General features: G+C 36.9%; 1 protein-coding gene across 1 annotated transcript; it reads left to right on the top strand.

Moving 5' to 3' along the window:
- The first annotated feature begins 24,691 nt into the window (after nt 1–24,691).
- Nucleotides 24,692–129,149, top strand: LOC149538006 (uncharacterized). The gene is made up of 5 exons (XM_089799398.1): nt 24,692–25,103; nt 70,037–70,175; nt 127,578–127,804; nt 127,969–128,226; nt 128,302–129,149. The coding sequence occupies exons 1-5, from the start codon at nt 24,921–24,923 to the stop codon at nt 128,614–128,616; spliced, it is 1,122 nt and encodes a 373-aa protein (XP_089655524.1). The 5' UTR covers nt 24,692–24,920; the 3' UTR covers nt 128,617–129,149.
- The last annotated feature ends 15,030 nt before the right edge of the window (nt 129,150–144,179 follow it).

Below are 144,179 nucleotides of genomic sequence, written 5' to 3'. Positions count from 1 at the left end.
AACATGTGTATTGATGGATCAACAACAAGAAATGGAAATGAAATTAGATTTTATGGTTTTGTTACAAATTGAAGGAGAGAAAATACTCTAGAAGCTACTTAAGACCATTAGACTAGAAAATCTACTTCTTCACGATCATTTAGCCAACTTATATATATAAATATAAAATAAAGAGGTTGATTCCATATATTAAATATATAAAAATAAATAAAAAAGAGTGCAACCTAGCTCATGAGACATTGAAAGGATGGAATTGGGTGATGGTCTTGTTAGAATGATTTACGATAATTGAGAAGGGGGGGGGGGGGGGGGGGGGTGTGAATTAGTTATTCTCAGTTCTAGATGTGCCAATTGAACTTTAAATCACTTCAAATGCTTCACATCTAAACATTCAATAGCTCGATCTCTATAGCAAATAATCAGTTACATAAACTTGTAGTCCACTATCTGAATAATAACAAACTTGTAGAATGTAAAACATTAATAGTAAAACATCTTAGATGACATCCACACAAGTATGACACTAGGATTTAATGTGTAAACCCAATTTGAGAAAAAAACCATCAATAACATATCACCAATTTTTCACTCTTCTAAAGTGAGCTCTGTTAGGAGCCAACCCTGTTAAAGGTTACAAAACACACTATTAAATGTGACCTTGTTAAAATATTTAATCACCCTTTTAAGAGTGGCCTTGTTAGAGGACTTTAGAACAATCCATTAGAATGTCGCCTTGATTAAAGGATTTACTTGTGACTGTTTAGTCCACTTTTATTAAAGGATTTTAATACTTATATAATCGTTAGAAAGTAACAATAGGTTGATCTGACAAGTATAATTCACTTTCAAAATATAGATCACAATTTGGTCTAGTAGCTAACTCATTAACTAGTCTACATTAACAATTCCATCTTTGAATTTCTTGGCATCCCTTCAAGCAATCACTCTTCACCTCAACTCTTTACTATTTAGCTTTCTGCTTAAGTTTGCCAATCAACAAAATCAACAACTTTTCTAACCTTGTTAAGGTCTTCACCAGCTCTACTAACATCTTCAAGTTTAGCCTATTGGTTTCCCTTGAATTAAATCCTCTAGGTCATTCAACCTTATCTTCAACATGCTTTACATATTCCAAGAAATCAACTATGTCAGATGGAAATCACAATTTCCATATGATTTATCAAATGCTATCCCTCAACCAACATTGTGTTTTGACACTTGGTAATCACTAAATTAGTCAGTCATTACTAATTGTTTTGTTTGACACATTTACTAATGCTCAATCAATAATAATGCTCGGTCAAACTATATTTTGCTCAGTTAATACTCTCACCTAGTCAACTCTAGCATCACTTGACATAAACTTCAAGTTCCTTAATATTTTACTCTTTTGTGTGGTCAAGCCTATGCATTTGGTCATTCTTTGATCACTTCTTCTAAGCTTCAATATAATTGTCTTCTTCATTTGTATTATGATTAAACACTCACATTATCTTGTCAAAGTCTAACTGATCTAGTGCCCATTGTACTTTCTCATAACTCAACCTTTCCTCTAGGTCCTTTTGTTATGTCCTTCTCAAATCCTTTTCATCAATCATCTTTATATGGCACTCTAATCAAATAGAAAACTATCTCACTGATAAAGTTTGACATCAATGACAACATAACAATTGTTTCAATTGTAGTTTCCAACAATCTCCCTCTTTGCCATTGATAGAAACACCTTTAGCTACCATGCAATCCAAAACATGTAATTGCTTTGAGTATCTCCATCTATGTTCAATATTAGATCTTCATTAATATCCTTAGTTTCATTATGATTTTCATCTTAGTATCAAACAATCTCCCTTTTTGTCAGTTTCATTATGATTCTCATCCATGCAACTCTGATATGCAACACATAGACTCCCTCTAGCATATCAAATCATGAAATCAATCAACTTCCTTTGTATTGCTAGCAACACCTTGCATATATTCTCCCTCTTTGCAACATCTCTTTATCTCTTCATGAATAACTCCCTCTTCATATGCTAGCCATATATTATCTCCCTCACTTACATTCTCTCCCTATTTGAGAACAATACCAAAGACACTTCATCTTTATCATACATATTTACCATGTAGATATCCTCATGTTAGTACTTTTGAATCTTATTTGTCATTTTTCATCTTGTCTTATGACTGATACATCATTTCCTTCTTCTCTCTTCACTACTTTAGGTAACTCCTAAAGGATGACTTTCTGCATCATCTTGTAAGATATTCTGATTAACACATTTGATGCAAAGCTTCATCTAAGGTTAAGTAGCCTTAGCTAGGGGAATCACCACTAAATTAACTCCTAGATACTCATGTGCATCCTTAGGTAAAGCCTTAGTGAAAATATTAGCTATTTTCTCCTTAGTGTTCACATATTCCCATTTCACTTCTTTATCTTGAATTAACTCTCTCAAGTAATGATACTTGATAGCAATATGCTTGGTCTTTGTGTGTATCATGGGGTTCTTTGATATGTTTATAGCACTTGTGTTATCATAATAGATAACAATGGGATCAATGATCTCTTCCTTCATCCCTTTCAACAATTTCTTGATCCACATAATGTTTGAACAATTCACTGTTGCTACTACATATTCAACTTCTATTGTTGATCATGAGATGTAGTTCTACTTCTTCTTTATCTAAGAAAGTAATCTCTTTCCCCAAAAAAAACTCCACCATTTGTACTTTTTATGTTATCAAAATTGCCTACCCCATCAACATCTATATACACTTCTAGTTCAAACTTGCCATTCTTCTTGTAATATAGGCCATTCTTCTTGTAATATAGGCCATAGTCTTTAGTTCCTTTCAGATATCTTAGTATTCTCTTCACTGTTATCATGTGATTTTCCATAGGATTCACATAAAATCTTACAATAATCCCAATTGCTAATGCAATGTCGGGTCTGATGGGAACAATATATTCTAGTTTCTCAATAATTGATTTGTACAAGGTCTAGTTCACAATAGTAGAATCATCATTCTTAGATAGCTTATGTCATGTAGCCATAGGTGTGCTGACTAGTCTTGAATCTTCCATTCCAAAAGTTTTCAGTATCTCCTTGATGTATTTTGATTAAGTAATGTAGATACCTTGCTTCATTTGATATACTTGTAAACCAACAAAGAATTTTATTTCACCAAACATGGACATTTCAAATTCCTTCTTCATCTCATCTGCAAATGATTTGTATAATGAATCTTCTCCTTCAAATGTGATATCATCCACAAATATTACAACTATTAGTATCCCTTTACCATCTTTAGTTTTCAAGTACAAATTATTGTTATCATCAATTCTTACATAACCAATCTTTACCAAATAGTTATGCAACCTCTCATACCATGCCTTTGAAACTTGTTTCAATCTATAGAGCTTTGTGTAGTTTACATAGCATGTTCTTCTTACTGCGATCAAGCAATCCTTCTAATTGTTCAATGTAAACTTCTTCTTCCAGTATTCCATTTAGAAATATAGATTTGACATCCATTTGGTATACTTTAAATCTTTTATAAGAAGAATACGCAAGTAATGTTCTAACTCCTTCCAATCTTGCAATTGGGGCAAATTTTGCCCCATAGTCAATACCTTGTGCATATCTTTTGCATACCAATCTATCCTTATTCCTTATGACTTCTCCTTTTTCATTTAGTTTGTTCCTAAATACCCACTTTATTCCAATAACATTATTGTCCTTTGGTATAGGTACTAGTGTCCAAGTTTTGTTCTTTTCTATCTGTTCAATTTTATCCATTCATTGCATGAATCCAATCTTCATTGTCCAAATCATCATTTACTAATTTAGGCTGAAATTCACAAAATAAACATGTATCACTTCTTAATCTTTTTCTTTTCATAACTCTAAAGTCTTTGTTTCCAATGATTTGTTTAGGTGCATGGTGTCTTCTCACATACATTGCCAGTGTAGGTTATCTTCTTCTTTCTTCTTCTTCAAGTTCATCTTAAAAATTTATAACAAGTTCATCTTGTATCTCTAATTTTGGTTTTGCTTCAAGGTCGGGTTGCTTAGCAATACCTTCCTAATATTTGAAAATATCTTATTGTATCTCGGCATCATCTGCTGATGCTTGACACCTATAGTTTGTTGCTCAATTGCCTTTTGCTACAACTTGACATTCACTATTTGTTGTTGCTCAATAGCTTTATTCTCTGGCTCAAGAAAGGTGGAGGGAACACATTTATTGACATATACGAATGTGCTATAATCTTTAGGTTTTATCTTGTATTTGTCATGTCCCCTTTTCAAATTAAAAAAAAAAAAAAATCTTTGCTAAGACAGGCAGGCCCAAGAAAGTGAAGTTTCGGAAAAGGGGAGTTAATCTTTGGAAAATGTTGGACTAATAAATGATAATTATTATTAAAATATGTTTCATTAACCTCTCTTGGACGTGAGTTACAGTTATGCCCTTTTTAAAGAGGTTTGGAGGCATTTTGGGGGGGATTCCAGACTTGATTTTCGCTCATTCTTTGTTATTCTTCAGAGGCTGCCAAACCTGTGGAGAAGGAGACCCAAGAACGGGAGTTTGCAGGTTTCCAGGGAGACCCAACAACGGGAGTTTGCAGGTTTCCAGGAAGGCTAAGGATGGGAGTTTGAAGCCATTCCATGTGCATGCTCATACAGAGTTTGCCTTTGTGCTGAACAGTGTAGATTTGTGGGTTTTTGGGTGTGTTTTTTGCATGAGTTTGGTGTTTTCAGTTGAGCATTTCATATCAGTTTTGGTTGCTGCTGTATTTCAGACTTTAAGCTGTTAAAATAGAGCTGAATATATGTATTGAGACGTGATTAATCTTCTGAGATAGTTTATGGGTGTTTTTGTGGTGTTTCCGGGCATTTTGTGTTAATTTCGGGAGCCCGATGAGCATAGTTTTTGTCCTACATTTGTGAGCTGTTGTGTAAAGGCTATATAGATCTAGAAATTTCATTTTGTAGGCTGTTATGCTACTGAAATTTCTGTAAAAATTTCCACTTTCAGATTTATTAATAACAGGTGAAGCTGTGAAGCTTTTTGGCACTATTTTCGGCATACCCGATTTGGGGTTTCTTAAGGAATTTGGTGGATCTTTGGGATATTAGCTGTTTGATTTTAAAGATCTGATTAGAGGTTGGAAATATCATGAAAAATCAGAAAAGGGACATTTCAGTGGTATCAGAGCCATGATCTTGCCAGCCTGAGGGTTTGTAGAAGTTGCAGGTCAGTTTTGACAACTACCCAGATCTTGCATGTTAGTTTTGATAACTACCCAAATCTTGCATGTCAAAATTTATGGTTGCATTCTACTTCTAATCATATGCATGTTATTTCTTGGTGAATTTGGTGGTGGCATGTTGCTTCTAATCAGTTGCATGTCAAAATTTATGGTTGCATGCAACTAAGTGAAAGAGAAAAAAGATATTTGCAACGAGAAAAGAATAAAGAAATTTTGATCAAACCTCCAGTTGAAAGTAAAAGTACAAAATCCAAGGAAGGGAAAAGTATGGCTGATCCAGATAAGATGGCAAAGAGATTCTTCCAAGACATCCAAAATACTCAGAAGCAAACAGTGGATAGTTTGGCAAAAACTAGAGAGGCTTTGCGAATATTGACAGAAAAACTACAAGGAGTTGCATCTATTAATGAGAAAGGGAGCACTTCAGAGGAGCCAAGAAATCTGAAATCCACACCATCTAAATCAACCAAAACTATTTTCTTGCCTGTAGATGAGCCACCAGTACCAAATCCAGCCATTAATCCTATGGAAGAGGTTACAGGTAACTTAATTACATTAAGAGCTACTTATAATGGCTTAGATGATGACTTTCGTAGTTCAGTTCCTTTTAGAGAATATGTGGATATGATGAACACTTTGATGCCCAAGAAAGAGTACAGAAGGGAGCATGACATAAGTGGAAGAGAGCTCAAAAATAAAATAAGCAAGTTTATAGCACCTACTTTTGATGGAACAAATAAAATTTCAGCTAGAGCATGGCTACAAAAATTACAGACCTTCTTCACACTTAACCCCATGAAGGAGAGTGATGTTGTTCAAATTGCAAGTCTACACTTGGAAGATGCAGCCTATGATTGGTGGTATCATGGAATGACTACTCAAGGTCATGATCAGGTAACTACATTTGATGATTTTAGTCAAAGAGTGATAGATAGATTTGACCTCAAGGATGATGATTATGAGGATGTTGTTGTGCATGATGGTGAGATACCTGGTGTAGATGAGCAGACATTGAGCATTCATGACTTTTTTGAGAGAGAGTACCAGGCACAGTTAGATGCTTCGTCACATGAGGTTGAGGCTAGTAGTACTTCACATGATTTATCCCGCCAGCTGAAGGTGTGTGAAGACAATATTGTCACTACATTATCTCATCATGACAGGTATGTGGAGTTAGTTGGTATTGGTCATATTACTCAAGTCAGGATTTTGCTTGAGTTACCAGCTAATTCTAGTTTACAGATATGGACTCGAGATTCTTATATTGGCATTTGGGGTTCAGTTGACTGTAAATCATTAACACTTTTTGGTAGCAGTGATTGTTTGGGTGCTACCATGGATTTGATTAGCAGATTGCACGGTGTTGTATTTTCTTGTGCCAGGAGCTTATCTGATGTTTGTATTAGTTTTTATACACCGGTGTTGGGCTTTGTTCATATATCTAGTCGACCATACTTGCTAGAATGTGTTGATGATATTTCATATTTGGCAGTGTGTATAGATGAGTCCCAGGATCATATTGGCACTGATGACATCCAAGAGGATGCAGTGGGCAGTTTTGAAGACTTAGTTTCCTTGGGTACAGAGGAGTTGGACAGCAATGCTAATGTTTTTGATACTCCGTATGTTGTTATGAGCTTTAGATTTGATTCACAGGATATGGATGGTAATACTCTAGAGACTAGTAACTTTGAGGACACTCCTTCAGACAGTGCATCAGAGGGGGTTTGTAGGAGACAGTCAAGCCAGTGCCATCATGTGTCTAATCAGTTGAGAGTTAGTGACCAAGACATTGCTATCACTTGCCAACATTTCGATGCTGCTCGTCAGTTGTTAGCTGTTTATGGATGGGGTTCTCCTACTAGTGATGAGCAGGGAGGAAGTTATCTTTCCTTGACAGAGATCCACTCTTTATGGGAGGCTATTCAGATTTTGAGACAAAATTATATGCAGTTGGTAGCCGACAGAGATTATCTTATGGAGTGGGGCAGTACAACATATGATGCATTGTTGGCCAAGGAAGATGAGGTGAGTGAGCTTACTGAGCAGCTTGAGGTGACTTCTGAGATTCTTGAGAGTACACAGTTGGCTCTCAAGGAGTCACAGTTTCATTTGGCTAAGGTGACCATGGAGTTAGAACGACTACAATCTTTATCTGATTCTATACAGTCACAAGCTATGGTGTTTGGTGATTCGAGGATGTCCATGGCTAAGATTTTCAGAGACAGTGGAGATGGGGATGCATCCATCCTTGATACTAACATTGGCATATCAGGTTCATTCCCACTAGAGTCAGGTTTAGTTGAGTTGGGTATTGTAGCAGATTATTGTATGCCTGACAGGGTGGTGGCCTCTAGTACTGAAGGCACAGAGACTAGAGATGTATCAAAGGTCATGTGTGATTTTGGTGAGTCGACAGTTGGCATGGTTCCTGCTAGTAATACTACTCCCTTGGTGATATCTTTGGAGGTAGTAGTCAGTTCCAACATGGTTGATGATCAATTGCAGTTAGTTTCATCTGGATTACAGTCTGAGCCACTAACTGAGATTGGCGCATTCTATCGGCATTACACTATGAGGTACGCTCATCAATTTACCTTTGATGACCATGTTGATGAGATTATGATACAGAGATGTACTTTGGTTCCTAGTGCTTATCATCAGTTATGGAATAGTTTGATGCCTCGAGATGAGAGTTGTGATGGGCACGACATGGCGACAGGTTCTGTAGTTGATAGCTTGATAATACATGACTTAGAGCAGGAGTTTTGGAGTGATGCTTCAGCAAGTGTTGTTATTGATTCTACTCCTTTGGCTATGACATCTCTTGACTTAGCTAGTGATCAGTCACAGTGGGTTGTATCACTTGTTCATGGTGAGCTATTGACTGAGGTTGGTTTTTTTAATCAACATTATATTGCAGGGTATGTACATCAGTTAACAATTGATCCTTATGCTGAGGAGTTGATGGTAGGAAAATTTGGTTTGGGTTCCATTTCTTGTTGTTTATCTTGTGATGGCTTTTCACCATTAGGGGTGCATGGGAGTTATGGTTATGAGACAGTGGCCAATGATCTACAGAGTTGTGTTGACTGCAGGAGTTGTACAGTGTGTGGATTCTCCATACTTGGTATAGTTTCATTTGAGAGCATTCACCATTGTTGCAGAGTTGGATTGTACATTCCATATAGGCCAGTGGAATGCATTGATGGTATTTACTATGTTGGTAGTCCACTTTACTTGGGTTTTGATATTCTAAGAGTTTGTGTCTCATGGGTTTTTGACTATGGTAATGGTGATTTTGGAGTTTGGTTGAGCTATAATTGCCAGTTTGATTATGGATTCCTCTTGGTCATATTGCAGAGGATCTTGCAGGAGTCTGTGTTAATTGGTAGTAGTATAGTTCATGACTACATTTGGGATCCAGGAGGATTGATTGGTTTATTGTTCAGCCATTGCTTGAGGACAAGCAATGTTTGGGAGGGGAGGACTTGTCATGTCCCCTTTTCAAATAATAATAAAAAAAAAAATCTTTGCTAAGACAGGCAGGCCCAAGAAAGTGAAGTTTCGGAAAAGGGGAGTTAATCTTTGGAAACTGTTGGACTAATAAATGATAATTATTATTAAAATATGTTTCATTAACCTCTCTTGGACGTGAGTTACAGTTATGCCCTTTTTAAAGAGGTTTGGAGGAATTTTGGGGGGGATTCCAGACTTGATTTTCGCTCATTCTTTGTTATTCTTCAGAGGCTGCCAAACCTGTGGAGAAGGAGACCCAAGAACGGGAGTTTGCAGGTTTCCAGGGAGACCCAAGAACGGGAGTTTGCAGGTTTCCAGGAAGGCTAAGGACGGGAGTTTGAAGCCATTCCATGTGCATGCTCATATAGAGTTTGCCTTTGTGTTGAACAGTGTAGATTTGTGAGTTTTTGGGTGTGTTTTTTGCATGAGTTTGGTGTTTTCAGTTGAGCATTTCATATCAGTTTTGGTTGCTGCTGTATTTCAGACTTTAAGCTGTTAAAATAGAGCTGAATATATGTATTGAGACGTGATTAATCTTCTGAGATAGTTTATGGGTGTTTTTGTGGTGTTTCCGGGCATTTTGTGTTAATTTCGGGAGCCCGATGAGCATAGTTTTTGTCCTACATTTGTGAGCTGTTGTGTAAAGGCTATATAGATCTGGAAATTTCATTTTGTAGGCTGTTATGCTACTGAAATTTCTGTAAAAATTTCCACTTTCAGATTTATTAATAACAGGTGAAGCTGTGAAGCTTTTTGGCACTATTTTCGGCATACCCGATTTGGGGTTTCTTGAGAAATTTGGAGGATCTTTGTGATAGCAGTTGTTTGATTTTGAAAATCTGATTAGAGGTGTGAAATACCATATCAAATCAGAAAAGGGGACATTTCAGTATTCAAATTCATTCTTTTCTTTCTTGACTTGTACTTGATTCAAAGTATAAACTATTGTACTTATAGGTTCTCTCCAGTATTTATGTGAAACGTTCTTCTCCATCATCAATGTTCTAACACGTTCCATGATTGATTTATTTCTCCTTTCATCTATTCAATTTTGTGGATGGGTTCTAGGTGGTGACATCTACCTTTTGATTCCTCTATCATTACAGAATATGTTGAATTCATTAGAGATAAATTATCCTCCTCTGTTAGATCTCAAGCACTTCAAACTTTCACTTGTTTCTTTTTCAACTCTTATTGAATATCACTTAAACAATTGAAAAGCATCATATTTTCCTTTAAGAAATATTACAATCATCATTCTAGAATAGTCATCAAGAAATATAATGAAATATTTGTCTCCACTGTGGCTTTGCACTCCAATGGGTCCACAAAGGTCAGTGTAAACCAATTCTCAAATATCATTAGATGAGTATGTCTCACTCTTGAAACTAGACTTAGTCATTTTTTCCCAATTAACATTGTTTACACATAACATTATCAGGTTTCTTCAATCTTGGTAATTCGCTTACTCTTTTCATCTTGTTAATGCTTACCAAATTGTCAAAGTTCACATGACACAACCTCTTATGCCATAAACATATATCTTCATTTTGTGGAAGTAAACATGTCTCATAAGATAAATCTAGATAGAACAAGTTACCTCTAGTCCGATCACCGCTTCCAAATAATTCACTAGTGATATCAAATATCTTGGCCTTCTTGTGATGGAATTTGACTTTTTATCATGATTTGTACAATTGTGAAACACTCAACATGTTATAGTTAAGTCCTTACACCCAATAAACATTGTCACACTTGATCTTATCAAACAATTGTATTGATCTTTTACCTTTCACAAGACATGGTGCATCATTACCAAACTTAACACAACTACCTTTATATTGTTCCATAGTTTCAAACTATTTTTTATCAATAGTCATGTGATGTGATCACCCACTATCAATTATCCATTTATCTCCTTTACTTACATATGAAATTAATGCAGTTTTCTCATCTTCGTTATAATCTTCTTTCATAGCAACATAGACAACTTCTTCATCATTACTATCAGACTCATTGTTACATTTTTCTTTAGTAATTTAAAAAGATTTCTTACCTTTGTCTTTGTAGTTTTCCCTATTATGATCTCAATCATCTCTTTTGCCTTTGTACTTGCTTTCCCTTCTCATCCTTGTCTTCTCTATGATGACATCTTGGAGCAATATGACCAACTTTGTTACTTGAAAAATAAATTATAGGAAGTTTACCTTTGTATTTTCCTCTTCCTTTTGGAAGTCTTCTAGCCATTAATGTTTTAAGCTGATCAAGGGTCATCATTAGAAACATCATTGTCACTATTTACAAACTTTCCTTTTCCTTTCTTACTAAGAATTAATTGAGACTTGAAAGCATATTATCAAAATTTGACAATTCAAAAGTAGTAAGCCTACCAACTACATCTTCCAAAGTTGGGTTATTACTAGGAGTACATCTCAGTTCTTGTATAGCAGAAACCCTAATAGCATAGACAGGAAGTAGAGTTCTCAATACCTTGTTGATCACGATTTCATCATCCATCTTCCCATTTGATCCTCTTATAGCATTTGTCACCTCTTTGATTCTTCCAAAGTATTGTGCAATGGTCTCACCTTCTATCATTCTCATTTCATCAAATTTTCCTCTTAAGCTTTCTAATTTTTCCCTCAAAACATTTTTGTCTCCTCCATAAATAGTTTGTAATGGATCTCATATTTTCTTAGTAGTAGTTCATTCCTTTATGTCATCAAACTCGATGTAGCTTAGGGATGATGTAATCTCCAACATTGCTTGATTGTGTTCTTGCTTCTCTTTTAATTGTTGTGTTATCAAGGGTTTTGGTATCTCCACATATGCATTCTCCACATAATGTATTTCTCCTTCTCCAATTCCTGCTAGATGTAATTTCATCAAAATCTATTATGTAGGTAAGTTTTCTTTGTTCAACCTTGACACCTCCTTTTTGTACATCTTATTCTTTAGCTTCAAGTACCTTATAACTTTTTTGTATAAGCACCAATGCTCTGATACCAATTATTAGAATGATGTAGAATATCTAAGAAGGAGGGGGGGTTGGTGGGAAGTGGGGTGTATTAGTTATCCTCAGGTCTAGATAAACCAATTGAACTTTTAATCACTTCAAATACTTTAGATCTAAACATTCAATCGCTCTGTCTTTATAGTAGATAATCAGTAACATAAAATTGCTGTCCACTGTCCTAATAATAAAAAACTTGTAGAATGTAAAACATTAATAGTAAAACATATCAAATGACATCCACACAAGCATGACACTTGGATTTAATGTGCAAACCCAGTTTGGGAAAAACAACTAGTAACATGTCAACAATTTTTCAATCTTTTGAAGTGAGCTTTGTTAGGAGCCAATCCTATTAAAGGTTACAAAATACAATGTTAAATGTAACCATTAAAAGGATTTAATCACCTTGTTAAGAGTGGCCTAGTTAGAGGACTTTAGAACATTGCATTAGAATGCCATCTTGATTAAAGGATTAACTTATGACTATTAGGACAACCTTGAATAAAGTATTTCAATTATACAATGGTTAGAAAGTAACATTAGGTTGATCTAACAAGTACAACTCACTTTGCAAATATAGATCACAATTTGGTCCAGCAACTGACTCATTAACTAGCCTCCATTAGCAACTCCATCTCCAATTCGCTTGGCATCCCTTCAAGAAATCACTCTTCACCTCAACTCTTCACAGTTTAGCCTTATGCTTAAGTTCACCAATCAAAAAAATCAACAACTACTCCAACCTTGTTAAGGTCTTTACCATCTCTGCTAACCTCTTCAAGTTTAGCCCTTGTACCTCCTTAAATAGGTAATTTTAATTTTTTACCACTTAAACATTATCATAGATCTTAGGGTTTGGTTAGATTCATCAAATCTTTCCATCCTTTCCTCTTTTCTCTTTTAGAAACTTCTCCAAACTTCTACTTGAATCCTTGCATAGAAATTCTCAAACACGGTTTCTCTTCAATGAAATTCTTTAGGTCACTCATCCTTATATTCAACATGCTTTACATATTCCAAGAAATAAACTATGTACATTAGAAATCACAATTTCTTTATGATTTATCAAATGTTGTCTCTCGGCCAACATTGTGTTCTAAAACTTGGTCATCACTAGATTATTCAATCACTAGTAATTGTTCTATTTGGTACATTTACTGACACTCAGTCAATACTAATGCTCGGTCGAAACTATTTTTGCTCGGGTTATACTATCACTTAGTCAACTCTAGGATCACTCAACATAAACTTGAAGTTCCTTAATCTTCTACTCTTTTGCTTAGCCAAGCCTATGAATTTGGTCATTCTTTAAGACCACTTCTTCTAGGCTTCAACACAACTGTCTTCTTCACTTGTATTATGATTGAACAATCACATTATCTTGTCAAGGTTCAATTGATCAAGTGACCATTGTAGTTTCTCATAACTCAACCTCTCCTCTAGGTACTTTTGTTGTGTCCTCAAATCCTCTTCATGAATCATCTTGATACAACACTCTACTCAGATAGAAAATTGTCTCACCAATTAGGTTTGACATCAATGACAACATAACAATTATTCCAATTGTAGTTTCCAACAAGTCCCTCAGTTTAGCCCAATTTTATTTTTTTATAGTATCCTTTATTTCACATCCAATGGTTATAATTTTCAATCTTCTCCAAAGAGATCCACTTTTGTGTCCTAAATTACCTTAAATGTCATAGAAACACTAACCCAAAAAAAAAACTCCATATTTCTTTATTAGAGATTAGAAAACTCAAATAAAGACATTATTTAAAGATAAATACAAGAAGCTATAGAAGGCCAACAACTAGAGATTGAGGAGCAGAAACCCATAAAGTCTCAAAGGAAAATTTAAAGAAAAAATTAATTAAAAAAATTGAATAAATATTAAAAAATCCAGAGTTGATTAATAACATCACAAAAAACATTTTTGAAGTACTTCTACATAACAATCAAATTGATACATCTCAAAGTTCGATTAGATAGAGAGTAAGAAAAGTAAGAAGCTTGAAAGTGGCGAGGCTTTTACCAATTACTAAAAGGGAGTAATAAATGCCTCCCTTATGACCTTTGATTTCCAACTTTGTAGAGATTTAGAGCTTGCAAATGTAATCACGATTCAGTAAGGGGAAGAGCACAAAAACTAATGATATCTCTCTTTCCCTACTTAAAAGACAACTAGTACTTACCAAGCCTAGTAACTAATTAATGAGGAAGATGAGGTAATAATTAAACATTCAATGCTAAAAAGGCATTAATCCCCATATTAGCTAACTCATCTGCTCACTTATTACCTTTTCGATATATATTATTGAATATAATTTTATAAAAAATAATCATAGCTAATTTTGCATCTATTCACCGGTTAGGAAGGGAAACTTTTTTAAGGGCATTAATTTTGATGGCGAAATGCCCCTTAACTTCTAAAAATTTAATATTTAAGGATTTACATAGTCCAAGGCCCTCCATTAGAGCAAAAATCTTTGCCCATTTGTTAGTAGCTTCACCTATGACTTTGGACAAGTTAGCTACTTCAATCCCTTAATCATTGTGAATGCAACACCCTATACCTACTTGAACCGAATTTCCTCTAGAGGCTCCATCAAAATTGAGCTTGAACCAACCATCTTGTGGAGCCTACCAAACACATTCTAATCTCTTTAATTTACCTAGAGTCCCTCCATTGCTGAGAAAGGAAGGAATTTTCAGACCATTCCATCTACCTCTCATCCTTTCATCCCAATGAGTCATCTTTGCATGTTTGGGGAGAGAATTAAGCAATATATTGTTAGTTAATTCAATGATAAAGACTTCTATCTTTTGCTTTAATTGATCAACATGCATCTGCTTATCCTAAAAGATTCTATGATTCCTCTCCTTCCATATTTCTATGGGAACTATGGAAGGAGATGTAATCTAAAGGATATGATATATACTATATGTTCTCAACAAAGGCCAAGAATTCAACATACTCCTTATTGAATTCAAAAAAGCCAACATAACTCCCAGATGCAAACATAGCCAATGCCAACATGAGCTTGAGTAAGGACAGTTAAGAAAGAGGTGATCAATAGATTCCTCATTAGATTCATATAGTGGGAATTTGCTAGGCCCCTTGAATCCAAAAAATTTTAAGCCTTTTTCATATAAGGGCCCTTTAATGAAGGAAAATCAATGAGAAAAATCTTGCCTTGGGAAGGAAAAACTTATCCCAACACAGACAGAGAGGGAAATGAGATGGAGAGAATCCTTGAAGAGATCAAGATACAAATAGCCCATTTTTGAGCTCTACTCTCCATTTTTGCTCCCATCCAATATGAGTTTATCATCCCCTCCTTTAAAGGAAATCAATATGGATCTTAGAATTGACTAAAGAAGAAATTTCTCTTCAAAGGGAATGTCTTCATTATGAAGATTTCTCCACTTCCAATGCAATCCATCTTTTCCAAAAATCACATAGTCCTTCACCTTTGTTCCCCATCTCTCTACCAAATAATATTTGGCTTTTAAAAGGGAAGGATAATAAACAAGGGGCTTGTAGCCACCCCAACAGTCTTCCCAAAATAAAGCTTCCTTTCCATCCCCTAGATTCTATGAGAGCTTGTTTTGAATAACATTTCTGCATTTCAAGAGGAAATTCCAAAATCTAGAGCCTCTGGGAGAGTTGACCTCCCTAAAGTTATTGATTGGATTAGGGGATGAAAAGTATTTGTGGGAAATAATCCTAATCCATTTGAGGTTAGGGAACCTAACCATCCTTCATAATAACCTTTCTCCTAAGGTCATTCCTTGACATGTGATATTTTTGGTACCAACTTCACCTGGACTTTTAGACCTACAATTTTATGCTGAGGAGAGTGTCGTGGTGTCCACAACACACACCACATTCCTCACTAGGAATGGGGACCCCTTGCTTTTTTTGACTCCCAGACTCACATTTCGAGAGTTGGGAGAAGAAAGTTTTGTTAGAGTAAGAATTTTAGAGTCAAAATTTGAAAAATTACAAAAACATTAGAAAAGTGAAAAAATAACAAAAAATCATAAAATTGAAAAAAATCCCAAAAATTTGGAAAATTCAAAAAACACAAAAAACATTAAAAATAATAATAATAATTTTTTTTAAAAAATCATTGTACACGTGTACCACAAAGGGCTGTGTGGGCACCACAAAGGGCTGCGTGCGTGCCACCAAGGGTCACACGTGTCCAAGGGCCATGCACACACGCCACTATGGGTCGCGCATGTTGAAAGGTCCCGCACGCACCTAAGGGTGCATGCCACAAATGGTCACACGAGTGCTTGAGTGTCACCGCATGCACCATAGAGGGTCATGCTCCCGAGCTCCGTGTGCGCCAAAGGGCCGTGCGCACGTGCCGAACGCTTGCCTACGCACCGCGTGCCCTCCCATTCATCTCTGATTTTGTTTGATGTTTTCAAGTAACTAGTTTTTAGGGTTATTATTCCAATGTCATTAGGGTGTATCTTAATTAAGCATTTTTCAACTCTATGGACTAATATTTGCTTCTTTTTGTAGGTTTAAAAGGTATCCTTAACTTGTCGGAGTCATAACTTTTGACTCGGAGCTAAGAAATCAAAACCATTTATACCTTTGGAAAGAAGAACTGAAGATCTAATTTCAATCCCTAAAACACTGAGCCTTCGACTGCCTAGTTTTACGGACCGATGAAAGTTTTAACTTGAAATTTTGTGCAGAAGACTTTCGAAAAAGCCATTTTAAAATGCCTAGAAAAATTTGTGAAAAAAATATGAAAGAGTTTCAAACATTTGAACATCTAGATCACTTGGTTTTTCGCCGGGAAAGATAGGATAGTTGGAAAGAAGACAAAGGTCCAAGATACAGAGGTTGGACACATGAAGCAGAACATGTTCCTCATCTTATGTAGCTATTAATGACAAGATTCAACACAGGTGCCTTGGGATTTTAGATTGAAGAAGCAGAAGCAGTTCAAGTTTATGAAAGTGATTGGCTATAAAGAGGGTATAAATTATCAAAAAGGGGCAAAGTATGTACACAAAAAGTGATCTAAAACCCCATTTGAGAAAAACCCAGAAACCCTTTTCAAAATTGAGAACTTTGATTTTTTTGGCGAATTGAGCTTCCGAGTTGCATAGCTTTGCAGCTCTGCATTTTCATGCAGGTCCGCAACTCTGCATTTTCATGTAGGTTCGCAGGTCCGCAACTTCATAGCTCTGCATTTTCATGTAGGTCCACAATTTCGCATTTTCATGCAGCTCCACAGGTCTGAAATTCAGAGGTGCATCGACAGTTGATTGCGAGTTCCAAAAATAACACTTTCCATGCATTAGGAATGCATTTTGATGGCAAGTTAACTTTGACACATGCCTAGTGAAGTGCTAGCTTCTATTTTTAGCGCCTCCATGCACTTCCACTTCGACCAATGGCTTCCTCCTACTTTCTCTCTCATGCTTTCTTTGTTTTTGACATGTAAAGGGCTCATGCATCCAATTAATGAATAAAATATGGATGGAGTCCCTCTAAGCACCTTTTAGATTGTTAGTTTGTATATATTTAGTTTGTTTTAATGTTTTAAAAGCATTTTATTGCATGAAGATATCTCTCACTCTTAACACAAATTGATGAGACGATTTCTTATAAATACCCCATTGTAAAATGTAACAAGGGCCACCATTATTATGCAATAAAATTTATGCTTTTGGTGCTAGCATTCAAAGTGTAGTTATTCTTGCTTGAATGTATCATATTTTTGTGGATTTTATTCATGAGATTGTCATTGAGCCAAAGGTTTATTGTGTTATTTCTGGTTGTGCGATCTTTTAGTTCTGGTGTTTGCTACAGATATACGAATTTTGATAACGTAACGAGCTTGAGAAGAGATCACCTGATTGTGTCTACATAGCTTTTTGTCTCGCATGAGCGCACTTTGTGTGGCCTTGCAATTTGATGAAGAGTGAAATATCATTTGATTTGTTAAAGTTTCTCACTGACGATTGCATCAGTGGATTCTAGGAAGCGCTGCTCTTGTTTTCATTGGTGTCCTATCAATTTCTCTGAAGGTTTAACTCACAACATGTTGTGTTCTATAGCTTATGTATATTTAGGAATTTCAATTTCAAGTCATTTGATTTCATTTTATTTGCTTTTAGTTTTGTTATTTTCTTTACCAACCCCCTGTTAGAATAGGACCTCATAGTAGCTGCATTGTTAGAGTTGCATTCATTGAAAAATAGAAAATACAAAAATATTGTTCTTTTGGTGTGATATTTTGAGACAACGAACAGATTTACTTCGATTCTGAGATAAAAGAGTTTTAGAACCAGTAAAGGCCTCCTTGTGAACACTCACATTTATCTTCTACTGAGTGGATTTTGGTATGTCACAAGACAAATACTGAACCTTAGGGTGGATCCTTAAAAAGATTTGCTTTTCAAGAGAGGAATTACGCAATGGATTCCTATTGTTGACCTCATGCAAAACGAACCATCAATAGAGAGAAGGTAAAACTTCTGTCGATTTGCATTACCTTGCTAGAAAAAGGTTCTAAGTGGACCTTCAATATTTAACTCTTTTCTATTTGGGAGATCCAACATAAAATCTGGTAACTAGGCAATGTTGACAAAACAACAAAAGCCATAGTCTTCCTATCTACTGAGGAAAGTCACTTACCTTTCCATCTATTTTTACTTTTAATTTTTCTACTGGGGGATCCCATAGTTTAGAAATGTTGTGACTTGAATTGAGAGGAAGATCCAAGTATCTACAAGGCAAGGTACCTTTGTTAAAGTTTAAAATGACACCAGTTTGGGCTTCCAAATTGGTGGAAGTGTTGAAGAAAAAGATCTTTGACTTATCTCTACTAATCTACTAACCTAGCACCTAGGTGTAGTTACCCAAAATATCCTTTGAGGCATAGGCCTCTCTAGCCAATCCTTCTCCAAATAATATTGTGTCATCTACAAAATATTTATGTGTAGATTGTTCCTCCCCGTTGGTTATTGAGATACCTTTGATGGCTCCTTCCATTCTTTCTCACGAAATTGGCCTCCCTAACACATCAACCATTAGAATAAATAGAAAGGGAGAAATAGGGTCTCCATGTCTTAGTCCATGAGAAATACTAAGAAAGCCTACCAAGGTGCTATTTATTAGAACACACATTTTTAGAGTAGATATAAATTAAAAGATTAAACTCTATCCATTATTTAGAGAAACCATAAGCTTCAAGATATTTGCATAAAAGGTCCTAATCTACCCTATCAAATGCTTTCATAATATCCATTTTGATGAGCATTCTGGGTAACTTACTATTCTAAACCAAATGAATAGCCTTGTGGGATAGAATGAAGCCATCCTATATTGATCTTCCTAGGACAAAACCTATTTGTTCCTCACTTATAATACTAGACATAATCTTTTGAAGTCTGCTGGCCAAAATTTTAGTAAATAGCTTGTAGAGAGTATTACATAAAGTGATGGGTTTGAAACTGTTGAAAGATTAGACCTTATCCTTTTTTGGAATAAGGGCTATGAAAGTATTATTGACTTCTCTCAATAGTTTTCCTGAGTTCTTGACTCCTTCCAAGGCTTTCATTACATCTTCTCCTATGAAGTCCCAACATTTTTGAAAGAAAAATGTTGGAAAATCATCAGTACTTGGAGACTTGTCCAAATTCATTTTTTTGAGGACTTCTTCAACCTTTGGTATGGTGATCTTCTACAACAAGATTTTGTTTTGTTCTGCGGAGGCATCTTGGGATGTTGGAGAGAACACTCCAATAAGTTATCAAACTAGAATTTACACTGCTATTATAAATACCTTCAAAGTAAAAAATGGCTTCTAATTTGATATCCCTGGCCAAGTTCTTTGGATTTCCATCCATTCCTTTAATGGAAGTAATTTGTTTTATAGATCTTTTCTGCTTAGAGCTATTATGAAAATATTTGGTGTTATTATCCTCGACTTCTAACCATGTTTGTCTCAACTTTTGTCTTCAAAAAAGTACTTCTTTAGCCATAACTTCTTCATATTGTTGCATAATATTTCTTTCTTCAAGGAATTGAGCATCTCCCATTCTATTTTCCATAACTTCCTTGTTTAACGATTCTAGTTTGTCTTCTAGAGTTATCTCATCCTCAAAGATATTTCCAAAGAATTATGAGTTCCACTCTTTTAACTTGCATTTGATTACTTTCAATTTACTAACTACGTAGAACATCTTGGATCCCGAGAATTTTGTTTCCTCCCACCACCTCCTAATAAGAGTAGTACACTTATCATTTTTGAGCCACACTTGCTCGTATTTGAAAGGACAATTGCTATGCCATTTATTTTCCAAATTTTAAGCTCTACTAGATAGTGATCCGATCCTAATATTGGTTTAACTTTTGATTGAAATGTAATTGATACCATTGAAAGATCTCCATGACAGAAAAACCTATATAATATTTATGCACTATTACTAAACCCATTCCTTCTATTGTTCCAAGTGAAGGTGTTGTTTGATCTAGCCAACCCCAGAAGACCTAATGTATTTACCTAGTTAAAAATTTCTTTTGATGCTAATGAGAGGGTGTTGATGCCTCCTCTCTTTTATGAAGATAATAGAATAGCATTAAAATCTCCTCCTAGAATAGATAGACCTTCATGTTCTAACATCAGTCTATTTTCTAACTCTTTCCATAACCTTATTTTATCTCAATTGTGAATTGGACCATAGACATTAAACAACATATAGCAAAATTCAGTCTCGATTCCTTTCACCATACCACTCATCCAATTTTTATGAAATTCAATAGATAAAAGTGATACATTTATAGGATCCCATATTATGGAAAGACCTGCAGGAGTCCCTTCAATAGGGGAATCTTTTATCTCCCTTCAACTTAATGATCTTAAGATGAACTTATTCATTTCTTCACTATTAAGTTTTGTTTCCTGAAGAATAATTTTAAGTCACCTTTAGTGTTAGTAATGCAACATTTTAGGAGTTGTTGCTTGTTAGGGACATTGAGGCCCCTAACATTCCAAGTTAACACATTCATGGCACCTGGGGAAGGAACTTCCCCTTTCCAACATTAAGAATATCAATTAATTTAATCTGACCCTTAGCTCCCCAATCTTTTAGACATAGTTCTTACAAGGATTTCTTCCCTCACTTTTTTAATACTTTCGCACAATCAGAACCTCCCTTACTTGGGAGGATGGCCCCTAATCCTAAAGGACCTATCAAATTCTCAACCAACTCTACTAACCCTACTTTGACAACAATGGGGCTTGTCTCCCTTTCCATGTCCTCCATTTCCTAGATTTTAGAGATCAAAATAGATTTTTGCAACTTGAGTTCCTCCTCATCACAAATCTCATTAATGAACTGATTCATAAGACCTTCAACTACCATACTATTCAAGGATTATATCAAGATGTTAACTTCTACTTCCTTTTTTTTTGGGGTTTCACTTTGATCTCCCTGAGAGTGTGTTGCCTGATTTAATAAATCTTTGCTTTCCATAGCAGTCTAGTTATTCTGGCTTATTGGTAATTGGGGTGGAACCTCTAGAGGGTCAACTACCTTATCTAGATTTCAAACAATGATAACCAAGTTGAGGCAGGGATGACAGTCTCTAATTTCCCCTTCTTCTTCCCCGTTCTCTTGGTGGGTCAACAACTTCTCCTCTTTATCACTCCTTATAGTTTGAGCGTTTTTTGCCTTCCTTATACGATGGGTTGAGACAAAGCTAAATCCTAATAACTACTGAAGAGGCCTTCAACTAATTTTGGTTTAACATAATTAATTTTATCATCAACATTAACATCTAGAGTTTTAAATTCGATAATGTTAACATCTATTTTCACTATAATAATTAGACTTGGTGCAACCAAATCTGATTCTACCAAACCTACATAAGTTCCAAAACTAAATCCGATTGTTTTAGAGTCTTCATACAAAATTTCAATCAAAAAATTTGGTAATAAGATAGCTTTTTTACCTCAAATTCAACCAATTTATTTGGGTCGATAAAGGGACTCCAATCTAGGAATTTAACAAGATAACATTTAAAAACTAAAGTATTACCATACAAAAGTTCATCCTTAAGATCTATTTTATTGCAGGCTAAATACATCATTTCATTTTCCATTATTGTTAAGTTTACATGCTTACCCATAATGCTTTTTAGCCAATTTGCCACATGATTTGCCTCCATCCCTAGACCTGTCCAGGGAGTGAAAAGGCCTTGGTCTTGACATCTTCTGTGAATGTATCTTGCTAGTTGGCTTAATTAATGGATTGCCTTCCATCATGTTGCAATACTTCTTTTTGGCATTTGAGATTATCAGTAGGTCCTCAAGATAGGACATCCTCCCTATTTTTGGATTGTCGCAGTATTGTGGAACCATTCTTTCTTACTTCCTCCTCTTTCTCCCAAAGAGGGCCAAAGAGGTTTGAAGACTGTTGTTTCTTCTGTTAATACTTGGGTTTTACGAGGACAAAATGTTTATAATCTTCCATGGATTTGCTTTGTCTCTTTCTTGACCCACGGGATCAGACCATAGTCCATCCATCATTCATATCTTCTCTCACATGGATCTGAAGTAGGGATTTGTAAAAAGGGAGAGCATATTTTGTTCTCTAGAAGTGTTTACTCTATCTTAAAAATGATGGACATTTGGGTGAGAGTTCCCCTGATTCGCTAAATAGGAGCAAAGCACATTATTGTTGATATTCATGAAATATGTTATTCTTTCCTTATATTGATCTACTACTCCTAAACTTATTCCACCAATGTATGAAGTCATTCGATACCCTTGCAAATTCTAAGATGAAATCCTTTATTTGTGAGATTGATGTATCTAGATTTCATGGCTTATGTTCTAGCAATATTATCTTTGATATCTTGTCTATCCAAGCTACGACCAATCTACAATGGAGCTTAGATATCCTGTATGACAACTACCTCTCAACTAGATTGTAGTTGAGGAGGGTTCGACGTTCTCAACAATATATCAAATGGTACATATAGAATAAAGATCTTCTGCTTGATATGGTTTTTGCTATCCAAGGAAATCACCAAGAAAATCGTAGAGACAAAAGCAAATGAAATTTAGAGCAGTGTGTTGGTTTGTCTAGATTTAACTATATTGCAGTATTGCATTGGCATCCATAGACTTCAAGGAACACATAATTGGATCGATCCACAATATTTGTTTATCAAAAGCGTCGTACTTTTTTCTTTTAAGACCAAAAGGACTTAGAGGTGAGAGGCTGCGCATTCAAATTTGTAAATTTTGTGGAATCCTTCAGAGATGTGATGGGAGGCTAGCAATCTCGATGCCAAAATTACGCTAGGAGTGTGCGTAATGGTAAAGAAGGTGCAATCCAATATTCCCATGCAATATCCTCTACAAGCGGTCATACATTTTTACCATTTCAAAACAAATTTCATTTTTCTTTTGCTTGTTGCTAAATTTGTCAATGATCGTGGTCCCTTTATCTGCGTGCATACTAAACCTATAGCCATAAATTTGTCATAATTTAATCTCTTCTCTTCCCTTCTAATTTGATATGTAATTCACTTGATCATTTCGCCAACTTTAACGACGTGAAGGGAAATATATTATTATAAATGTTCTAGCAGTTTACTGCCTTTAAGGGAAATATATTATTAGAAACTTTCTAACAAGATTGAAAATGTTAAAAGGAAATGATTTTTTACATCATTGAAAAATCATACTAAATCATAGAACTGAGGTGGTCTTACAACATTTCTGGCCAAAAAAACTATTTTTGGGAGCAAAGCTCCCATAAGCCTATTGACTTAATTATTATCCTTAATCTAATGTAGATATTTAATAATAACATGTGTCATTTTATAATTTTAGTTAGGATTATGGTCAATATTAGTATAAGGTTAGTGCTAAATGTTGAATTAAGGTTTTCAATTAGGATCAAGGTTAGTATTTGCATTGAAATATAATATTACCTTGAAGGATAAAGTTTGGGGTTAGGGTTATAATTGAATTAGGGTTCAACGATGATAATTCCCATCCTAACATTAACTTAACCTAACTTTAAACCTAGTCCTACCCTATATCTAAAATCCAATCATACCCCCAAATTCAATTCTAACCAAACCCCACCTCTAACCTTTATTTTAACTTAAATCCTACCCCAAACCCCAAGGCTAACCCCAACATTGACCTTGACCATGCCCCTAATAAATAAGACATATCAATGATCAAGATCAAACTTCATAAGTTAATTGTATCCTTAACTTGTAAAAAAGCAATGATTAAAAATAATTCTACCATATTAAAAGGGTATTAACTTTGATTTATGTTTATTATAACATACTATAAATTACTTCGTTTGTATTCTCTAATATTATTATTATTATATATATAACTTACTAAAGACTAAAGACTAATCATTATACTTTCTTTTGATGCAACTACTAGTTTAATATGTATCTTTTTAGGGCCCGTTTGGTTGCTGGAATACAACCGGAATAGGAATAGGAAATTAGAATATGATTTGTATTCTTTGTTTGGTGCGTGGAATAGGAACAGGGAATAGGAATACGTATTCTCATTTTAGCCCCAAAATGAGCTTTTGTCCATTCCAAAAAATACCTGTAATTGGAATTGCTATTCTTGCATTCATTTTCACTTTCTCAAATTTGATTAAATTTTCAAATCCGCTTTGACGTGGGGTGAGCGCGGGAACTTTGTTTTCAATATTTTCAAATATTTCAGCGATTTTCCAATGACGCCAATTGCATCTTCAAAAATATTTTCAAACGACGCCGATTGCAAGTTAACCCTATTCCAATTTAAGCTTGCATAACCAAACAAGGGATAAACAAGATTGAATTGCATTTTTTCATTCCTATTCTTCATTTTCCATTCTCATTCAAATTTTCTATTCTAATTCTCAATTCCTACGCTCGCAACCAAACGGACCCTAGAGAGGCCTCGGACTTGTCGACTCGATCCTCGGACTTGTCGACTCGATCTCAAGCCTTGGCAGCTTATTTATCCCTTCGGGCGACGTTCTCACTAGGAAAGGTTCTATGGATTTTTGTTGAATAGACAATTTAGTAAGGCAACGTAAATGACATCGAGTATTCAAGTTTACAAGTCATATTTGCTCAGAGCGTCCTCCTTATATAGTCAACCAGTTAGACGCAAATCATCCTATGCCAATTTCCGTCGTCCACTGAAACCCATTCAACTGTGTAGAGCATTCGCAACTATGGTTAAGGCCATTAGAGTACACCAGTTTGGAGGTCCTGAGGTAAACTCTTTATCCTTATCATATTTTTTTTTCTGCAATTTATAGCATGAAGAACTTATCCTCTGTCGATTTCCTATTTGCCATTTTTCCTGACTTGATTCTTATTATGTGTGTTGTGCATCTGTTATAGCAAATTTGGGGGACTAACAAAGAGCTTGTCGTTCATGGGTTTCTGTACTGGGCTTTTGAGGGTCTAAGTGATCCATTCGGGTTTAAGTATTAGAGGGTTTCGAGATCAAATGCATTCTCCTGCAGGAAAAAATGCAAAGGAATGTTCAAATTTGTACATTACGGTCCTTCCGAATGTATAATTGTTTAGCTAAATGTAAGTAGCAAACTGGAAGTTCGGGAGAAATGTTTGATATTACGAAATCACAGTGCAAGAATTTTTTTTTTTTAATTTTTTGAAATTTTGCTGATTACCGAATTTACGATTTGAGTGGGATGGCGAATTAGTCCCTAATAACCCTTGGAGGTGCTCGATCCATTTTAGACTGCTGATTTGGGTGGATTAGTAAAGGTCTCTTATACATTGTAGGGTGGTCACTGTTGGTTATTCCAACTAATGTACTAGAAAATCCTACTGGCCAACAAATAAGAATCAACTATATGTTGAATTCTTTTGTACTTTTGGTTCTGCAGGACCGAGGTGGGCGTGCCAAGACAATGTTGAAGGATTTACTTAAAATTTAACCAGACGTTGAACAATCAGTAGATTATTTGTAATGGTTTTGTTTTCAGTGAAGCCCAATCATTGCATTCTTTATTTAATTGCTGTCTGTCTGTATTCCAACCGTTCTTCCATGATGTAAGCTTAATGAGATTGTTAGAAAGGAATGTTGTAGTTGTTATATTGTAACAGAGATTAAAATAAAGAGGGTATCCCCTGCTTGAAGAGTGCACGTAGCCAGGTTGGACGAACCACTATAAGATTTGTGTTTTTTCTCTTTGTGTGATTAATATTTCTGGGTACATACGTTATTCTGTTTTCTTGTTTCTTTTCTACATGTATTAAATCTCAACAAATGGTATTAGAGCTGTGAGAGCTTGATTTAATTTTCTGGAAATCGGTGAAGATTTCTTGGTGCCATAGATGAGGCAGACAAATGGAAAATTGAAAAATTATCTGGGCAGAATTTGTGTTATGGAAAGTGCAGATGGAATCAGTACTTATCAAACAGGATTTCTCCCCTGCATTACTTGGAAAAGCTAAGGGTAAAGGTTCCTTATTGGACGAAGAGTGAGAGAAAATTGATCTCAAGGCAAGAGCAATGATCTTTCTATCACTCTCGACTAATGTCTTATTTAATGTCTCAGCAGAGGAGACAAGAAGAGAGCTTTGTGAAAAATTGTCTTCATTGTACAAAATACCATCAACATCGAACAAGGTATTCATAATGAAAAAAATGTACAATCTGAAAATGAAAAGAGGGTGGGGTAATGTCAAATCACCTTAATGAGTTCAATACTCTGGTTTATCAATTGGTTTCAATCGACATACCTCTAAATGATGAGATAAAAGCTATTTTATTGTTATTTTCAGGACCAAATAGCTGGGAAAGGGTAGTAATGGTAGTCAACACTTCAGTCGCTGTCAAAAGCAAATTCAAATTTGATGAAGTTGTAACTACACTTTTTAGCAAACACATGTGAAGGAAGAATCAAGAATCTCCCTCCGATGATGCATTAACTGCTGTGAGTACAAGCAACCGAGGTAGGAGTCATGAAAGAGGCAAACATAACAACAATGGAAGGTCCAAATTGATACATCATTCAAGATCTAGAGACAGAAACGATACTTGCTGGTTTTGTGGTAAACCAGGGCACACAAAAAAAACAATTTTAGAATTGTAAAAAGGCTCAAAATAAAGTGATAAATGATGGTGTAAATACTGCACTTGTTAAAGGCAATGGTGTGTTAGTTCTTGCTGCTGGTGACATGAATGTGACTTTGTGGGTTCTCAATTCTGGTGCTTCTTTCATGCTACTCCGTGTTGGAGTGCTTTCACAAATTTCTGAAAGGTATATTTGGTAAAGCTTTTCTTGGAGATAACAAAGAATGTGACATTATTGGAAAAGGTGATATTTTATTATCACTAAAAAATAATAGTAAATGGCTTTTGAAGGATGTTAGACATGTTCCCACTCTTCGACGGAGTTTGATTTCTGTGAGTCAGCTTTACTCTCAAGGTTGTAATGTTAATTTTTCTTTGGACTTTTGGAAAGTAACCAAAGGTCAGTTCATTTCAGCAAAAGGAAAGAAATTAGGAAGTTTATATGTTTTAGAGTGCCATGGTGAAGTGGGAGCTTCCATGGCTGTCATGGATAGTAACACTGATCTTTAGCACAAGAGGCTCAGTCACATGAGCAAGAAGGGTCTTGAAGTAATGCTTCAAAGAGATCAACTTCTGGGTCATAAATCGATCGCTTTGTAGTTATGTGAGCATTGCCTTTATGACAAACAAAATCGAACAAGCTTCGTGCGGATGGGTCATGAGATGAAATCTTCTCCCTTAGAACTTGTGCGTGCTGATGTTTTCAGTCCTACAAAGGTAACTTCTATTGGTGGTGTAAATTATTTTGTTACATTTTTTGATGATTGCAGTTGTGAAGTTTGGATTTATATGCTGAATAAGAAATCAGAGATGTTTTCAAAGTTTAAAAGTTTCAAGACAATGTTTGAAAATCAGATTGTGAGGAATATTCAATGTCTATTAACCGAAAATGGTGAGGAGTTTTGGTCTTTGGAGTTTGATAGTTTCTGTGTAGATAATGGTATTCAAAGGATTAAAACAGTCCCCTTTACACCTTAAGAAAATGGTGCAGCTGAGAGGTTGAGTTAGACTATTTCGGAAAGAGTTCAGTGTATGCTCTCCAATGTTGGTTTGAGGAATTTGTTTTGGGTAGAAGCATGTAATACTTAAGTTAATTTAATCAACAATGCTCCTTCAATCTTGTCTTGATTTTCATATTCTGAAGAGTGGGGTTGTGGGAAATGAATTTTATTCAATGACTTGTGTGGGTTTGGTTGCTTATGTTCACATTTCTAAAGAGCAGCGAATGAAATTGGATTTCAAATCCAAGAAGTGCATATTTTTGGGGTATGTTGAGGATCAATTTGGTTTTCATTTGTGGGATACAAATGCTCCCAAAGTACTTCACAGTCGGGATGTATTTAATGAAAAGTCTTTCCCAGGTTTGCAAAAATCAAACTCCACTTCTAATGATTATTTTAAATTCGATTTATTTGACAATGGTTCAAATTTGATCTCTCAGGGCACTATAGATGATACCAAATCTGTTAGTTTTGCTCCAACAGTTTCATTGCCACCCTCCACTGTTTTTCAACAACTTCTTATGAGCACTGATACTTTTACCATTCAATCACATGCTACCTCCACTTCTCTGTATACTCGTACTCAATCACAGGCTAGAGAAGTATTTGATGCACAATCATCTTGCTTGACCAGCACCCTCTTTCCTCTACATGTCCTCACCAAATGACTGAAGTCATTCCAAAGGAACCATATCAGCTTGCTTCCCATAGTCTCATCCTGCAGCCCGATCCACTGTTGGACGTTGACACCAAAGTAGAGCATGATGCTCTGTTCAAACTTATGGTGATTGGGTCTTCAACGCCCACGACCCCTTCTCTATTTGACCATTTGTTGAAGAAGCAGTGTCTTTAACTCCACACCCGGAGCAAACTCCAGTGTGGCCTGGCATAGACAACACTATGCCCAATTTGCTCACACCTAATTCTCATCAGCCTCGTGGTGATAGTCCAGTTCAAGGAAATTTTGGGGACAATTTTCACTACAACCAACGTCTGGTGCGACACATGCAATTTCACAATATTAATGTGCAGTTTGAACAGGGTGTTGGATATGAACAACTAGCTTATGAAGGAATTATATTGGGTCCTCAATTGCAACGGTCTACTAGAGAAAGAAGATGTCCCCACAAATTTGATGATTATGAGCTACTATTTTCTTTATGTTCTAGCAGACGGAGCCTCAAACTTTTAAACAAGCATGTAATGATGTTAATTCAGTACATTTTATGGATGCAACAAATGATGAATTGGAGTCTTTAAAAGCCAATCAGACATGGGATTTTTTTCCTCTTCCACCAAATTGAATATTTTTGAAAAAATTAAAATCAATGGGTCTACCGGTTGAAAGAGGTAGATGGAGAATGAAAGAGATTAGGGCCAGATTGGTGGTGAAAGGTTTTGCTCAACAACAAGGGATTGCTTTTAATGATATTTTCTCACTGGTTGTAAAAATGCAAACAATTTGTTTGGTTTGTGATGGAAGCTGCTTGGGATCTTGAACTCTAGCAAAATTGATGTCAAAACAACATTTTTTCATAGTGATATTGAGGAGGAACTATACACAGAGAAGCCTGAAGACTTTGTTAAACAGGGCCAAGAACATCTTTATTGCAGGTTAAAGAGGAGTTTGTACGGGCTTAAGCAAGCCCCAAGGCAGTAGTACTTAAAATTCAATAATTTTATGACAGCAATATCCGCTGTGATTCAAACCCATGTGTTTACTACAAGCGGCTTCCAGATGGTGAGTTTATGATTCTTTTACTTTATGTTGATGACATGTTGGATGCCAAAAATAGTGTGTGGTTTGTCCATGAGTTAAAAATGCATTTATCTCTTTGTTTTGACATGAAAGATTTGGGGGCAGCAAAGAGGATTCTTGGCATGGATATAATTCGAAATAGACCAAAATGGGAAATCATATTATCTCAAGAAAAATATATTTTAAAAGTTTCAGACAAGTTTAATATGTCAAATGCCAAATCTGTGGCTACTCCATTGGCTGATCACTTTCAGCTGTCTTCTGCTATGATTCCTTCAACTCTGGAAGAAGAGAATGAGATGGATGGTGTTCCATACTCATCTGGAGTAGGCAGCCTTATGTATGCCATGGTTTGTACTTGTCTGGATATCGCTCATGTATTGGGAGTTTTAAGCAAATTTACGAGTCATAGGGGTAAAACTCATTGGCAAGCAATTCAATGGATTCTTCGGTACTTGAAAGGTACTTCTGATTATGTATTACATTTTATTGTCAAGGATACTCATTTTTGTGGTAATGCTGATCCTGATATGGCTGGAGATTTAGATAAGAGGAGACCTACTACAAGTTAATCTGTTTACTTTTGTTGTAGCAGTGATCAGCTGGGCCTCTCGTAAGTGACAAGTTGTTACACTCTCCTCTATTGAGTCTGAATATTTTATGCTTACTGAGGGAGCCAAGGAGCTGATATGGCTACAGTGGCTACTTGGAGAGTTGGGGTATCATCAATCTGCTTTTTAATTTATGTGATGGTAAAAGTGTCATTCATTTGGCCAAAAACTCCACTTTCCATAGCCGCTCAAAGCACATCAAACTTGATATCATTTCATCCGCCATGCTCCTAAGGAAGGCAAATTATAGTTAGAGAAAATTGATACTAAAGTCAATCTGGCAGATGTACTAACGAAGGTTGTATCTTGGGAGAAGTTCGAATTTGGTAGAGCTTCTCTTGGGATTGTGACAGCATAGCCATAGAGACTAAGTGGAGGATATCTCTGTGCAGTTCTTCTCTCTGTACTGATTGGACTTCAGGTGGTAGATTGTAACGGTTCTGTTGTCAATGAAGCCCAATTATTGCATTCTTTATGCAACTGCTGACTGTCTATAGTCGAACTGTTCTTCTTCCACGATGTATGCTTAATGAGTACTGTTAAAAAGGAATGCTGTAGCTGTAATATTGTAACAGAGATTAAAATAAAGAGGTATCCCCTGCTTGAAGAGTGGATGTAGTCCAGGTTGGATGAACCACAATTAAAATTTGTGTTTCTTCTCTGTGTGTGATTTATATTCTTGGGTATACGTGTTATTGTGTTTTCTTATTTCTTTTCTGCAAGTTTTAAATCTCAACATTATTCCCAATGAAAATATACTGAGGAAATGAGATCATTTATTAATTTTGTTAATCTTTTTATATTAATAATCCATTATCACAACTGGGAGAAGACAACTAATCTAGAGCTACTCCTAGAACAGGAATGTAAGAGGGATTTTTAATTTTGATTTGCTCCTTGACCAGAGTTAAGCAAACATCACAAAACAGTGGCAAATTCAAGGGCTACAGAGTCATATGAAAGACTGAATGTATTGACTCCAAATTAGAGAATTCCAATTATTTAATGACTAGCACTAATAGTCCATGTTTATCACAACTATCTTCTACTTATATATCCTAATTGTATATTCATTTCACTGTTAATCACTCAAACTACTCTAATTCTTTCCTTGAAAGAAAACAAAAAACAATTAACACAAGCTCATAAACAAACAATGAACTGACAGAATCAATAATGCTTCATGTACCGAATTAATGTAAAATATGAGCATAACATTTGGAGACAATAAAGTGATAATGTCTGTAACTCCGTATTCTGAATTGATATTAGATAAAGAAACAATCTACAACATAAACGTTATTTTCTAGCACTTAAAACTATTCTATTACATTCTCTTAGATAAGATTTTCAGAAGAAGAAATGAGAAGCTGTCTTGGAATTCCCTGTATAGAAATAGGGAATGCAGATAAACTACTGAGCAAATCTTAAAAAAGCATGACTACAAAAAGAGAATGTTGCCTGTGAGCCTTGAGAGGAAACTGTTGCGAGAGAAAAGAAGCACAGCGAAATATATGCTAATGACTTGCACCCTTTTCAACAAACTGAAACTGCAAACAAACTGAGAAATAATGAGGAAGCAGTTGAAAACATAAAGACCAAGGCACTGAAAATGAGGTAACATTTCCAAATTTTCCAACTTCACCTTGTTGTGTTGAAGGTCCAAAGGCACCTGTGATAGTAGCTGGTCTGACTGGGTCTTAATGAAAGATGAATAGATTATGAGTTGGAAATCTTCTATGGCCTTTTCATCAACACGTATGCCCTGGTGGCAGCAATCTGAAAACTTCAAAACGAAAGTGTTCAGCCCTTAAGTGAACAAGAAAGAAACATATAATCAATGCAAAATACTATTCATTTATCAAATGCTTTCCGTACAACAATGATGTTTCATACAATGATAATGATGCTCAAATACATAAGTGTTCATGACATTTATAATGTCTGATATGGTGCCAATGAAACGACACAACTGTGTCCGCACCAATAACTGTCTAACTACCCATTTTGCCGGACAACATCATCCCCCCCAAAAAAAGAAAAGTTGTCTCCCGGCGACTAAAAAACTAACAAAATTAGGAGACAACATACAGACATAGAAACAAATGTAGACTAGGGAGGAGGTTGTGTCCCTGAAGTGCTCTGTTGCCGACGCAACTCATAAACTTGATCAGTGCAGATGTGTAAATCCTTCTGCGTCTGTGTGTTAACTTTCACTGCCTCCTTCAGGAGAAGTGTTGCCTCCATGGCCTGTTTGCAATCCTTGGTCGGCTGCTTGCAATCTTTGTTCGGTCTTCTCCTTATCTCGCAAAAGTGCTGCTTGCTTAGCTGCCCATGCTACCTGCTGGCTAACCAATTCAGCAGCTAAATTCTGTCGAGCTTCTATCTCGACTGTTGTAGACCTCACCATTGCAATCCTCTCTACTTCCCTATCCGCTCCTGCATGCCTATGAGCATGGAAGACGCCTTTATCTGCCCCTACTATCTTGTGTGCCAACTTCTCCATAGCAATGTTGCACGGTCCCAACTCAGGCTCTATAGCCCAATCAACCAACATCTCCGGTGTTTCCACTGTTGGCCATCCCCTGGCCTCAAAGCATGAGCAAAAATGCTCACACTATTGGCCATCCCCTGGCCTCAAAGCAGGAGCGAAAATGCTTAGGACAGACCCCCCGAATATAGGCTTGGATCAAATGCAACTCCTTCCTACAAGTCAAAGCCTAATATCCAATGATTCGTCCTCTCTCCATCACACCTCCATGGCTTTGATGTATGCCTTGCTTCTATCGTCATCTGACCCATAATCCTCTTTTCCCACATCGTCGACATCCCACTCTATATCTGTATTCATCCCTGCCTATACTGCAGTAGCCACGTCCACAACCGGTGCAGCCTCCTCTACTCTAGGTGCATCCTCGAACTGTGGTACCCCCACCTCCTGTGGCTCTAATATGGTAGCTACTCCTAGGGATACCTCTCCATGCCTCGAGGATTGAATGGAGGGATCAATCTCTGCAAGAATGAGTCAAAACTATTGTCTCAAAAATACACTGGCTTTGTCCATCACCTCGACCTTCTCTAGTTGTGTTGCCTGTGGTTGTGCTATTTGGATCATCTCAATGCTCTCGACTGGCTGTGCTGGCTGAGCCTTGGCCAACAAAGATGAAGATATAGTGACCACAACGTTAGAGCTGATCACATCTAGTTGAACCTAAGGTTCGGGCTCGGCGCATGCATCTCTACTAACTTTGCTGCTGGTGCAACTGGATTTGCTGAAACATTTTATGGAGTTATAACATTTGTGGTGTTTGTCATGGCCGTTGGTGGAGTCATGATAACTGGTGCATGCCTCTGGCCAAATGGAAGAATAAGCGAGCTAATGGCTGTGAAGTGTGCTGAAGTTGGCAATTGGGGAGGGGTGAAAAATGTGGACCTTCCAACTGCCGCATCGCTCCCAACTTCTATCGAGGCACTCTCTTACTCGGAATTGGCCCCACTGCTCTCTATGGTTCCTCCCTTCTGCTATCCGTGTCCCTGTATGCTTCCAACCTTTGCAATACCCTTTTCTGACCAGCCGTGGTTCCACCTGTATCTAAATGCCTCCAGTAGAATACTGGAGGTTCTCCTGGTGCCAATTTCTCCCTTGGTGGAACTTCAAAGTCATCTACTGGAACTTGATGAAGGACTGCTTCCAGAAACAAGCCGATGGCATGAAAAATGTTCGATGTTGTTGTCATAAACTCCTCCATCCTGTCTGCAAGGACCATGGCCCAATCATGCACCATACCATTCATGATGCCATTCATGAATGTAATCTGAGGTAGGGCAATATCTGAGGCCGTACTTGCCCTCGTCAACCTGCTTTAAATTACACCCATAATACATCTCCAATGGCCCTCTTGGATGAAACCTCGTTATAGTTCTCGGCTCTTGGTACCTTTCACCATAGACTCCAATTCCTCTGGTGTGAGGTCGCGAGCCACCAAGTTTACCCAAAATTCCTTGTGTTCTTGCGGAAATTTTTGATTCTTGGTCCCCACTTTGTGACCTCCTTGGCCAGCAATGCCAGAAACCCTACTGAAATCTCACGGTTTGAAGGAGACTATCATACCCTGCTTCTTGTACACAAATGTATTTGTTTTGCTGTTCTTGTTGTACGTTTCTATCATAGTTCTTAGGATTGACTCAAATAGCCGAATGGAGAACACTGGAAGTTGTATTGCCCAATGTACTTGCGCCCATATTAGAATTTGTTTGATTAAATTTGTATCTGCAGTCTCTTGCCACCATCTGCACTCACTGCCATTCAACCCTTCAAACTGAATTGTTAGGTGTGACAAGGCAGCCTTCACTTTTTGTTTCTTGTTGCTGGATGTTGTCGGCCGTGCAACTCGGACTCCGGAAGCCAACACTTGCATTCTTTTACATACTATTTGCCTTCAACTGGTCTTTCCACTGCCTTCTCTTCCTTGCGGACTCCATCGTAACGGTCTCCTTTTTTGTCTTTTAATGTAACAAAAAAAAACCGTTAGGGTTTGTGCTCTTTTTGTTTTCCGCGGCAATGCTTCTTCGGTCGCAATGATTCCCATGCTACATGCCTTTGTTGTCTCTTACTTCCCTGCGGATATTCTTCTGTTTCCCATAGATGCTATGCTTTGAAATTTCTTTCCTTTCCCATTGGACGTGGCTTTCCTCCTATAGCAGAAGCTTTCTTTTCTCTTTTAGTGGAATTTTTCTTTTCTCTTTGTACACTTGCTCGTGGTGCTGTTTTTGGTTTTCCATAGCCCTTCTTCCCTCTTCGTGGACACTTCTTCGTAGAGGCCGTTCTCTCTTGTCCATGGACGTTGCTATTTTTTGGTACTTCCTTAATTTCCTGCAACACTCCTTTATCTTTTCCTCCATAGGGGGCACGACACCTCTGCAGACACCCCTTTCTTCTTTCCTGTGGACCTACTCTCCTTTGTTGCAGATGTTGGTTAGTTTTTCCTTCATCGCAGTTCGTCTTTATTCATTGCGGGGGTTTGTGACTTATCTGCTTGTCCACAGTAGGGGCTTCCGAGACAACATGTGGGTGGGACCACATGTTTGCGGCCATGTGTTTGCGGGACAACATGTTCGCGGCCATGTGTTTGTAGGACTGCTGTCCATGGTTTTTTTAAAATTTTATTTATTTATTTATTCAAAGTCTAATTTTAGCTAGTATCACCCTTCACCGCGCCTTCATGGCATTCATGATAATTTTTTAGCTTAGACCCATTGATGGCGTCAGGGATTTCTTGCCCATCGAGGGTCCATAGTTTTATGGATCCGTTATTGCCAACTTTTCTCACTTTATACGGTCCGAGCCATTTAACCTTGAATTTCCCTGGTTTTATCTTGTTGCAGCTGTTGTACCAAAGCACGAGTTGGCCAGGCTGAAACCTTGTTATTTTCAAATGTTTTTCGTGCCACGCCTTTTGACGGGTTTGCGCCACCTCTGTCGCCCATTGCGCTATTAATCTGCGTTCATCCAATTTGTTCAATTGATATAGGCGTTCATATAAACTCTCCATATCTCTGAGTCTATTGTCAATTGCAATCCCCAGACTTGGAACCATAAATTCGGCTAGTACCACGGCTTCTTGGCCAAAAATTAACTAGAACGACATCTATCCAGTTGTGACTTTGAATGTGATGCGGTAGGCCCACAGCGCCAAAGGCAACTTTTCCTCCCAGTTTTCCTGTTCGACTCCGCATGATTTAAATATGATGGCCACTAGGATTTTATTTGTCGCTTCGGCCTGGCCATTGGCTCGTGGGTAGTAGAGACTTGACAATGAATGAAAAAACTTGAATTCTATTGTTAATAATCTAATCATGTGATTGACAAAGTGATCCCCTTTGTCACTTGTCAACTGAATAGGTATGCCATACCGTGTGATGATCTGTTCATACAAAAACTTAGCCGTACTGATTGCAGAGTTGTCGGGTAGTGCTCGTGCCTCTACCCATTTTGTTAAATACTCCGTAGCCACCACTATGTATTGGCAACGCGAGGCCCTACTCACCCTCAGTGGACCCACGAATTCTAGTCCCCAATGTTCAAATAACTCCTGGGTGTGGGATGGGTTTAATGGCATGAAGCCCCTCTTGAGTGGTTTGCCGGCTCTCTGGCATGTATCGCAACTCAACACCCATTCTTGTGTATCGTCGTAAAGTGTGGGCCACCATAACCTGGCAAGCAGAACTTTTCATGCCATTGTGTTGGGTCCCATGTGGCCACTTGTTGGACCTTCATGTGCTTCCCTCAGAACACTCTGCACTTCTTCTTCCATTACACATCGCCTCAACACTTGATTAGGACCCATCTTGTATAGGAGACCATTTATTAGTTGGAAAGTTCGGCTCCTTTCTAGCTTTTGCCGTTCGCTTGGCGGCATCTCTCTCGGAAATTGAGATGTCGATAGATATTCCTTGATAGACTTGTACCATCGTGGAAGAACGACGATTCTGAATAAGTATACATATGGGAAATCATCATTGACCCCTTCCGGTGGCTCTCGGGACTTGATTTGGGAAAGTTGGTCCACAATGACATGACTCTTCCTGGGTCGCACAATGATGGTGAAGGTGAATTCCTGCAATAGCAACAAACATCTGCTAATTATGCCTTGGATAATTGGTTTGTTCACCAGGTACATCAACGCCTAGTGATCCATGTAAAAGGTAAATGGGGTGGCCAATAGGTAATGTTTGAATTTTTGTACTGAGTACACCATCCCGAGAGAAAAATACATTGGGTGATTGAGGCCATGGTCACCAATCTGTGCCAACGTTGCACCTATGGTGAAGTTCGAAGTGTCCACATGGATGTGTTGGAACTCCTTGTCCCAGTTTGGGCACGCCAAGATGGCGCCTCCAATAGTCTATTTTTCAACTTTGTGAAGGCAGTCTCCTGGTCCAAACTCTAAAGGTACGGTTCTCCCTTCCGTGTCAACTTGTCCAGAGGAAGAGCAGTTTGGGCATGGCTCTTTATGAATCGTCTATAATATCCGATGTGCCTGAGAAAAGTCTTGAGTCTAGATACCTCCTTCCGAGCCTCCATTTCCATGATCACCCTTACTTTATCGGGGTTGGTCTTCAATCTTGACTTGCAAACAATGTGCCCAAGTAGTTTGCCTTGGGGAACCATGAACTGACATTTTCTTGGATTTATTGCCAGTCTTGCCTGTCGGCATTTCTCCACACATTCCTGGAGTGCCTTGAAATGGTTGTCCTATCCAAAAAATGCTCAGAAGTTGCCTATTGACATTTTGTCAAATATGTGCAAAATGATCCTTTGAAACGTAGTAGGTGCGTTACACAATCCGAAAGGCATTCGGTTGTAAGTATACACTCCATCCTCCACCACAAAAGTAGTTTTCAGCTTATCTTCTTCAGCGATGGAGATCTAGTTATAGCTAGAGAATCCATCCATGAAGGAATACATCTCATGTCTTGCCACTTCTTCTAGAATTGTGTTGGTGAATGGGATTGGGAAGGGATCTTTTATTGTGACCGCATTGAAGCGCTAAAAATCTACACATATTTGGATTTGGATCCCGTCCTTCATGGATATCACAATTGGTGACACCCAGTCACTTGTTTGAACTTTAAATATTATGCCGGCTTCCAACATTCATTATATTTCCTCAACGATGCGGGCTGCGTAGTTCTTGTTCATTTTGTACGGTCGCTTCTGCATAGGTATGGCTCCGGGTACCAAGGGTATGTGGTGGGCACAAATTTTTGGTGGGACCCCTTTTAAATCCTTATAAGTCCACGCAAATACATCTTTATACTCCATAAATATTTTAAATGCTACGGCCTTCAGTACTGTGTTCTAGTCATCTCCCACGAGTATGTTCCTCGGATTCTCTGCGTCGCCAAGATTAGTAGCCTCTACTGATGGCTCTTCGTATCTTATTTCCTTCAAAGCAATGGGTGGGACTTTCGTTGATCTCTGCGTTGCCTTCTTTGTATTCCACAAACTCCTGTGGAAATACCTCCTCATCTTCCGGCTCCTCGATGCCAAGCATGTAGGAATGGAAGAGCTCATAAACTTCCATCTGCCAATGAAAAAATCCATTTAGTGAGCTGGTCTGGTCTCTCGAACATTCTTCCAATTCTAAAACACCTTCGTCGTTTGGATCCATAGGGGCTCTTCCTTCATCTGTCCCATGTTCCTCGTCTGACTCAGACTCCGACAACAATGCCATTTCTTCACTTACTATTTGGGTTTGGAGATCAATGGAAAACTTCTGCCCTTCGCTTTCCATTGATAAAATATTTTTCTTGTAGTTGTGGTTTACTTTCATGGCCACCAACCATCCTCTTCCAAGAATGGCATCATATCCCTTTTTCTTCAAGGGAATCACTACGAAATCCAACACGAATGGCTGCGTCCTGATAGTTACTTGTTGAGCCACCAAGGTCCCTAGGGGCTTTATCCCCTACTGGTTAGCGCCGAACAGGTTGAATGTGGGCGACCATAGGGTAGGCTTGCCCAATTTCTTCCACGTCTCCTCGAGGAGAATGTTCACCCTGGACTCACCATCCAGATGGTGTCCGACAGGATGGTTCCAAGGATTCCCATCTCGACCACCGCCGGGTGACGGCCGTTGCTTATTGACAACAACATGGGATCTGTGGCTGACCCCCCTGGTGCAGTTGGGTGTTCCGTCATCTCCAACAAGTTTGCGTGGCCATTTAATAAGGTCGTCCTTAGTTGTGGTACCGTTTGTAATAGGTCTTGAAGTCTAACAGGCACCTCCATTTGTAGTATCTGATTGACCAAGTTGTTCTCTCCCTCCGATCTTCTAGGAATAGTATCTTTCATATCTTTCGTAGCCTTCATTGCCCTTTCCACGTCTTCTTGTGCCTCTCGCAATCTTTATTTCTTCGTGCGGGGGTCAGGATAGGTGGCCTGCTTAGCCTAGTTATGGGCGACAATAAGAAATTTCTCCTCGTCAATGTTAAGGAGGTTTATTTGTTTTGGGCTGTTATCATCTTCATGGTCTCTTGGGCCACACCATCGACATAATTTGAGGAGTGTCGTTCTTTTGATACTCTTTGGTGAAGTGGCCCCATTGGTTACATGCTTGACATTGGATTATGGGCCTTCCCTTGGAATCATATAGTATCCGATCTCTGTTGTCGTTGCCACACCGTCCTCGGCGGTTGTTTTTGTAGTCGTCGGATGTGGCATTGTTGTTGCCCTGGGTCTCATTATTAGTGCCTGAAGTGGATGGTTGTTCCTGTGTGAATATTATCTGCTAACTTCGTGTCTTCATGTTGAACAGGCACTCCTTCATAGAATGACCCAAGATTTGACAGATATCGCACATTGCCTTTTGAGGGCACACCCCCTTTGGGTGGCCTTTCTCTTTGCAATCCGTACACCATATTTCTTCTTCCTCCATGCGACCAGTGGCTCCCTTCATAGACTCTAACTCTTTCCTCATTCGCTCCAAGTCCTTTTGGAGGGCCTGCACTTTTTTGCTGGGTTCCTCCTTGCTGCCTGCACTACTTTCCTCATCAGAGGATTCATCACTCTCAGAGGAGGATACTGAATTTCCACATTTTTGGAAGGCGAACTCATAAAGGCTATTGTTTTTTCATATCCATCCTTCCTTTGGTTGAAAACAACATATTGGAGTGTAGAGAGGCGAAATAATATATATGGAAGGGCACTGGTAGGGTGTAATCGGAGGTAGTGAACATTGGAATTTCTACTATTGAGTTCTTAATTTGATTGAACCTACTAACTAATTCTATTTTGGCATCCTTCATCATTTATTCAAGGGTTTCAGGATCTTCACAAAACCAGTGACAAATCATTGGACAATGTTAAATCTTTTGAAGAAGGATCCAATTTCCTTTTTGCTTCTTGGCATGTGTAGCTTGAGCAATGCCTCAACTTTCTCAAGTTTGACAGATATTCCTTCTTCCAAAATAATATGGCCGAGCAGTTTCCCTTTTGTTAACTTGAATATGGGGATTAAGGGAGGTACCAAAATTTGGGTACTCTCAAGGACTTTTGCAAAATGAACGCAATGATTCTTGTCCTTCTCATGAGAAGACCGTTAGATCATTCATGTGTTGAGCAGTTATTTGAAGGTGTTACCCATGACTCTTTGAGAAGTAGCCTCGCTATTTATGTGGCCAAAGGGCATTCTTTTGTATGCAAATGTGCCCCATTTAGCAGTGAAGGCTATTTTCATCTGGTCCTTATATTTTACCATGATTTGGGTATATTCAAAGTAGCCATCTAGCAACATCATTTGGGAGCCATTCATGATTTGCAAAACCTTATCCGATGAGGGCAGAGGGTGGTTGTCCTTTTCAAATACTTGTTTAGGTTCTGGAAATCTATGTGTTGGCAGAGTTCATCATTTTCATAGACAGAACCAGGTTGTGCACCTAGGTGGTGCCTCTGATCGAGAAGATGATAACTGGTAATTTGTACACTTACGAATTATTACAAGGTTCATCGACTGTTGTTTTTGTCGATAAGGCTTGGTGTTAGGCTTAAGGGGGATAGTGTTAGTCATGATGGAGGTGTCATAAGTTTTGAGGTCTTTGTATCCCTTGACATTAACGTTAATGTACTCTTTGAGAGCTTTAAGAATACTTTTTTTCCTTCACGGTGCATGATTTACCATTGTATATGCACTTTTCCTCACCATCTTCACCAATGTTAACCTTTTCATATTTACCCTTGTTAGATGGGGGGGCAACTTTTCTTTGACCTAGGGATCCAAATCAAAGAGTCTCTCTAAGGCTATCACACCCTTAGGGATGGTGTTAGTAGGGAGGTTGAGTATACCATTTTCTTCATCTCCTCCCTTGTCATTGTGTTGTTCCTCTTCCACTACCTAATCCTCAAAGACTTCTATCTTAGCCCCAAAGACTAGGATATCTATTGTCCTTGATGACTTGAAAATGGGTGATGTTATTTGAGACAACCAAAACTGGAAACCTTTACAGTCTTGACCTTGTCATGAGTTGTAATGTGTTGACAATTACAACTAAGGAGTTTGGTATGTAATTGTGTCTCCAAGGGATGAGCTTAATGTTGAATGCATCATCTTCTATGAGACCATACCCAATTGCTTCTCATGACAAAATACATGTTCTTATCTTGTTTAATGATAAGTTCAGAGTCCCTCAGAGCTTTGAGGAGGGTGACTCCTTTTCTAAGAGCAAATAAGAGACTTTTCACTAAGGCCTTCTCGTATCATTGTTGGTGCAAACAAATCACAACCAATAAGAAGAGACGAAAGATTTTCCTTTGGGATTCACTAGCTCTACACTAGCCTCACTCCCTTGTTTAGATCTAGACTCGTCGAACTTAAAGGTTCATATCTTCTTGTTGAAAGTGTGGATCCTCGCTTCTAGTCCTTCTTGCTTAGTTTTGGATTGGGCTAGAGAGGGGCTGATGCAAAGCATCTTATAAACCAACCAATCAATGGGATCCATTTTGATCCCTTCAACATCCATTCAATAATTTTATTATGTAGAGGCATCTAATGAGGCAAAACAAAACATGTTTCAACACAAGCTCATCAACATTTCTTGATTCACATAGTCTGATTTATATTCCTGATTATACTATATATAATTTTTGTTATCAACATATTCTTGCAAAACCCTTTAGTGAAACTGTTCTAAAATATGCCTGTTAAAACATATCCAAAGCGGAGCCCAATCTAATAAATCAATTACAAGTTATGGTCTCTGCATTGAGGCCCATTTTCACTGTCATAAACTAGAAAGGATGCATGCAACCCTGCCTAGGGTTTCCAATATCTTTTACAAAACAAAACCAAATAACCTCAAACCAATTTCACATTAACCCTCTATGAATATAGTTCTAGAGTATGAAAGCCATTAATTGTTTCAATGCATAAATAATTATGTGAGGACAAAACTTTGCCTGAAACTCCATTGAAGATATTGAAAAACCAGTTTTCACTAAAAGATCTTGAACTTTCACAAATCTGTGTAAAAATGACTTAGACCAAAAGGAAATGAAAGAGTATTCACATATCTTTCCAGAATCTATTTAGAGGTCATAAGTCCATACTAATCACCGCAACATGACTGTTTTCAGGGAATCTCAAATCTGCAAACAAAAACTTTTACTAAAATGCTCATAACTTCTCCAAAACTGAATGAAATTTCTCCAAACCAAAGAGAGAAGGAAGATAAGTCACCCTAATATCAAATTATATAGGGTTTCCAGGCCGTAAATTGCCAAACAAGGCCTGAAAACAACATAAAAACAATTAACACCAATCAAAATAGCAAGAAATGAATGCACAAACTTGTACCAAAATGTTCTCCTTCTCATTCTGATATGGAACGACCAATACATGTTATTTATACTATTTTAGGCAGTTATAAACCATCCAACTACCCCTATGACCTTTCATCTTCCTTTTTTGCAAGTGAAAAATTGCAATATTACAACTTCATAATTTTGCACTTCTTGACAACTTTTAAGACACTTCTACAAAATGACCTCAAACTTAGGAAAAACTCTATAGAAATGTTACAAATAACCATTTTAGGATATTTTAAATTCTTTCTATCCTTTTCTTGGATTTGTACACAATTTTGACCCTTTGAGCAATTTAGGTCCTAAATTGACAACTTTTACAATTTTGGTTTTCAACCTTACATTATTGTTCCAATTGACTTAAGTTACTTTAATACATCATGAATGGATCAAATGAAATTAAATTGATTGTATTATGACGTTTGTTTCCTTGTATGCTTGTTTTCTTAGGTGCTCCTACACCATATCTGATGCAGAGAATATTATAAACCAACCAATCAATGGGATCCGTTTTGATCCCTTCAACATCCATTCAACAATTTCATTATTTAGAGGCATCTCATGAGGGAAAACAAAACTTGTTTCAGCACAAGTTCATCAACATTTCTTGATTCACATAGTCTGATTTGTATTCCTGATTATATTATTCATAACTTTTGTTTTTGACATATTTTTGCAAAACCCTTTGGTGAAATTGTTCCAAATTAGGCCTGTTAAAACATATCAAAAGCTGAGCCCAATCCAATAAATCAATTACAAGTTATGGTCTCTGCAGCAAAATCCATTTTCACTGTCATAAACTAGAAAGGATACATGTAACCCTGCCTAGGGTATCCAATATCTTTCACAAAACAAAACCAAATAATCCCAAACCAATTTCATATTAACCCTCTGTAAACATAGCTTCAGAATATGTAAGCCATTAATTGTTTCAATGCATAAATAATTATGTGAGGACAAATCTTTCCCTGCAACGCCATTGAAGATATTGAAAAACCAGTTTTCACTAAAATACCCATAACTTTCACAAATATGTGTAAAAATGATTTGAATCAAAAAGGAAATGAAAGAGTATTTACATATCTTTCCAATGAATCTATTTAGAGGTCATAAATCATCCACATGTGCCTGTACCAATCACTGCAACATGATTGTTTTCAGGGAATCTCAAATCTGCAAACAAAAAATTTCACTAAAATGCTCATAAATTCCTCAAAACTGAATGAAATTACTCCAAACCGAAGAGAGAAGGAAGATAGTTCACCCTAATATCAAAATATATAAATTATATAGGGTTTCCAATCCGTAAATTGCCATAAAAGGCTTGGAAACAACATAAAAACAGTTAACATTAATCAAAATAGCAAGAAATGAATGCACAAACTTGTACCAAAATGTTCTCCTTCTCATTATGATTTGGAATGACCAGTACATGTTATTTATACTATTTTAGGTAGTTATAAACCATCCAACTACCCCTATGACCTTTCATCTTCCCTTTTGCAACATTTAGTGAAAAATTGCAATATTGCAACTTCGTATTTTTGCACTTTCTTGACAACTTTTAAGACACTTCTACAAAATGACCTCAAACTTAGTAAAAACTCTATAGACATGTTCAAATAACCATTTTAGGATATTTAAAATTCTTTCAATCCTTTTCACGGCTTTGTATACAATTTTGACTCTTTGAGCAATTTGGGTCTTGAATGGATAACTTTACAATTTTGGCTTTCAACCTTACATTATTGTTCCAATTGACTCAAATTACTTTAATACATCATGAATGGATCAAATGAAATTAAATTGATCATATTATGACCTTTGTCTCCTTGTATGCTTGTTTTCTTAGGTGCTCCTGCACCAAGGAGATCCACTTGATCCTCGTGAATACTCAGGTTGAGTGGGCCAATAGGTGCAACTGGTCTGGTTTCATTTGGGAGAGAGGGCTTTGAGCATTCGGTGACCATGTTCTTGTTGTTTATCTTGGAAAGGAGAGTCTTTTCTTATTGTAAGGTGTTGGTTTGGCTTTGTTCTATCCTGGAAGGGGGAGGAATAATTGGTTTGTGATAGTGGCCAAGCACACTTCATAGGAAATTTTTGAATGTCGCAGACAATGTATGTAACACCATTTTGGCGAGAGAAGATCAATGATCAAGACTTTGGGACCTATTGTTTATGTGTCATGGACTAATCATAGGACTAGATCTTAGACTCGTTGAGTCTCTACGTCATTGTCTAGAGGACTTGGTGTGACACAATCTCTGACTATATCTAATGTCAAATTTTTGGGGGCTTTATAAAGCCTAGGTTCAATTTGCACATAGCCCACCTTGTTTTGTTGGCTGTAATCCGTGATGAGCTACTTCATTTGAGGCTCGCTTTTCATCGTAATTTGGTTGGCTTCTCCCCTCCACAAAAACCATAAGTTGGAGAAGTCAATAGTGATATATCCATTCAAGGATTTAGACCAATTTCTGATTGAGAGCATGCTATAGGTCTTTGGGATATCTAACAGTTGGATATCTATGTAGGTAGAAACATAAGGCTTAAAGGTGAGCTAGATTTTAATGTTCTTAATCTCGTAGACCATCTTGACTTGACTCTTGTCAAGTTGTATCACTGCACCATTTGTCCTGGCAGGGGTCGTCTCAATCTTTTGGCAAATAGATAGGGGCATGAACAATTCATTGAGCATTACTTGCAACCTTCCACCAAGAAGCAACACCATTCCGACAGAGGAGAGCACAATCAGAAGCCATGTGACCAATACAGAAGCAAAGCTGATAACGGAAAGGAAGGCCCTCATAATGTGGTGCTTGAGTCCATGCCCTTTCCCCAACCATGAGCTCCACATCCCTAAGAAGCGGTTGAGACACATCCAAATCCGCCAAAATATGGGCGAAGGTTAGAATGGGCCAAAGTTGAATAGCTTTTCCACCTTGAGGAAACGATCAATGGAGTTCCCAAAAACCTCAAAGCAAGACATCTCCAACAAAAACTTGAGTGGAAATTAATTTCCATGGGCTTGTGCAATAACATGAAGCTTGGTTAGGGAATTACCTTTTCTTGGGCTTCGCCCCAAAACTTGGGTAGAAATGGAGGCATGCTTGGGCTCCTTCACTGAAATTGATTTCAAAATCTCCTAAGCATCAATGTTTTCCTACCTTGTTTTGATTTCTATCGAACACTAAAAATAATATACAATCTTGTACTACCTATTCAAGTTTCAATATGCTCATGTTTTGATGAGGGTGGAGCCCTACAAATCGGGCTTAAACAGTGGTCTTGGGATTCATTAACAAATTTATCCCTTGATTTCAGGTTTGAGCCTCACAAATGGGTGTAAAGCATGCTTTTGGGATTCATTAACAAATTTATCCCCTGATTTGACCTAAGAATTGAATCACCTCCTTTCATCGCCCAAATCTTCGTTCCATTATTGAGGCCTTAGATTGGATTTTATATTTGCTTTGAGCTTGGGATCCCATCTATGTAGACAAAATTTAGCCCTATCTTGGGCTTGAACCTTTCTGATTTTGCACAAATGGTGTGCCAAATTCAGCTTTTACTTGGGCTCCAACAACTAAGATTGTTGCACAAAATTTAACAAAGTTTTGGGAACTTAGGATATTAAATCTTAACTTTTCAACCCTTGCTTTCTTGGTTTCCAACAAAACATAGTCCAATTCAAATGTTTGCCAAGCTCTCTTGATTTCATGATTTCACCCTTTGCGATCTAATTTCAACTAAGTGTGTAGATTGAGCTGCTACATGTTTTGATAAGTAATTTATATGTATGATAGATCTTGTCTCTATTGTGAGGTTTCCATACCATCGTTCCTTTGCAAATGGGTACCCCCTCTTTTTTCTTAGTTGTCCTAGGTAGTTGGCAATTTTCAAGTCTCTAAGTCTAAAGATGAGTTTGAGCAACTTTGGCTTACTAGGGAGTCAAGCTGGTCTAGGATATGAGAGTTGGGCCAAGCTAGTCAAGGATGTGTAATGAAAAGTTAGGAATTTTTTAACCAAATGTAAGAGGAGAGTGAAAGATGCAAAGTAAGAAGAGATGGATTTTAACCTAAAAAATGAATACTGATTGAAGTGTGCTGATTCCTGAAATTCGGCTGAGTTTGAAATTTTTTAGAATCTTCCAAAATCTAAAATCTCCACCCTAACTCCTATGGATTTGAAATCACTCAAATATCCTAACAATATTTATATAAAATATAACTAAGAGCATTTTTCAAGTCCCCGAGTCTGAAAAATGAGTTTGAGCAACTTCGTCTTTTTAGGTAGTCTAGTCAAGGATATGAGTGGGAGTTGGGCTAGGCTAATCAAGTATGTGGAATTAAAAGTCAAGAGATTTTGTTATCAAAGTGTAATAGGATAGAGTGAATGATGTGAAGCAAGAAGAGATGACGTTTTAACTTGAAAAGAACACTGATGAAAGTGTGTTGGTGTCGATTCATAAAACTTGGTAGTTTTTATTTTTTTAGAATCTCCCAAAATCTAAAATCTCCTTAATAATGCCTATGAATCTAAAACCACTCTTAAACATTCTGATAACATTTATATTTACTTAAATTTTATATTTTATTTAACTAATCCACCTTGCCTAATTTATGTTAAAACTTTGACCTTGGCCGTTGTTTGTGCGCCTTATTTTGTCTTGATTTACGCCCTCTTTATTAGGTATGAGCCTTATTGATGCTAAATTTCCGACCAACCTCCAAGTCTATGAGCTTTATTTGGTCTCAATTTACACACGATTTTACAAGTTCGCTTAAGTTTGTCTCGACTTCCACTTTGCATATTCAAATTCATCCAAGCTGATGTGGATTTCCACTTTCTATTAAATGCATTCGTCTAAGTCAGGTATGGTTTCCACTTTTGATTTGCAACACTTTGTCTAAGTCAAGGGTGGTCTCCACTTGTGTTTAATGGTTTTGCCTAGCTGGGTGGTTGTTTCCACTTTGACTTTTAATGGTTTTTCCTAACTAGGTGGGGGTTTCCACCTCATTCATAGTGGTTTCACTTAAGTATAGTTCAATTTCCACTTTTTTTTTTAAAGTTTGCTTTAGTAGTAGTTTCCACCAATCATTTGCCTATTTCACAATGAATACCACTCCAAGCTGAAAGCCCTATAAATGCATCGATTTAACCATGTATTCAGACGACCTAATTGAAGCTCCTAATTGTTTTGAAGTTTTCACATCATCACGCCAAAAATTTTGGGGACCCCCTTTTCAATTGCCTTGATAAATTTTTTCAGAGTTGTCCAAAAATCTCGATTTAGAAAATTTTACACCTTGGACGCCTTCGGGCCAAGAGGGATGTGTTTGGATTACTTTTCACCCGGTCTTAACTTGATTTTCCGAATCGAGTGATTTTATCCTCAGGCCAAATAAATTTCAAAGAACAACACTTGGCAAGATAAATTTACAAATTTTTGGACTTAGACAATTTTATTTTGAAAATTGGATGTAATTATATAATCTTTAGCATTTTCAAAATGAAATTTTTTAGATCATTTAATTGTTTCGGAATTTTTTAAAATTTTTTTTGGTGAAAGAAATTTTTATTGTGATAGTGAAAGTAAATTGGAAAAGTTGATTTTGGATGCTAGAGAAATGATTTGTTTTGGTTAAAAAAATTAAAAAATTGCATTGCAAAGTTGAAAATGGATTAAATTGCAAAATTTTGCATTAAATTGGTTAAATTTGCCTTGAAGATTTTAAAAATATTTAAAGAGATTGGTAAATTAAATTTGAAAATCGATTTTAATCCGATTTTAATGATACTTTAATTACCAAAACGTCATTAAATGAAAATTTTTAACATCTCCAAGGCTTTTTAAATTTTATTTTGCAATTTTTTGGTCCTAATCGGCAATTAAATGTGCAAATTTTACTATAGGCAAAAATAATTTTGGCTTGGCATTTAAATTGGAACCATTAATGAGATGCTAATTTAATTTTCTTCTCCTAGAGGGCTAGTCGGCCAGCTTGGAGGAGTAATGGGAGTGTGGTATAAGAGGGCTCCCCCTTCTTCCATTTCTTCATTCCATCACAACCTTCTTCCATGTTTGGTGATTTTTCTAGCAAGGAGCAGATTTCATGTGTTTGGTGATTTTTTGGAGCAGCTTTCTTGTTTGGCGATTTTCTTAGAGGAGCAGCTTGTTATACTTGGCGATTTTTTGCAAAGGAGAGCAATTTCAGACCTTGGTGGATTTTTTTTCTTTAGGCAGATTTTCATTGTTGGCATACTTTCTTCTTCCAACTAGGGCTGCAATTTCTGCCCTAGACGATTTGAGGGGCAGATCAGAATGTCTTCTTCTTGCTTGGCGATTGGAAAGGAGTCTGATTTTCTTGCAAAGAGCTGGAATTTCAATTTTAGATCTGGGCAACTTTATTTGGTAGAGGATACATAATTGAAGATCTGATTTTTGGGCAAATGTGGGCAATTTCAAGGAGGTCAAAGTTCTGATTTTTGCTAGGGCATCATTATTTGCAAGGAGGCTTGAAATTTCTGAGGTCTGATTCGAATTCAAAGAGGGACCGACTATTGGTAAAGGCAGAATCAAGGTAAAATTCAATTCATTTTAGAGCTGAAGATTGGTTTAAAAGCGGACTTTACACCTGGTTCTTGTTTGGTTTTGTTTCCCTTATGTTCTTTTTGCATTCATCATCCGCCACTTCATCATTCCATCTATAGGTTGAAAATTGGAGAGATAAGTGTAGATTTCATGATAATACACTTGGCGAGGCAGAAATAAGCTAGACCACCCTAGGAATGAAGTTGGGAGATATAAGTGTAGTCCATCCTAAGGTAACAAAGAGGTAGAAATAAGTGGTAGTCCCACCCCTAGGTTGAAGATTGGAGATTGATAAGTGTAGTGATAGGAATTGGCGAGGTAGAAATAAGTTAGATTTCATCGATAGAAAGAAGGTTGGAGATTGATAAGGGTAGTCCATATTACTTAGAACGAAGGGGGGCAGAAATAAGTGTTTAGGATGGTAGATGTTAATGCAAGCAAGGACCCCAAGGGAACGAATACCAAGAAAGACAAGGAAGACATGATGCCTAAGATCACCTTCTTCTTGAAAGTGAGGTGAATAAGTGATACCAATATTGGCACAATAAACATGATACAGCTAAAGGACAGATTGAAGGAAGGATAATCCCCCATAGCAAAGAAGAATTACAAAAGCAGAATTGTACATGTGGCAGCCTCCCCTCTTACCTTGCCTTGTCCGGAATTGTTCATGGAGTGTGCATTCCGGTTTGATTTGGTAAGCGCCCATCATTTTTGATGAAGGGAAGAGAGTGTTAGCCAACATCGACGGACAAGTCATCGAAGAAGCATTCAATATCCCCCAGTGCAAAAGCATGACAGTGGTAATGATGGATCAGGCGGCTAAGTTATTTCAGGATAACTAGGAGGCTTATTTCATTCATCTAAAGCAAGATTGGCTACACGAGGGCAAGAAGGGAGTGACCAGGTCATCAAGGCTTACCATGTCAAATTTCAAATTAGAGTATGGCAATCTCATTGTGCTTCTCAACCGGATCATGGGCCTAGCTCAAGGTATGCAGTTCGAAAACTGGATGCACTTCTTTATTGATGAAATTGAAAAAGGAAAACGAAGATTTGATTGGGCTAGGATCATAAGCGAGAATCTAGAATTGTAACTTAGGACCGTACAAAATCAAAAGCAATTTTATATGGCATCCTATCTGTTCTATCTGATTGCGAGATTGTACGAGAATCCTGGACTTAAGGCCTTAGGAGCAATTGGTAATGGGCCGGGGCAATGTTTAGTGCATGAATGCTATCCACAACTTCGTTTGCACAACAACAAAGACTATAAAATGTTTTGTGATGCCTTTGCCATGAAGACAGTAAGGATATTACAAGGGAGACCTGCTAAGAGGCTTTCATCAGAGGCAGAAGCAAAAGTCAAGAAGTATGGGAGTTGGTTCATCCAATTTTTGCAATTTACTTATATTAGAGTAGCAGGAAGCACAGTTTGTCCCAAGAGACTTCCAAGGTACCCACCCAACAAGGTAGTTTTGATGGAGTTGGCTAGGTAACTTGAGCATTGTGATAGAATGATGAAACGTAAAGGTGAGACAGGCATTACCTTCTCATTTGGAATTGGCAATGATAGTTGCCCCAATCCTATCGCCTTTGCAGCTGCGGAGAACGAATTGGAATGGTATCATCTAGCATGGTATAGAGCAAGGCAAGGATTTGATCCTAATGGTCTTATCAAGGCATCTCATAGAAATACATTCAAACATGTTCCTACTATAGAAGATTTCTGGGCCAATGCACGTGATGACTTTCATGTGAGAAAGCTAGCTTTCTCAAGATTGTTAGTGAACATGATGAGGGCAATCAAATGGAAAGGCCTTGATATTCCCGATCAATTGGAGGATGGTGAAAATGTGTTGAGAGAAGATTATAATACAATTGAGGGAACAGAGTTGAATTTGGTGGATTGGAACGATCATCAGGATCCTTCCTTGGAGGCAGTTACAAGGGCAATGGATTTACACATCGAGTTGTGGTACAATGGGAAGTTGAGGAAATTACAAAGTCAAAGGGTACACATTACTTATGAAAAAATGAAACCAAAGGAAGGTCCAGCGGAGTTAGTCAGATAGAAAGGTGAGGGCAGTAGCCAGCAATTAACAACAATTAAGAGCAAGAAGAAAAGTTTGGAGGTTGAGAAAAGTAAGGAACATTAGGAACCTCTAGCAAAGAGACAGAATGCAGCGCCATCAAGAGAGAGCATAATTGAGGCCAGATGCCAATAAGATAATGAGTGAACAAGGGGCTGCGGTAAAGGTGAGCTCTGATTCAAAATCAAGTGGTTACAGCGATAGCATCGAGTACTCTCCTCTCTTGGAGAACCAACATGGAGAAGATGTGACAATCATTAGTGGAAAAGAGGATCGGCCAATTGATATTGAGGAAATGAGCCAGGTGCCCGAGGCCGTTGGCGATGCTTTGCTAGTCGAACCGAATCCAGATTTAGGTAGATGCACTGCACCACTACAGTTGAGGCAAATGCTTATGCCAAGAGGCAAGGTGGTGGCTTTTCGAATAGTTGAAGACATCCAAGGATTAGTAGAAAAGGGTGATAGCGAGAACCAGAAACAAATTGCAAAAACGGTAGCAAAGGTAATCAGGAGCGACAATGATGGTCATCAAAAAGTTCAGATTGCTATACCAACGGTTAGCAAGGCATTGGATGAGATTGTAGCTCGGGAATATGAGATAGTAGAGCATAACTTGGGAAAAATCACAGATGACATGGAATGTGAGGAGATCCAGGAAGGCATAGTTTCAATCAGAGAAAGGTTGAGGAAGGCAAGCGAAAGTATCGTAAAGTTGGAGGCCGAGAAGAAGTATTGGAGAGATTGCCAGCCTATCCAACAGTTGCACCAGGCATCCCTTTCTCAAGATAGCGGGAGCAACATAGAAGAGATATTGGCTTAGTTGCGTGAAGTCAAAGATTGGATCCATGATACAATCTAAGATGGGCTAAATTTCTTGCCTTCCTTTGTCTCAACATTCAAGTCATTAGTGGCTATTAGAGATAGATTCAGAATATTTGAAGGTGAATGGAAGGATTTCCTTCCAGTCAAGGGCTTAGCCATTCCCAGGCTATAGGCATTCATTGAGCTATCGGAGAAATATTTGGAAAGAGCCAAGTTGGTGGATGAAGGAGCATTGAGTACGGTGGAGTCTTGGTTTGTTGCCTTGACTATCAGATTGAGAATACTTGAAGAGGTACAGAACGAGATTGCACAGCATGGCCCAGGCGTTGACACTTCCATTTCAACTATGATGAGCGATGTTGGGGCTATGCTTGATTTTGAAGATATCAAAGAGGAGAACATCAATGAGAGAGAATTTGGATCGAGATTGGATGAGTTGGGGAAGGTTGCCATCAAGAAGAAACATTTGGGCACCCTTGCCTCCCTCAATGCCTTTATCTGATACACGAAAGAATATGAGAAGGATCATGAGAAAACACTGCAAGCGGCGAGCAATATGATGAATTCAGTTGAGCTCAAGATGAAACATACACCTTGCCCTCCCATGGAGGAAGTCAACGACAGGCTAGCCAAGACAATGACAAGCTAGCCAAGTTCATTACTTTGGCTAAAAAGATGAAAGAAAGGGGTAGAACTGTATTGGAAGATCATTTGATGTAAGCCCAAGTGGCAAATTCTCCTTCTTGGGTAGGATAGGTGTCTGATTCTGATTGGCTACCATTTTGGCGCTTTCTCATTCGTTGCCACTTTTTCTTTTTTCATTGGTCCATTGATGAGGTGGCATCTTCTCATTGGCCGATGGGGTGGAAACCCTAATTAGGGTTTCTAGGATCCAATTTGGATCATTGGTTTTGCCTCTTTATCTCTACCGTCGGTTGTAATTTTGGCCTCTATATAAGGCCATTTGCTCTCATTTGTAAAGGGTCGAAGAAAATTGTTGCTAAGATAATGCCAAAATCGCTTTTCTTTCTCATTGTTGTGACTTGCATGGTGATTAAGAACTTTTGGTGTTGTTGCATGGTTTCTACTTCCAATAGTTAGAATAAGATTTTCCTTGAAGTTGTTAAAATAGATTTCATTTCAAGTTGTTAAGTAGAGAGAAAAGTAGATGGATAGTTGCATGGTAGTATTAGTAGATGTTTGATAGGGATCTATAACTAGGCCACTAGCATCCTAGCGGCTTGTTGGGAAGCCTTGTGTAGTAAACTAGTTCTTTTCCCTTGAATCATTGCATCTATGGAGGTAGAGCCGCTGGTTAGCTTTCATTAGATTCAATCTTCGTCCATTTGCTAATCTTTCCATTCATAGGAGTAGGAGTAGAGCAGTGAGTAGTTTAGTATTTGGAGCTTTGAGGAAGGAAGTAAGGAGAAGTGTCATTGGCAGACACCACCTCCATCATCACCACTATCAACATCATCTGGTACTCATACAAAATCATCACCATCACACCCAAAATCCAAGTCATCCTTGAATGAACAATGTAAGGCCGCCTACATGATTATCAGCGAATCACATTGATAACTGAGTTAGTATCCACAGGTGTAAGGAACATTGGAGTTTTTCTCACATCGTCATGAATATTAACTTTTCAAGAGGGGAATTGAGTATTTGATATCCCATATCAAGTGTTCAATTGCTATATGTTATGTAGTGGTACAAAATTGACATCAACACTAATTAAATACCGAACCCTTATCAAAGCTAACCAAAATATTTGATATTTGATAAATTTTATTGGCCAGGGGTAGGAGGTTTAATCCAATTGCATGGGGGAGTTAAATGATAGTGCGGATCTGAATTAAATGAGAAGCTACAAATTAATGACAAAGAAGTGGGATTTGAAATAATGGATTTGCTGATTTGATCAATTACATGGAATCAATGGAGTGATCTGATTTGAATGGAGAGGGAGGCCTAAATTAAATGCATGGGAAAAGTACGATTTCAAATAGATGTGAATGAGCTATGTTATTTAATGAGCTACAATTTTGATTTAACTAAACGAGGGGTACAATTTTATTAATTAAATAATGCATGGGTGTCAATTTTAATTATTGATAAATTGATTAAACTTTAATTCTTGACCAAGTCAGCCTAGGTGGGTGGTCATGCCTCTTGGGGTTCGACTACCATGTAAAAGAAAGCTAAATCACCTTATTTCTAACTCAAACTCATAAAAAAAAAAAAAAACCACCAAGTGTGATTCAAAGAGAGACAATACAAGTTGAAATTACCCAAGTATTGATCCAAATCAGAAATTCTAGCAAAAGCCAAAATTGTAGGAATCTGAAACCATAGGAGTTCGAAAGTATCGTAGACCAAGAGATAGGCAATTTATGCCATGCTAATCACAAGTCAAATTCAATCAAACTATTGGACTTCACAAATTGAACTTGTGGGAGATATTGCAAACATGTGAAAAGAGACTTGAAGCAATGAAGGTTTGGGCAAATCCAAGGCATGACACTTAAAAGCTATCACACCTTGATAATTGTAAAGGCAAAACCTTAATTAAATGGAGTGAAATTATAAATTTGTGCTAAAAGTTGAATTCTACTAGTGTAGAAAGCATCCCGAGGGGCTCAAGCATTCCTAGATCGGAGTTTTAAACTTAGAATTTCATTGCAAAGAACAAGGTAAATTTGGTTTTTTGTGCAATCCATGAATAGTGAAAGGTTGAGGGAGGCATTTTGACAAAAAAATTGAATTAAGACTGTGGTTATGATTGGATTAGTTACTTTGGAAGTCTTCATTCATTTAGGTGTAATGAGATCTTGATGCAGGAGCATCCAGTGGTGTAAGGGCAATCTTGTATCACCCAAAAAAATATGCTTAGTGTTAATATCTTTTTAATGTGTTTTCATTTTTGTATACCCATTTGGGTCAAATAGAGATTCCAACTCTCATAGTTTCGCTATTGGTTTTTTGGGTTAGAGTTTTTGAGCACTTTGGGATATGTGCCAATGTAGAAAATAGATTATTTTGTAATTGAGCTATAATTATGATGAGTTAGAGGGTGTAAGTTGGAGGGATGATTATACTTGTAATTTAAAGCACTCCAGGAAAAAGAATCAGGTCAAAAGGCTTTACGGTTTGAAAGTTATTGTTGTTTTAAATTTGCTTGGAGACCCCCTATGAGCACTTCAAAGTCAGATTTGAGGCACTGAATGGCCTCATACGAGCCCAAAAAATGGGGGATGAGCAAAGCTGTCCATAGGGCTATAGAGCGCTTGGAGAGCTTTCTGGAAATGTAAACAGTTCATCAATCAGAGTCCCGGATCAAAAGTTATGCCTCCTGAAAGTTGGACTACCATTTTTGGATTCTTCTAACCGACTTCTGACGTGTTTTCTAGAACCTTCTATTTTGGTGGTGGATGCCAAATGGCATATTCTAAAATGTATTGCTAACCCTAAACCTAATTTGGGTCACAGTTTGGGAGAAGGTACTGTGAGAAAGGTTTTTCTCCATAATCTGATAACATTGTAAGCCATAGGGTAGGTCATTAGGCTTGTTTTCATTGTATTGAATTTAATAGCATATCACTTCTGATAATAATATTCCCCTTTTCCTGTTGAGTTCATTTTGGTCTTGGATTGTGCCCTCATCAAGTGGTATCAGAGTGGGTTTTCCTGAGTGTATAGACAGAGCGCCGACTGTGAGGCAGTTTGCATCAAGACTGTGTGGTTGTGGGTTTTGATATAGCGAGAAGATGCCGCCACGAAGGGAGCATGGTGGAAGGGCCAGAGTTGTTCCTCCTGAGGTTAGAGCCCTCTAGAGACAAGTTCAGGCATTGCAAGAGGAGATCCGTAGAGGGATGAATATTGCTGTAGGTGACAAAAGTGAGGAGGAAAGTGAAGAAGGAAATATTAGACAAGAAGGGTAAGGAGACGAAGAAGTCCTAAACCAAGTGAAGGAGAAGCTTTTTAGGGCCAATGCCAAGCTGGGAAAGAGACCTAAAATTGACGTTGGCATGTTTTCAAGAAATCTAAACCCGGATGAGTTGATTGACTAGATCAATGAGCTAGAGGAATATTTTGAGTATGAGGATATCGAGTACCCTGATAGGGTTGAGTTTGCGAAGGCCAAAATGAAAGGCCATGCCAAAATTTGGTGGCAAGAGATTCAGTTGGAAAGAAATAGAAGAGGAAAGGAGAAAATCACAAGATGGGATTGCATGGTGGACAAACTAAAGAAGTAGTCTATTCTTGTTGATTACGAGCTTGATTTGTTCAAGAAGATGCAAGGGTTAAAGCAAGCGAGCAAATCTGTCCAGGAATACACAGAGGAATTTTACCGATTCCTTATTAGGGTGGGTCATGTGGAAGCAAACAAGGAGAAGGTTGCTCGTTACCTTAATGGATTAAGACCTAGCATTCAGTAGGAGTTAAGTCTGGTTAGAATGACTAGCATTGAAGAGGCATACAGTTTGCCTTGTGAGTTGAGGAGAAGCTAAACAAAAAGTTTGATGGAAGGCAAAAAGGGCACAGTCAAGGAGGAAGGGGCGGTAGCAGGTCATTTGGAGGTCGAAATGAGAATTAGAAGAAAAATGAAGATGTGGGTACTAGTTGAAACCAAAGGAATGAGGGTTTCAACTGCTCCAATGATCAAAACTTTGGAGATCAAAGAGGAAGAGGTAGAGGACGTGGACAAGGTTCGGGAAGAGGAGGCTTTTGCGGTATCCGTTTTCATTGTAATGAAGAAAGTCATCGTGCCTACGAATGCCCTCAACGCCAAGGAAGGACAGATAGGAGAGTTGATGGTAAAGCAAGGGTTGCTCATGTGGATGATGATGCACAGTCATCGCATTCAGAGGATGTAGAAAGAGGAAAGGTTCTAGTAAATGAAAGGGTCTTACTAAGTGGTGAGACTGAACCTGGACAAAGGAGTTTGTTTCGTACTAGGTGCAAGTGCGAGTGTAAATGTTGTGATGTGATTGTTGATGGGGGAAGCACTGACAACTTGGTGTTAGAAGAGATGGTCTCAAAGCTAAAGCTCAAGAGGGAGAGACACCCCCAACCCTATTTGATTGCTTGGGTGCAGGATGATCATAAAGTCCTAGTTAGTGAGCAATGTTTGGTAAAATTCAATATTGGGAGTTACCATGACGAGGCTTTCTGTGACATCATTTTAATGGATGTCTGCCATTTATTGTTGGGAAGGCCGTGGCAGTTTGATAGGCATGCTATACATGATGGTCATGCAAATACATACTCTCTGACAAAGAATGGAGTTCGCCACAAATTGAAGCCCTTGATAAAGGAGGGCCAAAAGGTATGCAATAGCGCTAGGGTATGTCTTGTTGATGGAAGAAAATTTTTGGATGGCATGAAGCATCAGCATATGTGCTATGCTTGAATTCCTAGAAAGGATAAGGAAGGTAGTAGTGAAGTTCCTCTTGAAGTTTTAGGTCTATTAACTAAGTATGGAGATATCATCTGTGATAATGTTCCAAAAGGGTTGCCGCCAATAAGGCAAATCAGTCATCAAATAGTTTAGTCTCTGGAGCTAGTTTGCCTAACAAGGCTGCTCATAGGATGACTCCTACTGAGATTGAGGAGCTAAAAAAACAGTTTAGGAGCTGTTAAGGAAAGGTTTAATTTGAGAGAGCTTGAGTCCATGTATAGTACCTGTAGTGCTGGCACCAAAGAAGGATGAAGAGTGGAGAATGTGTACAAACTCTCGAGTTATAAATAAAATAACCATCAAGTACCGGTTTCCTTTGCCAAGGATGGATGATCTTATGGATTGCTTGAATAGAGCTCAATACTTCACAAAGATAGATCTCAAGAGTGACTATCACCAGATACGGATACGAGAGGAAGATGAGTGGAAGATTGCATTTAAGACCAAAGAGGGTCTACATGAGTGGTTAGTCATGCCCTTTGGACTAACCAATGCGCCAAGCACCTTCATGTGGCTTATGAATGAGGTACTAAAGAAATTTTTGGAAAAATTTGTTATTGTTTATGTGGGTGATATTTTGATTTTCAGTAAATCTTTGGATGAACATTTATTGCATAGTCATAGTGTCCTTGAAAGGTTGAGGGAAGAGAAATTGTTGATTAATTTGAAGAAGTGTAGCTTTGTCAAAAGGGAGTTAGTTTGTTTGGGGTTTGTTGTATTAGCTGAGGGTCTCAAAATGGACCCAAAGAAGGTGAAGGTCATCTTGAAATGGCCTACTCCAAGGTCTGCCACTGAGGTGAGGTCATTCCATGGTTTGGCTAGTTTTTACAGGAAGTTCATTAAAAATTTCAGTAGTATATGTGCACCCCTAACTGAAACAATGAGGGGGGATAGAAAAGAGTTCAAGTGGACTACAAGAGTTGCAAGGAGTTTTGAATTGCTGAAAAAGAAGGTGACAGAGCAACCTGTTTTGGAACTTCCTGATTTCAACAAAGTGTTCCAAGTGGATTGTGATCCTAGTGGCAGTGCTATTGGGTTGTGTTGAGCCAAGAAGGTAAGCCTATCACCTATTTTAGTGAAAAATTGAATGATGCAAAGAAGTATTTTGTTTATGATCAGGAGTTCTATGCAATAGTTCAGGCCTTAAAGAAATAGAGGCATTATTTGTTGCCAAAAGAATTTGTTTTGTATACTGATCACCAGGCACTGCAGTACCTAAATAGCCAAGGTAAATTGAATTAGAGACATTTGAAATGGGTAGAGCTCATGCAAAGCTATACATTTGTATTGAAACATAGAAGCGGAAGGTCTAATAGGGTTGTAGATGCATTGAGTAGGAGATAGTTGTTGTTGACAGTAATGCAGGTTGAAGTGGTTGGGTTTGATGAACTCAAGAATCTGTACCTTGAGGATCCTGAAGTTGCAGAGGCTTGGAAGGCTTGTAAAGAACCTATTACTCTAGATAGGACCAAGTGGCTAGATTACATGATTCAGGATGGTATGTTGTTCAAGGTAAGTCAATTGTGTATTCCAAGGAGTTCCATGAGGGAGAACTTGATCAAGGAGAAGCATAGTGGAGGGATGGCAGGACACTTTGGTCGAGATAAGACTATTTCCATTATTAGAGAACATTATTTTTGGCCTCAAGTATCATAGGATGTGAAGAAGTTTGTGCAGAGTTGTCAAGTATGTCAAACAAACAAAGGATTTAGTCACAATACTAGACTCTATCAGCCATTGCATGTTCCATAGAAGCCTTGGGAGGACATAAGTATGGATTTTGTTCTTGGATTGCCAAGGACACAAAGGGGTAATGATTTAGTATTTGTGGTGGTTGATAGGTTCTCCAAGATGGCACATTTCATTCCATGCCACAAGACTCATGATGCAGTGCATATTGCAGATTTTTTTTCCAGAGAGGTGGTGAGGCTACATGGTCTCCCAAAAAGTATCATTTTTGACAGAGATACTGAATTTGTTGGGTATTTCAGGAGGATTTTGTGGAAGAAGTTGAAGAGAAAATTGAAGTTCAATTCTGCACATTATTCGTAGACTGATGGACAAACAGAAGTAATATAGAAGTCTGGGCAATTTGCTGAGGTGTTTAGTAGGAGATAATGTAACATCTGGTTTTCCTGGGTCTAAATTAACATCTAACATACTCAAAGAATACAGTTACTACTTCATTTCATAGGGAGATAGTTATATCATTTTAAAAGTTACTATTAAAAATCACTTAGACAAAATTTCTTAACTTAAAAAAAAAACTCGAAGTACCATCAAATGAAATTATTACAGAAATTGAAAACTACATACTTCGGAAAACTGAGATTGAAATCAACTAGGGATGCTTCTGCAACCACTCGGGTTAGTCCACAAATACCTCTATAACATTACCACAAAACGACTTATATCCAATATTACTAAACCAAAATCAAATGACGATTACTATTAAATACCATTATATAAAATTAGGGCATCTCATATCACTATATCAATTAGGGCATTATTTACCTTCGGTTCATTTAGGGCTTCTCATACCACTATCTCACTTAGGGCTTCCGCTACCATGGATTCAACTAGGGCTTCCAATAGCACAGATTTAATTAGGGCTTCCGATACCACTAATTCAAATAGGGCTTCTGCAACCACGGATTCAATTAGGGCTTCTAATACCGCTATATCCTTTAGGGTTCCAATCATCTATCAATCAATTAGGGCTTCAAATTCCTTTCCTTCCGATTACTTAACTGTGACAGTAACTCAAGATTAGAACATATACTTATATTCAATATTCATATAAATGAAAAGTAATCCATAAAGTCTATCTCTTGCATCTAGGTGAAATAATGAAATAACTCAGTTAATCTTACCTTCTTGCATATTAATGATAAAAGTGATAATACCTGCTTCCGATAACCAATTGAATGTATGACTTATCTTTGTTTGGTGCGCGTCTGGTAACTTGTGGAGAGAGGAAACATTGTCAGGGGCTTAACCACCCAAACTCGGACCACAACTTATCCCCTCACGATCTCTAATGAGAAAGACCCTCCCTACCCGGAACAGACAAGGGACATCTTGCCATCCACTGGGCTTCCTGGTAATTAACTCACCATACGACTTGGCAGCAAGAGATTACATAACAGGATTATGCATGAGCTATTAATTATTCATATTTAAAGTGATAGACGTTATTATGTCATATCTGATACTGACTCATATTATAGATGATTCCTTTCTCACATCTCATCACCCATCTTCTTGGCTACACAGCCGGGTGAGTCCTAGGTATTTGGAATTCTCAGAGCAGACGATTCTATCAATTATTCAAGAAGATTACATACAACCAACATTTCGCATTATATGATTATGTTCTTTAATGATCTTAGAATTGACAACATTCTTCATGAGTGGAGCATGCATGAGCTAAAGTAATGTTTTATGTATTATTTTTATGAATATTGATGTCAACCTCAATTTGCAAGTTCTCTACACCTTCTCACCTTATTCAGGCCTCCAAGCCAGTGATTCCCAGGTGTTATCTTACTAATTGCCTCAGAACACTTCACCTTCTTCACCATATATTGGCATTTTCACCTGGTGAATTCCTTGCTAAACTAGTTTCGATATCTCACTCTCACTTATTTATATTATATCAGGATGCAATTGATTTCCAACTGGGATGGTAACTTTCTTGCCATTTACCATAAATGTTTCAGAGAAATTCTACATATTTGGATATTTATATGGACAAAAGAAATTATCAGACTTATGTATAAATCATTGTAATGTTATCACAAAAGGAAAGACGTCAACTGTTCATGGATTTCGACAGACTTCAAGCATTTATCGTTGTCATAATACCACATAAGGTAATAACAAACTTTGCAATGGAAATACGACTGACTTATTTTATAGTTCGGGTCTTATTTTCACATGCTAATACTAAGAGAAGACATGATCAGACTGTCGGCTTAAGGATTGAATTCTACATTCATAATATCAAAAAGGAAAATGTAAATAGTTGCACAAATTAAATCAAATATCTTATGTAGCTCTTTGTCACCGAATTTTGTGAAGAGCCTACGCTTGAATAAATCTGCCTAATCCGCTTTGTGACCTGCCGGAAGATAGTATTGATTTGAATTGAAGCAAAATATTATTTGAACACGGTTTAGTCACTATAATGATAGCTAACAGGGAACTCGATTGCTAAGGAATTAGAGAAGCCGAAGGAGAATGGTCAAATGCCTCAAACGATTTCGGGGGTCTAAGAAATAAGCATAGTTTGACTTTACGGCTTCCATCCGTTACAAGAAACCATTCAAAAGACTCTCAAATCGATTTAAAGAATAAAAAGAAAGGAGGAAAAGAAAGAGAGAAAGAAGATGAAAGGTTTTATTATAATTATTTAAATCTAATATGTACAAGCAACATCACTTAATTAATTATTAAATTATAATGGTGCTAAATCATTTATTCATATATGAATGTTTATAAATATTAATTAAAATAATATGATGAAAGATATATTAAAATCCTTTGAGATACGTTTATATTTAACCCAATTAATTTAATTAAATTATTAAATAACTCATGCGAGTCCCGCAGATGTATTGTGTTTCAAATCGCTAGGTCCTTTACCTGTCTACCCAGTGATGGTGATGCCTTGCCTAATTCTTTTTTGACAATGCTTCCACCCTTCAACATGTTTCCTGCAAGGATGTTCTCCGTAATTAAATTATAAATTATTTAATCATAAATAATCATAATGATTAACCTTCATCTCAATTTCATGAGTTCATGATTAACGATCAACTAACATGTCATCTTCACTTGAAATCACAACGACTAACTATCTTATCATTTTGCCAGATTATAACAAATTAAATTGCCAACTGACTTCATGCGAACCTCAACAGCTATATTTCAAGTTAGGTCAAAAATTGGGATGTAACAGATAAGCCCAAGGGATGGGATTTGGTTCTACCACAAGCAAAATTTGCTTACAATAATTTTGTGAATAGGAGTATTGGTAGATCACCATTCCAAATTGTGTATGGGAGTAGTCCAAGGACTGCACCAAAGCTGAGGAAGATAGAGCAAGGGGAGAGGACAAGTGCTGAGGCAAAAGACTTTGCTAAACATGTCAAGAACCTACATGAGGAGGTACATGCACATATTACCAAGATGAACCTATAGTATAAGGCTAGGGCAGATCAAAAGAGGAGATAATAAGGAATTCCAAGTTGGGGATTTGTTTATGGTATACTTGAGGAACGAACGATTTCTAGTGGGTACCTACAAGCAGCTGAAGATGAAAAAATTTGGTCCCTGCAAAATTTTGAAGAAACATGATTCAGGAAATGCATATGAGGCGGAGTTTGCTAGATGGCATTCACATTTCTCCTATTTTCAATATTGTAGACTTAACATAAAATCATGATGATGGTGCAGAGGAGGAGTTGATCTTGGGGCCATACCCAATTCCATCTTTTGAGAAGGAAGAGATTGAAGAAATTATGGATAGTCGTGTGGGTCGGAGTACCAGAAATAGGTAGTATGAAGAATACTTGGTGAAGTGGAAAGGACGACCAGTAGAAGATTCAACTTAGATATCCCCAGGGAAGGTTGCCCATTTGGGTTTTCATCTACCGGCTATAAAGTGTCAGGGTCACTTTTCTATTTACCTTGGGTGTCTGATGCAGAGCATCTAGTGGTCTAAGGGCAATCCTCTATCACCCAAAAAAATATGCTTAGTGTTGATATCTTTTTAATGTGTTTTCATTTTTGGATACCCATTTAGGTCAAATAGAGATTCCAACTCTCATAGTTTCGTTATTGGTTTTTTGGGTTAGAGTTTTTGAGCACCTTGGGATCCGTGCCAATGCAGAAAATAGGTTTTATAATTTTGAGCTATAATTATGATGAGTTAGAGGGTGTAAGTTGGGAGGATGATTATACTTGTAATTTAAAACACTTCAAGAAAAGAATCAGGTCAAAAAGGCTTTATGGTTTGAAAGTTATTGCAGTTTTAAGTTGCTTGGAGACCCCTTAAGAGCACTTCAAAGTCAGATTTGAGGCACTAAACAGCCTCGTATGGGTCCGAAAAATGGGGAACGAGCAAAGCTGTCTATAGGGCTATAGAGCACTTGGAGAGCTATTTGGAAATGTAAACGGTTCGTCAATTAGAGTCTCACATCAAAAGTTATGCCTCTTAGAAGTTGGACTACCATTTATGGATTCTTCTAATTTTACACCGACTTCTGACATCTTTTCTAGAACCTTTTGTTTTGGTGGTGGATGTCAAATGGCATATTCTAAAATGTATTCCTAATCCTAAACTTAATTTGGGTTACTTAAGGACATTTCTGGCATTGTAAAAACAGTTTTTGGTGGTGTTTGGGAGAAGGTACTATGAGAAAGGTTTTTCTCTAGAATCTGATAACATTGTAAGCCATAGGGCAGGTCATTGGGTTTTTTTTCATTGTACTGAATGTAATAGCATATCACTTCTGATAATAATATTTCCCTTTTCCTGTTGTGTTCATTTTGGTCTTGGATTGTGCCCTCATCATATCTTAAAGGTAAGAGTTATGCCTCTTGAATTCATGCTGATTGAATATCTTTATTGAAACATTTGATTTCTTAAATGTTAAACCATGTGGTTTGAGATGTGAAATGCAAATATTTGACAATATAATTTTGTTTTATAAGGTTAAAAGGAGGATGAGCATTGAAAGGCAAGGTTCAAATTGAAGAACAAGTCAAGATGCAAATACAAATCTGTATCCATGTTTGAGTGCAAGCTATCAAAGTAGAATTCAAAGGGCAAGTGCTATGTCATGATAAAGTCGACAAGTCAAAGATAAGGGAATTATTACAAACTTGAATTTTCTTCAAAAATATAAGTTCAATGGATGATCCAACTACATGCAACGTACTACTACAAGTACAAGGTCACGTACAAGTTTGAAAGCACGTCAATAAGGAGATTTCAAGATCAGAGCATCATGAATACATCAAGATTTCAAGTACAAGTGCAAGTTCAAACAAATGCAATGAAAATATTTCGGAGTTAAGACAACATGAAAGCGAACCAATTTCAAAATGTGAGCCATCGCAATTTAAGGCTCGATAATGTTGAGTATCAAGAGACATTTTTTTATTATCAAGAGGATTTCATCAAGTCTATAAGATAAACATGCTTAGGTGGCTCTTGTTCACCTTGAACCAATTAGATTATGCCAAGGTCCTAGTTGAAGAACTTAATAATGTTATATCCAAATTTGTTTCATTTGCCAATAGGGGAAAAGTCAAAGAGAATTGTCTTCTAAAAGAATATTTGTTTGTAAACCCATGTGACATTTTATTATTGACCTAATGATTGGTACCTTCTTCTAGAGACTTCTACCAAATGAATTTTCTTATTGGTCTATCAAAGTATTGTAATTTTCTTAGTGTCACACATGGTGGTGCTCTTTTGTAATTAAGTGGACATTTAATAATTGTTAGTGGCGGTTATGAAACCTTAATTACAGCTGCATTAGATGAGTCTTGGCCCTTGATTCCAAATCAATCGGAGCCACTCATTGTATTGAGAACTGCTCTAAAAGACGAATGGCCTTCTTATTTGTAACTCATGAAAAGAGAATCAGAATTACAATTAGATTGAAATTAGATTAGGTAAGGGAGAGACTTGGAGAAAATATTTCCATAACTGTAACATGCTAAAAACCTGAAGTCTAATTAATCGATTAACTTAAAGGAAAAGACATCTATCTTAACTAAATGAAAAGAGATACAATTAAATCAGTTATTCTACTCTGTCTCATAAAGGGAAAATACAAGATAATTGTAATTTACATTTCCGAATAATTAGAAACTAACAACCATTCAACTACTAGATTCACATTACATTTAATTAATAACTACCATTTCATTTGCATTTCCTAAACTGATTTCTTGACTTTAGGAAATATTCAAATACATGAAAGCAACATATTTATCAAATGAAATGCAAAACACATGAAAAAAAGTTTCCAGAGAATAAACAATTTATGACCCTGAGTTGAACAAGCCTTGGTATCTGAGAGAGAGGAGAAGCATTGCCATGGGCTTAACCTCCCAACCACGCACCCTTAATATCCCCTCACAATCTCCATTAAGAAAGGCTCTCCCTACCCTAAGAGTTGGCTTGGGACACCCTTATCTAGCCACTGAGCATTTTGGTGTTAGAGTGTCAACTAGTCAGCTGATAAGGCTATGGACACTTTCCAATTGGCCTATCTCACAATTGCCAACATTCTAACCTCTAGTAATCATAGTGGAAAACATGCCATTAACTACCTTGGCCATGGATTTCGAATGGGCAACTTAGATGCCTGATCACCCACCGCTCGACTTAATAACAAGAAATTATACAAGGTTTCTGTTGAGCTATCTTTGTTACTGATTTTGAATGTTATCACTGATTATATTTTCTTTTCATTGTAGGATTATTCCCGTTCTCTCTCCCTCCATCTCGACCTTGCTGGTCCTCATGGATGATTACAAGGGAGGTTCATTCTATGATATCTTTTTAAAGAGTACTTATACATCTGCCATGTTCATGCCAATTCTGGTTTACGGCATTATAAGTGAGTTGAGTCTTTATTTTGAAAGTAATTACATTTACATGTAGAGTAACATTCCTATCTCAGGAATATATATAGTTCCTATTCCTGTATGGATCGGTACTCATGATAGTGTTAAAAAAAAGTGTGCCTTCATGATATTGTACTATCACTGGTATAGCCTTTTGGCGATCAAATAATTATGCTTTTGTATCAATGTCATGATCAAGAAGGAATATATTATAGTAACATAATTCAACTTTGGTTTTCGAATGCAAATCAAATAGGGTCTACTCTAAAAGACAAGGTGGCCATTTAGTGTCACGGTATAAAACATGATCAATAGTAAAAGAGGGTAATTTCATAACTTGATTATGCAGACACTTTGAATAGCAAGGTTGGTATTGGCGTCAGAAAGATGGCACTTGCCTTAGCAATTAACTATCAAATTGATCAGAGCTTAATAAGCTGGAATTCCTTACAGACTTTGTGATATCACGCATTCGTAGTTACACACAACACCGTACTGAATATGAACAAGAAGGAATAAGGCACGAACAAGAAGAAATCTCTGTAGAAGCAAATGCAATTGCTAGAACCACTTGGAAAGGAATGAGAACAATATAAATGAATTGCATCCATAAAGAGGTGGAGTAGGGAAACAAAGGACACCACGTGCATGCTCAGTTACACAAGAAATGGTTGAGGTGGCAAGAGTGCTTGCATGACCTTCAATTGCATATTTTGAATAAAAGAACAACATAAGTCCGATGCCTTAGAAGGAGACATGGAAAAAGGTGCCGCTCCCAACAGTTAAATAAATAACCATAGTCAAGGAGCAGAAATAAAAGAATAAGAGTGGCAACATCAACTACGCTCATGTCTTAGTATATTAATATATCGCCCCTTTATATTCATGCTTGTTGAGTAGCCTTAATATAGATACACACACGCACACACATATATGGTAAATTTGAGATTCACACACACACACACATGTGTATACATACATACATATTTTATACACACACAAGTATAAACGTGATATTACTATACTAACATGATAAAATTGCAAGGTTCTGAGATCATCCATATAATGAAGGTAATATTTCCTTTTTTGAGTTTTATAGTGTTTTAGTTTAATTGGATAGCTCATGGTCGTCACTCATCCTTGTACTTTATTGCTTGTCTAGTCATTTCGTCCTTGGTCCAGGCGGTTAGATTCATACTTGATGGCTTGACAGTGGATTTGGTGTCCCCTTCCTAACTCCCATTTTGGCAACACTTTCCCCCTTCATTGTGCTCTTGCAAAAATGGAAATGATTTTGGATAATAACATATTTCCATAATTTGAAATAATAATAAAATATCACATAATCATTTTTAATTTCTAAGATATTCATTTTTCAATTCCTATCATAATGGCTAACTAACATGTCACATGAAGTAATAACTAATAACCAGATTTCCATTTCACAAGAATCAAAATATCTCAACAACCTTATCGATACATCAATTTCACATGAACTATTATTTTTAACAAATTTACCGAATAACTAACTTCACATGAATTTCCCAACGGCTAGAGATTATTTTGAAATGTAGCAAAATTTTAGGATGTAACAATAATGCTATCAAAGTGATTGTTAATTCATTGTTGGTCTTCCTGGTGGATAACTTGTGTTGCTTTGAAGTATTGCATGGTTTCTATAGTTTCTCACTTATATTAGGATTTCATTTCGTGTTGATTAAATGTGGAAGTAGTGTTCAGTTTAGTGGAAGTGATTGCTGATGCATCTTTGGTGGACTCGATTAGACCAATAATTAGTTTCTTGCTGATTGTAAGTTTTCCTTGCATTGTCAAACGACAAATTTATGAGCTTTACTTTAATTATTGCTTGCACATTGATATACATGGATGGATGGTGTTAATGGAATGACAATAATTTGAACATCTTACATCTACCTTAGAAGATCACACTAGCTAAACTAAGTCTAGTAGAGTCACAAAGACATTCATTATCTCTTGCATTCTAGGAGTAGAATAGATTTCTAGATCACTATCTGTTGCAGTTTGTTTGTTGGCTGTAATTGAAATGGTCGATAACCATTGAATGTATAGCATAAATCCCTTTGTGATATGAGCACATCACATCATTATAAATAAGTGGAAGTTCACAATAAGGAGAAACCTTGGGGTTGTCTCATTTGGTCACACACTCCATATACCTTGATTAGCATGTAAGCTTCCTTGTTTAAGAGAGGGTTGGAGATTTGGTGTTTCATTCGGAGTACTAAGGACTCAATTTTGCATGTTGTAGTGGCATAAAACTCACATCGACAGTATCATGTTAAATTAGACATGTTAACGTGGTATGGAAATTTGAGTTGCAGACTTGTTTTAATAAATTGAATACTTGAATGGGCAGTTTGACTGAAATGTTATTAAGTTGGGTACCAAAAGCTCATCGCCTAGTTATATCATTTTATTTATACATGGGATGCACCTGAATTTTCGATTTTGCATTTGTATCATTGAGTTTGCATGAGTATTTTAACCTCGACGTGCTTGCTAATTTTTTTAAAAAAATTGTGGTTTTTGTCTGCTGTTTGGGTTCTGCAATTTTTTTCCTAAAAACTTTAGTGTTGTTTTCTGTAGCAGCGGGTTTTTCGTTTCTCGTGGTTTAGAACTATGGGAGATGTGGCCAACTTGATCACATGAAGAATCTATGTAGAAAGAGGTTGGCTGATCAGCTATTGAACTAGGGAGGGTCTCCATTAGAGGCTCATGTCATAGAACATTCAGAACAGGAGTCAGTCTTTTACACTTTTTGACTAGTAAATATTTCCAATATTTGGGTTTGGCTTGGTGTAGTTAATAAATTGTGACCATTAAGGGAGGGTTATAAATAATAATATTCTAATATTTAGTTATAATGGTGAATTACATTGTTAGGATGGACTTTAGGAATATTCTTTATTCTCTTAGTTGTCTTCTGCTTTTCTTAGTTGTCAGTCTTATACTTTTTGGATACATCATTTGTAACTCTTATTTAAGGAGACTTTCTCTCCTTCCTTATTATCGAATATTTCTTCTGTCATATAATAATTTGAAGGACCTAAAGATTTTTTTTTTATCATCTGCCTCCTTTTTGCTTGTGGTGGATTGTTGGCCATTGATTTATGAGAGTTTCCATGTGTCATTCTCAATGGATGCATTCCGTGCTTTAGTATTAATGCTCTTGATCCTGTAAGGATTGTTTGATATCCACGGTTGACACTCTCTTGTAATTTGGAAACCTACGAGACTATGACTGTACTGGTCAGACGACTTTAGTTTGTAATTTTATCTAAATTTATTTTGATGGTTTGCTAATTGTATTTTTCCTATCGGCCAGTTTATTGTCTTTTTAATCGAGAAGAAATACTATTATTTTGATGTACAATTTGTTCTGTAGGGAACTGTTTCCAATCATTTCTTTACCAGATAAAGGTTGACTTGAGAAGGATATTGTAGAAAACCTGCCAAGTTAGTGAAACATTAAATTTTGGTCCATGATTTATAAAATCATTCAACAATCCCTTTTTCAGATTTTACATTTGAGGCTCTATAGATAATAGAGGCAGATGCTTGCATTATTGAATGAAAGCGATTTGTTCATTTAAGAAGTGCAAGTTTAATTACATGTGCAATTTCACAGAAATATGCTTGACAGTTGTAATTTATTTCCATGTCACACACAAGTTTTAGCTATTGCAATGACACTTTTGCAGGTACTTAAGTGGGAGGATGTGGCAGTAGGAGAACCTGGTGAGGGTGAAATATGTGTTAAACATAAAGCTATTGGAGTCAATTTTATTGATGTGTACTACCGGAAAGGCGTGTATAAAGCTGACTTACCTTTCACGCTTGGTAAGAATTGAAGTTTCTGTTTATTATTAAGAACTATGTAATTTCATCCATGTGTTTCGATTACTTTTCGTTTACATGTTTAATGATACTTTACAACAGTATAACTTGTATGGAATACGCACAATTGGGGCCCGAATTGGACATGCGAACCTTTCAATGATAATCTCTAGTTTCTTCGGAATAATCAGAAATCATATGTTTGTAACATTTAGTGAGTGCTAAGTTTATCTCAATGTGAACAGTGCAATAATTTAATAGGAGGCTTTTGACAATCTTATGAAAAGGCCATTCCTTGAATGCCTTTGGCTGATTTGGAAAAATGCATTGGAAATGTATACACCTTATTCATTGTTAGAAAATTAGAACTGGTGACACATGCTGAAGCAGATAATATATCTATTTGATGTCCGAGTGAAGTTATTTTCTCACATTCCAATATGTATTTAAATCTTTGATATAGTGGTTGCCTAGGGCATAGTTGGAAAAATTGCAAAAGCCAAAAACTTGCCGAGGTCTGAATAAAACCCGGCAAAAATCTTGGGAACTGAAAAAATGCTTAAATCTAATTAGTAATACATTGTTTTGCTAAATTCAATGACAAGATGCATCCAATGAGCCAATTAATGAAAACACAAAAGAAACAAGATGAGTCTAGATTTTAAATGCAAAGTGGGTACAAATTCATGTTCTCATGAGGAATGCTGATACACATAAATTTTCAGTCCCATTTTGCCTTTATATTTTCATTTGAACTCTTGTTTCGTTTACAATTTCATCTGAATTCAAAATGCATGCATGGTATATCTGTTTGTCGTGAGCATAGTAACTGCTGGTATTCTGTGCAGGATGAAGAGTATCACCAAGCAATCACCTTTCATATGTGATTTGGCTCCTGAAAACTGATCTTCAGTTGGGCAGCTCAAGGGCAACATTGAGATCAGACTGGGTGTTCATTGCTCAAGTTGGAATTTGATTAGAACATAAATGGGGTCATCGCTGGATTCTTCTGGTATTCTAGAGTAAAGGGACCAAAGAAACTTCATTTGATAGGATCAGTCAGACTGAATGCATCAGAAATGGCAAAAGGAATGAACAAAAGCTACACTCACAAAATATTATATTTTGGAGAGTCAAGCTGATGAAGAAAATCAAAACACTCCAGATAACATACACCAATGAGAAAGTGGAAGAGCAAAGTATTGAAATCCATTAGTTAAAAACCGGCCAATAGTATTAAAACAAACAAAAGAAACATTAAGTTGGGGTAATTCACACCGAGGAATCCTATTGGAAAAACTTATACTAGCAGTGAAGTAGAAATTTGTCTTGCCAATAACCGATGACATTTTTAGGAAGACACCATCCGAAAAAGTGCAAATCAAGTGAAAGTTTCTTCAAAAAAAGTCACATTGATTGAGTTCATCGGCGTAGCTCAAACTATCAACATATATCATTATGAATCTCCTCGATGCCCGATGAAATTGTTGGTCAAACTCATAGTGATATATAATTCTTAAAGCTATAGTTTGAATGAGATTAGGAAAATTCATATTGATGAATCTATCAGTAAAGCTAAGTCTATTACTGCAACACATTTTGACTTGCCCCAGTACTCGATAAACTTATCGGAGTGACATATGGCGATAAAGCAATCATTGGAGTAACATACACTATCAGAGTAAGGGATTTCAGGTCATTCCGATACCCAATGGTATCAGGGGGATAGCTTACGCTGATAAATGCACAAGAAAGTAATCGACGAGTGTAATGTTGATGGACGAAATAAATGGAGTCATGCATATTGGTGTCTTGTAGACTTGTGCTGATGAAGCCAAAGACATTAGATGAAGTTACACCGATGAGCCTCTTATTGGTATGACTCATACTATTGGCATATTGCTAAATTAGTTTTCCTGATCCTCGATGGATGCATTGGTGTCACCTATGCTGATTTCATGATGATAGTAGGGTTTTGTAAAGTCAAGACCAAGCTACACCAATGGCATCAAATGAAGATTATTTGTCAGAAAAGTTACATCGATGGGGAGCTGTTGTCATATCATTTTGAATTTCAAAATTGAACTAAGGGATTTCTATTAATGCTTGCATTGGGTAAAGTTGAAGGATCACATGATGCAAATATATGATGAATTTATAAGCAATTACTTTGAGGAGTTTGTTATGAAATTGTGATTGTTCGACGCAAAAAGTTTGCGAAAGCAAAGATAGCTTGCCTACAGAGATGATCTGTAGAAGAGTTCTCTGAGAATCGCAGTTGCAAAATGGAGATGTTTGTTTCTATGAGAAAGAGAAAGCCCATGAAGATCGTTGAATCTAAAGGTAAGAAATAAAAAATAGAATGCACTGCTCCTGTTAGAAATCTTAATCAAGACATGATAGACCAAATGCCGATCCCAAGTTCAAAATCAAGGAGATCAAAAGCAACACTTACTAGAAAGGGATCAATTGGAAGATAAGTACAAAGATGTTGGAGACATATGGATCAGGGTCAGAGGATATGAGCTATTTCTATTTCACTACTTGAGGAGAAACATGGAAGTGCCATTATACAACCCATAGGAGACCAATTTGGGTAAGTTAATTGTCTCAAATATTGTTGAGAATTTGAAAGTATTGGAGCTTTTGGTAAGGAATTACAAGTCAATAGAGAGATGCATTTGTGATCTTGAGGGAAATGTATTCATTAAGTTCTCTATGGAGACTCTAGAAGAGGTTTTTAACCTAGATCCAAGATATTATAACCCCTTGTCTTTTGTGGTAGAAAATGAGTACCATAGGATTGATACGACGTATGGTGGGTGGAATTGACCATTCATAAAAATGTGCTTGACAGGCTTACATCATAGGATGGGCCGCCTTTCAATGTGAATTTATTTTGCCATTATTTGTAGACATACATGCTATGTTCCCTTGAGTTTCCAGGACGGGTTTTTGGGATGAAATTTTTTTTGTTGAATTTGGGGACGGGGAGGGATGGCTATATAACAATAGGGTAAATTAAAATATATAGAGAAATTTAAAATATTTATATGGAAACATGGATAAAGCATGTACTTCCTCATAATAGAACCTTAAAATATAAGAATCAACATAATGCATATGCCAAATTTGTGTTACTTTGAGATTCAAAAGTCTAATTTGTTCTACAAGCGAAAGTCAAAGTCCCCTAGGTGTCCCTAGGTCTCCTAGATGTTTATGGAACAGGGATGGCTGAAAATATACTGAAGACGTGTCCCTAGGTAACACTGCATGCACGTCTTGTGGGCAGTTGGGAGGAATTGAAATGCCTAGCTTGATGAATTAAGGGCCTATGCTTTTGGCAACAAGAATTTAGATGTATGAACCAAGACCATTTGATTATGCGGCTTATCTTGCAGAGAGATTACATGAGGGTTTTCTAAATCCTAGGGACAATGAATACCCTAGTTTCAGACATTACTCTCTATTAATGCATTTGGTTTTGTTCTACGATCATAAGATGGACATATGGCCTAATGAATTGAGATTAAATCTTCAGAACAATGATGGAGAAGATCAACTAGTGCAACTATGGACTTCTTTTTTGGGTTTCCATATTTGCGCAGTCAAATGATATTTAGTTTGAGGAATGGATTGTAAAACCAATTTACCGTATGTTTGGTTTTCCTTGTGACAAGTCTGTTTCTAATAAAGTTAAAGCTTTCCTAAGGCCTAAGGACTTTGATAACAAAAAACTTGTGAATCATAATTGGGGAGATTGGCATGGCTATTGGGACTTCACTTGTTTCAGAATCTATGGATTCAAGGAAGCCTCCTCTATGTTGCCAAAGATTGTGCCTGACAGAGTAGTTTATTTAGAAATTGTAAGGCAATTGAGTGTTTCAAGTGCCAAACTTTTGGGAGGCACTCCGCACAAACAAACATTTTTTGCCTTGGACCCTTAGTTATGGAGATTTCACTATTGTTTCAACAAAGATCTATGAAGTGATTGATAAAAAATTAAAAGAGGATATTAATTTGTTCCCACATGCCCAAAGAAGAAATTTTGATTCAGAGGGATACATTCACTCTTGTAAGAAGAAACAAAGTCTGGGAGATTACTTGTATGAGGCTATAGAAACTGAGGATATATTCATAAATCTTGAGGACACCGATGCTTAGGATGTTATTGATGCCTATAACAGAAATTTGAGGGAAAAGATGCAAATATTAGAGCAAATGGAATATAAGAACAAACAATAGGAAATGAGCCAGACGAGGAAGTCATCTCCAAGTATCAAGCAAACTATTGGGGGGAAGAATCAGATAAGGATGGAAAAATTGTTTCTAAATTAGATATTCATAAGGATGTCAGATTGGATGGACATTCTGCCTTTTTTTCTGATGATGTGTTTGTAAAATCTAAAGAATTTAGAACCTTCTTGTATAACTTCAGAGGAAAGAGGCCAAAGAATCCATCTGTAAAGTGACAACTGAAAATGAGGCTGAGTTACTGAGAAAACTCAAGGAAGATATAGATGTTGAGATTGATTCCATGACCCCATAAAAGAGGAGGCAATTATTAACAGAGACTGGTGTGATTTTATTTCCTTTATGGGATCTCAGTGCTTCTTTTATTTTTGACAGTTTCCTACATTCTGAAATAAGGAATTCAAACTGGATATGCATGGCATAAATGATGTTTTATTGGTTCTAGCTTTGATCAGGATGAAGAGGCATTATTGCTGTGGGCATTATATCTACACAATAATTGGTGTTGATAAGACCTTTGGTCATATGACGAAGCTTAAGGTGGGAGAAACTGATCCAATGATTGCAGCAAATATGGGAGTTGATCTTTCAAAACTCAACAGAGTTCATGCATCAAGATTGGTAAAAGAAAGGGATCAATACAAAGCCCTTTATGAGGAGAGTTTTAGAGGAAGTGGACAACTTTTGCCCTTGTTGCCCTTGCCTGATAATTCAAAATGGACAAAGAAGCATGATGAACTCTTGAAGGAAAATCAAAAGTAAAACAAACAAATGATAATTGTGAGGAATGACATTGTTGCTTTTATGTTGGACAAAAGGTTTGAAAAATTAAAAAGCTATTTCGATACTCTTTGGGAAACATAAAGGAAAAATTTGGATAATATTGTGCCCCGTGACAAAATAAAGCATAGATTGGAAATGATGCTTCATGATATGAATCTTGAAAAGTCTGATGCCAAAATAACTGAAGAAATCAAGAAGGTAATTGCAAAACATGACAAATTTGATGAAGAACTGAAGGTAGAATTTTAGGAATTCAAAGATCCTGTCAAATAGGGGCTGCCATCATTTCATGACCAAAAATTAAAGACAAGGACAAATGGAATAGGGAATTCCAGAGTCTCCTTGATGTTACCCTTGATGCTTCTTGGTCTGATGGGTTGGATTTGAAGGAGACTACTACACATATGGAGATATTCGTCATTCTGGAGATTATAATTAGAGATGTCATCCTAGACACAGATACACATGCGTCCCAGAAGTACCTTCAGCATATTAAGAGATGTGGCAAATTGTTGGGAGATTTGTCCGTGCCAAAATGTTTTCATGAATTGTTAGTCCCTGCCTTAGAAGGCAGGGAACTAATGTTCCCGGATGCTCATTGCATTAATTTTGGGCATCCCAATAAAATTTAAATCCTAAGGTTTTCAGTGCTTTTATTTAAATATTAATTTTTCAACCGCTTTTCTGATTTCCTGATTGGTCAATTCAAATTTTGCCGGGGGTTTCAGAATTTTGGGCGAAAATAAAATAGACCGAAAATCTAATGCAAGACAGGTGTATGGACACATATTTTATAAGGACAGCTAAAGGATAGGAAGTAATTTAATGTAGTTAGATGGAGACCGCTGAAAAGACAGGCAATTTTAAGTTCAGTATACACATACACAGAATTCATGTAGAAATTGTTTCAAGCATAGTCGGTTGGTGTGCAGATATATGATAGAGATTCTAAATCTCTATCATCACACACAGACATCGAGATGTCTGCAGATGATTGAGGCCTGCAAATCTGTGATCTCAAATCTTTCTTTTGTGAAAGTCCGTTCTAGCAGTTTTTTCATCACTTTGTGTCATCTCAGTATGAATGTAGTATTTTTTTTTAACCCTCATCTGCAGGCACAAATACCTTTTTAACTTTATTTAGAGAACTTCAGCCGTTGCATGAATGCCCGGAATTATTGCTTTCACCTGATCCATATCCAGGGTCAAAAGTAAATCTATGCAGATATAGAGTGCATACCCCTCAAAAGCAGGAAAAAACAGTGTAAAACTTAGGGTTTTTAATTCACCTGCGCTGAGAATTCATATCTTGTACGCATTCTTACTACCCATTTCGATATTTCTCAACTAGAGGCTTAGATCATGTTCATAATACTGTACAGTCACAGAGTCTTGTAAGCAAACATGTAATCGGAGTGGAGATTACAGAGAAAAAATGAAGGCTTCCCAACAAGATTGCTAAAAGAGATTAATCGACTCGTAGAAGAACAACTATAAATGCAACTGCTGACTGTTATTCTCTCTGCCTCTTGCTTATCCAGGCTTGAAAGAAAATCTGCGCTGAGATAGTATGCGTGCCCCTTGAAAGCACAATAAATCTATGCAAATGCACCATCAATTACAGCCTAAGTAAACTGTAACCCTTCTTGCATTTGAGCAGCACAATTTGTTGCACCAACCCATGGAAAAGAGCATATTGTAGAATAATTTACTCCACCGAATGGATCATTGATATCCAATATTGCAAATGTTCTAATCTCGTTTCATAATTCCAGTAAAAAATATTCGCAGCCCACCCTTAAATCCAGTTTCATTGTGTGCTAGTTTTAATGCAATCCCTCTCATTTTGACAGATGTTTGTAATAAATTTCGTATGGTTGACCATCTTGCCGAGTTTAAAAATTACCATAAAAATCTAAACAATGTAGACAGTCCAACAGAAGGCAGGGACTGCTTCTCACCCCTGAGCACTTGTTTTAAAAGTGTTTTTGTGTAATAAGTCAATAGTATCAGTTTTTAGGTAGTTAGGAATGGTTATTATAACTTTTGGGGAAGGTATGCCCTTTCACCAATAACCAAATCCTCTTCTATATATGAGGACCATTTCGTGTCATAGATATAGAAACATATACAGATATATCAATACAATATAAGAGTCATATAGTCTTTCTTTTGAAATTGAGTTGTCAGTGATACTACATTAAGAGTCTTTTTCACATGTACTTATCAATGGACAAGATCTTTTCCTTTTCAATATAAATCAATTGCCATTTATATATAGCAGTTTGTGGATCAGATTTGTGAGTTAATATTGTTCTTTGTGATATTTATTCTTGGAAGTAAATGCCAAATGTATTATCTTATGTGGAGTTGATTTGATTAATTTACAAATTGATTATCAGATTGAAAGAGTGACTATCACATTTTAGTTTGCCCTATTGGCCTTTTCCAAAGTTAAAATCTAAGTTGCCAGTTTGGGTTCAGGGACAGATTTGGATTGAGGTTTGGGTTTGTGGGTTCACGCAAATTGTTTTTCCCCATTTGGGTTCGTGGGGGTGTTCGTGAGTATATGTACAAAAAAAAAACAGAAACATGCATAATTGCAAAACTAAATCATTTCATAGTATGAATGTATGTTGCTTGATCATTTATCAATGCCAAATGTCAAAGATAAACATTAAATACTCACTCAGTAATCTGTGTTCATGATTGTAAAGAATTCATACATTGAATTACTAAATTGCAAAATGAAATTTCAAAACAGGGACTAGTTCATCAAATAATAATGTTTGAAACATAATGATAAATGAAAATCATAATGACGAGTGTTTAATAGTTTATCAATGATCATAGTATCAATGCCCTTCAAGGGTCAAATGGGTCAATTACAAACGTGGGATCAATGGCTTCATGCCAACTGCAACTAAATCTAGATCCTCATCATTGGAACCCAAACCGGTTCCACTAGCCCCAAATGCTGCTATATCATCGATACCATCCTCAACATCTAGCAAGGTAGCTCTAGCTAGATCCTGGATGGTCATATCCAAGTGAATAGACTTGAGTGCTACATCCCTCAACTTTCTGTCACCTTCTTGTATCTTGGATCCTTGTGTGATAGGAAGTACTAGTTTTTGTGAATATATACCAAGTCCTTTGCTTTCTTGGAACCCAACCGTTTACACTTTATTGAGTAGATAAAGGAATATTTACTCTAATTCTGCTCATTAGCAGAAAAGTTCGCAACCTAGAGAGACAACCAACAAAATTTAAAAAAAAATAGAAATTGTAATACAAAAATAAATTAAGAGTGCTAATTCTACAAGCTAAGTGGCCATAAAAAAGGAAGAAAAAAATTTAAAACTTGTGATTGGATCTTAATGGCACGAGGCTGGAGGTATATATAATCTTGCCCATTTAGTTACCACCATCTAATGTCATCCATTCTACTTTGGTCTTGAATGGCATTAGGGTCTGCATTTTTTCCTAAGACAAACTCTGCAAACTCTCTCCTAACATTAATGCCACCTCTGGATCGCTAAAGAGCCTCCCAAATGCCTTCTTATGCCTACTAGCAACCTCAAGATTTTTGTATGGCGGAACTGTACTAGGAATAACAAGTATCTCAACGCTATAATAGCTAGGAGATAGTGCATATGCCAAGACGTGTAAAGGTGTAGTCATCTTGTTCCAATTATGAAGAATAATTGACTCCACCTTTTTGTACAATGTGTCCTCAAGATCACACTCTCTTCTACGAATGACCTGGGATGTCGAATGATTTTCATGTAAGTTATATTGATGTAGTGTTAATTATAACTAAAAACTAAAATCTCTCAATAAACAAGGATAGAGGATTGTATTTAACTTGTCGATTTCACTATCTCTAACATGGAGTCCATGGCATCATAGATGCCCCCTAAACAAAGCTCATCAGTGTTGGCAAACCAAAGCATATACATGATGGGCTTGGTGAGTTCTAATACAAAATCCACCCGAGCCCACCAATCATCATCCAAGATCATTGCCTTTACCTTTTGGGCCCTTGTTGTATTTGATTGCTTCCATACACTCCATTGGTTGCTAGTAACCATCTAGGAAGATGCATCTTTCACCCTCACAAGTCGTCGAAGGATGATTGTGTGTGAAGCGAACCAAGTTTCAACCACCTAATAACATGTTAATTGTAAGTTAATAACACATTTTAAATATGTAAACAACACAAAAAGCAATTTATTCAATTATGTAAATTATGACAAAATGATAAATGTCACTAAATAAAGTTCAAATTAAATCTTAAAATTTACCTTCAATAATTCCAAGTTGGAGAAAGTTCTTGAAATTGCTTGTGACATATGGTGGTTTGTCACAAACATTTGGATCTCTTAATCGTCATACTTTTTCACCCATTCAATTAGGGCGCCAATTGCTTTCATCACCAAATTCAAGGAATGGATGATGTATGGTGTCCAAAACATATGATCATATCATGCTTCTACCAAAACATCCATAGCCCTAAAAACTTTTGCATTGTCTATTACTACTTGGACAACATTATCAACACCCACAGACTCTATGGATTCAATGAGAATCCAGGAAATAAATTCTTCTTTTACCTCCCCTTCACAATCAACCGTTTTCAAAAACATTGCTCCCTTGGGGGAGATAGAAATCACATTTATTAATGGATGATATTTGTAATCTTTCCATCGATCAAAGACAATAGGTACCCACTTTTGGATCCGAGAATCTCTTATTCGTTTGAGGAGGTTGTCTACATTTTTTCTCTCACATGCAATAAGGTGGTTCTCACCTTTTCATACCCAGGGCCTTGATAACCATTGGGTACTTGATTTATTGCTTGCAAAATCTCTCTCCAATAAGGTGATCTTACTAGATTGAATGGAAGACCATTCACAAAGAGGCAATGACCATCGTTTACGTGAACAATTTCTCTCTTAATTCATTTTGAAATGCCCTATCTAATGGGCCTCTCTTGCAAGTGGTGCTTAGGGGTTTTTCTACATCTTCTAAATCCGTAGAAGGAATAGGTAAGAATGGATGATGTCTAGCAATTGTTTGAGAGGGTGGTGTTGGTGGTTTGTGCTTTGATTTTTCTTGTTTCCCCCTTGACACTAACCTATCAAACATCTTGTTCTTTTTACATGGCTTCTATTTGAGCAACCGACAATCCCTTTTCCTTTGTCTCTGAGCTCTCACACATATTGGTTCCTTTACCCCCAGGGCCTATAAAATGATGTTCAACTTGGTAATAATAGGAGGTTCCTGTCAGCCGACTTGATGGTTCCATCGGTGTTTCTGTAGTCGACAGAATGATGGTCGTCGGTGTTTTGTATTTTGTAGCCGACAGGGTGATGTCCGGCGGTGTTTCTGTATTCTGTAGCCGACGTCGTCGGTAAATAGTTTGTAGCGGATAGAATATTTGTGGCCGATGGACTCCTTCGGGAAGGTTCGGCGGTAGTATTTATATCCTGTCTGGGATCATTGTAAATCATCAATCATCTGCTATTGCGAATATTATGAAGCCTAATGTACGTTCTGGCATATGCGAACAAATTCTGCTATTCTGTTCTATTGTCTGTATTCGTTGATTCCTTTACCAGTACGGTAAACATTTGGCGCCGTTGCGTTATGAACTTGGAAGGTGGGATTAATGCCAAATCAGCTTAACAAGGATCGGAATAAGGCAAAGGGAAAAGATGGAATTTGTACTGCGCAAGAGAATTTAATTCTGGCACAGCAAGCCGAGCGCCGACGGAGATTTCAGAAGATTGCCGACGGACACCAGAGCGCGGAAGAATTGTTGGAGGAGACTCGGCAGCGGGTGGAATTGGTGGAAGAAGCACGGGAGGAGTTCTTGAACTTGTGTTCGCCAAGGGAGGAAAACTCTGACAGAAGAGCATCGACTTGCACGGCCCGCAGTGTCGACGGAGCACGAGCGTGGAGTGATCTCTTCGTCCAGGATAGACTTCCGCGGGAAACAATTTTAGAGAATCCTTCTTCTTCACCAAGGTTCGCAGCTGTCGACACCTCTGGTGCGGGAGTGCAGACCGTTGGTGTGGAAGTTCAGACTGCCGGTGTGGGAGTGCTGACCGCCGGTGTGGAGTGCCGACCGCCGGTGTGGGAGTTCAGACTGCCGCTGTGGGAGTGCTGACCACTGGTGAGTGCCGACCGCCGGTGTAGGAGTGCAGACCTTCGGTGTGACAGTGCAGACCTCCAGTGTTGTGATGGCAGGACCCAAAGAGAAGTTGCCGAAATTTGAAGGCGATGGTACAGCCGACCCCATCCGACATTGTAAGACATGTGAGAGGATCTGGCGGGCAAATGGAATCACAGATTCCGATGAATGGGCTAGGCAATTTTCGGCAACCCTACGGGGTGTCGCGATTGATTGGTTTTCGGATATGGATCCGTAGAAGCTGGATACCTGGGATAAGATTAAAAAGGAGTTCCTGATGGAATTTAAACTCTTGCGGGACGATAATGAAATCGTAGTAGAGATTTTCAATACAAAACAGGGGCAGCACGAAACTGTCCGCGTCTATGCCAGGAGATTAAAAGACTTAATAAACAAAATGGAAAGCAAGCCGGCGGACGGATTGCAAAAAAGGTGGTTTGTGGACAGCCTACGCTCGCAGTTGTGGAGAAAAATGAAAATCGTGCCACCGTCGTCATATGGGGATGCTTATAACAGAGCACTAGACCTTGAAAGTGCGCACAAGACAAAGAAGAAGAAAACTAGCTCCTCTGACTCTGATGACGACGAATCTGCTGGAGATGATAGCAGCGATGACAAAGGTAGTAGCAAAAAGGTTCGTGCCTTACAGAAGGATATGATTCGCATGATGAAGGAGTTTAAAAATATGCAGAAGGAGCCAAAAGGAAGTGAACTGTGCACAGAATGTAAGACCGACGGCCATACTAAAGGATCGTGTCCAAAAAACCAATTTTGTGACATTTGTCAGATCATGGGCCATTCAACAAAAGACTGCCCCTTTAACATGAAGACAAGAGGATCTCCGCAGGTGCTTCTCACACAGGAGGCTTCCCCGTCGGGTAGTAGCGGAAACACGAATACCGCCAGTGCTACATCTGGAGGATACAAGAATAATAGCAGAGGGCAAAATAACAATGCAAACAATAACAATAATAATGGGAGCCGAAGTCAAACTCAGTATGATGCAAACGGACAATCGATTGTTCAATGCCGAGCATGTAATTTGTGGGGTCATTTTGTGCAAGATTGTACAGCGGGAAACACACCGAAATTATTATGCAGATGGTGCGGACCCGACAATCACGAAGATTCCAAGTGTCCAAAGGCTGGAGTAAACTTGATCACTGTTGGCACGGATGTAGAGGAGGTTCTGGCAATTACACGGAGGCAAGCGGAGGAAAAGAGAAAAGTGGGGGAAGCACAGGCGGACATTGCAAAGGCATCGTCGGCAGGGACATCTCAGTTGAAGGACATCACCGACACCTTGGCAAAGAACTTCGCAGAACAAAACATTGTATGGCAGACCTTACAAACGGAGATACCGGTCAAGATAAGTGACCTCCTTCTCACAATGCCCCAGTTACGGACGGCCATTCTGAATCATACACCGTTTCCAAAAGCACCGGAGGACACAGGAAGGGATAGTAGGGAAGTGATGACAACAGACCCAATGCTGCTGGCACTCACATCCAGACGGCATCCGACAGTTGTCGAAATGGGGATTTTGGGAAATGTTTTGACAGACACAATTGTTGACGGAGGGTCCGGCGTGAATGTCTTGTCGGAGGATACTTGGAAGAAGTTGGGAAAGTCGACATTGTGGCCACCTGCATTTCAGTTGCTTACGGCAAACCAACATGGGATCAAACCGTTGGGAATCTTGAAAGCGCAGCCGGTAACAATTGGTACGCAACAATTTATATTGGATTTTGTGGTCATTCCATTAAAAAGAAAAGGATATGATGCTATTCTGGGACGGGATTGGTTGGTACAAGAAAAAGTAAAACATGATTGGAAACGAAATACCCTATCAATGGAGCGCGGAGGCAAAAGATTCACAATTGACCTGCATACACAAATGGTCGGTGAGGAGGCATCATCGTCAGATTCAGAAAGTCACGGCGAAAGTGATGACAAAGCAAAGAGGAGAATGGAACCAGACGAAGAGAGAGTATTGAGACTTGATAGAGGATCGAATGACGACGACCTGGACTCGGTGAATGGCCTGTTCCACTGGCAGATAGAAGACTACGAACTGTTTCCGAGTTGCAATATGTTAACGGTCGACGAACGTGACAAAACACAGGAAAATGAATGTCCAGAGGAATGCAGGGAAGCGGAAGAAGGAAAAGTTGCCATGGTTGAAGCTGAGGGGAAGAACATACAGTTTGAACATAGAAAAACGAAAGATCCCACTGTCCGGTACATGGTGAATGGACCGCGTAGAAAGAAAAGGTTACACCGCAGCATAAAATTAGTGGAAGGGCACCGACAGCAAAGAAATAATCTAGTTGCGTGACGACCGCAGGCACATTGGGCAATGGGGGTGGCACAGAACAAACATAAGCCGTACGACGGTCAGAATGAAATCAAAGTGGAAAAGTTTAAGGACAGATGGGTTGGACCATATCAGATTCGGAAGGTCGGCGACAATGGAGCAATCGAACTGGCGACCTTGGACGGACAGGAGATGGCTCAGTCAGTTAACGGATCTAAGTTGAAACTATATCGCGCAAGAAAGTTCTCGCCATCGTTGAATCCTCTAGCGTCGTCATTACAGGACTCTTGCGGCGACGTCATCTGGAGGTACCGTTGTTATTTGATGTATTAGAATTAGAAAAAAAAAGATAAAAAAAGGAGGGCCTTGCGGACAGAAAGGCCTACGGACTGAAAAGTCCCACAGGCAACTGCCTGTCCGCGGGCAGAGAAAGTCTCGTGGGCAACTGCCTGTCTGCGGGCAGAGAAAGACCCCGCGGGCAGCAGCCTGTCCGTGGGCAAAGAGGCGGAAGACTGTCCGCGGGCATAAAATTTTATAAAACATTCTCGCCAAAGAAAGCCCGCGGGCTTTAAATCAGTCTCCGCCGGTAAAGGAATGGTCCGCGGGCATAAAATAAAGGCCCTGCTCAAAAAGAAACATAACGTCCTCTGTCAAAGACTTAGCAAACTCCTCCGGCCAGTAGACTTCTCCGCGGGAATACAAGACTTCCATTTTTTTTCCGCCGCAGGCTCTAATCTGTAGCAAACGCAAACCTTCTAGAGGACGGGGAAGTAATAGAACAAGGTCCATCAGGAGCATGCTGTTTTTCGTAGGCGCTTTCTTGGGTTTTCTTTGTGCTTTAGTTGAACAACGTAACTGGCGTTGGCATATGGGGGAAGGCTGTTCTCATTTTTCGGGCAGTTGGCCATCATTCTTTTGCCGTTGGCGGTTCTCAATTTGTGCGCTCGGCAGTTTCCATCCAGAGGATTAGGATTTCCGCCAAGAGTCTCGAGAGGCACACTAATTTCATCAGGAAGGAGAAATTGGAAAAAAAAAAAAAACGACGACAGATTCAAGTTGTTTGGAATGAGTTACAGATGATGCCAAAGGAAAGGGGACGCATCGGTGGTTGCCAGAAAGAGTGCAGAATCGGTAGAAAATGACAGAAATGGTGGGTTCCGTGCATTTCTGTGTGGGTTGTGAAGTGCTAATTTGGTCTTGGCGGCGAGGGGCGCTGCCCCTCGACCCCGCCGGAGCTGGACCCCCAGTCATGGCGGATATCAATCGTGGGAGTTTGACCAGTGGAGAAGAGTTGAAGTTGCTGCAGGCATGGACTTTCTGTGTACCTAAGGCACTCGGAGTAGGTATTGTCGGGAGGCTGTCTTGGTGGATGCGTAGAGAGCTCGGGAGGAGCTAATCATCCAGTGGGAGGCAGTGCAACAACACTTGGCTAAGGGTACTGAAGAATTGAAAACAGAGAAAGCAGCACGGGTGGCTATCAAGGTCAGTTTGAGAAGACAGTATTGTGTTAGCAGAGGCTACAGGTACGGGACGAAGTGAAGTGGTGTGACAGAAGCAGATTTTTCTTGTTGTAGTCACTCTAATGATATATTTTGTTTGTTAATTTGTCTCAGATATTTTGTAATTGTTGTCCGGAGACGACTTCTCTTTTTGGGGGCGATGGTGTCAGCTGACTGGATGGTTTCGGCGGTGTTTCTGTACCCGACGAAATGATGGTCGTCGGTGTTTTGTATTCTGTAGCCGACGGGGTGATGTCCGGCGGTGTTTCAGTATTCTGTAGCCGACGTCGTCGGTAAATAGTTTGTAGCGGATAGAATATTTGTGGCCGATGGACTGCTTCAGGAAGGTTCGGCGATAGTATTTATATCCCCTCTGGGATCATTGTAAATCATCAATCATCTGCTATTGCGAATATTATGAAGCCTAATGTACGTTCTGGCATATGCGAATAAATTCTGCTATTCTGTTCTATTGTCTGTATGCGTTGATCTCTTTACCTATACGGTAAACAGTTCCCAGGTCAGCGCTAGCACGAATTCTACCAGATCCATAGTCTATGGCATGGACCTTGTAGGGACCCACTGTGGAGCCGAACCTGCCATGGACATGCACCAAGACCCTCCTAGCAAGGTTCGAACCCTCCATCTTAGGTTAAAATCAACAAGACTAATTGTAAAGTATTCAAAATCTACAAAACATATAGAGACGTTTTGGTTGATGGTGAAACACTGTCTCACTAAGTTATACATAAATTATCTCTCATAAATGTTTGCAACTGTAACTTGTCTACAAGGCATTGGTCTATTGGAAGCCAATTTGATCTAGTTTGAAGGAATCTGATAGTTGTTTCAATAAAAGTATTGATTTACGTCTTACATTTATTCAAAATACAATTCATACAAAAGTTAACAAACAAATTCAACTCACATGCAATACATAATCCAATTTTTCTTCAAGAAAGTAATTTGCCATCTTGGAGAGGGTAAACACTAAGTCACCATACAAGTATTATGTTCCATAAAATGCCTCCAACCAATAGATTAAGGTTGAGGAATAGGCCCACCTGTCCAAGTCTTGCAGAGTCTAAAGAGCAAGGGAAGTAGATCATAACTGATCACTCTCGTTAGTTGGCCAAGTCGAATTATGTTACATCCCAAAATTTTGACCTAATTTTAAACTTGCTCATAACCGTTAGATTTAATGGATTTTTCTTTCACGATCATGTGAAGTAGGTATATCCGTTGTATTAACTGTTAATGAAGATGGTCGTTAACCATTAACTGTTATATGGTGTTAGCAGTTGCTTGATTTTGGAATTATGATTAATAATTTAAAGTCTTTTAAATGTTTATATGAAAATTATTATAGAATTGTTATTATGGCAGAAGTGTTTTTATGAGTGATTGCAGGAGAAGATGAAGCGGGGGAAGCATTGCTAAACAGGATCATTGGAATGGGATGCTCGCGTAGTTCAGTCATCAAGATTGACAGGTATGACCTTAAACTTCTTTTGTAAGGGCCCAACGACCTGAACACAAGATACATTTGTGGGACCTGCATGAGCTATCAAATAAGTAATCTAAGAAAATATAAAATAATCTAATTAAAATATAAAACGTACCTCAAAGGATTTTAAATGATCTTTCATCATATTATTATAATATGTATATACATACATATAGATATAAAAATGAGATGGCACCATTATATTATAATAACTTAATAAAATGATGTCACCCCATTGATATATTTACATGAACGTATGTAAATATAAATTATAACAATAATTGAATTGTAGTTTTCCAACTTTTCTTCCATCCTTTTTGTTTTTCCTTTCTCTTTGATTGTAACCGATTTAACTCTCGGAAAATTTAAATGACAAATAATCTTTTATGTTACGGAAGCCAAGAAGTCTCGACTTGTCTTTTTAAATGGAAGCTGTTAGAAGAGGTGGATATATATTTCATTCACCCGACCATTTTTTTTGCTACGTTTCCAGTATTATTACTACCTCCCCATAACACTCGATCATTATTTCTCGAGTCGATTCTCTATTTTTTCTTCAATATGCATTTTAAATACACAAGCAGCACCATAAAACTCTTCCGTAAGTGTTTGATGACACTAAGGTTTGAGTATCACTACATTGTAATCCGTCCATAGCAACTGAAGGAGAGTTGTTTATTAAGACAACTTGGAAACCTTTAGGACAAATCCACCTTTATATCAGGTCATGTGAAAACCATTTCTAGTTCATTTTATTCCCATGCTATTTTTCTTACAAGAAAATTCCATAGCTGTAGTTGTAGTGTGTCATCAAGTATAGTTGGATAACTTTAGAGAGCTGCTTAGTAATAAGCATATTGAAGTGTTAAAGTATGGATTCATTTCTGCCAATAGATATTAAAGTCGGCTGATAAATGTTTATGCAAGTTCAACCTTTTAAAGAAGATTGTGAAATGCTGGAAGATTGTAGTAATCATGAATCATAAAGAGCTGGATGCTCTGAAATTCTTAACACCTAGGACTCACTAGCTATTTAGCCACGGAAAAGGTGAAGAGGTGAGATAAAATCCTGCAAGGATAAAGAGAGTAAAATCAGACTTGATACTTTAAAATAAAATAAATAAATCTTACTTAATAGGTCATGCTCATCCTTGCAATGAAACCTGTTGTCAAGTCGAGTGGTGGTAATCGGCTCGTTGAGCCCATCGGAAATCCTTGGCCAAGGTAGTTTAAAAGGCATGTTTGCCATCTAAAGATCACTTGATGTCAGTGGTGCTAGCTATGCAAGCATGTCCGTTTCATAACTGTGCGGACATTCTAAAAACGAGGATGCTCAAGTGGCTGGACTAAGAACATCCCAAGCCCAATCTCGAGGTAGGGAGGGCCTTTCTAATTTAATAGATTGTGCAGGGATAAGTATGGTACGAGGTTGGGTGGTTAAGCCTATGTCAATGCTTCTCCCCTCACCAAAGCCGAGGCTTGCACAACCAGCTAAAGATCTTTCAGAGGATTCTTGTATGTTCTTTTCTTCTTTCTTGTTAAGCATTTACTTGTATGAAGATCGTTAGTCTAGTTATTTTCAGTTGATCATAAATACAGTTACTTTCAGTTGATCATAAATGCAGTTATTTTCAGTTGATTGTTAATCTAGTTATTTAAAGATGATCATAAATATAGTTATCATTAATCTAGTTATTTTCAGTTGATCATAAATATAGTTACTTTCAGTTGATGATAAATGCAGTTATTTTCAGTTGATCGTTAATCTAGTTATTTATAGATGATCAGAAATATAGTTATTTTCAGTTGATTGTTAATCTAGATAATTATAGATGATCATAAATATGGTTATTTTTAGTGGATTATAAACTTGGTTATTTCAGTTGTTTGTTAAAGCAGGTAATATCATATGAATAGAATTTTCAGTTATCTATCAATGAATGTGGGTAATCTTTATTTTAATGGTCTTTGTTTTCGATATGAAAAACCGTTTGTTACAAATTAGATGTCCAATCATTAAGTAGGCAAGCTCATAAGATTCCAGTCTGTTGATTTGGGAATCGACAAATTGGCGACTCTACCAGGGTCTGTCTTTATAAAAAATTGTGAAGCATATTTGGAAGTTGTTGTGTTTATTTTACCAAAGATTGGATAGCTTAGCTTGTCCCATTCGAGTCACACAAGCAACAAATTGGTGACTCTGCCTGAGAGTTGACCTAGAATCTTTTGTTGAGAGATCAAGCTCTATTGAGAAGAACTCATGAATATTGCAATAGTTTTCCCTTGGAATAAGGGTGGCGACTCTTTATTGGAGTTAAAATCATTTCATGAGTGATAGACTGATCTGCATTGAAGGAGAAATGGGTCGTAGGATTTTAGCACTTAAATTCATGTGGGATAGGTCTTTACTCAAAGGGGAGAGTAGCCATGTAAAGTCCTACGAAAAACTTGAGTAAGATTAAAAATACATCAGATATGTCATTCGCATGATATAAAAGTTTTGTAGAGAGAGAGAGAGAGAGAGAGAGATGCTCAAGTAGGCAATCAAATGCTTGAATGTAATGAGGAAAACATAAACCCTTATTTCAAAATGATGAAGTGAATGATATGTCACATAAGGAAATTTATCAAGTAGAGGAGGAGATGGATGAGGAGGACTAGAAGTTAGTTGTGCTTTTGCAAATTTTTTTAGTATATGTCCTAGAAAAGAAACAAAAGCTTTAAGAAAAATTCCTGATGGAATGCTAGAGAGATTTAGGACAAACATGGGTGAAATTGTGACTCCTAGAGAAGACAGAGCTAACAAAGAGGGAAGGACTAACAGGTTATTAGAATATACCCCTCCACATAAAAAGAGCAATGATTATGTGTTCAACACTGGACACAACCCTCTGTTTGAGCCAACAGTTAGGGGACAAAAATGAAGGGAACAATGACTGTTGTTGATTTTTTCGGATCACTGCAAATGTACTAAGCACTGACTCTTTGGTATGTGTTTTCCAAATGCAACAACCTCTTGTATTTATAATGAGCATAAGCCATGAAGAGACATGTCCCTTCGTGGTACATGTCTATTTGTTAGTTAGATAATTAATACAATAACAAATTTAATTATAGGTATATAAATCATTATTATATTAATTTTTCTCATATAATTATAAACTCATATCTCAAATATAATGAACACATATGTAAATTATATCTCATATATATTCATAGGTTTATCTGACTGAAGCTACCAAACATGAATACTCCCTCTTAGCTAGGGAGGATAAATACAAGACAAATATTACACCATTGGTAATATTAGGAATGACAAATTTTAAGGATATCTTTGATTAGAAGATATCCACCATTTTGATATCACATTTTATTTCATGAGTATTCGCCTACCAGAATATCAACATATGATATTCACCAATACTTTGAGTATTGGCCTATCAGAATATCAACACATGATATTCACCAAGTACTCAATAAGGTGATGGCCTGCAAAATATAAACACATGATATTCATCAACTACCTATTATATATCTATACAAACAACTCATAGACCATCAAGTGGATGACATCTAACACTTAGTTGTTGATTTACAAGATATAATCCATCATGACCTATTGCAACATTTACATAAAATGTATATCATGATTTAAGTTATTGTAAGGTCATCACTTTTAAATAACTTTTGCAAATACAAGTGATGATCATTTGGAAGTTGTAACTTCTTAATGTTGTACATAGGGGGCAGGCCCGTTAAATCATGCAATCACATGCATGATACCAAAACTTTTCATGAAGTCAAAACTCTCTAATTCTGATATGATTAAGATCTTCAAAGATCAATTGAAACATATCCTTTATCCACTCCTTTAGACGGATGTGTCAAGCTCCTTCAGAACATCAATCTTTTGAGCTCCTTTACTTTTGAAAAAGTGTTAGACTCCCTCTGAATCTGATATCAATCTCCCTTTTCCTACAATAACATCCTTGAAGGAAAAGATCAAGGCAAATAGCTCTTATAGTATGTATTAAAAATACAGATAAGAGAGACTACAATGAATAGATAGATATAATGCTCAAAGAAAATACTTATCTGACTATTCATAGTCAGGAGCAAATGCAAGTCAACATCATTCCTCATGCAAGTTGCCCTATTGAAGATCTTGTCACCTGATTATGAAGGACCTGCATCATGTCACAAGCCTTTGTCAAACTTAGTTAGTACTTGTTGCATGCTCATGAGATTACTCTATTCACTGATTAGATCTTTGGAAGTGGGAGACATTGTATTGTATAGATGTCACTTGTTTTCCTTAACAATCTCATAGGCCGATGACCCTTCACCCTCCACGTATATCCAATATTCTAATCCATCCTCAATAAGTGTCTTCATTACCAATGTCTTTAATGTAATGGAATAATGGAGCCCACTGAAATCCAAGCTACTGAAACTTGCCTCTCATCAAGTTCCCTTGGTATGCAGGGTATGTTGACCTGCTACTCCTATTCAATTTAAGAATCATGCCTTCTTAACCTTGGTATAGCACCAAAGGTTTTGGTCCTTTTCTCTTTGTTTTTAATCCGTTACTTTTCCTTTGTTGCCGCATGAACATTCAAGGCAAAGTTATGAAATGCATTTCCCTCTTATTTCATTGTGGGGTCATCGAAGTGAATAACAACCAAGATCATTCATTCGACCTCTTATTCCGTGGTGCATGAGCTGGCAGGAAATCGTCCTTTCAAATTTTTTTTAAAAACCTCTTTCTTCCTTATCATTGCTCTAGACATTTTTGTTCCTTAATCTCTTCTACGTCTATATCCATCCTTGCCGCTAGGAGTATGGTTACTGATATGACGAGTAAATGTATTACGATGCCTTGTGCATGAATATATGGTCCTATTTTTGTTCTATAGTGCAGAAACATGACCCATCCGCTCTTCGTATTCAAACTCCTATTTCAGTGAAGACAATTCACCTGCACATCTCTGTATGTTTCTGAGATGGATGTATGTTTCTTAGATGGGCCTTCCATGTTGGGGTCAAGAAAATGAGAGCACTGTTAATATGAAAGAACAATAATCATCATGTTACATTTTAATTATTGATAATAGTCTCAATGTAGAGCTGATTAAATACTCCCGGAGATAACTCTAACGCAATTTCCTATTTATTTATACATATATACGCAAGATAACATCAATTGTTGTGAGTCTTATTAAATCATCATTTTTGATCATGTGAGAGACTATTTCATTGCATTTTTATATGGCTGCATAATAAGTGTGCGTTTCCTATTATTATGTCTTAGTTGGGAGACAATTGTATCTATTTGTCAAACCGCTCTGTCTTCATAATTAAGTTAATCATTAGTTCCTATCAAACAAGCTTGAAATATTATAATTTGCATCTGATGACATTCCCAAATGGATAACACGATATTATTACATGTCATTGCCCTATATGGTGTGTCAGTCCTGCCAATGATATTTTCCATCTGTGCAATCTGTCATTCGATTTACATCTGCAACTTAGCTCTGATACCATGTTGATTTTTTCGAATCCCTAGAAATGTACTAAGTACTGCCTCTTTGGTACGTGTTTTCCAAATGATCACTATTATATTAATTTCTCTCATATAATAATAAACTTATATCTCAAATATAATGAACACATATATAAATATATCTCATATAATTATATATACTCATAGGTTTGAGGCAGGATTCAACAGTTGTTGGAGATAGTGTTTGATAATCAAAACAGGATAGAAGCTAAAGCAAATTCAACAACTCCTAATGAAGTGGAAAAGATAAACCTTGGAAACAAATACACTCCAAAGGAAGTCTTCATAGGCAAGACTCTCACTCCTAAACTCAGGACTGATTTAATATCTCTTTTGAGAAATACATACATGTCATTGCATGGTCATATGATGAACTCAAAGCTTATAGAGAGGATCTATTTCAGCATGATTTAAAATCTTTTAGACAAAAGTAGTGTCCTATCAATCCTACGTTGACTCCAAATATGATGGAAGAATTGATTAAATTAAGGGATGCTGGAATAATTAAGCCTATTAGATATTCAACATGGGTGTCTAATTTACTCCTAGTAAGAAAGACAAATGGTGACAAAAGGCTATGTGTGGACTTTAGAAATTTAAACATATCAGTATTGAAAGATAATTATGCATTACCTAATATGGAAGCTCTATTGCAAAAGGTAACTGTGAATGAATTACTATTCATGATGGATGGATTTTTAGGCCACAGTCAAGTAAAAGTGAAAGAATCAAAGCAATACAAAACAAATTTTACTACATCTTGGGGATCCCATGTATATGCAAGGATGCGCTTTGGACTCACCAATACAAGAGCAACTTTTCAAAGAGCCATGAATGTAGCCTTTGGAGGTCTAATTGATTTCATTTTGGTTGTATATCAAGATGATCTAACTACGTACTCAAAGAAGGGAGAAGACCACTGCAATCATTTGGAAAAGATCTTTCTAAGAGCCTTGGTGTTGCATCCCACATTTTGACCTAGCTTGAAATATAGCCATTGAGGTTCGCATGAAGTTGGTAGTTTAATTTGATATAATCTGGCGAAATGGTAAGATGGTTGTTATGATTTCAAGTGAAGATGACATGTTTGTTGATCGTTAATCGCAAATTCATGGAATTAAGAGGAAAGATTAACTGTTATGATTATTTATGATTAAATGATTTAATAATTTAATTACGGAGAAATTCATTGCAGGGAGCATGTCGAAGGGGTGGAAGCATTGTCAAAAGAGAATTAGACGGGCATCACTATCACTGGGCAGACGGGTAGAGGACCTAGCGATTTGAATCAGGATACACCTGTGGAATTGCATGAATTATTTAAATAATTAATTTAATTAAAATAATTGGGTTAAATTAATAAACATATCTCAAAAGATTTTAATATATCTTTCATCATATTATTTTAATTAATATTTATAAACATGCATATAATATAAAATGATTTGGCACCATTAAAATTAAATAATTTAATAAAGTGATGTTTATAAGTATATATAAGATTTTAATAACGTTCGAATTATAATAACCTTTCAATTATTATAATTCTCAAATTATAACTTTCCAACTCTATTCTTTCTGATTTAATATTCATTATTTTTTTTTAAAATGATAACACTTGACATAGAGATTAATTTAATTTTTTGAGATCAATTTAATTTTTGACAATTGAATTTATAATTATTTTCAACTTTATTTTTCTTTTAAAATCGATTTGAGTGAAATTTGAATGGATTCTTGTAACTATAGGAAGCCGTAGAGATAGGCTCCTTCTATAATATAGATTTTCTTAAGTCGAATATGGCATTCCGATTGGTTTTAGCTCCTTGCTGGAAACCATTCAGTCTAAATCAAATCAATATCCATCTTATTGCGGATTACAGAGCCGGATTAGCGGATTTCCATCAATGCTAGACCTTCTTCAGTTATTTCAATGGTAGAGTCACATAAGACTTCTGACCCGAATATTTGGATACTGAAATCGTTCTTTTGCCAACAGTTCTGGTCTCGGCATGTGATAAAAGACATTGTTAAATGCATAAGCTTGTCGTTATTCATTTGCAAGGTTTGTCTTTTCCTTAGAAATAATATGACAATGATTAATGTTTGAAGCATGTTGTCTTTCTTGTAAGCCTGTTGTTTTCCTTTTAAAGTTTGTCATCTTCTTTGAAAAGTCTGTCGACTGCCATATATGATAATACTGCAATGATTAATGCTCAAGTCTGACGTTTTCTTTCATATGTCCGAATATGTAATTTCTCTGAATTATTTAAGAAAGTTATCATCTCAGATAAAATCAATTACATCCTGATATAAATTTAAATCATTGAGATTGAGATTTTGAACCTAGAACACCAAGGAATTCACCAGGCGAAGATGCCAGTATGTGGTGAAGAAGGTGTAAAGTATGATTGTGATCTTTAAGCTGAAGCACCAAGGAATCACCAGCTTGATGGCCTGAAATTGGTGATGAGGTGTAGAGAAATCTGCAAAACAAGAATGGCATCAGAATAAATAAATAACATGATAAATATTGCATTAGCTCATGCATGTTCCACTCATGAAGTATGTTGTCAATTTTGAGATCTTTAAAGAACATAATCATAGAATGTGAAATGATGGTTGTATGTAATCTTCTTCAATAATTGATAGAGCCGTTTGCTCTGAGAATACCGAATACCTGGGACTCACCTGGCTGTGTAGCCAAGAAGATGGGTGATGAGGTGTGAGAAAGGAATCATCAGTAATATCAAACAGTATTAGTTATGACATTTCATTTAATATGAATTAATTAATAGTTCATGTATATTCCTGTTATTGTGATCTCCTATTGTCAAGTCGTATAGTGAGTTAATTACCAGGAAGCCTAGTGGATGGCAAGATGTCCCCTGTCTACTCCGGGTAGGGAGGGCCTTTCTCATTAGAGATCGTGTGGGGATAAGACTTGGTCCAAGGTTGGGTGGTTAAGCCCCTGACAATGTTTCACCTCTCCCCAAGATGTCAGTCGAGAGTCAGACAGAGTTAAGCTATACAGTCAATTGTTTAATGGAAACAGGTAATATCACTTTTATTTATGAGGAGGTAAGATTAAATTGTATTATTTCATTGTTACCATCATTTTATTTTCATACATATGAATAACGAATATAAGTATATTTTCTAATTTTGAGTTACTGTCATAGTTAAGTAATCTGAAGGAAAGGAATCTGAAGCCCTAATTGATTGAGAGATGACTGGAACCCTAAATGATATTGGTATCGAAAACCCTAACTGAATCCATGGTAGCAGAAGCCCTAAGTGAGATAGCGGTATCAGAAGCCCTAAACGAACCTAAGGTAAATGATGCCCTAATTGATACAGTGGTATGTGATGCCCTAATTTAAAATATAGTGGTATTTAATTTTAATTATCATTTGATCTTAAGATAGCGGTTTGTAGATGATAGTCATCATATGAAATTGTTATAATGTATTTGTGGACTAACCCGGGTGGTTGCAGAAGCACCCTTAGTTTGATTTCGATCTCAGTTTTTCAAGGTATGTGGTTTTTAATTTCTGTAGTAATTTCATTTGATGGTAATTCAAGTTTGCAGTTAAGAAATTTTGCCTAAAATATTTGTAACGAAAAAACTTATTCACATGAGCATGAATGATATAACTGTCTTCCTATGAAACGTGTAACGCCCCGCTCGGGAACCCAAGAGAAATAAACCTAATATGTTATAATGTTTACTGAACTATTTTTTTTTTAAAGTTTAAACAACATCAAGATAACATTAATGCGGAAGCAATATGAACATACACATCAAATACACATTTGCAATTACAGATATAGTTTCAATTCCACAAGGGTTCCTTTACGTTGAGTCACATTTAATCGTTTTAAATTAATTAGTTTAAGTTCCAAGTACAACATCTCATGATCATAAGAAATAACTGATACAAAATTGCATAAGCAAATGCATAAGTATAAACAATACAATGAAAGTACATCCAATTACTAACATCCACTGCACATGTCGCAGGGTATGTGAGAATAAATACAGTACAACAGAATACATGATAACATATATACATCAATTGAAAAGAAGTCCCTGAGATAAGAAATAAGAATGATAAAGATACATCTTCTGCAATGAACATCCAACAGCTGGCAATGTGAGGGGAACCCAAATGGTAAGAAGACACTACCTCCCGACCGTGTGGTTACCTAGTCAGGCTTCCACTCCCACCGTGCAGGGAAGATAATGAATGATCCACATATGGCTAATCAAACATAAAACATTCCTAGGCATGGAATTCCTAATAGCCACAACTACCTCAAAGGTAACACATGCTACTTAAGAAGATAAAATAATCCAAAGAGAAAGAACACTCAATCCAGTACCAACACCACATAACCAAACGTCATACATGAACCAAGTACAAAACAAATACCAAGATCATAAGATAAAGCCAACGAAAGATATCCTCCTCAAGTCAAGAATCACATGTCAAAAGTACATCATCCGTGAATCACCAATCATCATCAATGAAAGTAAATAACCACAATAAATACATCCAACAATAGATACACCACCAGAGGTACACAAAATCCACAAAGGAGGCTTAGGCTACATACTAGGGAGTGTCATCACATGGCTGCTTGAGTTACCCTGGACTGGTCTCTTAATAGACCTTGGACCTTCAAGCATTGAGTTACCCTGGACTGGTTACTCTGAACCCCGGACCCTCAACGTGACACATGTGGAAACCAAAAAGCCCTCTCAAGAAGACGAGGCAATCTCCCCATTACCATCCTTAGTCTATACAAGCACTCAAGGCATGGTTGGGTCAAATATCTCTAACTTATCTTTTTTTAGTGTGTTTTCCCCCCAAAAGTTTTAATTATTAGATTATCACTTTATTACATAACTTGCATTAGGTTACCCTGGCACTGACCACTTTGGGTCTCGGACCCCTATTGCAAGCCACTCCCAAGTCATGTACCTAGAGAATCTCTCCTAAGCACATAAAAACACAGTTGTGTCCCATACCACAACACTCATAAAGATCAAACTCGGTTCCTTAACAAGCAACCTGATAATAAGATGGTTCTCCCATCCAAGTACACATAAATGCTCCATAAAGTAAACCTCATAAATATAATCTCCAATATGAATCAGAAAACACATCAATCATCCAGCCACATAAATGGTATCAAAGAAATCTCACAAAACCTCTGGTGTACATCCTAGACTAGTTGACATCTAATCAATACCAAAATCCAAAAGCATAGATAGTACAAACAAACAATACAGTTTCATAGTTGGGTTTGATTTGAGAATACATAATAGAGTCAAAGGTAAAGTTTCAATTTGCATTTTAATGAATGTTTTAAGTGTATAAGATCCTCAAATTATCCCACCCAATAATCCATTCGATTATTCGACTCAAATATATAAAGTTATGGTCACTTTTCCTAAAAGAATAGTTTGAGTATACCCATTTATTTAAATTATTAAAATAATAATCATTGATATTTAAATAATACTACGTTATTTAAAATCAATTTTATTGTTAATAATGAAGTAACAATATTAATCATTAATTAAATTCAATTAAACTAATTTTAATTAAATTAATTAATAATTATACAAGACCTAACTATATTACCAATTTGCCAAAATTAATAATTACTGATAAACAAAATCTATTATTAAAAGAATAATTAAAATTATTAATATTTAATAATTTATAATTACAACTCGTTAATAATTAATATTTAATAATCTTTAATTCATTATATATTAATAATTTTATTAATAATTAATGATCTAAATTTAAATCCAAATTAATTTTTACTATACTAATTAACAACTTTATAATATTAAAATTTAACATCTAAAACAATATAAATCTATTCTTATAAAGCGATTTAAGATCACTGTCTCAATATAAATGCCGTGCGACTAATGCAGGCCTGTTGCGTACTGCAGCGACGTCAGGTGTATGGAAAGAGGGTTGTGGTGGGGTATAAGCTTGCCCAATCAATTTGTATTGTTTATAATATATATTTTTAAAAAAAAATTCTTATAACTTTATAAACTTAAATCCAAGCGCATATATAATAAAGGAGGCCATTTTAATTAAAGAAAGGGCCGCACGACCTCTTTTTAATTTTAAAAGTCTTTATCGTAGGTATTGCGATCCGCAAGTACATTGCGTATCGCAGGTACTCTGCGCTTTACAGTGATGAGGTAAGTTGGGGTACTCCCCAATATTTTAATATTATCTTTTCTTTTTAAAAATAAATAAATAAATTTTGTTTTATTATTATTGCATTTTGCATAAAACGTTTTTCTTTTCTTTTTAATATTAATTTATTTTATATTAATTTCATAATTAATAAAAATAACCAACACGATGCTTTATAATATTTTTAACAAATAAATAATTTTTATTTTATTTTAATTTTTAAATAAACAATTGCCATCTTAACCAGATAGGACGAATATGGGCAATGATCAAATTTTTCCATATTAGAATTTTCCTTTCTTCCAAACCCTACGTGATTTAAATTAATTTTCTCTACGATTTTCTTCTGTAAATATAAATAATGAGAGACTAATTTCAATCAATCAGATTTGGACAACAATTAAGACAACAAACAGAATTTCAACCACCCAAACAAACACGGAACAAACAGAGATTTTCCAATTTGAAATGCATTCAAGGGATTTCAAATCCTACCTCGTATTGAAGCTAAACTCTGATAGCTAGATGAAAATCCTTAAACAAAATCCTTCAAGCCACGAAAATTTTCCTTCTTTTCCAAACTCTTTGAGTTGCTCTCCAAAACCTGTGTGCCCTGAAACTTGTGTGTCCATAATGACCTGAAAACGCTTTAATATAAACTTTAATTACCTTTTAGGGTTTCTGTCACCACCACTTCTAAAATTATAATTATTTTATTTAATTAATTCTTTAACTCACAATTAATTTGCTTTTTTAATTAAAATATTATTTTATTATTCCTTCCATGCACGTTAAGTGAATTATTAAATTACTTTATTTAATTTTCCACTTGACTTCGCTTTATTTAATTTATTAACTTTTTAAATCTCATGCGCACTTTAAAATATCTTTATTAAGTTCACATATTTTATCTCTTTAATTAATTTTCTATATTTTAAACTCATTCATGCGAACTTAAATCTTTTTCATAAATTAATATCTTTTCACTTCTGAATTTATTTTTGAACGTTTAGTTTGATAAATATTTACTAACTTTAATAATAATAATATTTAGCATTAATATAAAAATGAACTCTAAATATATTATTATTAAATTAAATAAATAGTATCACGTTCTAAAATTTAAACTTATAACTTTTATTTTTGAATTCAATTCTTTTTATTTAATTAATTTCTCAATTAATTAAATATAATTAAATATTCGAAATGTCATAATAATTTTTCATTAAATTAAATCATTAATTTAATCTTTTAATTAGACTTAATTAATAGAAAGTTCATCAAAACAACATACGCACAAAATACTCACGGGTTTTAAAAAGGGTAGACAGTCTGTTACGAGTCCTCCTTGCAGGACAAGTATTATAGGCTATGGCTAGGATTGGACCTGATCATTATCTTCCCATTCTCACCATTTGAGTATTTGTAATTGGGCACGCTCATCTTGGCAATTCAGGGAAGTCGATGCCCGGTACCTGCATCCTGCATAAAAGACGAGCATGTACATGTATATAATTATATCTAAACTAAACAGGCAATGGCAAGGAGTGGTTCATCGTGTAGATCCCGACTAGCAGGTGACTACGACTCCCTCCCTTAACCACATCAAACACGTCAGACAAAAAGATAAAACAAACACGCACACCATACACATACAAGTATGGGGTAAGTACCATAATAAATCACAAGTCTAACATCAAATGCTCAAGTATAATATGCATCTCTATCAATATAAACACAGTCATCATTAAAGACATCATGTTATGAAAGAAACCACATTTCCTAATTAGGAATCATCAAGACATCGTTAACAACATGTGAAATGAAAACAACTAAGCAATTATAACCAATATATTTATAATTCAAGACATGGAATAATATCATAATATGGTAAATCCAATATCTCTAAACTAATCAATGCATACAATTGACCTAAAAGAATTTGACAATGATAACAGAAATGCGATCTAGGGGTAGGCACTACAAAAAGAAGTAGTAATTGTATTCTTTGAGTATGTTAGATGTTAATTTAAGCCTCGGGAAAACCGGATGTTACACTTGGAATATGGGACATTGTTGATGTTAGTTTTGTACCACTACATAACATATTAGCAATTGATTATTTGATACGAAGTATTAAACACACAATTCCTCTCTTGAAAAGTTAATACTTATGCGGACATAAGCAAGAACTCCGATGTTCCTTACACCTGTGGATACTAACTCAGTATATTGATGTGATTTGCTGGTAATCACGTAAGCGGCCTTACACTATTTGTTTGAAGATGACTTGGACTTTGGTGGAATGATGGTGATGGTGATTCGGTGTGAATGCTAGATGAAGTTGATGGAGAGGGTGATGGTGATGGAGGGTGAATGTTCTTGTGACTTACGGCTTCCTAACTTTCCTCTTCAAAACTCCAACTCCTAACTACTTGGTATTCTACTCCTACTATGAATGGAAGATTAGCAAATGGACGGGGATCAAATCTAATGAAAGTTAACTAGCAGCTCTATCTCCATAGATGCAATGATTTAAAGGAAAGTGAACTAGTTTACCACACAAGGCTTCCCAACAAGCTGCTAGGATGCTAGTGGCCTAGTTATAAATCCCTATCAAACATCTACTAATACTACCATGCAACTATCCATCTACTCTTTATCTTACTTAGCATCTTCTTGAAATGAAACTTACTTTAATAGCTTCAAAATAAAATCTTATTCTAATTAGTGGAAGTAGAAACCATGCAACAACACCAAAAGCTCTTAATCACCATGCAAGTCACAATAATGAGAAAGAAAAGCGATTTTTTGGCATTATCTTTGCAACAATTTTCTCCAACCATTACAAATGAGAGAAAATGGCCTTATATAGAGGCCAAAATTTACAACCGATGGTAGAGATAAAGAGGCAAAATCAATGATCCAGATTGGATCCTAGAAACCCTAATTAGGGTTGCCACCCCATTAGCCAATAAGGAGATGCCACCTCATCAATGGACCAATGAAAAGAAAAGAAAAGTAACAACCAATGAGAAGGCACCAAAATGGTTGTAGTGTCTTCTCATGGTCCAACTCATACTCTTTTGCATATCCAATAAAGGCATTGAGGGAGGAAAGGGTGCCCAAATGTTTCTTCTTCATAGCAACCTTTCCTAACTCATCCAATCTTGATCCAAGCCTTGTCTCATTGATGTCCTCTTCTCTGATATCTTCAAAATCAAGTGCCACCCCAATGTCGCTCATCATAGTTGAAATGGAAGTGTCGATACTTGGGCTGTGTTGTGCAACTGCATTCTGTATCTCCTTGAGTGTTCTCAATCTAATAGTCAAGGCAACAAACCAAGACTCTATCATACTCAATCCTCCATCAACCAACTTTGCCCTTTCCAAATATTTCTCTGGTAGCCCAATGAACGCATGTAGCCTAGGAATGGCTAAGTCTTTGACTGGAAGGAAATCCTTCCACCCCTCTTCAAATATTTTGAATTTGTTTCTAATAGTCACTAATGACCGGAATGTTGAGATAAAGGAAGGCAAGAAATTTCGCCCGTCTTGGATTGTATCATGGATCCAATCCCTGACTTCGTGTAGTTGAGTTGATATCTCTTCTAGGTTGCTCCCATTGTCTTGAGGAAGGGCTGCCTGGTGCAATTGTTGGATAGGTTGGCAATCTCTCCAATATTTGTTCTCGGCCTCCAACTTTATGATCCTTTCATTTGCCTTCCTTAACCTTTCTCTAATTGAAACTATACCCTCCTGGATCTCCTTACATTCCATGTCATCCGTGTTTCTTCCCAAGCTATGCTCCACTATCTCGTATTCTTGAGCTACAATCTCATCCAATGCCTTGTTCACTGTTGGTATAGCAATTTGAACCTTTCAGTGACCATCACTGTTCCTGATTATCTTTGCCGCCGTTTTTGTCATTTGTTTCTGGTTCTTGCTATCACCCTTTTCTATTAATCCTTGGATGTCCTCAATTGTTTGGGCAGTTAGTACCTCGCCTCTTGGCGTAAGCATTTGCCTTAACTATAGTTGTGCTGTGCATCTCCCCAAATTTGGATTTAATTTGACTGACAAAGCATCACCAACGGCCTCAAGCGCCTGACTTATTTCCTCAATATCAATCAGCCCATCTTCTTCTTCACTAGTAATTGCCATGTCATCTCCACGTTGGTTTTCTGAGAGAGGAGAGTACTCGGTGCTATCACTGTAACCACTTGACTCTGAATCAGAGCTTATCTCGACCGCAGTCCTTTGTTCACTTGTGTTATCTTCTTGATCTCTAGCCTCAATTATGCTTTCCCTTGACGTTGCTGTAGGTTGTCTCTTTGCTGGAGGTTTCGGATGTTCTGTGCTTTTCTCAACTTCCAAAGTTCTCTTCTTGCTTCTAACTGTTTCTCGTTGCTGTGTAATAACCCCAATAGGTTATAACTTCTTCCAACAACAAAAATCTTTATACTTCAGTGGTTTGACATTTCGTCAAACACTTTGCAAGCAAGCTCTGATACCACTGAAATAATCTTGCTCAATTTTGATCTCAAAATGCTGATTGAAGGCTCGAAGAATTTTGTCAAACATTTTGTATACAAGGGGTCATATGACTGATATAACTTTTCAAATTGCTGCAATAACTCTTGTTTCGATTTGCATCAAAGAGAATGCTTACAAAAGACTCCAGATTTGTCTAAACAATGACCAAACATGAATGTGCAACTAATTTTGACAATATTCAATACAAATATGAGACTTAACTACTTGCAATATGCAGCTACAGCAACTAGTGATTATGACAAATACTTTGGATGCAACCTAGCATGGCATTAATGCACTTCAACCAATTGATATTTTGTCAAACAATTGGAATGCAAACTAATAAGCTAATCATCAAACTCTAGGCTTGCAATATAGTTAGTCTAAAAATTACAATGCTCTTTCAATTGCAAAATCCTAGCCTTCCTTTGATACCAATAATGCCAAATGGCAAACAAAGACAAGTACAATATGAAATAGTGAAGTGCTGAAGTTATATTTGATACTCAGCTGAAAACCGACATTTCTCAGAAAATATGCCAAATGAGAAGTGAAGAACCTGATTGTGGATGGCTGTAATATTTTCCTTCAATGCTGCCCCTTCTGCTTGCTTTTTTCCCGATCTGCTTTTTCCACTTGCTTTTTTTCGGATTTGCTTTTCCGTTTTGCTTTTTCGAACTACTTTTTTGGATTGCTTTTTTTCGGAGCTGCTTTTTTCGGATTTCTTTTTCCGCCTGCTTTTTTCGGCTTTGCTTTTTTTCGGCCTACTTTTTCGGTTCTGCTTTTTTGGCCTGCTTTTTTTCGGACTGCTTTTTCGGCCTGCTTTTTCGAACTGCTTTTTCGGCCTGCTTTTTTCGGCTTGCTTTTTTGTACTCAAATATTTTTTTTTCAATGTAGTACAAATAGAAGACTAAATTATCTTCCTCCCAACTGCAATAATTCAAGTGATATTTCACACTCTCAAAATTGCGTACCAATTGAGAGTTTTCGTTCTCAATGGCCACAAATATTTTTTTCTCAATGTAGCACAAATAGAAGACTGAGGTATCTTCCTTCCAGCTGCAATAATTCAAGTGATATTTCACACCTCAAAATTGCGTACCAATTGAGAGTTTTCGTTCTCAATGGCTAGTTGTGACTATTGTAGAAACCCTAGGCTCCACAATGCACATCAACAAACATCAACATCGACAACAACAAATCTGGATGATTAGAATGAAGCCTGGGGTGCCTATTTATTCTTTTTCTCCACTTTCTCCAGAAACTTCTAGAACATTATTTTATTTTATCTATTAGTGACTTTATAAAAAATATTTTATAATTCAAGTCACTTTATTAAATTAATTAAATATAAAGTTACCTTTTAATATTTATTTATTTGATAACTTTATAAATAATTAACTTAATACCACTTATTTATTTAATTAATATAATTAATTAGTCATCCTCATAAAATATTCATTATTTTGGACAACCTAATTAATTAAATTAATTAAATCAAATTGCCTCCAAAATGGGGACATGACAGTCCGCCCTTCCTGAAATTGCTTGTCCCCAAGCAATGGCTGAACAAGAAACCAATCAATCCACCTGGATCCCAAATGTAGTCATGTACTATACTGCTATCAATCAACACAAGCTCTTATAATATCCTCTGCAATATAACCAAGAGGAATCCATAATCAAACTGACAATTACAGCTCAACCAAACTCCAAAATCACAACTGCCAACACAGTAAATACCATCAACGCATCCCACTGGCCTATATGGATGTACAATCCAACTCTGCAACAATGGTGAACGCTCCCGAATGAAATTGTACCAAGTATGGAGAATCCACACACTAAACAACTCCTGCTGTCAACACAACTCTGCAGATCACCGACCACTGTCTCATAGCCATAACTCTCATGCACTGCTGATGGTGAAAAGACATCACAAGATAAACAGCAAGAAATGGAACCCAAACCAAATTTGCCTGCCATCAACTCTTCAGCACAAGGATCAAATGCTAACTGATGCACATACCCTGCAGTATAATGCTGATAAAAAGAACCAACCTCAGTCAATAGCTCACCATGAACAAGTGATACAACCCACTGTGACTGATCACCAGCTAAGTTAGGAGATATCATAGCCAAAGGAGTAGAATCAATAACAACCACCGCTGAAGCATCACTCCCAAACTCCTGCTCTAAGTCATGTATTATCAAGCTGTCAACCGCAGAACCTATCGCCATGTCATGCCCATCACAACTCTCATCCCGAGGCGTCAAACCGTCCCATAACTGATGACGAGCACTATGAACCAAACTACATCTCTGTATCATCATTTCATCAACATGGTCATCAAAGGTAAATTGATGAGCATACCTCATAGTGTAATGCTGATAGAATGCGCTAATCTCAGTTAGTGGCTCAGACTGCAATCCAGATGAAACTAACTGCAATCGATCATTAACCATGTTGGAACTGACTACTACCTTCGAAGACATCACCAAGGGAGTAGTATTACTAGCAGGAACCATGCCAACTGCCGGCTCACCAACATCACACATGATCTTTGATACAACATCTTTAGTCTCCGTGCCATCAGTGCTAGAGGCCACCACCATGTCAGACATATCACAACAATCTGCTGCAGCACCCAACTCAACTGAACCTTTCTCTAGTGGGAATGAACTCGATATGCCAATGTTAGTATCAAGGATGGATGCATCCCCATTTCCACTGTCTTTGACAATCTCGACCATGGACATCTTCGAATCACCAGACACCACAGCTTGTGACTGTACAGAATCTGGTAAAGACTGCAGTCGCTCTAATTCCATGGTCACCTTAGCCAAATGAAACTGTGACTCCTCGAAAGCCAACTGTGTACTCTCAAGAATCTCAGAAGTCACCTCAAGCTGTTGAGTAAGCTCACTTACCTCATCTTCCTTGGTCAATAATGCATCGTATGCTGTACTTCCCCACTCCATAAGATAATCTTGGTCGGCTAGCAACTGCATATAATTCTGTCTCAGAATCCGAATAGCCTCCCATAAAGAGTGGATCTCTGTCAATGAAAGATAACTGCCTCCCTGCTCATCACTAGTAGGAGAACCCCATCCACAAACTACTAACAACTGACGAGCAGCATCGAAATGCTGGCAAGTGATAGCAATATCTCGTTCGCTAACTTTGAACTGACTAGACACATGATGGCACTGGCTAGATTGTCTCCTACAAACCTCTTCTGATGCACTGTCTAAAGGAGTATCCTCAAAGTTACTGGTCTCTAGAGTATTACCATCCATATCCTGCGAATCAACTCTAAAGCTCATATCATCATACTGAGTATCAAAAACTGTAGCACTGCTATCCAACTCCTTTGTACCAAAAGACATTGCCAAGGAAACTAAGTCTTCAAAACTGCCCACTGCATCCTCCTCGATGTCATCAATGCCAATATGATCCTGGGGCTTATTTGTACACACTGCCAAATATGAAAGATTATCAACACATTCCAGCAATAATGGTCGACAGGATATATGAACAATGCCCAACACCAGTGAATAAAAACTAATACCAACATCAGACAAGTTGCTGGCACAAGGAAAGACAACACCGTGCAATCTGCTAATCAAATCCATGATAGCATCCAAACAATCACTGCTACCAAAAAGTGATAATGATCTCCAGTCAACTGAATCCCAAACGCCAATATAACAATCTCGAGTCCATATCCATAAACTAGAATCAGCTGGTAACTCAAGCAAACTCCTCACCTGAGTAATATGACTAGTACCAACTAACTCCACATACCTGTCTGATATTGTCCTTGTATCCTGGATGTGAATGCAAGATGAACTCACAACACTATCAACGACCACATATGATCCGCCTACTGCAGAAAGCTGAGCATCAGGAGTGCAAGATGAAACTAAACTCAACTCCATGCCATGCTTATCCCCATGTCTCTCCCAGTCCTGTAATGCCAATGGAGTATTCACCAAAGAAGTTCGAGTGTCCTCAAGCTCGCGAGAAAGCCTGTCAACTTCCTCCTCCTTCCTCCTCAAGGCATCTGAATAGTCTCCAACAAGGCTAAGAAGATGGTCATGATCTGATAGAAGATGTAAATAACTCAACTTCATTGTTCCCATTCCTTCCCTAATTGCCTGTAAGTCAACACAAGAAGACTTTGCCTGAACTCCCTTATGTCTACCTTGTAACTGAATCATCTGGATGTGATCCTCTATCACATCTCGCATCCTGTCATGATGAGATAATGAAGTCACAATACTATCTTCGCTCACCTTCAGCTAGCTGGACAAATCATGTGAAGTACTACCAGCCTCAACCTCATGTGACGAAGCATCTATCTGTGCCTGGTACTCTCTCTCAGCAAAGTCATGAATGCTCAATGTTTGCTCATTTCTACCAAGTATCTCACCATCATGCACAACAACATCCTCATAATCATCATCTGAACCCACTACGTTGTAGTCACTGCCTGTTGGAACTAAACCATCCCGAGTACCTGTGACATCACCCTCTGACGACCTGTATACAACTGTCTCAACTTGAGTACCAAGTTGATAGTTACTATCCATCAGCGTGATATCCTTCACCACTTCTTCCTGTTGCTGAACTGAAACCTCTGACTGGTTGCAAACTTGTTTCTCGAACTCCTCATTAAGGTTCCTAGTAACATCTCTCACTGTATCAGTCAATGCTTTGCGAGAAGATTTGCCAAATAGAAATCCAGTCGACTTATCCACCTTAGCTGGGTCGGATAGCCTGTTATTTATACGGTGGTGCTTAACCAACAGTTCAGACATGTTATGCCTTATTTTCCTAAGTTCATCTCGAATGTCTGAATAGCCATCCTTTCCACAATTCCGACTCTTGATACTGTGTCTATCAATTGTCCAAGATTGTGTCCTCAGAGACTTTGTACTGTACCTGTCCATTTTGGATAAAGTAGAGTGCTGATCACTCATGTAAGTTGGTTCTCACCCCACAGGATGGCAAGAAAACCGCTCTGATACCACTGTAATAACCCCAATAGGTTATAACTTCTTCCAACACCAAAAATCTTTATACTTCAGTGGTTTGACATTTCGTCAAACACTTTGCAAGCAAGCTCTGATACCACTGAAATAATCTTGCTCAATTTTGACCTCAAAATGCTGATTGAAGGCTCGAAGAATTTTGTCAAACACTTTGTATACAAGGGGTCATATGACTGATATAACTTTTCAAATTGCTGCAATAACTCTTGTTTCGATTTGCATCAAAGAGAATGCTTACAAAAGACTCCAGATTTGTCTAAACAATGACCAAACATGAATGTGCAACTAATTTTGACAATATTCAATACAAATATGAGACTTAACTACTTGCAATATGCAGCTACAGCAACTAGTGATTATGACAAATACTTTGGATGCAACCTAGCATGGCATTAATGCACTTACAACCAATTGATATTTTGTCAAACAATTGGAATGCAAACTATAAGCTGATCATCAAACTCTAGGCTTGCAATAAAGTTAGTCTAAAAATTACAATGCTCTTTCAATTGCAAAATCCTAGCCTTCCTTTGATACCAATAATGCCAAATGGAAAACAAAGACAAGTACAATATGAAATAGTGAAGTGCTGAAGTTATATTTGATACTCAGCTGAAAACCGACATTTCTCAGAAAATATGCCAAATGAGAAGTGAAGAACTTGATTGTGGATGGCTGTAATATTTTCCTTCAATGCTGCCCCTTCTGCTTGCTTTTTTCCCGATTTGCTTTTTCCACTTGCTTTTTTCGGATTTGCTTTTCCGTTTTGCTTTTTCGAACTACTTTTTCGGACTGCTTTTTTTCGGAGCTGCTTTTTTCGGACTGCTTTTTCCGCCTGCTTTTTTTGGGTCTGCTTTTTTCGGCTTGCTTTTTCGGTTCTGCTTTTTTGGCCTGCTTTTTTCGGACTGCTTTTTCGGCCTGCTTTTTCGAACTGCTTTTTCGGCCTGCTTTTTTGTACTCAAATATCTTTTTTCAATGTAGTACAAATAGAAGACTAAATTATCTTCCTCCCAACTGCAATAATTCAAGTGATATTTCACACCCTCAAAATCGCGTACCAATTGAGAGTTTTCGTTCTCAATGGCCACAAATATTTTTTTCTCAATGTAGCACAAATAGAAGACTGAGGTATCTTCCTTCCAGCTGCAATAATTCAAGTGATATTTCACACCTTCAAAATTGCGTACCAATTGAGAGTTTTCGTTCTCAATGGCTAGTTGTGACTATTGCAGAAACCCTGGGCTCCACAATGCACATCAACAAACATCAACATCGACAACAACAAATCTGGATGATTAGAATGAAGCCCGGGGTGCCTATTTATTCTTTTTCTCCACTTTCTCCAGAAACTTCTAGAACATTATTTTATTTTATCTATTAGTGACTTTATAAAAAATATTTTATAATTCAAGTCACTTTATTAAATTAATTAAATATAAAGTTACCTTTTAATATTTATTTATTTGATAACTTTATAAATAATTAACTTAATACCACTTATTTATTTAATTAATATAATTAATTAGTCATCCTCATAAAATATTCATTATTTTGGACAACCTAATTAATTAAATTAATTAAATCAAATTGCCTCCAAAATGGGGACATGACATGCTGACTACTTCCTTCACCCTTCTGTCTGACTGATTCCGCTGGACCCTCTTTTGGTTTCATCTTCTCATAAGTAAGGTGTATCCTTTGACTTTGTAGCTTCCTTAATCTTTTATTGTACCATGATTGGGTGTGTAAATCAACTGTCCTCGTAACTGTTTCTAAGGAAGGATCTTGATGATCATCCCAATCTACTGGATTCAACTCTGTTCCCTCTACTGTAACATAATCTTCTCTCAGCACATCTCCATCATCTTCCAGTTGATCGAGAATATCGAAGCCTCTCCATCTGATATCTCTCATCATGTTCATCGAGAATCTTGAGAAAGCTAGCTTTCTCACATGAAAGTCATCCTTGGCATTGGCCCAAAAGTCTTCTATAGTGGGAACATGTTTAAATGCATTTTCCTGAGATACCTTGATAAGACCATTAGGATCAAATCCTTGCCTTGCTCTGTACCATCCTAGATGATGCCATTCCAATTCCTTCTCCGCAGTTGCGAAGGCGATACGATTGGGGCAACTATCATTGCCAATTCCGAATGAGAAGGTAATTCCTGTCTTACCCTCGAGTTTCATTATTCTGTCATAATGTTCAAGTTGCCTAGCCAATTCCATCAAAACTACCTTTTTGGGTGGGTATCTTGGAATCCTCTTGGGACAAACTGTGCTTCCTGCTACTCTAGGTATGTGAATTGTGGAAATTGGATGAACCAACTCCCATTCTTTTTTATCTTTGCTTTTGCTTCCGATGAGAGCCTCCTAGCAGGTGTCTTGTGTAATACCCTTATTGTCTTCATGGAAAAGGCGTTAGAAAACATTTTATAATCTTTGTTGTTGTGCAAATGAAGCTGTGGATAGCATTCATGCACCAAATATTGCCCCATTGCCAATTTCTCCTAAGGCCTTAAGTCCCGAATTTTCATACAATCTTGCAATTAAATAGAACAGATAGGACACTATATAGAATTTCTTTTGATTTTGCACGGTTCTGAGTTGCAATTCCAAATTCTCACTTATGATCTTAGCTCAATTAAATCTTCTTTTTCCTTTTTCAATTTCATCAATAAAGAAGTACATCCAGTTTTCGAATTGCATACCTTGAGCTAGGCCCATGATCCGCCTGAGAAGCACAATGAGATCTCCATATTCTGATTTGAAGTCTGCCATTGTGAGCCTCGATGATCTGGTGACTCCCTTCTTTCCTTCATGTAGCAAATTTTGTTCTAGATGCATGAAATAAGCCTCTTGTTTATCTTGAAATGACTTGGCCGCTTGGTCTATCATTACTACTGTCATACTTTTGTACTGACAAATGCTAAATGCTTCTTCGATCACCTGTTCGCTCATGTTGATCAACACTCTCTTCCCATTGTAAAAAATGATGGATTTACTAACCAAATCAAACTTGGATGCACATTACATAACCAATTATGGGCAAGGCAAGGTAGGAGGGAAAGTTGTTGCGTGTACAATTCCACTTTTGTAAATCTTCTTTGCCATGGGGGATTGTCTTTCCTTTACCTATATCATGTTCACTGTACCGATATCGGGATTGGTAATTTGCCTCATTTTTGAGAAGGTGGTGGTTTTGGGCATCATATCCTCTTTGTCTTTCTTAGTATTTGTTCCCTTAGGGCTCTTGCTTGCACTAACATCTACCATCTTAGACATTTGTTTCTGCCCGTTTGTTCTAAGTGATATGGACTACTCTTATCGATCTTCAACCTTTTTTCTATCGATGGATTATAACTTATTTCTGCCTTGCCAAGTCCTATCACTACACTCATCAATCTCCAATCTTCAACTTAGGAGTGAGACTGCCACTTATTTCTGCTTCTTCGTTGCCTTAGGATGAACTACACTTATATCTCTCAACTTCATTCCTAAGGTGGTCTAGCTTATTTCTGCCTCACAAAATGTCCTATCATGGATTCTACACTCTCAACCTATAGATGGGATGATGAATGCAAGAACCAAGAGAAACAAAACTAGACAAGAACAAGGAGCGAAATCCGTTTAAGGACCACCTTTCAACTCTAGAATGAATTGAATTCACCTTCACCAATAGCCAGGTCTTCTTTGAAGTTCGTATCAGACCTAAGAATTTCAAGCCCTTCGCAAATAATGATGCCCTAGCTGGAAAAATTAGAATTCTGACCTCTTGAAATTGCCCATGCATGTGCCCAAAAAAAAATCAAACTTCAATCATATGTTTCCTTTACCAAACAATACTATTCAGATGCAAAATCGCAGCTCCTCAAGAAAATTAGACCTCCACAAATTTCGGCTCCACAAAAATCGCAGCTCTCTATGGAAGAAAAATCAGACCTCAAACATGAAAATCTGCCCTAGAAACAATTCGCTAAGGCCTTGAAATCTGCTCCAAGCACCCAAATCTGCTCTTTCAAAAATCACTAAGTTTGATAATGTTCTCCCTTTGCAAAAAATCGCCAAGAATGGAAGAAGGCTGCCTCAAAATCGCCAAGGAAAGGAAGAGACCTGCTTGTGGAATGAGAAATGAAGGAAGGGAGAAGCCTTCTTATACCCAACTTCACACATTCCTCCTAGCTGGCCGACTAGCCCTGGGAGAGAAAATTTAATTAGTGCACAATTCTGACCCAGATTAAATGCCAAGCTAAAAATTAATTTTGCCATAGTGAATTTTGCATTTTTAATTGTTGGTTATGACCAAAATTGCAAAAATAAAATTAATAAAGCCTTGGAGATGCTAAACATTTTCATTTAATGACGTTTTAGTAATTAAAATATCATTTAAAATTAGATTTGGCAAGCCAAAATCGATTTTTCAATTTTAATTTACCAATCTCTTAAAAGATTTTAAAATCTTCAAGACGAATTTAACCTTTTTAATGCCACTTTTTGCAATTTAATCCAAAATTGATTTTGCAATGCAATTTTATTTTTTTAACAAAAATAAATCATTTCTTTAGAATCTAAAATCGATTTTCCAATTTGATTTCACTATCACAAGGTCAATTTTTCACCGAAAATTAAAATTTTCGAAACAATTAAATCTGAAAAGTTTATTTTGAAAATGCTAAAGATTACATAATTACATCCAATTTTTAAAATAAAACCGTTTAAGTCCAAAATTTTGTAAATTTATCCTTCCATGTATAGTCCAAATTATCAAGAAAATGTTGTCTTTGAAATTTGTTCGGCCTAAGGATAAAATTACCAGTTCCAGAAAATCAAATTAAAATCAGGTGAAAAACAAATCTAAATTTTTTTTTTTTAAATTGGAAATTTTTTGACAACTTCAATAAAATTATTGCCTAGGCGATAAAAAAAAGGGTCTCCCCAAAATTTTGGGGCGATGGTGTGAGAACCTCACAATAGACATCTTTAAATCCCAAGAAGTGCATTTTGGAGTCACTGAAGGGAAATTACCTAGGCACATTGTATCTAAAGAAGCTGCAAGGATAGATCTAGAAAGTATCTTCTTTTGAAAAAATTCAGATTCCTAAGAAAGTCAAGGGCATCCAATCTTTCTTTGGGCAGAAAATTTTTGTAAGGATATTTGTGTCAAACTTCTCTGAAATTGTTTAACCTATTGCAAAGATGTTAAAAAAGGGAGCAAAAGTTAAATGGACTAATGATGCTTTAGAAACATTTGCAAAAATCAAGAAAGCCATTAAGGAAGCACTTGTTCTTAGGTCTCCTGACTTTTCAAATCTTTTATAGATTTTTCCTTTGCTTCTTAGCATACTATAGCAGCAGTAATGTTACAGACGAATGAAGAAGGATGCGGACAATCTATAGCATTTTTCAGTAAGAGTCTGCAAGCATCAGAGTTAAACTATGACATAAATCAGAAGCAAGCATATGCGAAAGCTGTCAAATCTTTTAGGCCAAACCGTGTGGGAGCAAGTGTAGTTGCATATGTATCTAATGCAGCAACCAAGGATATCTTTAGACAATCAAAGACTACCGGTAGAAGATGCAGATGGATAAACCAAATCCAAGAATTTAACATAGACATCCAAATCACTAATCTATTAAGAGGCCAAGGTCTTGCAAAGCTCATTGCTAATTCTAATCTGGAAGCTGCCCAAGTACATTAGGTAGAGTCAGAAAATATAAAGTTAAATATTGAGAATTGCATTTGGTAAACATATATTGTTTATTATTTAAGACATGTGAAATGCGGAGAGGGATTATCTTATAGTAGAAAAAGGACTATTAAACTTCAAGCAGCAAGTTGTGTGTTAATTCAAGGAGATTTATATTGGAGGAACATAAAAAGCATCTTACTTTTTGTTTAGACATGTATAAGGCAAAGTCTATCATTAAGGAATTGCATGGAGTATGTCGGGGACACTTCTTAGCAAAGACAACAGCCCACAAGATCTTGCAAGCTGGATATTTTTGTCCTTATGTCTTCAAAGATTGTTATACACACATCAGAAAATGTGAAGTCTGTCAAAAATTCTCAGGGAAGTTGATATATAATGGAGCCTTACCCCTCAGACGTTTGCACATCGAGGAAACATTTCAAATGTGGGGGATTGACTTTATAGGAGAAATCACTGATAAATCCAGTGGATGCCACATGTGGATGCTTGTGGCTACTGATTACATCACAAAATGGGTGGAGGTGATACCAATAAGGCATGCTACTACCAAATTGGCTATAAAATTCTTGATGGAAAAATATATTGACCAGGTTTGGAGTCCCGAATAAATTCATACCAGAGAATGGGATGTGGATTATGTCAAAGGAATGTATTTATTTTTGTAAAACTTATGGCATTATTTTATCTTATTCCTCACCTTATCATCCACAAGGAAACAGTCAAGCTGAATCTAGCAACACAAACATATTGAAGATCATAAGAAGGATGCTTGGTAATAATAAAAGGGCTTGGGACTAATGTAGTAGTATGGGCTGACAAGACTACAATCAAAAAATCCACAGGATATGCCCCATATGAGCTAGTTTATTGATGCAAGTTGTGAAGGGCAAAGTGAACCAAGGGGACACTCACCAACCACCCTGCTAGAGTGTACACGGAAGCCAACACAAACATGGAAGAAACAACTTATATTGATTCCAAAGCAGATAATTTCCTTACAATGTGTCAGGCATAAGGTCTACTTGGTTGCATCCATAGACAACAGAATTACAATCAGCGAATTAGAAGCCCAGGCTTATAGAGCCAAAATGCTACTTTCTTCCTACTATCCTAATTCTCACTTAACTTGATCCTAGATCTCAAATATATAGCCATCAAGACCACAAACTGGCTTGACAATTACATTTATTACAAAATATAGGTCTTGCCCCAAAGGGGAATCAGGGACTGAACAATTAAGCAAATTAACATCCGTGGGCACCAAGATAAGTCCACATGTGATCCAAGAAGATGTCCCGAAGGCTGTGGAAAGCCTTGAAATCACATAAAATTCGCGGAAGCCAATTACTGCATGTTACTTGATATGCTAGGTAATCAACATGCCTCAAGCAAAGAGAAAGATAACTCTTTGGCGAGATGGAATTAAAATCTGCGAACATAGGAGATGGTTCCATAATGGGTCCACACCAAGAAGTCAACTGTGCGGTAAGGAAGAACTCGAATAGCAAGGATTGTTCCCAGAACAACAGACTGATACAAGTAAACAAGAAATATTTTTGGTTGATGCAAGACTTCCAAATAACCCAAGATGCTCCTGCATCGTTTATGGAAAGCAAGCAAGACTGCCTCTTCACAATTTGTTGCTTGCATATCAATTTTTCACAGAAGAGCAATTTGATGATATAGATTTCATGGAAGGCAGCATAGAATAGTTAGCTGAAATGGATGAAAATCAGAGAGAGGGCCAGAGACAGAATTTTAAAAGACAACAAGAAGTTAAATTCCTACATAACAAGACGGCACAGAACAGAGCTTTCAAGGAAGGAGAATGGGTGTTGAAGTGGGACTGCTAAGGATTAATATAAAAGAAAACATGACAAATTTGAAGCACTCTAGCTAGGACTATATTTTATTGTTGAAAGAAGGTCAAAACACTTCTTGCAAGATGCTGATGGAAACATCCAGGAAATCCCAGTACATGGGCAGTACTTGAATCATTTTCCTTTTAAAGAAATTCAGGGAGTTTTCATTTTTGTAAATAGTTAAAATTGATGGACCATATGTTATTGTTGAAAAAAGAGGTGAAAACACTTCTTGCAAGAAGTTGATGGAAACATCCAGGAATTCCTAGTCCATGGGTAGTACTTGAAGCATTTTTTCCTTTTAAAGAAATTCAGGGAGTTTTCATTTTTGTAAGTAGTTAAAATAGATTTATTCTTTTTATTTTTACTTTTTTGATGTTAATGGTTTGCTTTCCAAAGATGACTGGAATCTCACTATGCTCACAGGGAGCATACATTTCCGAAAATAGCCACTGTTGACACATAAAGTCCCATTTTGTCTTTATATTTTTGTTTTAAGTCTTGTTTCATTTAAGATTTCATCCGAATTCAAAATTTTGCATGATATGTCCCTTTGTCATGAGAATAGTTACTGCTGACATTTTGTACAGGATGAAGAGTATCACCAAACAATCACCTTTCATACGTGATTTGGCTCTTGAAAACTGATCTTTAGCTAGGCAGCTCAAGGGCAAGTTTGAGATCAAACTGGGTGTTCATGCTCAAGTTGGAAACTGATTAGAACATAAATGAGGTCATCGCTGCATTCTTCTGTATTCTAGAGCAAAGGGACCAAAGAATAAACTTCATTTGACAGGTTCAATCAGACTGAATGCTTCAGAAATGGCAAAAGGAATGAACAAAAGATACACTAAGTAAATATCATATTTCAGAGAGAGTCAACCAAATGAAGAAAATGAAAACACTTGCGATAACATACTTGATGAGAAAGTGGAAGAGAAAAAGAATGAAATCCACTGGGAACAAATCGATCAATAGTATGAAATAAACAAAAGAAACATTGTAAGTCGGGGTAACTCACATTGAGGAATCCTATCCGCAAGACTAAAACTAGCGACGAAGTAGACATTTCTCTTGCTGATAACAAGTGAGGTTATCAAGAAGACACCATCGGATAAAGTGCAAATCAAGTGAAAGTTTCTTCGACAAAAGTCAAATTGATGGAGTTCATTGGTATAGCACAAACTATTGACATATATTATTTTGAACCTCCCTAATGTCCGATGAAATTCTCAGTGAAACATATAGCAATAGGTAATTCTTAAAGCTATTGTATGAAGTAGATCGAGAAAACTCATATTGATGGATCTACCAGTAAAGCTAAGTCTATTGCCAAAGCACATTTTGACTTGCCATGATACCCAATAAACTTATCGCAGTGACATATAGAGATAAAACAATTATCGAAGTAACACACACTATTAGAGTAAGGGATTTCAGGTCATTTTGAAACCCAACCAATGGGGTTTGCGGGATAGCTTTCGCCAATAAATGCACAAAAAAGTAATCGGTAGGTGTAATGTCGATGGATAAAATAAATGGAGTCATGCATATTGCTGTTGTGGAGTCCTGTGCTGATGAAGCCAAAGACATCGGATGAAGTTACACCGATGAACCTATTATCATTATGACTCTTACTATCGACATCTTGCTAAATTAGTTTGCTTGATCCCCGATGGATGCATCGGTGTCATGTATGCTGATTTCATGATGACAAAAGACTTTTAGAAAGTCAAAACCAGGCTACACGATGGCACCAAACAAAAAATATTCATTAGAAAAGTTACGTCGACAGGGAGCCGTTGTCATAGCATTTCGAATTTCAGAACTGAACTAAAGGATTTCTATTTATTGCTTGCATCGGGTAAAGCTAAAGGATCACACGAGCAAATATATGATGAATTTATGATTAATTGTAATCGTTTAATGCAAAGAGTTTGCACAAACAAAGTTAGCTTGCATACAAAGAGGAATTCTCTACGAATAACAATTGCAAAATGGAGGCATCGGTTTCTTTCGAAAAAAGAAAGCCCATGAATAATGTTGAATCTAAGGGGAAGACATAAAAAATAGAAGACACTACACCTATTAGAAAACTTAATCAGGACATGATACACCAGATGCAAGCCCTAGGTCCAAAATCAAGGAGGTTAGAGCAACACCTACTAGAAAGGGATTGATTGGAAGATAAGTACAAGGATGTTGGAGACATATGGACTAGGGTTAGAGGATATGAGCTCTTTCTAGTTCCCTACTTGAGGAGAAACAAGGAAGTGCCTCTATGCAACCCATGGGGGACCAATTTGGGTAAGTTGATTCTCTCCTGAATATTTTTGTGTATTTGAAAGAATTGGAGCTTTAGGTAAGGAATTACAAGTCAATAGAGAGATGCATTTGTGGTCTTGAGGGAAATGTATTGATTAAGTTCTTTGTGGAGATTCTGAAAGAGGTTTTTAACCTAGATCCCAGGTATAATAAACCCTTGTCTTTTGTGGATTTGAAAAATGAGTACCACAGGATGGATACCACATATACCAAGTGGAAATTGGCCATTCACACGGATGTGTCTGGCAAGCTTACATCACAGGATGGGTCACCTTTCAATGTGAATTTGTTTCATCATTATTTGCAGATCACATACATGTCTTGTGGACAGTTGGGAGGAGTTGTGACTGACTTGGTGAACAAAGGGCCTAGGGTTCAGTGAATAGACATTCATATGTATGAACCAAAGCCATTCAATTATGTAGCTTATCTTGTAGAGAGATTATATGAGGGCTTTCCAAATCTCAGGGACAATGAATACCCTAGTTTCAAACATTACTCTCTGTTAATGCATTTGGTTTTGTACTATGGTCATAAGAGGGTGATACGAAGGTGTGTGGCGGGTGACAAAACTTCTATGGATTTATAGGGCAAAACAAGGTTTGTCCAATAGGCCTAATGGCACCTAAATGGCTCCAAGAGGTCAAAACTTAAATTATCACTTACCCAGTGCCCCAAATGACTTGAATCGCTTTTTTTTTCCTAATATGAAGTGTTCCAACAAGTTTTAGGCTTCTAGATAGGGTTTTTATCCTTAAACTCCAAATTACTCCTTGTAGGCTTAGTTTTGCTCAAATTATGACAGCCTGGGACTGGCTTTTCGTGTTTTCTCATAACTTTTCCAAACAACTTGAAACATAAATTGCATTTTCAGACACCCATTTCGCTTTTCTACAACATATCAAAAACTTGGATAGGGTTGTTTTGGACCATTTCCTTTCTGTACCAATATGGCTCCCTTTTTAAGCTTAAAAACCACCACTTTTACAAAGGAAGTACAAGGAATACTTAACCCAATTTACCAAAACTTGGATAGTATTCTATTTTGGTCCCAATTAGAGGATTCTACAATCAATTTCAGTCCATGACTTTATTTTTTATGAAAACCCCAAAACCCTCCTCAAACAGGCCCTAAAATGAGAGTTTCTTCATTCAACTTACCCCAATCACTTCTGGGATCAATTGGTTGATGCTAAAGAACTTGCTTGATGTCCTACAAATGCTCCAATCATAAAAATATAGGCTTCTTCAGCCAAAACTCTTGCTGCTATAGGCTAGCCTCAAGTTTCCTTCACTTTACTCCAGAAAACTCATAGGGTACCCCTACAAATCGTAGTTCCTTGCATGAAACGTGTTAGTACATTGATGTAAATGTTATTAGTGGCCCATTCCTTGAGAATCAGCAAGTCATTTAAGCAATGGACTCCAAGATGAAAAGCTCTACCAAAACTGGTTCCTTAAAACCTTGATTTCCTTGCACCAATCAGTATAGATCAGATTTTAATGTATTAACAGATCAACAAAACATGCGGAGACTTACAATATGATTGTATTAATATTCTCCAACAATCCAAATGTGATATTCAATCAATAAGAATAAGTAACACAAACCAAACCCATCAAAAAACCTTCAATTTTATTGCAAAATCTCCACTTCCAGCCATACAGTTCTTTACATATTCACTCTTCTCTCTTTTCCATCTTTACAAAGGCATTTAAAAATGTATTTGAACTTCCCAAACTGAATCCAAAGGGTTAGAAGTTGAAAACAAATGCATAATAAAATAAAATAGACTTTCCCTCCTAAATCTATGTAACCATTACAATTCAGATTTTTGAATTTGTAACTTATTATTTATTCATAGCTTAAGTCTTCTAACCTTTCAAATATTATTCAATGGCTTCATAGCCTTATTCTAAGCATTATAAAACTATTCTAGACCCAATAATCCCAATTACACCATTATTTTAGTCCCAGGGTACTTATCATGACCTCTTTGATAATTTTCTTTTACATTTGCATTATTGCCTTCAAGGCCATGATTGGTTTCAAATGTGCCAATTGATTGGTTTAGGCTCCTCCATTTCTTTATTGTTCTTCAATGCTTCCTTGTATTTAATAGGTGACTTTGGTGCTCCTGCACGAGAGGGGCATGTGGCCTAATGAATTGAGGTTAAATCTTTAAAACAAAGATAGAGAAGATCAACCAGTGCAATTATGAATATCTTTTTGGGATTCTAGATTTGCACAGTTATTTAATATTAAATTTGAGGAATGGATTGTAAAACTGATTTACCATATGTTTAGCTTTCCGCGCTACAAGTCTTTTTCTAATGAAATTAAAGTTTTCTTATGGCCTAATGACTTTGATAAGAGAAAGCTTTTGATTTATAACCTGGGAGATTGGTATGTCTATCAGGACTTCGATTGGACTTCTTCTATTTCAGAATCTATGGCTTCGAGGAAGTCCCCTATATGTTGCCAAAGATTGTGCTTGACAAAGTAGTTTATTTAGAAATTGTAAGGCAATTGAGTGTTTCAAGCACCAAACATTTTGGAGGCACTCTTCAAAAACAAGATTTTTTGCTTGTGACCCTTAGTTTTGGAGATTTCACTATTGTTACAAGCAAAGGCCTATGAAGTGATTGATAAAAAATTGAAAGAGGATTTCAACTTGTTCTCACATACCCTAAGAAGAAATTACCATCCAGAGAGATACATTCACTCTTTTAAGAAGAAATAGAGTTTGAGGGATTACTTGCATGAGGCTATAGAAACTGAGGACATATCTACAAATCTTGGGGACAATGAGACTTAGGATGTTATTGATGCCTATAACAGAAAATTGAGGGAAAAGATGCAAATATAGAGCAAATGAATTCAAAAGAACAAACAACAGAAAATGAGCTGGATGAGTAAGTTATCTCCAGGTATCAAGCAGACTATGTGGAGGAAGAATCAGATAAGGATGGAGAAATTGTTTCTAAATTGGAGATTCATAAGGATTTCAGATTGGATGAACATTCTACCTTTGTGTATGATGACGTGTTTGTGAAATCTAAAGAATTTAGAACCTTGTATAATTTCAAAGGAAAGAGACAAAGAGAATCCATCCCTAATGTGACACTTGAAAATGAGGCTGAGTTACTGAGAAAACTCAAGGAAGATATATGTTGAGATTGATTCCATGGCCCCACAAAAGGGAGGCAATTGTTAACAGATGCTGGTCTGATTTTATATCCTAGATGGGAGTTCAGTGCTTCTTTTACTTTTGACAGTTTATTACATTCTGAAAATAAGGAATTAAAACTGGATATGTAGTGTGTAATGATGTTTTTATTGGTTCTACATTTGATCAGGATGAATAGGCATTTGCTGTGGGCATTATATCCATCCAATAAGAGGCCTAAGACAATTGATTTTGATAAGGCCTCTGGTCATATGATGAAGCTTAAGGTGGGAGAAACTAATCCATGGTTGCAGCAAATATGGGAGTTGATATTTCAAAACTCAAGAAGGGCTCATGCATCAAGATTGGTGGAAGAAAGGGATCAGGATTCAGTACAAAGCCCTTTATGAAGAGAGTTTCAGAGGGAGTGGACAGCCTGTTCCTTTGCTGCCCTCGCCTGATAATTCAAAATGGAAAAAGAAGCATGATGAACTCCCGAAGGAAAATCAAAAGTTGAACAGACAAATGCAAACTGTGAGGAATGACACTGCTGCATCTCTGTTAAACAAAAGGTTTGATAAATTAAAAGCCATTTTGATACTCTTTGGGAAAAATACAGAATGTTTTTTGTTAATATTGTGGCCCATGACAGAATAAAGCATAGATTGGAAAGGATGCTACATGAAATGAATCTTGAAATGTACGATGCCAAAAGAATTGAAGAGTCAAGAAGGTAAATGCAAAACATGACAAATTTGACGAAAGAAGTGAAGGGAGAGTTTGAGGAATTCAAAGATCCTATCAAATAGGGGATGCCACCATTTCTTGACCTGAATAGACAAATAAGGACAAATGGATTAGGAATACCAGAGTCTCCTTGATGCTACCTTTGATGCTGCCAGGTCTGATGGATTGGAATTGAAGGAGATTACTAGACATATGGAGAGATCCTTCATACTGGAGATTACAATCAGAGATGTCATCCAAGATGCAGATATACATGCATCCCAGAAGTACCTTTAGCAAATTAAGAGATTTGGCAAATTGTTGGGAGATTAGTCCCCATGCCAAAATGTTTTCATTAATTGTGTCAAAAGTGTTTTTATGTAATAAGTCATTTGTGTCAGTTTCTTAGGTACTTAGGAATGTTATTACAATTTTTGGTGAAAGGGTATGCCCTTTCACCAATAACTGATTCCTCTTCTATATATGAGGATCGTTTTGTGTCATAGATATAGAAACATATACAGCTAGATTAATACAGTACAAGAGTAATACAATCTTTCTTTTGAAATTGAGTTGTCAGAGATGCTCCATCAAAAGTCTTTTTCACATGTACTAATAATTGGACAAGATCTTTTCCTTTTCAATATAAATCGATTGCCCTTTATATTCAGCAGTTTCAAAATTAGATCTGTGAGTTAATATTGTTCTTTGTGATATTTATTCTTGGAAGTAAATGCCAAATTTGTTGTCTTATGTGTAGTTGATTTGATTAATTTACAATTTGATTTTCAGATTGAAAAAGTGGTTATCACATTATAGTCTGTCTTATTGGCTTTTTCCAAAGTTAAAATCAATAAGACTAATTGTAAAATATTCAAAATCTACTATACATATAGAGACCTTTTGGTTGATGGTGTAATGCTATCTCACTAAGTTCTACATAAAATATTTCTGACAATTGCTTGGAATTGTAACTTGTATCTAAGGCACTGGTCTATTGGAAGCCGAGGTGATCTAGTTTGAAGCAATCTAATAGTTGTTTGAATAAAAGTACAAAATACAATTCATAAACAATTAACAAACAAATTCAACTTACAAGCAATAATTAGTCCAATTTACTCACCGAGAAAGTAGTATGCCATCTTGGAGAGGGTAAATACTAAGTCACCATACAAGTATTATCTCCTATCAAATGCCTCTAACCAACAAATTCATGTTGAGGAACAGGCCCAACCACCTAGGTCTTGCAAAGCTTGAAGACCAAGGGAAGTAGATCATAACTGATCACTCTTGTTAGTTGGCCAAGTTGAATTGGAAGTCCAATCATTGAGTAGGTAAGCTCATAGGATTCCAATCTGTTGATTTGGGCACCAACAAGCCGGAAGCCAAATAGTAAATAGTATCTGTAAAACTAAAAGTAAATACATCATTACAATTACATCTTCCTCTTCCCATATCTACTAGAAAATAAGGGAGAGGTGGAGGTAGAACTAGAGGGTCTAGTTCTAGAAGTGTGTGTTGGGCGTGATTGTGCGTCGGGGGCACCTTCAATTCATCAATTTTTGTAGATCTCAAAATCCAAATGACAAATGTTTTACCTGGTGTTTGAGTGCCTCTTGCTCTCTTTGCCAGCTTTGAAGAGAATAAATTGCCCATTGCTTCCACATAGTAAGGAGGTCTCTCTCTACAACATCAGGCATCATTCTTTGAATGCGTATAGTGAGGCCCTCCTTGACCTCTCCATTAGGATTTGAATAAGGATCATCAAATATAAAATGGGGGTTGAGGAAGTGCCCTACTGCACAAATGGGTTAGTCGAGCTGATTGTTCCCCCATCCATCAATAATTTTCCAAATATGATTAAATTTGAGCTATATCCCTTGTAATTTTTTATAGACTCTTTGGCTCTATCCATTGTTCGTAAAGATACCCCATTGAGGTTTGATCTTCATCTATCAAGCATAGAGCTCTAACTAGGGGCTTGGATGCCTACAATGAGAAATACAAATTACAAAAAGATAAATTAATGAAGTTAGTAAGTCAAATTAATAATGAGAGACTTGAATCAAGAATATTAAAAATTCAAGTTTTGAATTTATCTTCACATCTCTACAACCCTTTGTGCAAAATAGTTCTTGAAGACCATGATTGTGTCAACCTCTCCTTCAACCTTCTTTGAATAAGGTGAGTCTGCCATGCTTGACTCACAAACATTTGTTTCAAAGAAGCCAGTGCTCCAATAATGCTTTGCAATGTCAAGAAAATCATTGCAAATCATGTGACACTAAATCTCACCAAATCTCTCCCATGAGTGTGCCTCTCATCAAATGTAGAGCCCAAGGGTGATTGTTGATGTATTTTGTGATCTATCTTGCATCTTCCACAATTGGAGTCACTCAATCAAGTTTTCCTATGTCCTCCAAAAGTTCAAGGACGTGCTGTACAAGGTGTCCAAAAAAGAGCGGGTTGCCTTTTTGGGATAATTCTACTTGTGGCCACATGTTGCTTCATCATCTGTGATGATTTGCACCACATTCTTTATTCCCACCTCTATGACAATGTTCTCCAACATTAGTGCCAATGTTTTTGCATTTTCAACCTTATTGGAGGCATCAACTAATTTCAAGAGCATCACATTGTCCTTGCAAGCAACCAAAAATTCGAGGTTTTTGCCATCTGTTGACCCATCAGAAAGAATGGTGTAGCCAAAAATTTTCCACTCTTTATTTTTTCTCCACCATTTTTTCCCTTTTAACTACATTTGTGAACACCTACAAGATTAGAGTGAAATTTGATGATATAATAAACAAGAAAAACAATTAAAGTTAACAATGAAATCAAGTGGACTATTTACTAAGCTCTCACCGATCCTTGCAAGAGGGGGCTTCGTACTTTTTTCTGAATAGTCATTGCAATTAAAAAATTGAGCCAACAAGGACTTTGTGTGCCATATTCAATGGGTTGTTGTTGAAGTACCAAAAATCAACACATGCATTGTTTGTTTTCTCATGTGCCTCCTTATTCCTTCCAGTGGCCTCTAATGATGGTTGTGCTCCAAGAGTGTTCTTGGGCACAAGATAACTCCCTTTAGGCTGCATCCCCGATGTTGATGAAGCAACAAACACTCTACTAGAGGAAGCAAGAGCAGTAAAAGATAAGGTGCTTGTTTTGCAGATATGCAAGCCAGGACTAGAGCCCGCAGTGCTTTGAAGTGCTTCTTCTTCGTCTTTGTCAAAGTCAATTCAAGCACCTTAAGATTTAGCCATGGCTACCTCATAGCTAATCTTGCCCTCTCCCGTTTAATTTTTTTCTCTTCCCCAGCTGCAAGTATGACATTTACAATTTTTTAAATTTTCTTCTGTGGTCTTATCACATTTTCTTGTATCATGCTTGTCAATGCTTGCAGTATACTATTTGAGGCAGTTTATACCTCCATGAATTACTTTCTCACATTTTATGCCAATCACTTGTCCATGCTCCAGTCCTTCATAGCATACCCCCATGAGTTATATCTAGCACCTTAAGGATGGGTGCCTATAAAGCCAAATGGGCATGGTTCTTGTGGCCAATCATTCACTAAATCTACCATGCTGAAGTATGGTTAATTGTTCACCTACACATAGAAAGTGAAGACAAAAATAAATATTTTAGTTAAATAATTAAGCAAACTATCTAAATTAGTTTCAATATTTTTAGACATCATTTCAAAGTTGAAAAAAATAAAATCAAAAAAACTACTAGGGTTTGAGTTTTTTAAAAATACTAGGTATTCTTCAAAAAAATAATGAAAGATTCAACAAAACTTGTCAAAAATAGTGTTAAATCTTGTTCTAATGATTAAAAGTCATTTCTAGTTACTTAGGAATGAATTTGTATTCAACTAGAGGCAAGAAAAAATAAATAGAATTTTTAAAAAAAGCATAGAAACAATATCAGAAAACCTATTTGGGAATATTATTTCTCTCACAAAACCACTTGAAATCCGCTCAAGTCCACTTCTAATTATTTGCAATGAGCAACCAAGGGCTTAGAAGCCTATTTTCTCCTCACTGACAATCAAAGGCATAGAAAAAGAAAAACATGAGTGATATGTGCCTTTTTGTCGCTTTGAACACAGGTATTGTACTATGGCCAAGTACTTAGCTCAGACTCACCAAGTTTTCCAGAAATCTTGGTGAGTGAAATACTTGCTGCCCAGAAATACTCGGCGAGGTGAGTGAAGGTTGCCGAGTTTAAGTTGGTAATACTCGCTGCCTTGAAATTCTCGGCGAGTATTAAAACTCGCTGAGTATTCAGTGAGTCTACCATCAATGGCCCAGTGTTTCTCTCAGTACAGTTCAGAAAATGTGTGTTTAGGCATCCTATCCATTATTCATCTTGGATGCAAGTATACATATTACAAATATGATATTATCCCTTTTCCCTATTCATTTTCTAGGTAGGCATGGTTTGCCATCTTCTTTTGACTGCTTTTTGTACACAGTTTTGCAAAGACATTGAGATATCTATAATTAGCCTAATAAACAGTAGGAAGGCCTACCCATTTTTCGCTATTACTATAAGAACGTGCTTAGCCATGTGGAGGCAATAGAATACATCCTCAGTGCCAATAGTAGTACAGAAAATAACCAGCAGTTTAACTAAAATCTCCAGGGTATCTAAAAGCATCAAATTCAGTGAAGCTGCAGGACCTATGGAACCATGGAATGCACAGCCTAGAGGCCAGTGTGAGGCAACCATGGGATGGGATTGGTACTGGGTTCTTTCTGGTAAAGCTGGTGTCCCAGTCTGGTTTGCCTGGAAGCTGCGTTTGGATTTGGTACCCTGAAGGTTTGAACAGGGTCTGGCCCACAGCCTGTGGGATCGGCCTGCCAAACCTGGGGATAATTTGTAAACAGTTTCCAGTCCCGTGGTAGGCCCATGCAGACTTCGACAATTTTTTGACTTTCTAATTTTTTTTTGCTCTTTCTTGGTCAATTCAACCCTCTAATTGTATAATTGACTGAAAAAATGACTAAAAAGGTGAAACCTTTCTCATCTGTGCATTTGTGAATGAAAAACAAAACTTCTTGCCTCCATTGCTGAACTTTCTTGTTTGGTTGCCATTGCTGGAGGAGTGTTGAAGGCTGATTGTTGCATATATGTCCGTATGTTTTTAGTTTTTGTATGTTTTGTATATATGTCTCAAAGCTCAAAATTTACGAGTTCTCTCCTGTCACTTCAGAAAAAGTGAAAAGCACATCACCTTGCAATGGTGACGGGTCTCATATCTACTTTTCTACTGTAATGCAAACTAACATTAATTTAAGAAGTACCAATTTTAATCAAAGAAAATTAAAATCTTTGAACCATTTTCAAGTTTGCTTGTCATTTTTACCTGGAACCCTAGCTAATGTTATCTTTTGCTTGGGTAAGGTTAAATTAAAACATTTGGAAGCTATCTATACATAACCCTTATCTGTGGATGTGTTTTTATTATGTTTATGTAAATGGCAAATCCATCATCTCACTGATGAACATGTGAAAATATTGAAATTGTCACTGATAATGTGTTAAATATTTGGAGGTTTTTTCTGCAGACATGTTTAGTATTTCAGTCTAGGGTACATTCATAGTGAGTTCCTTTATTACCTTCATGCTTTCATATTTATGACAGGAAGGGAAGCAGTGGGAGTGGTAACTGCAGTAGGACCAGGGCTGACAGGAAGAGAGGTGGGTGATTTAGTTGGCTATGCAGGGAACCCTATGGGTTCATATTCTGAAGAACAGATTCTTTCTGCAAGTGCTGTTGTACCATTGCCATCAAGCATTGATCCTATCTTGGGTGCTGCAGTTTTGCTGAAGGGTATGACTGCTCAGTTTCTTGTTCGGCGTTGCTTCAAGGTATATGATCTGATCGCCAAAATGCAATTTTTATCCTCAATTCATTTTCATGCTACTTATGAGATCAAAATTAATGGTTAACTGTGTATATCAGTTCTACATTACTTTTGCAAATTTGGAATACCTATTCATTGAATATCCATTACTGAACATCATGAGCATAGGTGGAACCTGGACATACAATTCTTGTTCATGCTGCTGCTGGAGGGGTAGGATCTTTGTTATGTCAATGGGCTAATGCCCTTGGTGCAACTGTCATTGGTACAGTATCTACCAAAGAGAAGGCCACACAAGCAATTGAAGATGGATGCCATCATGCCATCATCTACACCCAGGAAAATTTTGTAGATCGTGTCAAAGAAATTACAAAGGGACAGGGTGTGCAGGTCGTTTACGATTCAGTGGGCAAGGACACATTCCAGGTATAGAAATGCTGTAATTTGCTTTTTTTGTTTTGAGAAGCACCATGTTTTACATTGTTGATTTCTCTATGTCAGGGATCTTTAGAGTGCTTGGCTTCCAGAGGTTACATGGTAAGCTTTGGCCAATCATCAGGTGTCATCGATCCTGTTCCTTTGTCAGCCCTTGCCCCAAAATCTTTGTTTTTGACTCGGCCTTCCTTGATGCATTACACTGCGACTCGGGAAGAGCTCCTGGAAACAGCAGGAGAATTATTTAACATGGTTGCCTCTGGTGTTCTAAAAGTCCGCGTGATTAAGACATACCCACTGTCAGAAGCAGCAAAGGCCCATGCTGACCTCGAGGCTAGGAAGACAAGTGGTTCAATAATTTTGATTCCTGGTAATAGTTGATGTGCAAAATATGTGCAGCTGCATATCACTCTATGGGAGGGCATATATGTTAACTGAGCATGCCTTTGTATATAAGATTTGCGGTAAATAAGCTCAAAAGAAGTTTACTAGCTATAACTTCTGGTTATATAAACCCAGAATCATTTAATCATGCTTGGCATCGGTCTTATCATGGCTGGTTTATAACTGCAAGTGTTCTGACTATATTGTGTGTGCTTTATAACTGCAAGTGTTCTGACTATATTGTGTGTGCTTATGTTGAAAATATTGCGGGGCAAACTTTTTAAACAGAAAATATTGGTCATAAGCAGTATCTAAATTGTTTATGCTTTTGTTGATCATCATAAACTATTCTAATTTGCACTGTTCAGGTCATCACTTCTGAGAGCAAAGTTCCTTAGATTTGCCTTGAGGTTGTGCATTGAAAACTTTCATCTTCTCACAAGAAGGCTTGTGATTCTTCCCTTCTTGGTTAAGCTTTTTGAAGCCCTTGTGTTTATAGGCAATAATAAGACCCCTGGTTTGGATGGTTATCCTTGTGAATTCTAGAAGATTCTTTGGCATGGGCTTTGATCCAAGCAAGGTTTGTTATCAGCAAAAAATCTCTTAAAGGGTTTATCAGTAAGTGCAATATCAAATTCCTTTCCAATGCATTTGACCTTGTAATTATCAATAATTTTGTAGGCTTACTTTTTTCTCTAATGTATTCTAACTAAATTATTGCAAAGGTTCTTGCTTTGGGGTTTTAAAGATGTACTCCTTACCATAATTCAACCATGCCTGTAAATGAAAATTAAACTTCATTCAGACTGTTAAGACTGATATATTTGACAATATGAAGAGAACAGATTACTAACTTGTTTGTATTGTCTTGCAGATGAAAATCGCAAGTGCTTGGAGTTTATCTTCCTTTTGTCAATGTGATCACAGTAATATAAATCTAAATATCTCTCTATATAGATCTACTCTGTAATTACGATCTGGAGAGAGTTAATTTATTGTTTACGATTATCTCCTCTTTGGGATTGGTCAACAGATATAGTGCCATCAAATGGCATAAGGAGGAATGGATGCGACTGTTCAGGAAAATGTCTCTTTGAAGACACGGAGGCAAATTCTAATTAACAAACAAACCTGATAGTTTGTGTATTAACCATTGTGCCTTTTGCAAATGCACCTGATGGTTATCGGGCATGATTGCATGCTAAACAATTCATTCATATCCTCTGATCTGATTAATGTAGTGGATTGTTTCACACGATCCATCCTGATGCACATATGATCGATATAGAGCAGGGATGTGCAGTCTGATCCAAGAGATGACAATAGTCCGATTGCTTAGATTTTCATACTTAGGTTGATCAGTTTAATGCAAGGATGATTCTACTAATGTTTTTTATAGCAAGATAATTTATTGTCTAAGTGTGTATGCATGTATACCAGTTCATATGAACTGGTATACATACATGCACACACATATGCATATAGTTTGCCAGTTTATCCTTGAATTTTGACCGATGCTATCATGTTTTAACACTCCCTCTTAGCTAGGGAAGATTAGTATTAACTAGTTTAGATATCACCTATCTTGTGATATCAAGGAGCATACAAAACATCAAGCCACATGATATTTGTATATCCTGGTTATGGTATGTGCACTGACACCACATCGCATGATGTCTACTAGAACATATCATGACATGTTCACATATATTACATCACATAAACTCCACCATGATTATCTCATTTAGAACATATTGATACACAATCGATGTCAAGTCAGCATGATATCTGTCAATAAGCCCAAGAGATATTAACTATCAAGTCATTTCCATGAATATCAAGTCAGCATTATATTTTTTATGATAGTAAACATTGTAAAGTTGTCACCTTACAATGTTGAATACTAGTGTACATTATCAGAAAGATTGTCACCTTTTAGTAATGTACAGGGGCCCCATAAAGTCACAAGCACACACATGACAAAATAATTGTCACATTAAACATCATATATATATATATATAGAGGTACAAATAAAAAAATTGAGACTTAGTCTCAATAAATTGCATTTCAACCATACCAAGTTTCTTTGGAGAGGCTTGGTGAGAATGTCTACTATTTGATCACTTGTACTAATATACTTCAACTAGATTGCATTCCTTTCAACCATATCCCTCACTTAGTGATATGAGTCTCTATATGCTTGGATCAATCATGAAACATATGATTCATTGAGAGCTTGATTCAAATTTGATTGTCGCAGTAGATAGTGGTAGGCTTCATGGGTTAACCAAATAGTCCCACAGTCAACTTTCTAAGCCATATCGCTTCTTTAGCGCCCATAGAGGTTGCAATGTATTCTAATTATGTAGAAATCCGTGCTCTTGAAGACTATTTCCTGCTTATCCAAGAAATTATGGCTGATTCCAAACTGAAGCAACGTCTCGAGGTACTTCTTCGACCAGTAACACTTACAGCCAATCAGAATCAAAATAACTATGTAGATCTAAGTCAACTTTTCCATATTTGAGGCCACATCCAATAGTACCTAGAAGGTACCTCAATATATGTTTTGTAGCAACAAGTTGCAACTCCTGTGGTTCATATCACTGTAGCAAATGTCAGGTTGTGTGTTACTGAAGTACATCATAGATTCGATAATCTTTCTATAAAGTGTAGGATCTGCAAATCTGGATTCTACTGCTGCCTCTTTTAACTTATGCAAGTTTATTTCCATGAGTGTGGACATAGGACTATGCTTTAGCATCTTAAATATTTTTAGATTATAAACAATGTATTTTCCTCTATTCAGAAGAATACAATTAGGTTTCTGCTATTGTTTTGTGGATTTTTTCAAGGCTTTTGATTCCATCCCCAGAGCGGCTCTTTTTTAGAGACTGAGAGATATTGGTATTTCTTGTTAGCCGACTGGATGGTTCCGGCAGTATTTTGTATTCTGTAGCCGACGGTCCGACAATGTTTCTGTAGCCGACGGACCGGCGGTGTTCCTGTAGCCGACGGTCCGGCGGTGTTTCGGTATTCCGTAGCTGACGATCCAGCGGTAAATAGTTTGTAACGGATAGAATAATTGTGGCCGACGGACTCCTTCGGGAAGGTTCGGCGGTAGTATTTATATCCCGTCTGGGATCATTATAAATCATCATTCATCATTAGTCTACTATTGCGAATATAATTCTGCTATTCTGCTATTATTCTGCTATTCTGCTATTCTGCTACTATTGCAGAATAGCAGAATTATATTCGCAATAGTAGATTAATGATGAATGATGATTTATAATGATCCCAGACGGGATATAAATACTACCGCCGAACCTTCCCGAAGGAGTCCGTCGGCCACAATTATTCTATCCGTTACAAACTATTTACCGCCGGACCGTCGGCTACGGAATACTGAAACACCGCCGGACCGTTGGCTACAGAATATAGAAACACCGCTGGACCGTCGGCTACAGAAACACTGCCAGACCGTCGGCTACAGGAACATCGCCGGTCCGTCGGCTACAGAAACATCGCCGGACCGTCGGCTACAGAATACAAAATACCGTCGGAACCATCCAGTCGGCTAACATTTCTGAGATCTTATTGACGACTATCATGAGGTTATATGAGATAGTGATTGGTAGACTCGGGACCACAGAGGGCCTCTTCGACCTTATCCAGAGCACCATTGGGGTGAAATAGGGCTGCCCTCTCTCGCCCACCTTGTTCGAGATTTACATTGATGAGCTCGAGGCTTTTCTCAGCGACTCCTCACTTCTAGGTGCTAGTTGTCATCTACACTAGGTATTGATCTCCATCCTTCTCTTTGCTGATGATGTGGTTCTTCTTGCTTCTTCTCTTGAGGGTCTTCAGAGGATTTTGGATAGACTTGCATCTTTTTGTGACATGAGACAGACGGTCGTGAACCTTGAGAAGACTCGTGTCATGGTCTTCAATGGTTTGCAGACCTTACATCTCCATTTTCACTTCTAGGGTCGGAAAGTTGAGTTTATGTCATCTTACACATACCTTGGGGTTAAGTTTTCTGGATCTCCTTTCAGCTTGCGATTAGCCATTCAGCCTCGGATCAGTAAAGGGTTGGATTCCCTTGTCATGCTCGAGAGATAGTGTGTCAGACACCACTTTCAAGACACATCATCTAAGCTATCCCTCTTGAATTCCTTAGTAAGACCCACAATGCTCTATGGCATGGTGGTTTGGGGTCCTTCCCTTTTAGACACGGATTGGGCCATGATCGAGCGTACTTGGACTCTGCTCCTCTGTCGAATTATCAGACGTTAGATCTACTCTCCACAGTATTATTTTGGTTGAGTTTGGAGCTCACCCATTCAGGCTTCCAACCATTTTTGACTTGATCTGGGTTCTCCACCGTCTTCATGGTTTTGCAGACTCAATTGAAGGCCGACACAGATACCCTTACCCTATTGCTCCTCAGTTGCTATTACAGACTCCAATCCAGCTACTAGAGCCTGCTATTGGTATGCTCAGGCTACTATCCTGCTGAGTTTAGTTGGGATCGACATCGACCATCTCCCTCCATACCAGTTCTCATTAGACGCTCCTACTTATCTACTCCCCTCTCGGCAGGAGTTGAACTGGCATGTCAGACTTGACATCTATATGTAGTATATCATGCAGACCTAGGTGGATCCTCCAAAGGGACTATGTCCAAGGATGGCTTTCTACGTCGGGCACTTCTTAGATATTCGGGATGGGATTATTGTTCGCCCTGAGTACTTACATAGATACTAGACTCATGCCTTGCGTATCTCCCTTGGCTCCTTTAGGGTGGGCTTGCATAGACTCCGGATTTAGGGCGATCACCATATTGCTAGAGAGGATCGGGTGTGCACACTTTGTACCTTAGCTGAGGTAGAATCTGAGACTCATTTTCTTTTTAGATGCTCCATATACTATGCGATTAGAGGGAGATTTTACTGTTTGTTTAGAGATTGCAAATCCCTCAGATTTTTTTAGGTACCTTGATCAGCGTTGCATTGCGCTCTATCTTCATGAGTCCTTGCAGCTTCATGATCATACTTTGCAGCTTTCATTTCCCAGGAGTCAGGTCCAGCCATAGCTTATTACAACCTTCTTCTCGCCCTTAACTCTAGTTTGGGGTGTGAAGCGTCCGTACAGTTTCCATAATACGGGTAATTCCAAATCTGTGAGACCCTGCAGGGGACCTCTTCACCGACACTCCTCTTGTAGCACTTAGCTTTATTACAGGGCCTCTGGTAGCCGCACTGATCAGTCGTTGTTGGACTTTTTTCCTGTGAGGACGGATACCTAATCTTTTCTGTGATGTCTCCTGCTTTCTTCTTCTTCTTCTTCTTTTGTTGTACTTGTTCTTTTGTGCTCACCATTTGGCCATTTGGTGCTCCGTTTGTCTGCTATTTTCTTGATGTAAGCTTCCAATCCCATAGACCCTCGTTGTGGTCTTTTGTTGGACACTAATAATATTATCTTATCTTATCTTATATGCTAGACTTCCAAACCTAGGAATTAGTGCAAAATACTCAAGTCCATACCAAATTCTAAAGCCAAATCTCTTTTGCATTGAACAATTAGGTGATCTTCTCCTATGATCAACATGTCATCAACATATATAACTAATATTAACATATCACCTTTAATAATTCTAAAGTAGAGATTTGGATCTGCATCATTCTTAGAGAAACCCGATATCATACGATAGGTGCCAATTCTCTCAAACCAGGCTCAGGGAGCCTATTTAAGTCCCTATAGGGCTTTCTTTAGTTTGCATAAATGGGAGGATGCATTTTGGATCAAAAAACCTTTAGGTTGTTCTAAATAAACTTCTTCTTCGATAGTACCATTCAAGAATGCAATTTTCACATCCACTTGGTGTATCTTTCAGCCTTTAGTTGTTGCAATGGCTCTGACTACTCTAACAAAAGTATATATGTCAACAAGTGCAAATGTCCCCTCTTAATCAATTCCTTTATTTTGAGAGAACCCTTTGGCCACAAAATGTGCCTTGTGTTTCTCTATACTGCCATTTGCAAGATGTTTAATTTTGAAAAGACATTTGGAGGAGACAACAGATTTCCCTTCAGGTCTAGGTACAATATCCCATACATCATTGTTTTAGGATAGATTCACACACTCTTTTGTCATGACATCTTTCCATAGTTGATGTTTAAAAGCTTCTTTACACTAGAAGGTTTTGAGTTTATGATCTCATTCATTAGAGCCACACAATTTGAAAAATGTTATGCCCTTTGCTTTCTCTGAATGTTCCTTTGTGTGCTGCAAAATTTTCTGCTTCGTCAATCATTTTTTTTAGCCCAAAGAGGTCTTTTCTTGTTGTTGTTTTGATTTTCCTCTTGATGCTCCCTTTGAGTCTCAATATCAGTTTGGATTTCATTCGAGGTTTGTTTTGGTTGCTCCTTCCGAGGCTCGAAAGTAGATTCTTCCTTCATTTTTTTAGGTGTGTTCTAAATTTCTAAGTCATCTAAGCTCTTTGACCTTTTGAAGGAAATGACAACATCTCTGCTTAGCTCTAATAGGCCTTGTTCAAGTATGTGTATCCTGTAGGCTTTTGAGGTTTCACTATAACCTACAAAAATCCCTTTTCTCCTAGAAGGTTCTTAATTTTGTACTTTTCTCTTTAGGTACATGAATGCATGCGAGACACCCAAATATTCTTGGATGCCTTTATATCAGGTTTTTATCCCAGTAAAAGTCTCTTATGGTGTTTTATTATCAAGACGTGAATGGGGACATCTATTTTGTATGTAGATGGTTGTTCTTGAAGCTTCTACCCATATCAAGTATCTAGGTTTTGATCATACATCATTGATTTTGTAGTGTCCATAATAGTTCCATTTATCCCTCGTGCTACCCCATTTTGTTGAGGACTATAGGATACAATAAGCTCCCTCTTAATAATCTTGAAGTTAACACAACTTTGTAAAGATTTCTGAAGTGTACTATTTCCCATTGCCAATCCTTAAGAATTTTAATTTTCTTTGCAGAAGAGTCCTCTGATAGGGCTTTGAATCTCTTAAGGATCTCTTCTGACTCTTTACACTTCAGGAAGTAGATCTATGTCTTTCTGGAGAAATCATCCACAAAGATTACATAGTAAAGAGAATCTATGGTGGAAGTAGACATAGGTCCACATAAGTTTGAGTGGACTAGTTCCAATACAATTTTTGATTTTGCTCAAACAATTTTAAAATGACCCCTTAGTGTTTTTCCCTAAAGCACATCCTTTACATCTCCCATTTGGCTAGGGGTTAGTTTGGACAGTCCTTTTACTGATTTTTCCATGGAGATTAGGGCACAAAAGTGCATATGCCCTAATCTTCTAAGTCAAATCTTGTTGGAGTCATAAGTTCCATGAATGAGTGCTTGTTTGGTCTTAGTGTAAAGTTTGTATAGGTATCCTTGTCTTTCACCTATAGTTTTGGACTTCTTAAATTTAGCGTTCTTTGGCCTTGCCAGATTTTTTCCATTCATGAATGTAACTCAGTACCCATTATCTTCTAGGGCAAATATTGATACTAGATTTCTTTTGATTGTAGGTACCAATAGCACATCTTGAAGTTGGATAGTGATGCCTGATTCTAATTTGATGTTATAGGTTCCCACTCCTCTTACAAGATGTGCAAAATAATCTTCGACAATTACCTCTTCTTTAGTTTCTTCTACCATAGTATCTAGATGTTCTTAGAATCCAATGATATATCTTGATGATCCATTATCAATCACCCAAGTATTGAATTTATTTGATACATGATTTGATAGTTTTGAATAGAATAGGAACTTCTTACAATCCTCTTTTGTATTTATTTCTATAACTTTAACATAGGATGCTTCTTTCTTAATTTTGTTAGGGAATTTGGCAACATAGTGACCATATTGATCACATCTGAAACATTGAACTTGGGAATCATCTTTTGTTTATCTGAATTAACCTTTTACATTATAATTCTTGCTTTTGAAGTTCTTTCTTTTTTTATGATGGTCGGTATTTAGAACATCAATGTCTTCATTTATGGATTTTTTTCCCCCCCTTTTGGTAAATGTCTAGCTTCTTCTTGAAGGTTGTCAAATCTTTGACAGTTTAACTTTGGGAGCTTTGGCCTTGCTTGAATGATTCTCATGAGCTTGGCTGGCCACCTAAGGCTATTAGGGATAATTCTTTACTATCTACTTCATACCCAATGGTTGACAATTGATCCCTCAATTCTGTTATTCTCATGAAGAAAGCATTCACATGTTCACCTTTGTTCATGCTTATGTGATTCAATATTTTGTATGCAAGGGGTTTTCCAGTATTATTTATCTCAAATGCAATCTCTACCTATTTGAACATGAGGCATGTAGTTGATTGTTTCACCATTATAGGTATTATGTGGTCTCTAACAGAATTCGCTATCAATTTCATGGCTTTTTCATTATTTTCAATTCATTGGGATTTTTCTGGTTAATTTTCAAGTTTAGGCATTTTGTCTTGTACATATGAATCTAATTTGTTCTCTTTTAATAACATTATCATTCTTAATTGACATGTTGTGAATTTGTTCACTTCTTCAAGGCAGTCCTCAAATATGATTATTGTTGCCATTTTGAAGTATTTAATGTATATGCAATATCAGGTGAATTATCTGTTTTCTTAGGTTCAATTTTGGATATGCTTTAAATTGGGTCTGATACAATGCAAATGAAAATTTAGACAATGATATGTTTGATAATATGAAGAGAACAAATTACTAACTTGTTTGTGTTGTCTTGTAGATGAAAAGCACAAGTACTTGGAATTTATCTTCCTTTTGTCAATGTGATACAATAATATAAATTTGAATATCTATATATAGATCTTCTTTGTAATTATGATTTGGAGAGAAATCTCATACGATAATATGACCATAAACGATTTATCATTTTATATGCTAAGTTTTATCATTTTAGAAGCACCCCTATGTCACATGATTGTTGACCACTTTAACCTTTCTATCATACTATTATGTGAATTTTGTTGTATCATGACGTTTCATTGTGCTGGCAGGTGAGAACCATTGTACAATAATATAGTGAATTGTACATTATCGCAAGGGAAATGTCATATTTTCTTCAATTCTTGTGTCTTTGTCCAGCTATTATACTTAAGATTTTTGACTTGTTTGTCTAATTTTGGATGTTACATAATTCTTTCTCTTCGATTATTGTATATTTTGCTTGATTTGATTGAATACCGATACTCTTATGTGTTGTTTTTGTGATGTAGGTGAAGTTGAGTGACCCTTAGTTTTTATGTGCCTACCCTTAGATCATGGGGATCATCTAGAATCTTTCGAATCATGAGAGGATAATTCTTGATTAGTGTGGGATTGGGAAGCTCACTTATATTCTTGATATCCATATGAATCACATGTTACTCATTGCATTGCTTGAGAGGATTCACTTTGAGCACAATACATTCCACCCTCCCATTGGTGAGATTACCATGACACCAAAGGATGCATATAGGATTATGTAGATTCTTGTTAGTGGACATCTTATGTACAACAACTTGCTTAGGGCATTGTTGTATTACAACAAATATTTGGTGATCATAACAAGAATATGATAACACTTTTTCATGGTCCCTTGGTTCAAGGATTTATAATCTATGTGTTAATATTATAAGGTCCAAGATTATCGAGATGGGGGGTAAATCAGTAATCTACCAAATCTAAACTTTTAATTAACCATTCGTTAGCATTCATCATTGTATAACTTGTGCTACAATAAGCAATGAAACAAACAAAACCATCCAAACATGCAACACACAAATACCAATAATTTTATCCTAGAAACCCTTGGTTAGAGGGAAAAACCATGGTGGGAATTAATGCCCACAATTATTTGTACTCTTCATAAGTACGCCCAGTTAAAGGCTTAGCTCTATCAAGAGATTTTATAAACATCTTGTCAGGAGCAAAACCCTGTTAGGAGTCACCTAGTCAAGAGGTTTAACTCTATCCATGTTAGAAGTTGTACCCTATTAGGACGAACCTAGTTAAGGGATTTACAACCCTAATGAATGATATGAGAATGACACCACTCCTTTTCTAGTACATATCCAACTAAGCACAAACTTTCACTTCTCTTGCAAGCTATGCACACCCTTCTTTGGAATGCATCCAACATTCACTATCCACAACTAAATAATTCATCAAAATTTGAATATAAATACATTATTCATTCACTAGGACAATGACTGCCTTAAAAAAAAATATTATATTTGAATTTCATCTTTTCCCTTGTACCTAAACCAAAATGTATTTCCAAACCCTAATAATACATTTAAATATCCATGTTGACCTCCAAATTCATCCACAGATCAATTTGATCAAGAGCAGTCAAACTTATAGACTCTTCCAACACACTTGCATAAGCTTGATAAATTTGATTACCGCAATTGAGGTAAAGCCAACTTATCATCATACATTTGATTAGCTAAATCACTATGACACTAGGAGTACCAAAAGGTTCACCGTAACAAACTACATCATCACTAGTTGAGGATCTGCCATTGATTGTTCCAAATACTTTTTCAACTACACAAAATGACCACCTATGTACTAAAATGATGCCTTTCAGTACTCCAATCATCATGGGATTTCAACAACAATGTTAGAGCTTAGTCAAGATAATTTAGAATGAACTAAACCACAACACATGAATCCACATAGATTTGATAGGATAATCATATCGTTCATTATTGATCATTATGTTTTCTTCTTTTTTCTCTGTCAACCTTCAATTGATCATAACTCTTTCCATACACGTTTGAATCTCTTTGGATCAGCATATAACATCTAGAGACATCTTTAAGTCTACCATAATAACCACACTCCAATTCCACTTCAATGCATTCAACAACACTAGATTCAATTACTCACATACTTAGCAACACATCTGGAACATTGTTAACCAACACAACATTTACGTCAATGACAACACAATAGCTGATCTACTTAGCATCAAACATATACCACAACACTCTCAATAGTTTCTACGTCTATTATGTCAACAATCACCCACTTTGGCATTGATGAAAACACCATAATATAGTCATGACAATATCACAAACTTCTTGATAGCAATTACTTCTCTTTATTTGATACTTCTATTTTGATAACTACTAGTCTTCTTCTGATAGTTTTCTCTAATTGATAGTCTTCTCCTCGCACCACACTACATAGGTCACCTTCTGCAACAATCTTTCTTCTCATCCGACTCCTCTTACTAAGGAGTAGTCTTTTTAACTTCAATCCATAATGAAATAATATTCAATGAATCTATTGGATTGATGCCACAACATCTTAGTTATGTTTAGGTGGGGTATAACCCCTAACTTACCTCTAAGATACTCAAAAGCATTCTTAGGTAGTGGCTTGGTAAACATAGTTGCTATCTTCTCCTTGGTTGGTACACACTCCAACTTAATTTCTCTCTCATGCACTTTCTCTCTTAAAAAATAATATTTTATTGCAATGTGTTTTGTCTTAGACTACATTACTGGATTCTTTGAAATGCTTATTTCACTTATATTATCAAAAAAAGATGGTTTCTAGTTTAGTTACATTCTCTCTGATTCTTTCTAGGATCTTCTTCATCCATGCAATCTTTGTACAATTGATAACAACCACCAAACCTTAGCTTTTGCAATAAACAAAGAAATATAAATTTTCTTTTTGCTTGTCCATGATGCAAGTCTTCTTGGAATAATTCTCCTCCACTTGCACTTTTTCTATTATCAATATTTCCTATCCAATCTACATGAGTGAACACACTCAAAGAGAGACCACTCTAATGTGTATACCATAGACCATAGTCTTAAATCCTTTTCAAGTACTTGAATATTCTCTTTGCCACTAGTATGCAAGATTCCTTAGGATTTTCTTGAAATCTAGCCACTATCCTTATTGCTTGAGAAATGCACAGTCTTCTATGAATAACATATTGTAACTTGCTTTTCATAGAAATGTATAAGGTTGCATTCAATGCGCTTGACTCATCATCCTTTGATAGTTTTCATTCGATCACCATGTTCCAACTTGCTTGGAGTTTTCCATACCAAAGGTTTTGAGCAATTCCTTTACATGCTTGTATGGATTGATATAAATACCATCCTTTAGCTATGAAACTTGAAATCCAATGAAGAACTTAATTTTTTTCAATCATTGACATTTCAAATTCATTCTCCATCCCTTCTACAAATGCCAAACTCATTTCATCACTCCCACCAAACATAATGTCATCCCCAAATAATTTAGCTAACAATAGCTTGTTTCCTTCAACCTTCAAGTATACATTGCTATTTTCACTTGTTCTTCTAAAACCAATCTTAACAAGATAAGTGTGTTTCCTTTCATACCATGCTCTAGGTATACCCATTTTTCGATAATTCCCTTTATACAAGAAAACTTTACACCCATTTGGAAGATCTTAAAGCTTATATAAGCTACATAATCAAGTAGGATTCATACTATTACAAGTCTTGCCAAGGGAGAAAAGGTATCTCCATAATCCAACCCTTCCTATCATGCATAGTCCTTACATAAAGGTCTTACCTTGTTTTGGATCACTTCTCCATCTTCATTCAAATTTTCTAAAAATCCATTTTGTACCCATAACATTTTTATCTATTGGTCTAGGAACAAGTATCTAGATATCATTCTTTTCAATATAATCAAGTTCCTCTTCCATTTCTTTTATCCAATCCCCATTCTTCAAAGCTTCATTCATAGTCTCAAGTTCAAACTTTAAAATCAGACATGTACTTTCCTTATTTTTTCTCCTTGTTTGTACACTTGCATTTTTATCATCTAAAATTTAATTAGGAGAATGATTCAAGTTTACATACCTTGGAATAACCAGCTTGCATCAAGGAAATTCTTTTGGTTGAACCTTTTCTCCCTCATTATTTTGTTCATCTTCCATTTTTAGTAGCATATACATAAACTTTTGGACATCCCTTGATTCTTGCTTGCTAGATTTCTCAAAATTTTAAGAATATTCATCCACCTTTTCATTTTTTCACTTTCAATAAATTTTTTTCCTTTTGTTGAAACAATTGTAGGTCTTCACTCAGGGTATCCCAATAAAATACCTTCACTCTTAGGATCAAATTTACCTAGGAGTTCATCTCTCTTGATATATCATCTTCTACAATTTTTTTTTAATTACTTAACACTATGTTTATGACCATACCTATTTCATAAGGTGTCTTATTGGTTCCTTTCATTACTTGTACCTGATTCAATGTGTAAATTGTAGTGCTAATGGCTTCCCTCAAGTACATCTTAGGTACATCACCTTGAATTATCACGGTCTTAGTGAAATCCACTATAGTCTTGTTCCTCCTTTTGTTAATAATATTTTTCTTTTGATTACATTCTCATCACAATATTCAATAAACCCCCATGAAGTAAACTTTCCTCCTCTTTAAGACCTTAAGCACTTCAATCTCTTACTAGTTTCATTCTCAACAAGTTCTTTGAGTAGTTTGAACTTGTAGAAATATTTAGACTTATCCTTCAAGAAATCACCCACATCTTCCTCAAATAGTCATCGATAGATAACAAGAAGTTTTTATCAGCAGGATACCATCTTGTTCTCATAGGACCACCTAGATCAATATGTACCAAATCTAATACATTCTTAGATGAAAATGTATTTCTAGTGAAAGAACTTTTAATTTACCAAATTAACATTCTTTGTATATTCCATTTTTTGAATTTACTAGTGGCAATCCTTTAACGTTATTTGACATTTTAATTTTGATCAGGCTATCAAAATTCACATGACAAAACCTTCTATGCCACAACCAATTATCTACAACTTTAGCAACAAAGTACAAACAATAGCATTCAAAGAGAATATATTACCTTTTGTTTTTCTTCTTGTATATATCAAATCTCTCAAGCTTTCAAGTATCTTGCATATACCTACTTTGCACTCTCGGGAATGAAATTTGCCATTTAATTGGCTGAAACTCAAAAATTATGTTTAAAACCTTCTAATAGATAGACATCATCAATATTAACTTTCCCATTCAAATAAATTGACCCTTCATCTTTCAACAAGTAGGGTGAGTTATTTCCAACTTGACCAGACCACCATCAATTTCTTCTAGCTTTATGAACTTTCTTTTGTCACTGGGCATGTGATCCAAGCATCCTCTATTAATAATCCAATCGTTACTAATGCAAGAGCATCTTAGGTGTAAGGAAAATCTTGCATCACCCAAAAATATTTCTATTTATAGTTTTTTAGTTTTTGTGATTTCAATAAGGGCTATTCATGTACAAAGTTTCTATTTGTGGGAGCTTGCTAGTTTTAGCAAGTTGGTATTATGTGTCCAAATTATTCTAATCTCATATGTGGAGGTTCATCTTAGACATATCAGCCTGCCAATTGAGTTTCATTGTCATATCATAAGTATTAGTACAATTATTGCAAATTTTCGATATGAATTTTGGCTATCCAAACTTTAGGTCCAGCAAATTGTTTTGAAACAAGATGAAACCTCAACTAATGGATGCTTGAGCAATCAATCAATGTAGATATTTTGTTGAGGATTTTGAAATGGGGTTTTAGTAGCCTATTAGGTTAATTGTTTGCTATTTATAGTCTCTAGAAGTGGACCCATCCAAAAATATGGTTTGTAAATTGACTCGAGCTAATTCTATGTAATAAAGTGTAATAAAATATGAGGTTGGTTAACCTCAAGGGTTAGACTTTAGTGTCTAGAACCTTCCCAGGCGGTGAAAAATGCTTATATAAGGAAGGCCCATAGGTTGTTTAGGGCAGTTTTGGGTGAAAGTCACATCTCTATCTTGTAGAGTGTTATAAGGAAGGAGCCCATGTGGGTTTGCATATTGTAATTTTGTAATTCCACATTTGCGGTGATAATAAGAAGCCCATATTTTTCTCTCTCAATTTGTGTTGTTACTCTATTTTTGTTGTGTGCTATGGTATTAAGGGGAGCACCCTTCATCAAGTGGTATCAGAGTGGGAGTTCTTGAGTTTGTAAATAGATCATCGAATGGGAGGCAGTTTGAACCAAGATTGTGGTTTGGGCTTTGTGTATGGACAAATTATTCATTGTGAGGCAGTTTGTACTAGGGTTTTAGCAGAAGCGCAAAAATTCCTCCATGCTAAGAGTGTGGTGCCAGAGGTGTTATACCTAAGGTTCGAGCCCTCCAGAGGAAAATGCAAGCATTGCAAGAAAGGATGCATAGAGAGATGTATCTCACCAGGATAAAAGAGAAGAAGAAGAACAAATTGATTAGGGAGAAGAGGGAGTTTTGAAACCATAAGAAGAAAACATTTGTAGGGTCATTTTTAGGCTTGGAAAAGACCTAAATTTGAGGTTCCTACATTTTTGGGAAACCTTAAACTCAAGGAATTGATTGAATGCAAAAAATAATTAGAAGAACACTTTGAGTATGAGAATGTTGAAGATCTAGATAGGGTCAAATTTGTGAAGGCCAAATTGAAGGGCCACACAAAGATT

The sequence above is a fragment of the Cupressus sempervirens genome, chromosome 9 (assembly GCF_028749045.1).
Source record: "Cupressus sempervirens isolate cs-2001-9-10 chromosome 9, ASM2874904v1, whole genome shotgun sequence".
In the NCBI taxonomy this organism is placed as follows: Eukaryota; Viridiplantae; Streptophyta; class Pinopsida; order Cupressales; family Cupressaceae; genus Cupressus; species Cupressus sempervirens.
Note: the sequence above shows the minus strand (reverse complement) of the source record. Positions and strands in the feature narration are given on the sequence as shown.

What these genes read in the sequence shown, in the direction of transcription:
- LOC149538006 (XM_089799398.1), top strand. Translation starts at nt 24,921, where the DNA reads ATGACATCGAGTATTCAAGTTTACAAGTCATATTTGCTCAGAGCGTCC. An exon ending in ACCAGTTTGGAGGTCCTGAG is followed by an intron (nt 25,104 to 70,036) that starts GTAAACTCTTTA and finishes ACACTTTTGCAG; the next exon opens with GTACTTAAGTGGGAGGATGT. An exon ending in TGGGCAAGGACACATTCCAG is followed by an intron (nt 128,227 to 128,301) that starts GTATAGAAATGC and finishes TCTCTATGTCAG; the next exon opens with GGATCTTTAGAGTGCTTGGC.